The 144179-nt window shown below is 42.6% G+C and overlaps 4 protein-coding genes and 1 pseudogene across 4 annotated transcripts; 4 read left to right on the top strand and 1 right to left on the bottom strand.

Annotated features, from left to right (window-relative positions):
- The first annotated feature begins 30384 nt into the window (after window positions 1-30384).
- LOC124407960 lies at window positions 30385-31749 on the top strand. Its single transcript, XM_046884572.1, has 2 exons — window positions 30385-31018; window positions 31115-31749. Exons 1-2 carry the CDS (start codon window positions 30385-30387, stop codon window positions 31747-31749), a joined length of 1269 nt encoding a protein of 422 aa, XP_046740528.1.
- Window positions 31750-31785: 36 nt separating this feature from the next.
- On the top strand, window positions 31786-32551 carry LOC124407959 (uncharacterized protein K02A2.6-like). The gene is made up of 2 exons (XM_046884571.1): window positions 31786-32412; window positions 32495-32551. Exons 1-2 carry the CDS (start codon window positions 31786-31788, stop codon window positions 32549-32551), a joined length of 684 nt encoding a protein of 227 aa, XP_046740527.1.
- A 15377-nt stretch (window positions 32552-47928) lies between these two features.
- Window positions 47929-142696, bottom strand: LOC124408158 (post-GPI attachment to proteins factor 6-like). The gene is made up of 4 exons (XM_046884894.1): window positions 142439-142696; window positions 128426-128664; window positions 53957-54234; window positions 47929-47942 (listed from the first exon to the last, which is right to left on the bottom strand). The coding sequence occupies exons 2-4, from the start codon at window positions 128608-128610 to the stop codon at window positions 47929-47931; spliced, it is 477 nt and encodes a 158-aa protein (XP_046740850.1). The 5' UTR covers window positions 128611-128664; window positions 142439-142696.
- Window positions 55649-57629, top strand: LOC124408157 (annotated as a pseudogene).
- On the top strand, window positions 130924-133571 carry LOC124407958 (zinc finger MYM-type protein 1-like). The gene is made up of 4 exons (XM_046884570.1): window positions 130924-130949; window positions 131030-133052; window positions 133095-133313; window positions 133467-133571. The coding sequence occupies exons 1-4, from the start codon at window positions 130924-130926 to the stop codon at window positions 133569-133571; spliced, it is 2373 nt and encodes a 790-aa protein (XP_046740526.1).
- Window positions 142697-144179: the final 1483 nt, after the last annotated feature.

The following is a 144179-nucleotide window of genomic DNA, read 5'->3' as shown; positions in this document are numbered from 1 at the left end:
AGCATGCACATCGCCGACCAGAGGTTTGAAGCCATCGTCGACACGGGAGCAAATTACTCATTCATGAACTTACAAGTTTACGAACAGGTTGAAAGAGCACGTGTCCGGCGAGACGGAGACCAAAAATCTCCCAAGCATCACACTAGCAACTAGTAAAAAGGTGAAACCTGTTCTCGGCGCACCGTTTTTAATAACCATCGAAAACGTGTCGGGGAATCAATGGTTCACCGTGCTCGAAGGCCTCTGCGATGACGTAATACTAGGAATGGATTTCTGGTTGAACTGGAAAGTGAACTTCGACCACACGAAAAATACCTGGGGCATCGGAGGTTCAGACGCAAGAATCCCGAAGAAAATATTTCGAAACCCCGCAAATAAAATGTGATGGCTGACGACCACCAACGAAGAGTTCGGATGTACCGATATCATCACACATAAAACCTAGTTGACGGATTATACGCCGATCGAACTCAAACCGTATCGCTGGTCACCCGCGTACAACAACAATTGAACGATGAAGTCGATCGTCTACGCGAAAAAGGTTACGTCATTGACAGTAACAGTCCATGGGCTTTTCCACCTCTCGCGGTTCTTAAACCGAACGGGAAAACACGGTTCTGTATAAACTATAAACGGTTAAACGAACGTACGATAATACCCGCGTACCCGTTGCATAACATGATGACGATCCTCGACGCGCTACACTCTGCCGTGTTTATATCAACAATCGACCTCAGCGAAGCGTTCCACCAAATACCGATGGAAGAAAGCTCGAAAGCACTCATCGCCTTTATCCTTAAAGGAAAGGGATTATTTGAATACGAAAGAATGCCTTTCGGATCAAGCGGCGCTCCGGGGACTTTCCAACAGCTGATGGACCGATTAAAAGAACGCGTGCGAAAAAAATTAATAACAGCAGCGCGCGAAGAATTAATCGACAAAATATTCGCGTATTCAGACGACTGGATAATCGCGACCAAAACCTTCGCAGATCACGTTTTCCTACTAAGAATCCTAATCGATGTGTTGATCGACGCGAAACTGGTAATTACTCTCGAAAAAAGTAAATTCGTCGTTCGCGAGGTAAAGTTTTTGGGCTTTCTCGTGGACCAGGACGGACTGCGACCCGATCCCGAAAAAATTAAACCGATTCTCGAAATTAAAAGACCAAACAACCGCTGAGAGCTGAGAAGATTCAACGGAGGGTAAATTGGTACCATCGACACCTAAAGGACATTGCACGTGTGCAAGGCCCGTTGAACGAGCTCACCAGCGTAAATGTATCGTGGTATTGGGGAGAGGCTGAAGAAACAGCGTTTCAAGAGATTAAGAAAGCGCTCGAAAACATACCAACCCTTTCGGCGCCGGACCCCACACTACCATACATCTTATACACCGACTCGTCAGACTCCGGATTCTGCGCTATCCTGCTCGTACAGCAGGACGCCGAGAAGGAACACTTAGTATACTGCTTGAGCCGAGCGCTCAAGGGGGCTGCGACGCGATATACGACAACGGCGAAAGAATGCCTCGCAATAGTGTGGGCTGTGGAAAAATTGCGCGATTATCTCGAAGGATTACCGTTCAAAGTTGTCACGGACCATAATTGTTTAAAATATCTGGTCTCGATGGAGAATCCCTCCACACGTTTAGCACGCTGGGCATTGAAATTACTTTCGCATAAAATAACGATCGAATATAGAGTCGGATGCGAAAACGAAGCGCCAGATTACCTCTCCCGTCAACACGAGGGAGAGACAGAAGAGGCCACGTGGGACGAGATCCTCAAAACCGTCGACACCAACACACGGCTAAGGTATTTGAAAACAAACGACTGGTTAGAACAACGAGCTTCTCTCGTCAAAGAACACCCGGAAAGATGTCCAGATTTTCGTCTCGACGAAGACGGAAAGTTATTTTATTGCCGCCCGCATCCACTCAAAAGTATCTTGCAAGATAAGTCCGCGTGGAAACTATGCGTGCGCGACGATGAAATAAAATCAATTATCGAGAAGAATCACTGTCCGCCAACAGCAGGCCACCTCGGTATCCAGAAAACATACCTGAGAGTATGCGAGAAAAATTATTGGCCCGGAATGTACCGAGACATCGAGGAGTACATACACGGATGTATAGTCTGTTTACAAACGAAGGCCGTAAACACCAAGAAGACCGGCGAGATGGGAATCCGTGAATACCAATACCCATGGCAATGCATCTCCGTGGATATGATTGGACCGCTGCCACGCTCTAAACGAGGTAAAACTACATTACTGGTCGTAATAGATTGTTATTCTAGATGGCTGGAATGTGTACCCCTCGCGGCAGCAAACGGCAAAGCGATCGCGGATTCGCTCCGGAAAATATTTCACCGATGGGGAGCACCAAAACAGCTGCTCTCAGACAACGGCACAGAATTCGCAAACTCACACCTCGCAGCACTGGAAGAAGAATTCGGACTCGAACACCTGTTCACGCCTGTATACTACTCACAGGCCAATTCGGTGGAAAGAGTAAACAGGAACATCAAGCCAATGCTCGCAGCCTGCTTGAAGGACAATACACACAACGAGTGGTATAATGACGTGAGCCAGCTGACGTACGCATACAACACCGAAACGCATTCTTCACTGGAGGTGAGTTCGTTCTATTTTTTGCATGGGTGGGACCCCAAGGTTTCCAGCAAGGATTACGATCCTCAAGTAAACGGCCCTCAGACCCCGTGGCTCGAAAGAATACCGAAAATCGACGAATTACGTCATCATGTCGAATTAAAAATTCGGGAAGCGCAAAATAAGCAAGCAGCGCAATATAATCCACGCGTAAATGCTGATGCGCCGAAACTTGAACCTGGTGATCGCGTATATTACCCAAATAACAAATTATCCAGCAAACTAAACAAGTACAGCTCGAAACTTGCGCCGAAGTTTCTACCTGGAAAAATATCGAAGGTCGAATCACCCTTGGTTGTGACCCTCGAGATCGACCAAGGAAAAAGCAATCGGAAGTTACCACATATCCGACCTGAAAATACCGCGTAAAAGCCCTCGCGGGGCGAACAACTCACGGTAAAGCTTCCGATTATTAATGATTCGTCCCCACTATTCACAGGGACATGTACTGACGAGGATATGGCCGGACGACAGGAGGAAGACCAAGGGTCACCATGCCTCCGGAGCACCGCGACTGGGAGCCGCCAGCCTCGGGAACCATGGCCCTGGAGGACGCCGCCCGAAGGGCTCCGACAGCGAGCAGCCAGGCATCGGCATTAGGTCATTTCTACCAGCTCCGGATGCCAACGCCGAAGCCCTCAGCCAGGGCGGCCGCCCTCCGCACCCAAAGAGATCGGGGAAAGGAAGGCCGGAAATCTAGCCGAGAAGGAGCCGGAGGTCCCGACGGGGCCAGCGCCCGAGGCCAGCGGGAGAGAGCAAGACCCCCGCCCGAAGCGCGGCGAACCAGAAGCTTGCGCTGAGGCCACGGGCAGCCCTCGGGACGAAGACACCACGCTCCCAGAGCGAGACCCGCTCGACGGGGGTGACGGCAATGAGTTGGAGATCATCGTCGAAGAGGACCCCAAGCCAGGGAAAGTCACCCAAGAGTCGGCTAGACATACCTCGGAGGGCCCGAAGGCACCAACCAAAGAGGAGGGGCCCACTTGGATGCGAGACATCGAGGGAGTCATCGAAGGGGAGGTGCAACGACGCCTGGCGGACCTGGGTAGGTCCCCAGCCCAAGGCAAGGCAATTTCCAGCGCCGTGACGCAGACGGCCATCTGCCTGATCGGACCTTATCGACCTGACAAGGTCGGAGGCCAGCCGGGACCGTGCCTAAACTGCGAAGCCCTCGAACACGGGTGGCAAAGGTGCCCCAAGCCGACGCGGACGAGGAGGGATGTCTGCAAGGTACATAACATCCGCGGCATGCACCCTTGAATTTGCCCGTGGGCGCATGGCGATCGGGAGAGGCAGCTGGCCTGCCCAAAGTGCCAGATCTGGAAGAAGCTTGACGGGCAGTCCCTCTATAATACCGCCTGTGAGCGCTGTCGGCAGTGGATGCTTCGTGACAAGGAGTGGGGAGTGCCGTGCCTCTGAAGAGAAAAACCCATCGCCAACGACGGACCCGCGTGAACCGGGCCCGAGAACCAGAAGCGGAGAACCCGCAGAAAACTGACTTTTATTATTTTTGTTGTTCTATTTGTACCATGTTTTTTTTCTTGATACCATGCCAAAGATGCCTAGTTTACTTACTTACTTATTTTTATACTGTATTCAACTATAACTGAGTGAATGACGAAGGATAAATGGGTTGCAAAAGTTTGAGTAAAAAGGGGGGGTACTTGACCCTAGGAGGGTGGGTGTGGCGCGCAAAGTGCTCCTGCGACCATTTTCGGGCCGCGTACCCTTGAAGGGCCGGGAGCCCGGGAGGGGGCAGGCCTGCGAGCCGCCTCTGACCAGCAGTCAGCCAAGTACCGCGATACGCATCGTCATGCGTGAGTCGAGTGTCCCCTTTTGTGTGAACACTGAGTAAGTGTGCGAGTGCCTTCGAGGCGAATAGTTGTGAGGAGGTTAAGATCTACCAAGGTAATAATAGTACATTGTATAACAAGGAGGCAAAGACGGTCTTTTCGGGCCGACCGTAAGTTTGCAATATAAGTCGCAGGTGAGCACGCGTACGAGCCGAAGGCGAGTATGTTGCGCGAGCCGAAGTCGAATATTACAAATACGCAAGGTGAAAAGACCGTTGTCTCCATGTTATACACGATACTTTATATAACAAGAGTATGTTACGCGGTTTTTCGCGCAGCACCAAATTGAGGTTAGGGTCGCGAAATGTGAGATCAGTTCGCTGTGTTTGTCGCGTCAGCGCCTGAGAGCCGTACAGAAATGACCAACTTTGACTCCTAGGAGTCAAAAGCGGTCGTTTCAGTACTCCGCGCATGCGCAATTCGCAGACTCACTCGACCGGCGTAGAAACGGATACTTTGTGTACTGAAAACATCTAAGAAAAACCGCGTGAAACATACTCGCGTTACATAAATGTTATGTGTTTAACCACACATCAGTCGCCTCCCATAATTATTTGATGGCCCTCTCCTACACCCGACTTCCTTGAGATTATCACAAAAACTCGCTGCGGTAGCCGTGCCTCAGTCCGCGGACACACGACCCTCGGGCCGAGAGTCTCCGGGGGTTAGCCGGCATTTCCCAGTCTGGTTCGAGGCTGGGTGAGTAAAATCGCACTCGACCTGGCGTCCAGAAGAAGGACGGTGGGTATAGCTTCGTGCCAGCGGGCCATGGAACGCCGGCGCACACTTTCAATTAGGTGTTTAAGCCCAACTTGTACCCCATGTCGCTTTCGTGGATTCGTCACACGACTGCGGGGAGGATGTTTTGCCAGAATATATATATATATATGTGGCCGTTACAATATACTATATATATATGTATATATATATATATTGTAACGGCCACACTCGCCTTACGGAGAATCCAAGAACGAACTAGGTCGCCAGCAAACGCCCGCAACGTGCAAAAAAAATAATTATACAATTAAATCAAAATCGGTAAGAAAGCTGTTGGGCGCCAGGTTGCAATGACCACGATATAAGCGGTGATATGTTGAAGCAGTTCGATTAAAAACAAAGGAGGTAAACAGTTGCTCTCAGCTGCAGACCTTGACCTTAGGATGCTCAGCTGTCAGCTTTTGGCAGAGGGGAACGTGGGGGCAATGAGTGAAACAACTCACGTTAAACAAAACACCGTAGGTTAGTAGGTAAAAGAGGAATTTATTTAAGTCGGATAAGGAAGGTCTCAACTACTCAACCTTTTACACGCAACTTCGTCTGTGAAACAGATCACAATTAAGTCTACGTGACGCGTCGCGGAAGGCGACGGGTAAACCGTAGGGGAGAAACGAAAATAACAATATTATAAGCGAAAACCAATACATACACGTTATGGCCGATATTATAAACAAGAGAGTAAATATCGGAGATACAATTAATAAACAAGGACACCAAGCCAAGCGGCTCAAAATGGCTAATCTAGAACGCCTAAATCGACATAAAATATTTCAACGAATTACTTATCGCTAATTACAAACGCGGAATTGAATATTAAATTCTCTATGACTTATCTGATATAATTACAAGATAAAAATAGTTAGAACGATATGATTAACACAACCAGGCCCGAAGATACTACACAATTGAGACAATACTCTATATTCGACGCGAATATTTATCGTATATCGACTTTATTCCCGGGCCCTTTTATTTTATTTTAGTACTGTCCGACGACTAGATGCGATTTCAGTAATAAGCTACGCTCGGATGTGGGGTATATAGACTATATATGGGCGAAATAATCAAGAGACGCTACTAATACTAACAAAGAATCACATTCGCATCCACACACACACTCACACAGAGGGTGATACACGTGATAGTACAATAGAAACGAAATGGGGATGAGAATATTAACAAAATATTAGTACACACCAAGCGACTCAATTAAAAGGTAGTTAATCATAAGATAATAAGCTCACGAAAACCCGAGAGGAAAGCAACGGATAGAAGTTGTGACGATATAACATCATTTGAATAGTGCGCGCTCTAAGTGGTGCCTAGATTGTGTGGCGCGATGCACGCTTGACTGATTGCGACACAGCCGCCTGGAATCGGATCGAGGATAGAGGATCGAGAAAGAGAGACTTAGCGAGAAGACGCCAGGCTGACCGGTCAAAATCCCTCGCACAAGAGTTCTTGAATTTATTCCGTCGAATGTCTCAATAATATCAGTTAATAATTCATTGAACATAAGTGTTACTTTAAACAAAATAAATCATCGTGGAGGACCCAAATATTGCTCAATTCGCAATAAAATCTGGCAGTGACGAGGCGGGATTCAACACCGAATTAATCCCACCAGCATCAACGGCATCTTAATAGCTTTTTTTATCAACCGGAATTCAAATCATCGAAGGTTGTTGCCGAGAGCCACTTACTCCAAGGAAAATTTCTATCGAATACTGAGTATCAAATATATTATATGATATACCCATTGTATTGAATCCTCCAAAATTACAAAAATTTCAAAAACTTATGTTAATTAAATGAAGAGACATTTGTAATTTTAAAATCTTAACTATGTAATTTGGCGTAAATTTAATTTGTTAATTTTAAGTTTAAGTATTACAAAGTACTGGTAATGGCGGCTTCGATCGGTTGCGTCTAAATCAGAAAGAGGTATCTTCAAGATAGAATCAAGGTAATAACTCGGGGAGTCGTGCGGGAACGGGAACTTACTCACACAATTACAGGAGTTAGGAGTAATCCGCAAAAAGAATCAAGGCACAAAGCACAATAGTACACTGAAAGGTTGCTTAAGAGAAACACAAGCCAATATCAGTACGTCAAGTCGCTACGCTAGCAAGACGAGAAGTGACGCTATCATCGCGGTCTTCCCCTAGTTTCGTCAGCGTTGCCAAAACAGGAACAGGAGACAGTCGGGAGATGGCATTGATGCGTTGTATCTGGAGGAGGTGGCCGGTAGGTGTCCCGGCAGGGCTCGCGGCTCTCAGCTGATAGGCGGCTAACCGTCAGGTAGAGCGGGGTCGAACAGAGGTCGGCCCGCTGAGGAGGAGCTTGCATCTTTTTGACGCAGATGGAACTGCGATGCAGGACCACAAGAGGTTGCAGTCCACCGATTTGACACCAGATTATATCAGCGGTATCGGAATCAGCGGAATCGGTTTGACGTCGTCCGGTCTCGGTGGTATTGGTTTGTAGATGCCCTTTACTTTGGCTGCGGTGTTGAGGAACCTGCCCGAGGTAAAGCCAGGGAGATGATCGCATGCTCAGGTTGTTAGAAGCGTTCGGGGGGTTATGTGCTGCCGGCGTTCTCCGTGTTGACGTGGTCTCGGGTTGCCCGCTCATAGGAAGGAATTGAAGGTGGTCGGGACATAGGGACAGATATTTAAAACAAACGGGATGAGGAAAATATTCTATATAATTCTAATTCCGCCCATATTGTACGCCATGACTTCTCGTCGCGACCGTTTGATAGCAAAATTTGGAGTGGAGGCGGCGGTCCATAACTTGCGCCGCAATCGCAATGTTACGATATATATTTTCATATATATATGGAGCATTCCACGTCAAATCGACCTGACCAAAAGCCTGACCCCCTCAGAATCGTTCTAGCTTCGTGAAATCTTTTGAATAGTCGTTAAAAGTATGTGTGATTTTTTTCAGATTTTTATTCGATGCCGTTCAGAGTTGAGCAGCCTATATAGATTATGCAGACTACAAGAATGTCCTAATTTTATTTAACTATAGCTCGTAAACTATTGATCATATAACAAAAATGTTTAGATGAAAAAGTTTCAGTTTTGAGTGAACTTCAACGGTCAAATATGCAAAAATTTATCAAGGCCGCTGAAAGTTCTTAAAAACTCAAAAAAATATTAGTTTTTGAGATTACTCAAAACCGGCATAATTTTTTTCTCTAAAAATTCATATGATGTCGACGACAGTGTTACGCCCCGACGTACCGCCTCGGCGAACTTTTTTCAATTTTAAAACATAGCCAAAGAATTGCTTCATTTTACTCAACACCTACAGTGCTTGAGAGTTTCGTTTCAATGATTATAACATTAAATATCATATTGCTTTAACCGGCGAGTTCCACCCCTCCTAGAAAAAGTCACGTACAGCTCCTCGTATCAGGTTTAACTTTGCATCATAATTAGCAGTACCAAGAACTGAAGTATGAAATGCTGACATGAATCGCACTGGCACTCAGCCCAAAAGTATCTCTTCTGTTCAAGTCAAAATTATCATTAATAATTAGGCTAAACCATACATACAATATGTACCAAATTAAAATAAGTCGTTTATTAAGATGTATGGGCGAATGTGTGAGAATTTCACCTAAATATCTTTTGCTCATAATTATAGTATGTAACCGACGAGATTGAGAATCGTCGGAACACCGTCTGAGCACTCGAGTCAGACCCGGAGTAATGCTGACCATGCCAATTCTGGCACCGGGAGGTCGCCTTTGCATCTCATTGGCTAATTACCGATGTAACTTTGTTGCACTGAGGGCTCTTGGACCGTCAGGCCCAAGACGCTGTGTCTTTCGTCTGTCAAGTCGCGAGGTGCGTGGACGTCAACCCGTATTAGCCCATCTGGTCGATAGTAGTGTTCGGAAAATCCTCAGTGTGACCGGACTAAAGTACCGTGCTAATTCGTCAACTTCAAGCTTTCAATTTGTACTGTGAATTGCAAAGACTTATTATCACCTTATTTCAAATTCTTTTCTGTTCTGTACTGAAATATATTATTATTTTCGCGAATAGATATTTTCATGATATTCATTTCCTTAAATAAAAATCAAATCAAGTTCTGCCCTGATTCTACCGGATCAGGTAATTTTAAGTGATTAATAATAATAAGATATAAACATTCGACTCTTCCTTTAATTATATTTCAACATTACATAACTTTTAAACAGTGTTAACCAATAGCTTCTTTCGGTAACTTTAATTGATTCAAATTTAAGATACTGCTTGAGTGACTGTAATCCGAACCTACGATCTTCAACCGCTAAGTCTGCTTTGGTGGCTGATCTCGAGCTTCAACATCCATACGTAATCCATCTATCCGTACGACTCGAGGTGAGGCTCAGGTCCAGATTACTAAGGCCCTGACCGACACGATCCGACGGCACTCAATCTCGACGCACGACTCATCAAAAGCTAAGTCAATTCGAACAGTTCACTCCAACATCAACCAAATCTAGATCTTCACCAATTTGATCAATTTATATTCTTATTCAAATATTGCCTACTGGTAATTAACATTCTGTTTATTGGCCAGCTTCTCTAGCCAAAGCAAAAATTGTCTTTTTCATTAACTCATGTCTTGGTGGCAAGCTTCACTAGCCACTTCCTTAAAGCACCACTGATTGTTCACCAATACTTTAATTATATAAATCCAATATTTAAATTAAACGATAGAATTGGTGCCTAGCTAGAAGTCAATATCGTTTAGGTATTTCGAGAGGTATTCTCCGGCTTTCAGCTCGGCCCCTGTCACTTTGCTTAGTTAATTAGAAACCATATATTATCACATGTGTTTTTCGCTTAAATCAACAGTATATGAATAAGTATATGTTCAATGTGATCGACGGAACCACACGCACAGGATCTGTCTAAACAAGGTTATCGTTCGTGGATCCTCCTGGACACACCGCAGTTACTCTCCTGACGATTCCGTGATTATTAAATTTAGACATTGAAGATCCTGGATATCTCTGTCCCGTACGGTTATCGTTCGTGGATCCTCCTGGACACACCGCAGAGTTCCTCTCCTGACGATACCATACACGATTAGGACCTTATTAACAGACAAGCAAGTGTGTGTGTTTCCGGAATTCAGCGGAACATAATATATTCCATAATTCAACTTGAAAATGCATGAATCTTAAAAGAGAGATACAAATTATTAGAACGACCAGCTAGATTTAATGCGCATTCATCGAAGACCTTCGCGGCCTTAGTTTATCATTTTATCTTATAACAACAATTTATACGTAACCTTTTTATAACTTCAACCATCATCATTTCATAAATCGTTTGAAGAATATATTCTATCTTTTACCAGTTAAATCATATAACCCGTTTATTTCGAACGACGACCTTTCCCAATTTCAGGATTAAATTATCATTATTATAAATTAGCCTCAACCTATTTAAAACAATCTCACAGACCTGTATAGGACTATAGCAACACGATCCTACAAATACCGAAAGGTAGGTCTTTCTTAGTTTTAATTTTTATTCAGTGCTGTTACGTGGGTGCATAATTGATTATTATCCTTAATAGTCGTGAACTTTTCTCGCTCTACACACGTCTACCCTCCAACGTAACAACAGGACGACATAACATGACAGTTTTTACGAAAACTGTGAAAGAAAAAAGCTCGATAACAAATAACCGGAATCTCATCATTTTCATTGACTCCACAGAGTGCTCTTCATGTGCTGAAATTTTTTTTTTTTTTTCAACAAAAAAACTTCAAAAAAAAATTCATAGCTTCAAAACCAAATCCCGGCCCATTCTGAAATTTGCACACGTTTTTGAACACTAGGAGAGGGATATCCTCTGAAATTTTTAGAGAAAAAAATTATTCCGGTTTTGAGTAATCTCAAAAACTAATATTTTTTTGAGTTTTTAAGAACTTTCAGCGGCCTTGATAAATTTTTGCATATTTTACCGTTAAAGTTCACTCAAAACTGAAACTTTTTTATCTAAACATTTTTGTTATATGATCAATAGTTTACGAGCTATAGTTAAATAAAATTGGGACATTCTCGTAGTCTGCATAATCTCTATGGGCTGCTTAACTCTGAACGGCATCGAATAAAAATCTGAAAAAAATCACACATACTTTTAACGACTATTCAAAAGATTTCACGAAGTTAGAACGATTCTGAGGGGGTTAGGCTTTTGGTCAGGTCGATTTGACGTAGAATGCCCCATATACATATGACAGAATGGATCTATATATTTTAGCGGAAGGCCGGACTGGTGATTTTACGGCGTGATATAGATATATGTTGCTAGCATATTCTATTCACACTTCGAAACTACAAGTTAATAGTCGCACGAATTAACTGGATGAGTCTGAGCTTGGAGTAGCAGAGACTGAATTGACAATGTGCCAAACGGCCCTTCATCAGGGTTTGCTCGCGGTACCCTTTGTGTGAACAGCGTGCGTGCCTGGCGGGCGCTTAGGGCCCTCAGGGGCTGCGCGCGGCTCTCGGGGTTGCGCGCGGCCCGAAGGGTTCGGGGGCTAGTGACGAGGTGGCGGCAGCGGGTCGATTTCAAGAATCGGTCAACGGCAGCGTTACCAACTCAGTGACTTTGTCACCAGATTTGGTACCTTCGGACACTCTCTCGGTGACGAATTTTTTTATTTGCAACAGTGACAAATTTGGTGACTTTGGCTCACAAATTCCAGCGATTTCTGGTGACGTTTCACAAGACGATTTTTTTTCAATAATTTATCATTACTATCGAGTTGACTTGCGTTGCTAGTCCCAGAGATTCGCACTCTCTGCTTCAATGCATAGCAGCTTAGTCGGTATGTCACTTTTCTACTTTACCAGAGATCAATGTAATAATAAATAATCGATGTATTCTCAGTTTTAGTGAGAGTGTATAACTTGCACGGAGCGTGCAGCGAGCAAGTTATCATAGTAATCTTTTTTTCGTTTACAATTCAGAGCTTCGGATTCTTATGATTAGTAAAAAAGGTCGATACGTTAATAATCACGAAGGATCAAGAAAAATGGGAAAGATTAATAAATCAAAGAATAACGTTACGTACGTACAAAAATTTCGGAAATTGTGGATTGAGAATTCAAAATATAAAACATGGCTAAGAAGGGTGGAAAACGACGACACCAAGGCCTCGTGCTTTTATTGCAAAACGCAGTTCAATGCTCGACTCACCGACATTGAAAAACATGCCGATAGAATAAAACACGTGAAAGCGAGCGAGCCGTTTAATCCTAGTCGACAAAGGACATTAACGATGGAAGATACGTCAAAAACAATGGATAAAAGGAAGGCTGTAGAAGCTTCATTATCTCTGTATGCCGCAGCCCACAGCAACATGAACGTAATCGACCATCTCAGCGATCTCTGCACGACGAAATTCGAGCATTGCGAAGCGGCTCAAATCCATCTTCACAGAACAATGTGCATGCACATAATAAAGGGGGTACTAAGTCCCCATTTTCGAAAGGAGCTCCGAGAGGATATCGGGGATCGCAAATTCAGCCTCATCTTAGACGAGTCGACAGATATATTGGTCACGAAATTTTTGGGGATTGTGATCAGGTTGGTAAATAAACAAAACTAGTAATTGATGAGATGTTTTACGAGTGTTTCATTCGATTAATGATTTTTAGATACTACAGTGAAAGAAAATGTCGCATCGACACGACGTTTCTACATTTGGAAGAATTAATCGCTGGCACAGCCAAAGCTATAGTCGAAGCGATAGAAAATGCGACCAAGGCCTTTGAATTGAATCTCGAGAATTTGGTTGGAATCGGCACAGACAACGCTTCTGTGATGATCGGCGTCAATAACGGAGTATTTTCGCTGCTCAACAGAAAGTATGATTCGCCGCATCTCGTATTAATACGTTGCATTTGCCACTCACTTCAATTGGCAGTCTCGCATTCGACAATCGAGACTCTACCAAGGAACCTCGATTGTATGATTCGAGAAACCTATAATTGGTTTAGTTGTTCGGGTTTGCGGCAGCTTGCGTATAAAGAGATATATTCTTTGATAAATGAAGGAGCTGCTCCTCTGAAAATTCTTCAATTGAGCGGCACGCGTTGGATCTCAATTGAGCCAGCAATTGATAGAATCTTGCATCAGTGGGATGAACTCAAAACCCATTTCGAAATCGTCAGGAGGACAGAATCTTGTTATGCCGCCGAAATGTTGTACAGCAATTATCGAGATACTGGAAACAAGGTTTACTTGGCATATATTCATTCGATACTGATCGAGGTACAACGCGTGAACAAAGCTTTTCAGTCGATGTCAGCTGATCCGGCGAAGCTTCTGGACGACTTAAAAAATTTGATCCAATTGGTCACTTCTAAAATAATTATTCCAACGGCGAGAAGCAATATCTTCAAGGACGAAATCGAACAATATCTTGATCCAAATCCATACCTCGGATATAATTTCGAAAAATCATTGGCAGAGCTAGATAGCACCGTAGAAAAAAAAACTTCTTAAGAATCGTTGCATAGATTTTACGGTAAAACTATGCCACGAGCTACAAAATCGACTTCCTTCGAATCTTATTTTGCTGGAGCAGATGAAGGTCTTGCATCCTTCTGGATGCTTGAAAAATCGAATGAATAAGCTTCCAATCACGGATTTGGCCAAGGGATTCATCGAGGACCGTAGAGTGATTTCGAAAATGGAGGACCAATGGAACAATTTGAACAACATCAAATGGATGAACGTGACGTCGTCGGAAGATTTTTGGAGTGAGCTTTCAAAATATTGCGATTCATGCGATGAAAACGCTTTCAAAGAACTTCCTGATTTTGCACTCAATTTATTGAGGTTGCCGTATTCTAACGCCGACGTGGAGCGTGTATTCAGCCAAATGAATTTGGTTAAAAGCAAGCTGAGAAATCGTATGAAAGCCGATACAACGAACGCGATTCTTGATGTAAGGTATGGCTTGAAACGATCAGGAAAATGCCGCCATAGTTACAATCTCCCGGCAGATGTCACTTCTCTGATCGGAACAATGAGCGTGTATCGGAGCAATGCAAATGAAGACGGCAAAGATGATTGCCAGCCTACATCGGAAAATTCAAACGATGACAACGAATTGTGCGATGCTATGGCAGAATGACTTGGCGCCGAACTGTGATTCCCGATCCCAAAGAAAATTGTCATCACGACTGATTATTTAAAAATCGAATTATTTATTTTTTTTGTTTCAACAGCCATACAGACATACGAAAAAGTTATGAAGGCTGCATGTTTTTTTTTTTGTTAACGAGACATCACATATCAGTCTTATCACGAGTTCTGATTGTTTAAAAAACTGAATTATTTATCTTTTTTCTTTTTATTTTTTTTTTACAGCTATATAGACATAAGAAAAAGTTATGAAGGCTGCATGATCCAAGATTTTATGTATGTCATCGATTTAAAAAGTCGAATTTTTTTTTAATTCTTTTTTTTGTTTCCGAGACATCAGACTCAAGAGTAAAGAGTTTACACGTACAAAATGTGTACTTATTACGAATCCAATAAAACATGTGATAATTGATTAATTTTATAATAAAAATAGCTGAAAAAAAATCTGGTGACTTTTATTTTAAAAAGGTGTCTTTTTGAGTCTCGGCTAGTGACACCCCGAAAATTTGAGTTGGCAACGCTGGCCAACGGGTAAACAGGTGTTCGGCCCGACTGCTGATTACCTCGTCACAATTTTGTCGATAATTTTCTTGATGACTTGATTGCCAGTTGTGATCCATGTGATGTTAGGGCATCGTCCTTGGATAGCTTGTACGAATTGTTCGATATCATTAACATCACCACCAGCGTTTACAACAAAATCTGCCGTTCTTTTGCATGTTGCCCCTACACCGTCTGGTGCACCCTTTCCATGCCCACTCTCTGTATAATTACACGTAAATGCCTCTATACTTGTAATTTCTTGAGAGAGTTTAGTTGCCATTATGAAAAACATTGTTTTGTTACGGTACTGCGTAACGGGGCCATCGCTCAAAAAGTGTTCGCGCCTAATGCCATCTGGGAGAGCTTTAAAAATGTATTGTAAATGTGCCCAAATGGCAGCAGGTGAATGGGCTATGTTATTAGAGACTGTGCAATCCGATTATATTGATCCTTGTAGATAAATCACTGCTGTATATAGACTCAGTTGCGCTCGTGATCCACCAAAATGGAACGCTTGGATTTCTTCTGCATACTTTGTGCAATAATTTTCGCTGAAATCCATATGAATTAGGATATCTTCATCTTGAAGATTCATTTTTAAATACTTCATGGCATTAAACTGATGAACGATATTCCTTTCATGCGCAACGAATTTTTTCAAATCTTCATGCAATTGTATTATTAATTGACGTGGATGGACAACAAAAGATTTTTTTAAATACTTTGTCACTGTTCGCGGCTTTTTGGTCTTCAGATCTTGAATCTCTTGCCTCTCAACAATCCACATTCTGTATTTCATGACTTTTTTCTCATCAAACTCTTTATAGTTTGGAGTCCTATTAATGCAAACCATACAACTTCTTGATAAACATTTTACGCTATATCGATCACAACATAAATCTTCCAGTAACCTTTGATGATTCTGGTATGGTAATATTTTTGCCTCGTACAAAGCGCTCAACTTCATGTTCAAGTTACTGTGGATTATACATAGGCATGTATCACGATTTTGATCATTAGGCTTGATTACCCAGAATGGGCGTAATCGACAGAATGATTGATAACTAATTTTGAAGTTATCGGCCAAAAATTTTTTGTATAGATTGCACATTGTATGAAGCAGATATCTTTTTTGTTTTCTCATTTTGTTTTTGGTAATAAATTCCTTTTTCCCTGCTCCCATACGGCTGTTACTATATCTTAATAAATTTCTGAACCACCTGTTCCACACGCTTAGGCAATCTCACTCGTCGTAATTTAGGTACGGATAAGGAATTGTACAGCTCTGATTTCTTAGTGCCTCTATAAATCATAGCACTGTCTTTCAGATCCAACGCCTATACTTTTGGATCATCTGTCCGGACACCGCTTTTGTGAATATTTGTTTATCTTCCATACGTTTCAACTTCGAATAATTTTCTTTGAGCTGTTTATTCAGGACGTCGCCGAACAATACCTTTTTGATCACTTCTTCTTTACCATCCGGTTTAGTTAACATCCTCTGCATTTTAGTATTTGGTGTATCTTCAATACTCTTTCTTGTTTTGCTTTCAAGTCTAGTCAATCTTTTTCTTTATTTCTCAAGTTTTTTCTGCAACATTGCAATCTTTTCATTCTTCTCTTTGTCTTTTTTCTCTCTTAGCTTTTTTGCCTTTCTCCTTCGCTGCATATTTGCCCTCCTGACTTTGGGACTTGGAGCTGGAGAGTGCTGTATTGGCACTAGTATAATGACTTCAGAATCTGAGGATGGTGTATTTTCACGTGAAAAGTTTCTGGTAATAGTGTTTAGTTGCTTTTTTTTGTTTCGATAAACAGCACAGTTTTTTTCCAATTCTTGAGGGCAGCTCTGTGCTCACGTAGAGTAATATCTTTGACAATTTTTCGCTGACCTTTTTCCTTTTTTTCTGGTATTTTAACCTCTCCTTTTCTTTCATCTCTTCCCTCTTTTCAGGTTCATTTTTTCTACTTTGATACTTCAGACGTTCCGCATCTCTTTTCTTCTGTAATAATTCTTCTCTGGATAAGTTTTGCTTTTTAGGAGGCATTCTTACACAATCACAACAAGCCTGCTACAAATTATTATGACTTTGAGAGTATTATTAGCTGAACTCACTTCAACAGAGACTGTTGTCAAATATGCACAGTCCCCTGGAATGAAAGACAGTCCTCTGCCACATTACAAAACAGGGGACTATTGCCAGGGGACTGTGTATTTTGACTAAATCGTGAAATATCAAGCAAATTATCATAATGTACCTAATTCTGTGAGTTTTCGATAAATATGTACGTAAATTGTAATAAAATTATACAGAATATATCCAATTTTACAAACAAACTACAAATATAATAATTACCAGTGGACTGTGTGTCGTAGTAGCCCTGACATGTGCTCCCGCCTCAAACGATGCACTGACACTGAATAAAAGGACGGCACAGTGCGACTAGCGCTACTGACACGAACTTTAGACTAGTTACATTCCTGTATACGCAGTGCAATATGAAAGGTACAGGGGAAAAAATTTATTCTCCTTATTGAATTTTTGCCAGGGGACTGTGCTTCAAAAGCCCGGACAAGATTCGATCAAATGAATGAAATGAAATAAATCGATTTCAGATGGTATTTATTTAATGAGGAAATACGTTGATTAATTGTGTTTTAAAGCATTACTCACAGGATTCTATATTATAAATAAATATCTTAAAATTAAACCTCAAAGTGTTGATTCTGAAAACGGGACAACACAGGGGACTGTTTTTATGCTAGTTTGGGAATTTTTTTAGATAAAACTATAATTTAATCCGTTATAACTACAAGTGCACTAAAGAGGAATATTTTTGTGCTTGTGTTCTGAGATATTTTCATTTATGATACAATAATACTTTTTGGGAAAGGTGGTGTGGACAGGCATTTATGTGTTTACAGAGAATCGCCCATATCGAGAGAGAAACGGGAGTTCTTGTAACCCTAAGGGGAACAATAAATACATACAATACTAAAAATATAATTTTTTTAATTTGATTTTTGACGATTTTTGACATTTTTAAAAATTTGGAGCGACCTCTTGAAAATTGGGGCATTCCAGGTCAATTCGACAAGGGTCTGACCCTCACCCTCTCCAATCTAAGTCTTAATGACCGGAGGTGTTTCGTTAGCCTAAAATAACATCTCTGAATTTTTCTCAGATTTTTACCAACCCCCCTGACGCCCCTGACCCCTTAAGTGATGATATTTTCGAAAACGGTCAATCGGACATTTTTCAAAATTATGAAAAAAATTACATAAATTCTGTAGGCCAAAAGAAAAATATCCCAACCAGAATGGAACAAGGCAGACAAAACAGTAATTTTTTATCAATTTTTTTACTGAATAACTTTTTTTTTTACAGTAATTTCGATTTTTTCGCATTTTTCAGGATTCAATATATTTTCCTAAATGCAACACCATTGGGATAAGTAATACTTTCAGGATGGTGTTGCATTTAGGAAAATATGTTGAATCCTGAAAAATGCGAAAAAAATCGAGATTACCGAAAAAAAAATGCAACACCATCGGGATAAGCAATACTTTCAGGATTCAGTCACTCGGAAAGGCTTGAGGAGCATTTGTTATTGAAAATTGATTGTTCAAAGAACGGTCGGTATTTAATGCTGATGCTCTATGAAAATTCGTCCTATTTGATTGAAACAAGAAATCTGTTCAAATGTTGGGTGCTTGGAAGAAACGAAGCAGGTAGGTGGGGACAATTTATTCAATCATTTTCATTACTTCATGCATTAAGGCGCCGCTGAACTGACTTGAAAATATCAAATCGTGACGTCATAAGTACGTGCAGCGCGTCTGAATATTAAACGGTGAAATAACACCGCTGATTTCATTGGCTTGTTCTGTTAGATCCAACCAATGATATCAGTTACAGATCGAGGCACACTTCTTGTGGGCCATGAACAAGCTGCTGTCACATGAAAATCGCCGTTACGAATCGTGCCATATTTACAAAAAAATAGCTGATAGTATAAGTTTTCCCGAATAAAGTGAGTGTTTTTGTACGTGGCTAACTCTGGCGAGAGTGAAAGAAATTGTGAAACAGTGCAATCAGTAAATATTCAACATGCGGTAGCTCCGATCGGCCATGTTTGTTGTGGCGTGATTTTATTCACTTCATTATTCTTTATTATAAACATTATCAGCGATTTGCATGACCAGTGACTCAGTTAGCCACGTACACTTTTATTCAAGCTTCAATCTAAAAATTTTCCGAGTAAGATTCGTGCTTCCGTTCTCGCAGGATTCGTAATGGCGTTTCACCCAATTACCTCGCTTCTGACGGCTAGAAATATATGTATGACATGCCAGGTCAGCGGGGCCTTAAGAATAACAATGAAATTTTTTTCTTTCAACAGAAAATACAGCCAAAATAATAGCATCTCTGCTGTTCGCTGATGTCTTCTCTTCCCATTCAATTCATGACGCATGCAAAGATCATCGGCCACTTTTGTTGGTTGGCAAAGGAAGTTGTAGATTTTATGGTTTCTTTCGATTTCAAATCTATTCTAAAAGAATCTATTCCGAAGAGTAAAACTCAGAAACATTCTGTGACACAAGTTAAAAATCAACATTTTCAAAATGTGCCTTGGTGTCACAATTAACTTAAAGGATAATCATGTTTTAGAGTAATGTTCAGAACATTCATATGAAAATATTGACTTATCGGATTCAACATTGTACCCCTTGTTCCTTTGAAACAAATGAGTATCTAATTTTCAACGAAGTTCAGGAAAATATTTATTGTCGGAATACAAGAGTTTATTTCTTTAGCATTACGCTGTATTATTTTTGTGATTTTTCAATAAACTAGTTTAAGTTATCCGATGAGAGTTGATTTATTGTGAGTTGGCCTATACATGGAATTGGGTGTTATGGAATGAACACCAAACGTGGTCACAGTCACGGGATTAGGGGGATGTTGATAAACAAGAGGGGTACCGGTTGGGAGACGGTACCGATTGCGAGGGCGGAGCCGAGCAGCTGTCTAATCAGTCTGAGCCGAGCAGCCGGAGAGATCGGTCCTGATCCCGTGGACTGTGAATTTTGTGAAATTCTGTGAACTCGCGAAACTCCGGACGAGCGATGGACGGTCTACCACGTGATGAACAGAACGAAATTCCCCCTACTCCGACATCAGAAGTGGGATCGTGTCCATTGTCTGTAACGTCGCAAGATCAATAGCGCCTACTTTTTCATCTCCAAAGTCAATAAATGAGGGAGTTAATCCAAGCAATCAAGACTCCACAACCGACAGCCAAAACTATATCGTTACCGAGGTTCAATCCAGAAGGTACGGATGCTGACCATCTTTCCTGGTGCTCTACAGTTGACATGTGCGTAGCGGAGAATCCGTTGCATGGCGGTACACTCATTATTGCACTCAGTAAGGCCTTGGAAGGCAGCGCATCACCATGGTTGTCACAGGTGTGCTTTCCTGACATGACATGGCCGCAATTTAAAGACCTTTTTGTGGCGCGTTGCGACGGCGCTGAAACTCCTGCTGCTGCTCTGATGAATATCAATAATGGCCGCCCAAAGGAAGGGGAAGGTCTATCGGCGTATGGCAGTCGTTTGATGACATCCTTAATGTCAAGGTGGAAAACGTTGAGTATAGAGAAAATAACCGTGTCTGTCGTACTGGCTCACGCTGCTCAGTTTGATGACCAACTACAGCGATTAGCAATTACCAACAACATAAAAACGAGGAGTCAGCTACAAAATGAGCTAAAGGCATTCTCTTATGCTAAAAGGAAGGCAACGACGGTGCCAGAGGATTCCGCAGCCTCCGCTGCAAAGAACCGACCATGTATTCGGCTACGATGAAGTGCCATAATTGTGGGAAGCCAGGCCACAAGATCGCCGATTGTCGCTCAAGGAAGGAAAAGGTTGCAACATCGTCTGGAAACTACCGTTCGGCCGACAGGAAGTCCACGCAAAAAAAACCTCTGACCTGCTTCAGGTGTGAAATCGTCGGTCATATCGCGTCTGAGTGTCGGTCATCCGCCGGTCAGTCCTCTTCGGGAAGCAGCCAAGGACACGCGACTAACGTGAAACGCGTAGACTTATGTGAGGTCACTCCGCCTACAGGTATATTGACTCAGCTTGCTGAGTCGTATTCATTCTGTTTTGATTCAGGCGCAGAATGTTCTCTTATCAAGGAAAGTGTAGCCGCGAAATTAGTTGGTAAGAGAATCGACAACGTAATTGTTCTCAGAGGCATCGGAAACGCTACCGTGTCTAGTACTGTGCAAGTGCTGGCCGAAGTTGTCATAAACGAGTATACCGTGGAGATTTTGTTCTGTCAGGTGCCCGACAATTATTTGAAAAGTGATATAATGATTGGTCGTAAAATTCTTAGCCAAGGTTTTGATGTGAGTATGACGTTGAGCGGTTTCCACATTTCTAAGGCAAAAACGGTTAACGTCTGTACCGAATCAGACGATTTCATAGATCTGAATAGCGTTGATCCCGATGCGATCGGTGACGATAAGACACGATTGCTTTCCATTCTGACTGACTTTTCGGCGTCGTTTATAAAAGGCATTCCATCTACTCGCGTTAATACTGGCGAACTTGAAATACGTTTGGTCGATCCCAGCATTACGGTACAAAGACGACCCTACCGACTCGCCCCAGACGAGAGGCAATTAGTGCGAGAGAATGTTAATGAGTTGATGAAAGCTAATGTTGTTCGTCCTAGTTGCTCTCCTTTCGCTAGTCCGATACTACTAGTTATTAAGAAGGACGGCTCTGACCGCTTGTGCGTAGATTACCGGGAGTTAAATAGTAAAACAATAACGGATAGACACCCACTGCCACTTATATCCGACCAAATTGCCAGACTTGGCGGTTCGAATTATTTTACGTGCCTAGACATGGCGAGTGGCTTTCACCAAATGCCGGTACACCCAAGTTCGATAGAGCGTACTGCGTTTGTTACTTCAGACGGGCAGTTTGAATATTTGGCTATGCCATTCGGGCTGAGGCACGCACCGTCTGTTTTCCAACGGGCAGTTATGAAAGCTTTGGGAGAACTGGCATTTTCCTTTGTAGTGGTCTATATTGACGATATAATGATAGTAGCTCGAACAATAGAGGAGGGCTTACGAAGACTCCGAGTTGTGCTAGAAATTCTTACAAAAGCGGTATTTTCTTTTAATGCCAAAAAATGTTCGTTCTTGAAAACTTCCGTTGAATATCTCGGTTATAAGATTGAATCCGGCGAAGTTCGGCCAAACACTCGAAAGATCCAAGCCTTAACTGCCTTGCCTCCACCACAAACATCGACTCAGCTGAGACAATTTATTGGCCTCGTTTCGTACTTCCGTCAGTTCATACCCAAGTTCTCGCAGGTAATGAAATCGCTCTACCTATTGACTTCCAAGAAAGGGAATATAAAGTGGAATACGAAGTACACAGAAATTCGCCGAAAAATAATCTCCGTGCTAACAGACATGCCCGTACTGATAATTTTTAACCCTGACTATCCAATTGAACTACACACCGATGCTAGCTCAGAGGGTTATGGCGCTATCTTGTTGCATAAAGTCGACGATAAACCGCGTGTGATCGAATATTACAGTAAACGAAGTACTCGGGCAGAGTCGAGGTACCACTCTTACGAACTGGAAACATTAGCAGTGGTTAGCTCCGTCAAACACTTTCGTCATTATCTACAAGGCCGCAAATTCACTGTTGTTACTGATTGTAACTCGCTGAGGGCCTCGCAAAAAAAGGTCGATCTAACCCGAAGGGTACACAGATGGTGGGCCTTTCTCCAGTCCTTCGATTTCGGTATTCAATTCAGAGAAGGGAAACGTATGGCACATGTAGATTTTCTTTCGCGAAATCCCTTGCCGGCGAAGCCTAATTCCGAAAGTACAGTCAGAGAATAGAGGAGAAGCGAATCAACCTCGCCGAGATATCAGACGACTGGCTCTTGTGAGCAGCAACGCGACTCAGAAATCTCATCTATCGTTTCCAAATTCCGGGATCGAGAGCTAGCAAATGATTTGGCAAAAACTTACGAGTTACGTTCGAAGACCCTTTACCGTAAAATACAGAAAAATGGCAAAACACGGTGTCTGCCCATAGTCCCCCGTGCTTTTAAATGGTCAGTTATCAACCATGTCCATGAGGCGATCATGCGCCTAGGGTGGGAGAAGACACTCGACAAGGTTTATGAGTGCTACTGGTTTGAAGGGATGTCAAAATATGTTCGAAAATTCGTCGATAACTGCATTACATGTAAATTGGGAGAAAACAGTTCGGGAAAAGTTCAAGTAGAGCTTCATCCCATTCCCAAGACCAGCATACCCTGGCATACTGTTCATATCGACATAACTGGCAAATTGAGCGGTAAAAATGACTCGATGGAGTACGTGATAGTCCTGATTGATGCCTTTACGAAGTATGTTCTCCTACAACACATCTTTAACATTGATACCAATAATAGTATCCGGGCCCTAAAATCTGCCATAGCCTTGTTTGGTGTGCCCTCGAGATTGATAGCTGACCAAGGCAGGTGTTTCTCGAGCAAAGATTTCCGCAGCTTCTGCACCTCTCAGGAAATAAACGTGCATTTGATAGCCACTGGTTCCAGCCGGGCTAACGGGCAGGTAGAGCGTACGATGAGCACGCTTAAAGACATGCTCACTGTAGTTGAGACTGGCCAGCGTTCTTGGCAAGACGCGTTGGGAGAAGTACAACTGGCAATTAATTGCACAACCAATCGGGTCACTAGGGCTAGTCCACTCGAGCTTTTAATCGGTAAGGTAGCTAGACCCTTTGGACTCATGACCTTGAACGACGATGAACCCGAGGTTGATATTTCCGATGCTCGAAGCCGGGCAGAACAGGGTATCCACAAGAACGCTTCGGATGACAAAGTCAGATTCGATGGTAGTAAAGCCAAAATACACCCACTGAAGGTTGGATGTTTTACTTGAAAATGAAGAACGAAATCAAACAAAGCTTGATCCTAAATTCAGAGGTCCGTTTATGGTAGAGGCGCTAGAGGGTGACAGGTATACTTTGAAATCATTATCAAACAATCAAACGTATAAATATTCTGACGAAAAATTGAGAAAGATGCCTGAAAGTCACGTTCCCAATGAGCTAGAAGCGTATGATGAGGAAGATACTGAAAGAGATACCGAAAATGAGTCTGAAACCACCTGTAAGGACTAAACACTACAGGCTAGAGGTCGCACCACAGCGTACTACCATGCTGTAGTCGTAACTGCAAACCTAGAGTGGTTTTGTCAGGGCGCGATGTGCAGCTGGTGGTGTGGCGGGGGCCTGGGTTATAGATAAGACATAATGCACATAGTTCACGTGGTTGCACGTGAGGGACTATGCTGTATGGTATCGTTGCACAAAGCAGCAAGAGCCTTGGGTAGTGTGTTGGGAGGCGGGTGTTCAGACTGTACAAATAAAGAGACGACAATAACTCATTGGAAACATGGAGAAGTGGTAATTCTTAATTGGAATCAGGTGTATTTAAATAATATTTTGGACATTGTCCTCCTACTTTTAGGGACACTCGATGACGCGTGAACGTCAGAATGGCCGTGTCGGAAAACAAGAGTTTATTTCTTTAGCATTACGCTGTATTATTTTTGTGATTTTCCAATAAACTAGTTTAAGTTATCCGATGAGAGTTGATTTATTGTGAGTTGGCCTATACACGGAATTGGGTGTTATGGAATGAACACCAAACGTAGTCACAGTCAAGGGATTAGGGGGATGTTGATAAACAAGAGGGGTACCGGTTGCAAGACGGTACCGATTGCGAGGGCGGAGACGAGCAGCTGTCTAATCAGTCTGAGCTGAGCAGCCGGAGAGATCGGTCCTGATCCCGTGGACTATGAATTACGTGAAATTCTGTGAACTCGCGAAATTCCGGCCGAGCGATGGACGGTCTACCACGTGATGAACAGAACGAAATCCCCCCTACTCCGACATACTTAAACCTAAATCCAATACAATATCTTGTTCATAGTGCTCCGAACATCATCCAGTAACATGAATATACGGAAGGAATCCCTCTGTCGCAGAAACCGTGATAAAGTTCTTTGTTTTTAACTTGTGCCACTAGATAACTTCTGCATGGCAGATTCCATTTCCAATCTCAGGATAAGATTTTTTGTTTCGAACAGTGTTAACATGGGATGCAGAATTAGTTGTAATAAATGGAGATTCACAAACTTTCAGTCTCAGTAAAGGACCATTTTAAGAGTATAAAATTGAATCTGGTTTCAAGCTATTAATTAGTTACTCCCTGATAAAGATTGTGACGTGGCGGGTCTACCAGCCCGTCACCGACCCGCACCTCCACTCCCAGACGGCCGCGTGAATCGCTCTTGGAGAGTAGGGGAGAGTCCTGCCGTGCCGCGCGAATGAACAACCAGAGTTAGCTTTAAGATCTATGTATTATTGCTAATGCCTTTGTTATTCCCCGGCCAAATTCTCTGAGGTGACCGCCACTGCCGCCACCCCTGCCGACGCCGTCCAACAACCACCCTGCGCTGCTGTCGCGGGAAATCGAAGGGACCACTGGACGACCGGCGCGGAGTTCGAAGCCCCGGACTCAGTAGCCGCGCTGTTGCTTGCATGAACGTCGATGCCGCCAGAGACATCCTGCTGCTGCCGCCCAGGGGTCGAGTTGCCTCCACCTGAGTCTCTGCTAAGCCCGGCCTCGCCCCCCGGCACCCAAAAGCACTTGGACTCAGCCTCCCCCTGGGCACTCCGATGCCGAAAGGACACTTCCGCCTTCGTCTAGACCACCCTTGCAACCCGCAGCACAGCACGGCAGTCAGACCGGCTGCCTAGGCTCCCGCCGGTCTCTCGCCAAAATCTACCGATCACCCCCCCCCCCCCCCCCCCCCTCTACGTAGCGCCATCACGGGATCGCCATCGCCGAGAGCGGGCGGCCACCTCACTCCCCCTTGCGCTGCGCTGTTAACAGCTTCGTGGTTCATCATAAAGTTCTCTTTGATCTGTAAAGATTCACTGCCATCACTGCGTAATTGTCATTTTGCCGTCGTGCCTGATTTGCCTTTGTGTCGGACGTTTGTTCGTTTTCCGCCGAAGAGGAATCGTGCCGTCTTCCCGTCTGAGCGGAGCTGATTGCTGTGTAAAGGTAGGCTAATGTTGCCCCGACTCTCGCTGGCTGTAGATTATCAACGGCCTCAGGCCATTTTTCCTTTTGCAACAGGTTGCCGACCAGCTTTGGTCGGCCATTATGTGTGAAAGCCCGCGAGCCTCGTGGTAGCTAAGCATTTCTATTTGAATATATTGTTGATCTTGTTTGCTATTCTTATCTTATAATTATTATTAAATGCTCTGGTTGTTCATTCGGTAATTTTCTGCCGTCTTATTGTATCGTATAACTTGTAATAGATCGTGTACTGTGCCGCTTCCCGGCCGCGTACTAAGTACGAGAGTGTGACAGAGAGAGAGAATCTGTGAGTGAGTGTGTGCGCCCGTGCCGTTGTTGCCGAGCGTAACTACCACCGTCAAGCAGCGACAGGCGACCGTGCCGATATTATAGAAAAAGCGAAGAAGGATTATCTTATATTTGTGCAACTGTTAGATTGTTAGCAAGTTTGTTTTTGGAATTGTTCTGCCTTGTTTTGAGTTTTGGAATTGTTAACGAATTTGCTTCACAACGAATTTGTACTTGCATGAGTTATCGAACTGTTAATGATTTTACATCGCTGATTATTCGCCTAGTCGGTCGCTTGCCGCCCGTCGCCTCTAGCTAATACTGCTTGATTTTTGCCGTGTTATATTGAATTGTTTGATTTTTGTTGCTGTGTTATATTTCATTTTGTTTTATTTTTATTTATTTTTGAATTGTATCCAAGCGTACCGCCACCGATAAGACCGCTTGCCGTGTATATATTTTATGTTCTATGCCTTCTGCCTTGCCGTAACGGCTCTTTTGTTAATAAATGCTGGTAGTTACATCTATGATCATTCGATTATCAACTATACTATTTCACCTTCGCGCCCACGTTCCCGTTACCGCTAGCTAGTCGGCTGTTTTGTTTGTGCTTGCCCCTGCTATAGTTTTTCTTTGAGATTTGGTTGTGTGAGTTTGGTTCGCCGTTCGAGTCGGCGAACGAATGCTATAGGACGGTAAATTTTGAATCTGGTAAGAGTATAGTCTCTTACGGCTCTCTCGAGCCTGGCGCCCAACATTTGTTCTGCAGTGCCATCAATCTTTATTTTTCCATCTTTCTGTTGCCATGTTGGTCAACGCCATTTTTGTATTACGAGCCTCTATGCCGACCCCGCTTTCCCCCGGGTGAAGTAAAAAGCCTGTTACAACCTTTACCTACTGAGTGAGCTGTGCAAAACCGTCATAGAATCTGATTCATTTCGTTCATGTCGTATTCTCTTATTATCGTATCTCTGACGCTACTGCGTCTGGCGCCCAACAATCATATCTCCTTCTAATTATCGATTTTACCTAGTGATCAGGTCAGTAACTGCGCCGTAGGGTAGCGTGATTATCTCTCCCTCAAGAGTTATCTCTCTTTTCCTTTTAAATAATAATCACGTTGCAATACATAATATGTAACATTGCGCTTATGACGCAAGTTATGGATCGCCACCTCCACCCTAAATATGTTTATCAACGGTAGCGACGAGAAGTCCTGGCACACGATATGGGTGGAATTAGAATTAAATAGAATATTTCTTCATCCCTTTTGTTTTTAGATATCTGTCACTATGTCCGGACTACCTCCTATCCCATCCCATGAGCGGGCAACCCGAGACACGTCAGCACAGAGAACGCCAGCAGCCCACAACCTCAGAAACTCCACGGCAGAGCTGAGCATGCGAGATCATCTTCCTGACTTCACCCCAGGCAGGCCTCTCAACGCCTCAGCCAAAGTACTTGGGTCTCTACTACCGCAGTGCCGGACTATCTCTACGGCTTCCGTCTATCTTCGTGACTGTGTCAATCAGCTGAGGGAAAAGAGCCAAACTGGGGAACAAATACCGCCAAATCCGGATGACGTCAAGCCGATTTCGCCACCAATGACATAATCTCGCGTCGGACCGGTAAACTACAAACCCCTGCAGTTGTGGTGCCTGCAACGCGAATATTGTAACTAGTTTTAGATAGGTTAAGTCTGAACTGATATTGTTAGTCGTTAGTAGCGCTTCTCGCTACGTTAGTTGTAGCGTCTTGGTAAAAACCTGTTTCTAACTTACCTTAAAGAAAATCACTAGTCCTCCATGAACCACGTTACGGCAAAGATCAAAAAAACGTCCGCTTTAATAAATCAACTTTTGTTCAAACCACCTAATCAAAGAATTGCGTTTATGTGACTCAGTCATTCAGTACAAATCATTCTCCCGTTGCATTCCCTACACAGTCCTGCATTGCAGTTCCCTCTACGGTGGACAAAGGCAAGCCCCTCTTCAGTGGGCCGATAACGGCCCCAACTATCGACAGCGAGCGGAACTACCTCCACTTGACCCCTCTCAACCTGACGGTTTGCTGCCTCTCGAACGATGAAAGAGACCCGAAGAAACAGCTGAGAGCCGCGAGCCCTGCAGGAACATCTACCCGGCCGTTTCCTCCTCAGACCACGCAACACTGCCATCTTTGGACTGTCTCCTGTTCCTGTTTTGGTAACGCTCACAAAAATCGGGGAAGATCGCCATGATAGCGTAACTTCTCGTCCTGCCCCCATAGCGACTTCACATGTTTCTCGTTTTCTTTCGAATTATGATTCTACAATCTGGTGATATCGTGACTCTGTGTCTCACTATCTGTGCGAATTAATTATTAACTCCTGTATCCTGTAAGTCAACTCCTATTTCTGCACGACTCCCTGAGTTATTACCTTGATCCTATTATGAACAATATCTTTGTCTGATTTAGACGCAACCAATCGAAATCGCCATTGTCGATACTTCTATCCGTTGCTTTTCTCTCAGGTTTTCGTGTGTTTATTACCTTATGATTGACTACTATTTAATTCCGTTGTTTGGTGTACATTAATATTTTATTGATATCCTCATCACCATTTAATTTCTTTTATACTGTCGCCTGTGTCACCCCCTCCGCGAGTGTGTGTGTGCAGGTGAATGAGAATCGTGGTTAGTATAATTAGCGTCTCTGGATTTTACCGCCCATATCGAGTTCCTGTGTTACTTATCTTTGAGTAGTCTAATATCGCGTCACGCTTAGCCGTGAGACGGTGTTAAAATAAGGTGCCTGTGAATAAATCGGATATACGCGTTCTCGCGCCCCCGATAGGCACGTGCCCCGACCATAGCGTGGTTTTCTTTCTGTATAGCGTCCTTTGTACCTGATAAAGTTGGTAATATGGTTCTAGCTACCTTTGTATTTCCGTGTTATAATCGGATAATTTGTAATTAATTGAATATTCGACTTAGCAATCATAATAGCGGTTTGACTACCAATAGTTAATTAATTAAAATAGTTTATTTCGGTTCGTGATTTTATGTTAGCCATTTTGTAACGCTCATAATTTCGCGTTCTCAAAGAATTGTATGGTAATTAATTACTTTGCTTTAGAGATAACTTATCCTTATTCTCTTGTTTACGATATAAGCCGGAATGTTTATAAACTTATGTTGGATAATATTGTTATTTCTGTTTCTTTCCTCACCACGTTTTCCTGTCGCCTTCCGCGACGCGTCCCAGGGACGTATTCGTATTCTGCCTTTCTGACGAGGTTGCGCATGAAAGGCTGCGTGGTTGAGACCTGCCTTATCCACCTCCAATAAATCCCTCTTTCATCTACTAACATACGGTATTTTGTTTACCATGTTTTGTTTCAATCATCACCCCCAGGTCCCCCCTGTCAAAAACTGACAGCTGAGCATCCCGAGAGTCAAGGTCAACAGCTGAGAGCAGCTGTATACCTCCTTTGTCCTTTGGTCCAGGCTATCTGCTCTATAAATTAATTCTTTTATCGTGGTCATAGCGACCTAGCGCCCGATAGCTACCTCACCGATTACTAATTTTCTTTTGTATGTATGTACACACACGAACACAAACACACATACACTCACTTGCTCCAAAACAGACACACACCTGAAACGACAATATCCCGAGACTCATCAGCAGTCTCGTCCGAGCAACCGTCATGTAAACACTCCTGATATGATACCGTAATAAACATATTGTAAACGAGAAATGCGAGTACCTTCATTTGCAGAACATAACATTTGGCGACGAGGAATAAAGAATCACGCGTGCAGGAAAAACTAGCACACCAAATGGGTGATAAAGTTAAGTGAATATAGTTCAGTAGAAGAGGAAATGGCGAGAGCAATCGGAAAACTAGTGGAATTTGCACCAGCGATTCAAACGTGGCAGGACTACATCGAACAATTTGAGTTCTACCTTGAAGCCAACAATATAACAGAGGCAAATGAAAAACGGTCTACTCTTCTTACCGCGGTAGGTGTCAGAATATACCCTACAATAAAATCATTAATTTTGCCGAAGGCACCGAAAGAAGTGTCATATGAGGAAAAAGTAGCTAAATGCACAGCTCATTTCGGAAAAACAACAAATGAATTACTAAGTAGAATCCATTTCCACAAGCGCGACCAGTTAGAAGACGAATCACTTCAAGATTTCGTACACGAATTGAGAAAACTGGCGCAAGATTGCAAATTCGGAGTCCCAACACAAAAATTACCTTTAGAAACAATGCTTCGCGATAGATTTTTAGCGGGCATTAGAAACGAAGAGCTGCAGAGATATTTATGTCAAAGACATGAAGAAATGGTGACGGAATCAAACCCCGATGGACTCACACTAGACAAAGCTCTAGAAATAGCTCGCAGCGCTGAGTCGACCATCGATCAACAGAAAATAATTAAACAAAAAGAATCGAAATCGGTTAATAAGATAATTAAAAAAGACAGGGAAAGAGAAAATAAAAATAGTCACGGAAAGGAATGCTACTGATGCGGGTATAAAAACCACACGGCGGAAAATTGTTTCTACAAAAATAATAAATGCGACTCGTGTTCCAAAATAGGGCATTTGAGTCGAGCCTGTAAAAGTGAACAGAAGGAATCGTCGAAGTCGAAGCCATCTCGCGCACATCGAGTAGAGGACGACGACAGCCAGCTAGAAAAAGACAGCGACTGTTACTCAAACGCAATTGTAAACAAAACAAACGCGACGAATAATAACGACAAATATAACGTGAGAGTCGAAATAAATTCTTTACCCTGTACATTTGAAATAGACAACAGGTCTCACTTATCCATAATAAATCGGGAAGCTTTCAAAAAAATATGGCAAAACAGCAATCCGGATTGGTCAAAAAGGGAGGTTAAACTTTTCGTGTACGGAAAAAACCGTTTAAACGTGATGGGCTCAACGGACGTTTCGGTAAAGTACGGAGAATTCAAGGGAAAGCTCCCACTTCCAATTACAGAGGATACTGTAGGGCCAAACCTACTCGGAAGAAAGTGGTTCGCGGATCTCGCAATAAAGATAATGGGAATTCAGCGGATCGAGAAGATCGAAACGGACTACACAAAAATGATAGACGAATTTCCCTCAATAACATCGACTAGATTAGAAGGCCATCACGGAACACCGATAAGCATTCTACTGAAAGAAAACGCACGACCAAAATTTATAAAGGCCAGATGCATTCCTTAGGCACTGCAAGAAACAACCACAGAGGCCCTGAAGAGCATGATTAACCAAGGAATGCTTATTCCAATAATGCAATCCGACTGGGCAACGCCCGCCCACTTCGTACGAAAAAACAACGGGAAAATAACAGTGGTAGGAGACTATAAAAACACGGTTAATCCGGAAATAAAAGATTCGGAATACCCTACTCCTACCGTCTCGGAAGCTTTTGCAACACTGAACGGGGGAAAAATATTTTCCCAGATAGTCTTGCAGAACGCATATAAACAACTGCGTGTGGACGACCAAACGTCAGAAATCCTGACAATAAGCACGCGAATAGGCCTGTTTAGGGTCACTCGATTCCTCGACGGATTAACTGCAGCACCTAGAATTTTTCAAAATTTCATGACGAAGATTCTACAAGGGATTCAAGGAGTGCAGATATACATCGACGATATCAAGATCCAAGGAAGAAGTAAAGAAGAGCACGACAAACGAATAAAGGAAGTCCTCAAACGATTACACGAAGCAAACCTTAAAATAAACGTCGAAAAATCGGTGTTCAGCGTAAAAACCATGGATTTTCTTGGGCATACTAGCTCGGAAGAAGGAATCAGCCCGATAAAAAATAAATTGAAAGCAATAGAACAAATCCCGGTTCCGAAGGATAAAAAGGATCTTCAAGTTTTCCTAAGAGACATCAATTTCTATGCGAAATTCATAGAAAATCGTTAAAAAATCTCTGAACCTCTGCATCGATTGTTAGATAACAATAAAAAATGGGAATGGGGAGACGCGAAGCAACGAGCCTTCACAAACCTAAAAAAAAAAACTGATGGGATCAGAAGTGTTGACTCATTATGATGACAAACTTCCAATAATGGTCTCAGCTGACGCTTCACCGATCGGAATCGGAGCAGTTTTGGAACACGAAATGTCTGACAGATCGGAGAAAACAATAGAGTACAGTTCGAAGACACTAAATAAAACACAACGAAACTATTCGCAACTAGAACGAGAAGCACTGGCGCTCATCAAAGAAACAGAACATTTCCACCAATACCTGGCTGGAAGAAAATTCAAGTTAATCACAGACCACAAGCCTTTACTAAGAATTTTCAATCAAAAAAGTAAAAGGTCACAAACACTTTCTTCTAAATTAGAAAGATACAAAAAAACGCTATCAGCCTATGAGTACGAATTGATCCATCGACCAGGAGAGAAATATGGAAACGTGGACATGCTATCAAGATTCCCACTTCCAGCAGAAGCAACAGAAGACGAAGAGGTTGCAAATGTGCTGATGCTGGAAGAAATGACCAGAAATCCGATCTCGGCTGAAGAAATAAAACAAGAAACTGGAAAAGACAAGACTCTGAAGCAAATGAAAACCTACATGAAAAAGGGTTGGCCAAAGAAAACCTCAAGAATCGTAAAAAAATTTTGCGTCCAAAGAAACGAACTGACTATTCAAGAAGGCTGCATTGTACGAGGCGACAGTATAGTCGTACCAAAAACCTTTCAACGTGAAATTTGGAACTACCTGCACCTAAACCACAGCGGAATAGTGGCAACAAAAGCATATGCACGCTCTTATGTATAGTGGCCTGGTATCGACGAGGATATCGAAGCATTGATTAACAACTGCGACAGGTGTCAGGACAACAGAAACAATCCTCCGCGAACACCGGTGAAAAATTGGGAAATTCCTGAAAATCCGTGGACACGAATACATATAGATTTTGCAGGACCTTTCCAAGGTCAAAGTTTCCTAATAGTGGTGGACGCAACTTCCAAATGGTTTGAAGTAAGCAGAGTTACATCAACAGTCTCAAAAAAGGTAATTGAAGAACTCTGAAGAATTTTCGCAACTTTCGGAACATCTGAGATGATAGTTTCCGACAACGGTACTCCTTTCAAGTCAGCGGAAATGGCGGAATTCACCAAAAGAAACGGAATCGAGCAAATTTTCGTTGCGCCGTATCATCCAGCGGCAAACGGACTAGCTGAAAGAGCAGTACAAACAACAAAAAAAAAAAAAAATTGAAGATATTGATCGAAGGAAATTGGGAAGAAAAACTGAGCAGATTTATTTTGAAGCAGCATGCAACGCTATCGACAACTACGGGATTAACTCCAGCGGAAATAATGATGAATTCAAAATTAAAAAACTCACTCGACCTAATAAAACCAAAATCTGAAACAAAAAAGCTTCGAACGACAGAAACACTAGACGGAACGCGAGATCTGAAAATTAACCAAAAGGTCCGCATGAGACTGTGTCACATCCTCGATGCCCTCTGCCCCTACTCATTAGTTTTATTTCAGTTTCGATTAAATTCATTTATATCTCATGTTTTCGAGTCTCCGTATGCATTGTATGCATACGGCTTTCTTTATCACTTTTTACGGCTCTGGGAAATAACCACCCCCAGCTTATAATAATCTTACTCATTAAATAATGTTACGGGATAATCCTTATCTAAACAGACTAGAATATACAAACTCTCTAAGAGTAACCAGATGACCGGAAATCGCTTCTCGATATTTCCAGGTATGCAGAATCTGGCACGCACGTGCAACGGATTAAAATCCATATATCCATCTTTGAAGTGTCTGTTTGGACAGGGTCATCCCGAACATACAGTAGAATATTTTTTTTATCATGTACCAAAACAAGCACGGCAATTCCCACCCGCACTCATGGAAGAGGCGGGATTAGTTAAGATAGTTTTGCATGCTACACCGTACCCAAAGGGCGGGGGTAGTTAATAGCGAATGGGAAATTCAAAATCTTATCAATACTTCCTTATTGGACAGCTCTCTCAAAGATGCTGGGAACCAATCAGGAAGTAGTTTTTCTCAATTCTCAATTCTCAGTTTTCTGAACAGTCAGTTGTGGGATAGTCGTCAGTCAGTTGTGGGATAGTCGTCAGTCAGTTGTGACATAGTCGTCAGTCAGTCGTGACATAGTTCAGCAGTTCTTACCGTTTCGTCAAGCAGTCATTACATAATTGTCAGACAGTCTTCAACAGAATTTGTTCTCTCAGTTTTAGGCAGATCAATCAGACCAGAGAATCTGTTAGAAATTCGAAAGGTCTTTTATTTTATTTAACTTAACAAACTAAAGCGCTAAAAGGGAATTCCGTGACTTTACATTTAAAACCTTTCATCTTTTATAATTAAAATCATTATAAGAATTTTCTTTAAACCTTAATTGAATAAACAAATATCGTGTGTTAAACTTACATCGCGAGTTGAACAATTAATTACCTTTAACGCCTAATATAAATTAAGCGATCAGTAACTTTAACCAATCTCACCACCGGCCGAACACGCAGAGCCGCCCACATAGCCCGAATCAACGGTCACCAGCAAAAGGTAAGTGACCATTTTATTATCAAAGTCGGTTCAACCAAGAGGGAGAACGACATCAAAATTCAAATAATTCACCATCCGGGAGAACTAGTCCGAGCCAAGCGTTATATTTTTGGGAGTGGTTTGGTCATCAACCAACCCAGCCCATAACAACTGTACCACAGCAAACATGGACCGAAACGGGCACGCGCAATTATAAAGCGAAAGACCGGACCACTGTCATACGAGGTGCAAGAAGAAAAAACCGGAATTATACACAAACGACACGTAAACCAACTGATTAAGATAAAGGACGAAAGAGATAAACAGAAGTCATCAGTGAATAAAGGAAACAAGTGATCCAAAAAAAAAAACAAAAAACAAAACCCATCGTTACCCACTTAGAAATAAAATGAAAAGAAACTATAATCGTTGATTAAACGTTTACTAGAGGGGAGAGATGTAATGTATGTACACACATGAACACAAACACACATACACTCACTTGCTCCAAAACAGACACACACCTGAAACGACAATGTCCCGAGACTCATCAGCAGTCTCGTCTGAGCAACCGTCATGTAAACACTCCTGATATGATACCGTAATAAACATATTGTAAACGAGAAATGCGAGTACCTTCATTTGCAGAACATAACAGTTATGGTATATATATTAGGGTGGCTGTTAAAAAAAAAGTTTATGCTCTAACTTGAAAAATCTCAAGTTCACCTTGGAAAAAAAAAGATCCCGAAAGTTTGAATGCTCCATCTCACTATTGAGGCGTGCCGGCAGATTTTTTTTTTTTAATTTGAAAAAGAGTTTTTTTTTTCGTTTTTCATTTTTCGTTGGATCCCGATTTTTTAGAATTTGATAACGATTCAAAAAAAAATAAAACGGTGAACAAATAAAAATGGGATCAAAAATAATTCTTACCGAAAGGTTTCCAATTTTCCATGATGGAATAGACAACATAGCGTACAAAAAAAAAACAAAGCCTAGAAATCAGTAAATCAAAATTTTTGTGAAAGTCTAGTTTTGAAAATCTAACGGATCAAAATAGTAACAAAGAATAAATCATGTGTGCACGGACAGATGATACACGTTTTTAAATTGATTTTCACCAAGCTCTCGTATTCATCAGTATATCATTGAAAGAATTTATCGATAGTCAGTCAATGGGTTTAATCGAGGTCAGGAAAGTTATACATAAAATTACTTGACTTTCGTTTCCGGTGTGCTGAGAGTGACAGGCGTGAAAGAGAGTGTGTTAAGGATAGTAAGAAAGCAGAGGGATAAGTAGGGTGAGTTGGGCGGAAAGGGGTGTCGGGAGGGAGAGGGTGCAGGTAGGAAGGGCTGAAAAGCAAGGGCGGGAGTACGAGGGGCAGGAAGAGCAGGAAAGGGAAGTGAGAGAGAGGGCAAGATTTCGAGGTTAGGAGCGGGAGGTCGGTGAGGGGAGAGAAGAAAGGTAGTGTGGGCAGGGAACTAAGGTGACGGCACCTGGTGAGCAAGAAGGGGAGAGGGTAGGGATAGACCAGTGAAAGGCAGATAAGGCAGTGTGCGGCAGAGCGCGGGAGTATCGACGGCGGTATGGATGGAGCTAATGGGTAGGGAAAGGAGCCACAGTTTAGGGGCCGCGGCTTCGTTATCGGTAATGGACTTGTAAAAAAGAAAGGGAGAAGAGGTAGGAGGGCAGGACGGAAAGGAAGTAGAAAAAGTACAGGGAAGGGATAGGATATTTGGAAAAGTAGGAAGGTGCAAAGGTCGCCAGAAGGAAATGGAGGGAAGGGCGAGAAGAAAGAGGAGGGAAGTATTCAGGACTTGTTAAGGGTGATAAGAAAGGAGATGAAGACAGGGCTAGAAGAAGTTAAAGGACAGGGAAAGGGACTGAGAGAGGAGATGGAAAAGGTAAAGGAAGAAATGATAAAAAGGAAGAAGCACTGGGAACAGGAGAGGAGTGAGATGAGGGAGGAAATACGGGACTTGGGCAAGAAAGTCGAGGCAGTGGAGGTAAGGGCAGGGGGAGGGAAATAAAGCAGGTACAGAAAAGGCTTGCAAATGTAGAGCAGCAGATGATAGGACAGGGGGGAAGGCAGGGAGAGGGGACAGTGGGTCCAGTAGAGAAAATATTAGAGAGAATAAAGTAAAGAAAGGGGAATAGAGTGAGAGTAGGGTATAAAAAATATGGATAGAAGAATGTGGAAATGAGATGAGATAGGAGAAGTGCTTCGGAATGCATGTGCAAAGACAGGGGAGCGGAGGATAGGGAGTAGAGGGAGCAAGGAAAAGCCGGCAGTAGAAGCGGGGCAACAGGTAACGAGAGGCAGGAGGGGGTGGATGTCGCTTTTTGGAATGTGGCGGGACTGGGGAAAAATATGACGATTTCTAGAGACGTTTAATACAGTGCGACGTTATAGTGTCAGAGGAGAAGGGATGGGCGAAGATAAGAAATAAACTGCCAACAGGGTACGAATGGGAAGTGCAGCACGTGACAAAAAAATATAGGAAAGGAAGAGCAATGGAGGGTATGGTGTCGGAAGTAAGAAAGGAAGTAGTCACGAAGGGACGGGAAAAAGTAAAGGGGAAGGAGGGAACAGTGATGAAAAGAATTAAAGTAGGAGGGGAAAAGTGGATGATAATAGGAGTTTACTTTAAACGGGGACTTGAAAAAGAAATTAGAGGAGGAAGAAGGAAGACGGGGGGACAAAGATTTTAGTGGGGGGGGGGGGGGGGGGGTGTTATTGCCAAGACGGGGCAAGAGGGGGAAGGTGTTGGGGGGAGAAAGAGGAAGAAAGCAAGGCAAGAAAGTTAAAGGATAGAAAAATAAATAGGGAAAGTAGGGAGCTAATACAATTATTAGAAGAGTTAGGATAGGAAATGATAAACGGAAATATAGAAGGGGATGAAGAAGGGGAATTAACGTATGTGGGGGTGGCAGGGGAAACGGTAATAGATTATACCATGGGAGACAACGAGGTGAAGGCATGGGTGCAGAGAATGGAGATTGGGAACAGAGTGGACTCAGACCACCACCCAGTAATAGTATGCTTAAGGGGGGCAGCGTTAGAAGAGCAAGGGAAAAGAAGGAAATGGGAGTAGGTAGAGGGATCTGGACAATGGAGGGAAAGGATAGATTTAGAAGAGAAGTGAAATGGGAGGGATTAGGAGAAAGAGACGCAGGGCAAGAGATAGTGGAAAGGTTGAGGGAATTTAGGAGAGCGATGGAAGTAGAAGGGAGGGGGGAGAAAGAGAAAAAAGGGTGGTGGAACAAGGAGTGTAAGCAAAAGAAAGTAGGAGAAAGAAGAGGGCTGAGAAAGTGAAGAAAGGGGCAGGCAGAGACAGAAGAATATAAAAGAGAAAAAAGGGAGTACAGTGGGATGTGCGAGGAAATGAAAAAGAAAGCGAATAAGAGGATTCTAATGAAAGCAGAGGAAGCAAATACCGAAAGTGACGTATGGAAGATAGTGAATAGGAAAAAAAGAAAGTAGAGGAAGGTGAGCGAGGGTATAGATGGGAGGGAATAGAGCGAGTATTTTGTGGGTCTATTAGGAGGAGTAGAAATAAGGGTAACAGGGGCAGGGGGTGCAAGCAGAGAAGGGGATGGGGAGCAGGAGATAGAGAGGCAAGAGATTGGAAAAGCGATAGGAAAGATGAGGGACGGAAAGACACCGGAGGGGGGTTCAAATAGTGAGCGAGGTTTGGAGATACGGGGGGTTAAAGAGTGGGTTTGGAAGACGGGTGGCCGGAGAAGTGGAAAGAAGGGTAGATAGCGCCAATAGTGTAGAAGCGGGAGACGCTATACCGGGACAATATCTAGAAACTATACAAGAACTGCGCATGCGCGAGTTTAAATCCGCCGTCCGTGCAGTCTGGCCACCCCGAGACCCTGCTGTTAAACTCTGTTCCTGTCGGCGATGTAGTTCACATGCATTTTTGAGGTTAGAATCTCAAGTAATTGAGATAGTCACTCGAAAGACTTGGGAAGCATTAGTAGTATGGGGGCACTTTGGGGTGTCACAACAAACCCCCCTCCCGCCCCTCTCTGGCGCCAGCCCCTTGCCAAGGAGTGACTTTGGGACGCGTTCCCCTTCCCCCGCCGCCCCTCGCCGAGGAGCGGATTTTGGGACGTGTACCCCTTCCCCCGCCACCCCCTTACCTAGGAGCGGATTTTGGGACATCATTCCTGTCCCCCGTCACCCCTTGCCTACGAGCGATTTTCGTCTAGAGGCTTCTATGGACCGTCAACCCTTTCCCCGCTACCCCCTTGACCAGAAGCGATTTTCGGGTGCTGTTTCCCTACCCTGCGACCCCTGACCAGCAAAACTGATTCCGGACTCTATGCGAAGGCTGCTGAGTGTGTACCCTTTACCCCGGATCCCCTATCCGCGAGACGGACTCCTTCCGCTCACCTCGTACCCCTGGCCGCAAGACAGACTTTGGGCTATGAACCCCTCTACCCGCTACCTCTGACCACGAAGCGAACTCTGTGCCATGGACGTCTACGACTGCAATCACTTCCTCCTCCTCCTCCTCCTTTACCCAAATGATGACCCAGACTCTCTGCCTACGTCACGAACGGGACTCGTTCTTCCTTCAGCCCTGTTCTTTGCGGCGGTTGCTCGTGTCACTGACCTTACCCCGCCAGTATTTACCCTAAGGCTTACTTATACTCGGAAAATGTAGATATGCTTTTCTAATGTTAAACTATAGTCGTACTTAGATATATGTATACCGGGACCATCTCTAGAAACTAAACAGGAACTGCGCATGCGCGAATTTAAATCCGCCGTCCGTGCAGTCTGGCCACCCCGAGACCCTGCTGTCAAACTCTGTTTCTGTCGGCGATGTAGTTCAAATGCATTTTTGAGGTTAGAATCTCAAGTCATTGAGATAGTCACTCGGAAAGGCTTAGGAAGTATTTGTTATTGAAAATTGATTGTTCAAAGAACGGTCGGAATTTAATGCTGATGCTCTTTGAAAATTCGTCCTATTCGATTGAAACAAGAAATCTGTTCAAATGTTGGGTGCTTGGAAGAAACGAAGCAGGTAGGTGGGGACAATTTATTCAATCATTTTCATTACTTCATACATTAAGAATAACAATAAAAATTTTTTCTTTCAACAGAAAATACAGCCAAAATAATAGCATCTCTGCTGTTAGCTGATGTCTTCTCTTCCCATTCAATTCATGACACATGCAGAGATCATCGGCCACTTTTGTTGGTTGGAAAAGGAAGTTGTAGATCTTACGGTTTCTTTCAATTTCAAATCTAATCTAAAGAAATCTAATCCGAAGAGTAAAACTCAGAAACATTCTGTGACACAAGTTAAAAATCAACATTTTCAAAATGTGCCTCAGTAATTAACTTTAAGGATAATCATGTTTTAGAGTAATGTTCAGAACATTCATATGAAAATATTGACTTATCGGATTCAACATTGTACCCCTTGTTCCTTTGAAACAAATGAATATCTAATTTTCACTGAAGTTCATGAAAATATTTACTTAAACCTAAATCCAATACAATATCTTGTTCATAGTGCTCCGAACATCATCCAGTAACATGAATATCCGGAAGGAATCCCTCTGTCGCAGAAACCGTTATAAGGTTCTTTGTTTTTAACTTGTGCCACTAGATAACTTTTGCATTGCAGATTCCATTTCCAATCTCAGGATGAGATTTTCTGTTTCGAACAGTGTTAACATGGGATGCAGAATTAATTGTAATAAATGGAGATTCACAAACTCTCAGTTTCAACGAAGGACCATTGTAAGAGTATAAAATTGAATCTGGTTTCAAGCTTTCAATAAGTTACCGGATGACTCCCTGATAAAGATTCATCATAAAAAAGTTAGCCAGCAAGTAAGTCCTATTGTAGACAAAGTGATCATTTGTAATGTGTACTAGTAAGTGAATGCATTCCTTAGACCTTGCTGGGGTTGAACGAGGCTCAAGCACGGATGATAGCTGCAACTAGCTAGTCAGATGATACTGTCGAATAATATTGACTTTAAAGACATTTTCAACTGAAGTTATCCAACATTTTTAGATTGAGATTGGTTCAGTTTACACATCGAAATTCATCCTTGGAATCTGATTTAACACTTGAAACACTATTCATCTGAATTGAATACCAAGTGAGTGAAAAATAAAATATCAAAACTGCCGAAAATAAAATTTGAAAAATAATGCGGGCCAATAATACTGCTTGGATTACAATGGTGCACGGAATGATTGCTCTGTAAAATTAGTTAGCAGCAATTGTTGAATAACAAACTTATTACTATTGGCTCGATAGATCTAAAATGATGGAATATTCAAACACCATGATCTGTAGTGTGTCGTGCTCTTCAATTTTGCCACGACTGATGTTCAGAAGGTGACGATGACCAGAAGAAATTCCTTCGGATACCTGTTGTCTAATGGAACAACGGAACAACCAGGTTCGATGGTTGGAACGGTGGCACCAATCGAGAAACTAGGGTCCTAGCCACCAAAACGTTTTGACCATCAGGTAAGGTATGATTTTCATCCTATTATCCAAACTTGAAACTTCAAGTCTGTCAGAACAAACGAATTTTATCATTGAATACATGTGAAAATATTGTAATATACAAATATCATAGTATCAGAAATTTTCTTACACGCTTCAACGCCTGACAACTTTAGTCTCGCTTCGATGATGTTTGTTTCCCACCTGAAAATATTAAAAGATATTATCATCAGACAAGAGCTTCTAATTGTTTTGAATACCACTAATTTTCAATAAATTGCGACAGAAAAACGAATTGCTACTTTTTGTACTCCTAAGCTTTGTGTTTCAAGACACACTATTTCTTTTATTCCTTGTTACTGATTTTATCTTAATATTTCATGTTCATTGGCACTGATTACTGGCTTCCGGAGCACTGCACTGTAACAAATCTACTCTGGAGCAACCTTCTACTGGGTTTCAACAATCCATTTATTTTTAATTTTATGTAAATAAAGAATCTGTTTGAAATAAACAATATTTTTACTTACCTGCCTCAGTTTGTCTAGACTCCCACTCGTTGATGACATTCCACATTACATTTCAGTTTTCTTCTTTCAATAAATAACTAATCCAATTTCTGTAGCTTTTGATATTTGTTTCTCCATTGACGCCTTTATTGTGTCGATTAAATATCTGCTAATATCAACTACGGTATTGCTGAATGACACTTTTCTTAGAAAATTCACGATAAGTAGGAATAAATATCAACATAACCTCAATACGCTACTTTACGCGCGAGATATTCAGAGCCTTGTCACATTTCGTGTACGTTGGTCGCCTTGGTTAGCTGACGAAAATTACTCCGCGGGGCAATTTCGCTGACCAATGAAATTGAATCATTTGGCGCATGCGCAGTTCCTGTTTAGTTTCTAGAGATGGTCCCGATATATATACTTATACGAGGATGCGGATGGATAAGAAAATGGAAACAAAGACGATGCGACGGCGTATACAAATTAAACTTATTACAGATTTATTCAGACATTACAGATACAAATAAATGCGATAGTAGAGCGGGTATGAATACGTAACGAATCAATGACAATTGCAATGTTCTTATTCCTATACACACACACACACACACACACACAAGATATGGTAGCAGGGTTCTTGTTTATTTACCAGTCTTATACGCAAGCGGCATTACAATTCTTAGAGGTACAACATTGAAGACACCTTACAGGATAAACGTTATTCGAATTAATACTGAAGCTTTTACGCTTCGAGACATAGGCTAGTCGGTTGTGGAATGATTCTGTGATACGATCGTTTCTTTTGAGGTCAGAAGTAAACACATTGAGAAACTGCCGCAGAGAAAAACCAGTAGCCATAAAGTGCATAAACATAATACAAAATTGTCCACATACATCAGAAAAGAGGCTTTGAAGCTGTCTGTCGTTCCAGGTGTATCGTCTGCAATTTCTTCGTAAAGTCCGCTTATGGTGAGGGATGAATGGCGGTAATCCGAAGCTGTCAAAGTATGTCCCGTGTGCCGAGGAACTGACGAAAAATGCCACCCAGTGGCTACCGGGTCACGTGTGGTCATCGGTGTTTGATACAAATGCTGTCGGGCGTGTCCAGATGAGTGGTATCTGATCCGCTGCAAAAACCCCGGTCCTCCCGTTCGGAATCGTCGGCATCGCGCTCCATATCTGTAGACTGTCCATTTTGCGCTTCGTCGTCGTCTTTTTCTTCTTCTTCTTCCTCGTGCTCGTTATCGGAGATAATCATACCACGCGCGGAAGATTGTAAGGGGGTATTCGAGCCGCTCGTAGTAGTAGTACGTAGATCGTAGGGAGCGGCAATTACGCTATCGGACGTAGGTCTGGGTGAATCAGGAGAGATTTCCGATGAAGCGTCTGGTTCTGGTATGACAGCTTCTAGCGATGAATTCCTCTGTGGTGGTTGAGGGGCCTGATGACTGGACGAACACTTCTCTCCGGTGATGCTGTGCTTACTGGCTGACGATGCTTCTGTATATTCGTATTTAGTTAGAATGTCGTTGCTGATGACCCATTTTTTGAGTTTGAGTGCGTTGTTCGTCGCGCAGGCGAAAAATTCCTCCTTCTTCACACCATGGAAGAAGCACCATTCCGAAGAACGCTCCAGCTTGCCGAATGCCGGGCATTCGAGGTCCTCCAAGTTCAATACTTGTCGCGCAGTAACATTTTCAATATATTTCGATTTCTCGCGTCCGCGGGCAACAATACGATGAGCGTTACGTGCAATTTCTCGTAGATTAACGGCTAGTTGAAGCAGAGTGATGTCACCTTCGAACCACTCGATGCCGTGGTCGTAACAGGTAACGTAATTATTTACGGCACGTTCTTTAAGTGGCAGATCCGCGAAGGGATATGGTGGTTCTACGAGCCAATGTGCCGAGTAGCGGTGATCGAGGGTGACGACTGCCACTTCTTTCGGTATGAATTTGCCGTAGACATCTCAAAACCCTTGGATATCTATCACGTAATCCATACTTGAGCTTCAACGAACGTACTCGAGTGAACAAAGATTGCAAGAACGATGCTGTCGCGGTGTAGTTTGAATGCTGACTGACTCGGTATTGCAGTTGCGTGAGGCGTTTTATATGCAGCCATGTTTATCCGATGTCTCCAACTGGCCTGATGCTCCCCTTGAAGACGTTGGAGTGGAGGAGTGAGCGCGTCCCCTCTAGCGGCAGTCACCACCTGCTGTGTCGCGACAGCGCCCGAGATGGGAGAGGAGTAACTCTTACCCCGAAAAATCTGTAATGACCTGACGTGCAGCATCCACTTCAATCAGATAATCGAATTCAGCCTACACCAGGCAATTCACAGTTTCTTTGGGGGCTTCGTCAAAGCGCACTTCAACCCTGAGAGTTCCGTGTTTGATGAGCGACCGGTGAGACGGACAGTTGGCAGAGAGATCGGGAGTTAGATCAAATGCCATTAGACAATTTTCTTTGGCGAACTGTTGTCGATTGATACCATTTCCGTCGTTCGGAAAATGAATCCCCGTACCGGAGAAGAGGGTGTGATAGGCGTCCACGTAGAGATCGTCTTTGCCAAAGTTCATCTGTAGCGGTTTCGATGGAACTTGCACTCCGTTGACGTACAGCGAGAGGAAATTCAGAGAGTAGTTTTGAAAATTGAATGGATTGCGTTGTCTGTCTCCGTTGAAGGCTTTATGCTGACAAATCCGATTATCACTCGTTTCGGTAGCTGACCGAGTATCACATTGTCCAGCGTTTCTGCTTGTACTCCTGCATGTATGGTGAAGGATTTCACCTCGACTCTGGTCACGGGGTATTTTGCTGTACCTTTGGCTAGTGTCCGTGCATGCGCTAACAAGATTCCGGGGCTGATCTTCACCCGACGAACGAGCAGCGAAGTTTCCAGGATGTGTAGCTTGTGGCGATTTTCGGCTTCCATGATGCAAAAGCTATCTCTCGATCTCACGAGGCGAAGACGCAGTTCCACACCGTTGAGTAAAAATTTGTCTTGATTGAATACGTCGCAGTGTAGATGACCAATGAGATCAACGGTACGGGCATTGCTCATGATCCGTTTGCGTTCGATGAATCCGCGATCCGCACCGGCAGCGTCAGCGTCGTATACATATGATACTCCTTCCTCGCTGTCGTACCATAGTGCCGATGAAAGATGAGATTTCTTGGCGTGAGGTGCGTAATTCAGTAGGGTCTCTATGTACGCTCGATAGGCATAAGAGTTGTTGGCTGGGGAGACTAGTTTTTGATTGAAGAATATATTGACTTGATTGAACGTTGAGTGGAGCAGATTATTTACCGGAGTGGCGTGCGGAGTGGGTGCGTTGCCTTCGCCTGCTGGGGTGACCGGAGCCGATGGCTGTAACTTCACTCGTACGCTAAGCATAGTGTGTGCCAAGTCGATGTACTCATCGCCGTTTCCAGGTACAACAAATTCAATCGGGGAATCATCGGTTAGAGATGATACGGGCTTGTAGTGTACCCATTGACCAGCCTCAATAGACGTCTGCGTTGGTGGTAGAGAAAATAATTCCAGTTCCGACTTCATACACTCACCCGAATGTGCGTGCAGGAAGGCCATTGCTGATGTTTACGTTGTAGGCGTGCGGCGCGTGGATTTACCGGGGTCCAAATATGTCTGTAAGGGCCCGTTTTTTTACAACACTTTCTCCGTTTTGCTTTCTTGGTGGTTCCGGCCCGCTTGGGTGTCTTTACCGCTGTTTTCTTCTTCGACCTTCTCCGTCTAATTTTTTCCGTTGTACCAGCTGTACACGCGGGCGATGTTTGACTGACGCGCTAATCCTACGGCACGCTTGTTATAGCCGGACTCCTTCATGAGTTTATCAATCTTTTCTTCAGCAGCTCTCTTCAAATTATGTCCCGATTCTGCGATTCGCCTCTTGACTGACTGTTTGAACGGTGTATCGTTGTTTATATCTGACATAACGTTCATCCCTGCACGCAGTGCCTCTTTTCCGACCGCTCTGGCACCACTGGTCAGCAACGGAAATATTCGACGAAACAGGCCTCCCAAGAAGCTCCCGATTCCGTGTCCTCGCTGATGTGGTGCACCTCGGTAAATCGTTTCTATGCCTCCACCGCCAAGTTGAGCTTCGTAATGATGCGCGTAATGGGTCATGTTGTACCTGGTGTTCTTTCTCTTTTTATTTTTGCCGCGTAACTCCTTACCACCGTTTCAACGCGATTTCATCCAATTACTGAACTCGTCTGAAGTGCAGCGTAACCGCCAAAGTCCCGCGCGCGAATGGCGCTGGTCTTCCGAATTGATCTCTTATATCGATTTCGATGGTATGAAAGTTGGTCAGCATCAGTGGCACGTAGTACAGCGGTGATAAGGTTTTCATCTCTGATTCGCCTTGTGAGGTGCTGTCTTTAACACATGTTTGAATGACTCGTAACAGCGGTGCGTAAACGTCTCCAACGATGCGTGGTTCCACTAGGTTGCAATAAATAAACATCTGACAGCCAGGGATCCTTGATGATTTGTTGGTTTCGGATACCTTGCACTCCGATGTCACAACTGCACCATCTTCAGCTGAACCGCAATACGTTACGCAGGGAGCCGTTTCATCTTTCGGTGGCACGTACCCTGGTGGGTGTTCAAACGTAAGCGGATAGTGGATCTCGGCCAGCCCGACTTCCCATTCACCCGTTAATTGGATCTGACGCGGTAACTGTGTAATGTAACAGCACGTCCGATTCTCCGGAAAAAACTGCATCGAGCTGTTGCTCCGTAAAGTTAGGTAAAATTGATCCCGGGCCATTTTCGTTTCCTTTGCTGCACGAGATCGACGATGAACCAACAGAGACTGAGGGTTATGCCGCGGTAGTGCGCAATTTTATCAACTACGTGTTTTCCCCTTCCACGCGCTGAAGTTCAGGCTCGAAGAACAAACCGTCGATCACCTCGCCGTTGAGATCTTTCAAGACGTATACTATCAGCGAACGCGCAAGCACTCGCTGGATCTTGAATAATTCTTCGCTCCAGTTTGCCACGTAACCTTTCTCGAACGTGCCCTTGGTTTTACTAATTCGTACAAAGTCATTCTTGCCGAACCTCGGCTTGCCGTTTAGACGGGGTGGATAACGCTTTTGCATGTGGGCACGTGCCTTTGCAGCGTTACGAAGCGTCACTTCCGACGGTGCCATCCCAATACTCGAGTGAACCGTGTTGTTGTAGGCTTGCACGACTTGCGGCAAAACATCAACGTAGCATCGCGTCCTTTTGTGCGTAGAGTAGGGCCACAGACGTTCCTTGAGCGTACGATTGAATCGCTCCACGATAGCTGCTTTGATGTCAGGATTACGTGTAACACGATATCGTATTTCATTGTCGCGAAGTATCTTCTTAAAAGCGCTCCCGACAAATTCTTTACCCTTGTCCGTTTGCAGCAGGTCGGGTCTGCGCGGCGTAGTGCGTAACACTTGCTCAAAACCTTCAGCAACGGTTGCGGCTGTCTTTCGTTTTAGCGGGACCACCCAAGCGTACTTGCTCAATACGTCGATGACCACCAGGAGATAACGAAAACCATTGTTTTGCGTCCTTTCATGGAACTCAGATCAGCTAGATCAGCTTCCCACACGTCGTCTATGTTGGGAACGCTGTACCTTGCTCTCGGAAATTTTCTATGCACGGGTTTGTGTAACGTGTAGGTATCCTGAGCCGCCAGCCATTTTCTCACCGATTCGCGAGGGTTGATTTTGCGCGCAAAGCGTTCCAGAATTCGTGCCCCAGCGTAACCGGCGGTATGCGAGGGATCGTAATACGCTTCTTCAAGCAGAGTCGTCATTTTTCTTCTTCAGCTGAAGTGTTTTCCAACTAGATTTTGTCCCGGTGACGCGTTTGCGTAGGGCGTATCCTACGTCGTGAAATCGGCTGGACACGGGCGTAACGTTTGCCCCGATTCGCCGCTTCGTTGGCGAGCTACCGGTGTGTGTCAACGGTTGTTGCGGGGTGCCCTTCGATAGACCCGGCGCATCGAATGTGCGTATGTCTGTCCAAAGCGTATCGTTCCCCACGTATTCTCGGGGCACGTTGAGCGTGTGAAGAAACCGTGCAAACTGACCAGCCCCTGCGGGAGTAAAAGTCTTCCTGGAGCGCATGGTATGATTGACCAGGTCGACGATGTTTGTCCCGGGAATTGTAACGCCGTCTATCGTGACGGTTCCTGTGGCATCCCACGTAAATCGCTCCGGTACGCCACCGAGATCACGCATCAGCATTTCGGCCTTTGTGCGGTACTTTTTCGGTACTGCTGACACGACTTTCTTTGACTGTGTTTGAACATTGTCAGGGCTCGCAGCTGTGCCGGGTGATACCACTGATTCTTCGGCTGCGTTTCCGTCTTCCTCCTCCTCATCCTCCTCCTTCTCCTCGAGAACATCTAATTTCATGGGCTTGCGTGCGTCGTTTGCCAAAAACAAATATCGTTAAAGTACCTGCTGATATAGTTTCCACTTTTCTGCATCGTCTTTCGACGGCTGGTTCAAGATGTCCTTCATCTGGCTGTCGAGCCTTAAAGCGGGATCGGTGCGAGTGGTAGATGTATTTTCAGGCGAAAGCGTAGCGGCTATACCCTCGCTGACACGTTGTTGAAATCTCTCCATACTTTCCATGCCCCAGCGAGTACTCGAGTTACCATGGAAATCGGTATAGCGAATTCTTTCGACTAATTTGGCACACGATGTTTGTGGCCGCCGTTTGCAGGTTTCACCGAAAATCGAAGCAGTCAATCGCTTTCTACGTTCGTCGTACCATTCGTTTGACGTACTTTGACCTCTAGTTTGCCTCTCGATTACCGATGGGTCCTGCAAGTACAAGACCTGCACAAAACCTTTTTGAGCCGAAGCCAACTTCTCCGCGGACATGTCTGGTTCCGATGGACATGCAGCGTCCGGGCCGTAGTCGGTGTCAGCGGACTGGGCGACAAAAGATTTTAATTTTGATTTGAAAGCCGGCTTTCGAGACTGAAGAGATCGCGGTTTTCCCGAACAGTATATAGCTGTGAATTTTCCCGGCCCACCCATTCCTAATTTTTCTTGCACTAACGCATGAAATTGTCCACCGGCGTTCATCCTCACTACGGTAGATTTGCACCTATCTTCATATGAATCGGGAAGGGTGAAGTTGACACGCTTGCCCCATATAGCCTTGGCAACGTAGGAGTTGTACAACTCGACTACATTGTTGTCGACGTCCCATATGAGGCTAGATACATGCTCAATGAGTCGATTCATTGCCGACAGAATCTCTTGGAAGATACCAGTCATTTTCATGTCTTGCACAAGATTTACTTCACCCGGCTTCGGATTACCGTTGCAAAAGTATCCGCGATCTTTACAAAATCGATGATCCCCGAAAACATGATTTGGACAATTCTTAATTTTTTCGCGCAATTCCTCGACCCGTACGTATTGTGGCTGATCTACTTGTGCTTTTCGGTGACGGATAGCAGAAGTTACGGCATAGCGGAAGCGTTTTAAGTTTTTGCGCAAAGAGTTTCTCAGAATCACCGTACCAACTTTACGGTTTAGACAAAGATCTCGCAATCGAGTTCCATAGTTTCGGAGAACATGGTTGCGGCATTCAATTTTTTGGACAGTCCTTCCGGTCCATACGGCAACGCATCAACGAGCTTCCGATGGACACTGCTATCCCCATCGCCTATCAATTTATTGTATTTTAGCCCGTGCATTTCTAAGCTACATTTGAACCCCTCTACAATTATATCTGACTCGATTGAAGTACTAGAACCCACCCAATTTTTAGCACACTTATGTTCGGGCACTGATTTAGACTCACTTGTGTGCCTACTGCACATCGAACAATACTTGTTTCTAACCCCAATAAACAAAACTTTTTTGGTCCTATACCCCACTATTGCCGCTACACCCGCAAGTGAATCATATTTAGTGCGATACGATCGTTTGGCCCAAGACCCATCCGCGACCACCGACACGGTACCCATCTTCGTCGATGTCACCTGCCTCACGAGCCAAGCGCGCTTCTTCTTTATCTGCCTTGGTCATTTCCTCTAAAGCAATATCACGATAGGCGTCACTAACGATTTGATGATACTTATTCCAAGTATTTTTAGCCATACCGGGCATATTTATAGAGGTGCTAATTTCGGTAAGTTGTGAAAAACCACCACCCATGGACACAATTCCAGATACGATAGCTGAATTCAGGGAGGAAGAGGCTGACTGACAATCTTCTGAAACTATTGATTCGACCTTGCAACAAAATTTACATTTAAATGTGATGGTGGTAATGAATCCTGTCCAGCTTTCGGATATAGGTTCCGTGTTAGCAAACGTACAATCATATGGTGGATGGAAAGCTATTTTTTTATGCTGTTCAGGAAGTGATTTATATCAACTATTCTTCTGCCAGTCAACTCGAATGGAGGGTTTGGTTCGACTGTTGAATTTTTATCGTTTACGCTAACCGTTTCTATGTGTAAACAATGGTCTTCTATCGTATCGCGTTCGGTTGTGGGTGAAATACTTACTGATTTGCTGCTGGTACCTACTACTGTCGTATCCTCATTGAACGTAATCGTATTCGGAGTGTCGGGCATTGGCTCCGAGCAAAACAAATCGACTTCAGTGAATTCTGTGGGAGATCTGACCTCTTCAAACTCGAAAACATTATTTGTTATCGTGTCGTCTGAGGGCATCACTTCCGCAATCAATTCTCCGTCGATTCTTTGGCTCGCAACAATTCTGTACGAAGCATATCATGGATTTACGATTCACGAGTAAATGAAAAGAGTCACCAAGTAAAAGTACGAAGCGCGGATGTATTACTATCACGATTCTGGGCGTCGAGAACTATCGTATCTCACAATTACTTTTCTTCTAATTATTAGTCAATCAAATTTCGGAAAAATTCAGTAATAATGTCAGCCATTCAAAGTCAATTCAAATGATAACATAACCTGACTCTACGCATATTTTTTTGTTTTTTCGTCATGTACATGGTACCAGTCAAGGAAACACCACATCGATCATTATATTTTTCAAAAACATTAACTACTCAGAAGTACTGATCTTAACGCCAACTAAAAAATACTGAGTTTAATCATCTAGAAATGGAATTATTGATTTTCTCATTCTTATTTTTCCAAATTTCCAAAAAACTAATGAAAGATGAAAACTTGAACCAAAGTCCAAAAAGCGAAAAATCTGTAATGGGACAGTTTTTGGGTAATCGCGGGATCATCGATTGTCTCACCATTTGTCAAGAAATTGAAATTGTTTGAGAAAAACCATCAGGATAAATAGAGCTGAATAGTTGGCTCGTTTATAAACGTCATTCGATTGTGATGATTTTGCTGAAAACTAGAAGAATAACTTTTTCATTTCGCATTTGAAAATACTAAAAATCTTGATTGAGCGTGGTGATGAACGCTTCTGAGAAACGAGTTGTCGAAAAGTTGAATTTACAGGTTATCGCCACAGCTTGTAGCAATTTTCTGATACAATGATTTGAAAAAGATGACATTCCAAAATCGTTAGTGCATCGTGCGTTGATCATGACAAACAGATTCTCAATTATTATTATGAAAAAAACACGGTGAGGCGACATTGTGAGGAAAGAGTCCACGGTATTTACATACATGGAGAGTAGTATTTAGACGACCGATTACACGGGATTACTGTATGAATAGATTGAAAAACAGACGAGAAATCATGATATATATGGAGATCAATATTGGCAGAAATATGTATGAATATTTGAAGGCATGTGTGTTAGTAACTAGACCTGCGTTCAAAACAATTGATACATGTAACCCGCATGCAATTTTAGTTACCTCGATCTCTCCTGTCGATAAACAGCCAAATTCTTACTACCTTTGCCCTTTTTCTTAGCCTTTCTAAGTACTGGCCTAGTCTTACCCATGCTGAATAGATGAATAAAAACCTAAACTAAACTTTGTGACAATATCTGTGTGGATTGAAAGAAAACTGACACTGGCCGCGCGTGAAATCACGTGTTGACTTTAGAACGCTGCTGCTGCCCCGTTAGTTCGTACTACGGGCGGCCTCGGCCTAAGGTGGCGCTAGCGAGCGACCACATTTCGCGGCTAAATATCGCCGTTTTGTGCTTCCGCTCATGCAAGTTTTCTCGCTGGTCTGATGTACGATTTCTTTGGTTTTGGACTCAAATTGAAGGCAAAGGACGTATCTGTGCCGTGTATTTCGTGAAATTTCGAAAAAAAAAATTAATCACCGTTGTATTAACACGGGAAGTATACCCATTTTCGCAACCGTTTTAAACGACTCTGAAGAAGAATTTCAAAATTCAGAAAAATACACGGCACAGATTACTCTTTCACCTTCAATATGCTTCCAAAACAACTTCGATATCTTCGTAAATATAACGGAGAAAACTTGCATCGCGTGAACGTCTGCAAGCGCTAGCTGCGCCGGGAGTAGGCAACGTCCGTGCACCGGGAAGTACACCTGTACAAACACGATTTATTTTTTGGTACTATTTTGATATGAAAAAAGTTTATTCTAATCTTCCTGTAAAAATTTTTATTTACCAATTTCTAGACCTTCTTTTTTTATACGCTGTGTTGTTTATTCCATCATGGAAAATTGAAAACCTTTCAGTAAAAAGTATTTTTGATCCCATATTTATTAGTTTACCGTTTGAATTTTTTTTGAATCGTTATCAAATTCCAAAAAATCGACATCCGACAAAAAATTAAATCTTGTTGTATAAAGAAAACGAAAAAAAAAAACGAAAAAAAAATTTTCAAAAATCTGCCGGCACGCCTTAATAGTAAGACGGAGCATTCAAACTTCAGTATCTTTTTTTTTAAGGTGAACTTAAGATTTTTCAAGTTGGAGCATAAACTTTTTTTTTTCACCGACAACCCTAATATATATATATATATGTCGAGGAGGCGTCAATAGTTGCTCTTGCAGGAGCTGCGTTTACACTAAATCTAATCAATAATAATAACAACACAAATAATAGTCTTAATTCACTAACAAATGTCTCTATCTCTTATATAGTCTGTTTCTATTTCATTAACAATTAACTATCGCGTACAGGGCGATGCGACAACGAATCCACCCTGCCTCTAGAATCGTCTCAATATATCTTCACGTTTCTGTACCGATCTATAGCTCGGTTCCATATAGGTATACAGGATTTATTCACGAAGCTAACATTTACACATTCTTACACTCACCTTCATAAAACGCGGCACATGAAAATTTTGAGAATTCAGTTTAATGCTCGATTATCTGCTCAAGGTTTTCTGTGGTTTACCTTGAGACTGTGGGCAAATGCCAGATAGCAGAAAGGAAGTCTTTGAATTTTTAGAGCCACAGCTCCGACTCACCTTCGAGCACCGTCTAATAGATCGAGTCCATTGTTGCTTCAATTTGTACGAGTCGGGACGACTCTTTTCCTCGGGGGGAAGTAGTGTTACAAAGGGTAAAATCACCCGTTTTACCTTCCTTTCAAATGATCTAGTAGTCGGCTAGTGACGCAAGAAGACTAAGCGTTCTTATGTTATAAAATGAATAGGGTTGCTGTATCAACTACTATTATTGTAAAAACAGTCCTGTTTCGGACTTTAAACTAGAAACACGCATTGCCATTACAAGCATTTTTCTCCAAACATTTTATTTAACGCCTTTTATTAATTCCGTTAATCAAGCTCACGAACCCACTTTTATTTGAAACGCAAGTCCGTTTCAATATATAACAGACTTGGGCTGACTAGTGTAGAAAAGTGGGAAACATATGTTATTGGTAAAGTTTTTTAGGCTTGAACAAAAATTTAAGTAAAAAAATCTTACCTTGTTGTTCAATTTTACCATCATCAGGATCAGACCAAGAGCGAAATGCAATTGCGAACCAATCTCCGGGTACAGGTGCGGAGATGTTCTGGACCTGTTGTGTTCCATCGCTCGTAAAAAACAGGCTATAATGGGGAATTCGCGCCTTCAGGAGGCTCACCGGAAGTTTAGATTTGTCAGGATTCACGAACGGAATACTGCCAGGCTTGATGTGCACTGTAATGTCCTGAGGTGAACATCGGAAAATGCCACCGGTCTTGACTTCATTCGCATGAAACCTGACAAGCGAGCCACAGGAAATAGTTATTAGCATTTTATACACGAGTTGATACAACTTATGACCGTCTTCAAATCAAGGACGTTGACTACAACGTACACCAACTGAAGTATTGAATTGCGAAGTAGGGTTCAAAATCGTCTCGGCGTATGTGTGAAGTTAACGCCCCAAATTCAAAATTTACAGAAAATTAGAAGTTTGCGGACTTTTCCGAAAGAGTTTTGGAGTTCTCAACATTTTTCAGAAATAGTTCCGTTGAATAAGTACTGAAAAATTCATTTTAAATGCTGTGGGATGGATGGGGGAGGGGGGAGGGGGCTTCATTAAACATATCACTTCGGGAAAAATGCTCTTTTGATGAGAGTGCTTGATGGTTTCATCAAAGTGCTATAGTATTTCATACCTAAGTTCGGCCAATAGTCCAAACACTCAAGATGAAAAACACCTTACTCAAAATTCGTACGAGCATCTCATTCTACGCGGGACAAATTTCTTTTGTAACCATATACTCAGGGGTAATATTTCTAGAGTTCCCGATAGTTATTTAGCTACCAAAATTTGCAATACGTTGCATGAATGGGAGAGGACCGTCTCTATTAGTTCGTTTTTACAAGTAATGATACTTATAATTAGAGGTTCGTTTCTCCCCATGTGCTCCGAAAGGTTCGGTTCTGCAAGCTGCAATCCTATAAGTTCGTTTCTGCAAGTGGCGGTCAACTAAATTCAATTAAGTCAAAATGTACGAAATTGACAATTACATGTATGAGAAATGAACTTTTAGGAACGCCATTCGTAGAAACAAACTTCTAGGCATTGGCACTTGTAGAAACGAACTTGGGGCAACGATACCCTCTCAAATAAATCATACTTCCCGGTATTTTTATTTTATTGGCGATACGAATCTGAAAAAACTGGTGTTCTGACTCCAGGATCCAAAGTGCTGTGCCCGAAGTTAAGGGGGGGGGGGGGGGGGGGTCTTGAACATTTTTTTCGATTTTTTATTTTATTTTTTTTATGAATGCAAAATATCTCAAGAATGTTGTATCAAATTTTTAGAGCAATTGAGCCGTTCGCTACAATAATAACTTAAGTCGACTTAAGTGATTCTTTTAGAAACGCTTATCTTGGTGTTCCGTACACTATTAGCTAAATTCCTAGTAAATTTCGGATGTTTCTGTTGAATTTTGACGCTACGATAACCATAACAAGCGGCGCGCACACCGTGCTCGAGCTAGTCGGTAGTCGCTGCGGCGTGGCTCAAGTACGCTTAATAAACTTATGTATACACACATAGTGTCGCGCTGCAGCACGGGCGCACGTACTTCCGCTGGTCGACTAGTCAGTTGGATTTAGTTCATCGTTCATCAGTTCATAGTTCACCGTAGTAATATTCTGTCTTCTATATCTATAAAACAATGAATGAATTAACAACACCAACCTCAACAGCATCAACTAACCCTACTGCTAAAGGTAAAGGAAAAAAGCGAAAAATACGTCAAGACAGATAGAAACAAAATACGAAGAAGTCAAAACGTAACAGCGGAAAAAGTTACGATTCGCGAACTGGGGAAAAAATGCTTCAGAAAAAATTTTGACAAACAACCGACTGTTGTAAAAAGAACCGTTTTTATTTTTTTGAGAATGACCGTCAGCGTGAAATGTTCCAGTCTTTTTGGGGCATGGCTGACAAACAACATCAAGACACGTTTTTGATTAGTTGCATACAACGACAAGACATCAAGTGTGTTAGATCCGTTACAAAACGAAAGAATAGATTATGGTCTTAGAAATATTCTTTCAAAGCAGACGGGCAAGATAAAACTGTCTGCAAAGGATTTTTCCTACCTGTTCTTCAGATTATCGAAGAGAGATTGAAAACGGTGATTCGATTCTGTAAATCAGGTAAATCTGATGTTTGAACACATGTAATTTGTTTCCTTTATCTTTTTATGTTTTAATATTTTGTTTCCATAAATCTATTGACTTTGATCGTAATCTTATGTCAAAAAAGCACACAAATATAATGGTGAAAAAATCTGGTTTCAACTATGAAATACTGATCATTTTAGGTGCATTAGTCGCTACAGAGAATCGGGGTAAGCGTCCGTGCCCTAAAAAAATTTCGAACGTAGTATGGGATTTGGTGGAGAAGCATTGGGCGACTTTCCCACACAAGAAATCACATTACGGTGGCTCCAAACCCGACAGAAAGTACTTCAAGAATCCAAACTTGAATATAAAAATGCTGTTTCTTGCATTCTGCGAATATTATATTGACAATACAAGAAAACAGCTATCACTGAAGTACAAAACGTACCATAAATATTTCCGGGAAAGCTGTCATTATTCGTTCAGCCCACGTAAAACAGACGTCTGTGATTTTTGTACCGAATGTAAAATCAAACTGTCGGTGAATCCATCAGATCCGTGTAAAGAATCGTTCTGTTTACACGAACTGAAAGTTGAACAATACAAGATTTTGCGTCAACAGTACATGAAGGAAGTTAACAATGACATTCCAACTGTTGAGTTCGACTATGCGCAAAATCTTCCGCTTCCGAAGCTGAACGTCAACGCACAGTTTTACAAGCGTTTATTGTGGCTATATGTTTTCAATACGCGCTGTTTTAATGATGGGGACAGCAAGTTTTTTTGCTTCCTGGAATGCGATGGTGCCAAAAACGCTAACTCTGTATGTAATTTTTTGAACGATTTTCTTCAAAAAAAATGACTGAATACTCAGCACCAAAGAAAGTAGTTCTACTGTCCGAATCTTGTGGTGGACAGAATGAAAATAATTCCTTCGTGAGATATTGCGCTTGGTTATCGGTCTAAACCGGTGTTGAAATACATCATATCTTTCCGGTGCGAGGTCATTCGTACTGTGAGTGTGATCGAAATTTTGGTGTTTATGGAAGAGTTTTGAAAAAAGTGCAGACCGTTGAGAATCCCACTGAATTTCTCGAAATAATGAGAAACGTCAGGTGCAAACCAAAACCCTTCGTAGCAGAGATGAGTGCTCATTTATTAAAAGAATGGGATAAAGCTTTGGATCCGTATTTTCTGAAAGTTCCAAAAGTTAAAAGAAACAAATTTACTATTCAAAAGTACGTAAAACTGTCTTATAAGCCGACGGGAATCAAGTCTGCTTACATAGATTACAGTGATGCCCCGCAAAACTTCGATCTAATCAAATCAAACGCTTCCCTCAGCAAAAATACTGAAGTTGATTTAACAGACCCTGCTCCTCCTGGAATTAAGGAAGCTAAGAAAAATGATGTGCTTTCTTTAATGCCTTTTTTGAAACCGGTGAATAGGGAATGGTTGAAAAATGTACTGCAAAGTAAATGCAACAGCAATGATTCGGCTGAATCAGACGAAATGGACTCGGACTGAACCTAAAAGATATTTTCTAATACCGATTTGGTGATGGAAGTTCTTCTTTGTACGCGATAATAGCGAGAAACACATCCTGTTGTATAAACTGATTCAGTTATAACATTTTTTCACCCTTAATACATTATTAAAATTCAGAAATATGATTTTGTTAATAAAAAGTTGTTCTATGCAAAAACCTCTTAAGTCTCACTCCAAACTTTCATCTATCTCACCGTATTGCAAACTATATTCGATTGTTTCATATTCTTATATCACTTTTGGGTACCCCACTTACGTAAAAAAAATTGTTCCTTGTGAAATACCTCGGTAAAATTGAAATACCAACCGTTGAATCTCTACTCGCCTATTTTTGACCAAAACTTAAGTCGACTTAAATTGTTGTTGTAGCAAACGGCTCAATTGGAGCTAAACTAACGGAGATATGGAATTTTAACCACCTGCGGCTCTGGGTCATTCTGCTCCGATTTCGTATACCTATTCGACAGCTGCGCGGCGCGGTAGCAACCTGGCAGCTGTTTCGTGAATCTTAGAATCTCCCCACAGTACTACATACCTATTATTATAGGTATGCAGTACCTGTGGACCTTATAGATATTCAGTGGACCACCGAAAAGTCTAGAACGACGCGTCCTACCGAGCATTTGTGTGCGTACGTTAGCAAATTTCGTCTCAGTTTTCGATTATTTGTACTGTTTTCATTCGATTTTCACTATGCTAGTCATGTCGTTTGTTCGTGGAAAATACCGAGAAAAATTAGCAGAGAAGAAAGAAAGAGAATTGGTTCACGATTAAGCGAATCAAAAAAAGTTGTACCTCCGCACAAACGCAAGAAAGACTCTGTTGAGGCTACAAGTACTTCGTCGAATAAAATAAGTGGAAATAGTTGTGTAGAAGAAGATCTTTAAAAACATTACAGAATTGTAGATTTTCTTCTAATGTTTTCAACTCTTGCTACATTAGTGAAGTGTGCGGAGTGTGGAGGAAAAATATCATTCCACACATGCAACAAGGAAGGTCTCGGCTTCAAAATAAAAGTGACTTGCCAAATGAAATTGCAGCGAATGTGGCAGCATGCACATTCAATGAAGGCTGTTTTGCTCTGCTAACCATCATGCAAGATATGCAAATCAAAATTGGACCAAGTGCTCACAAATGGACGCGCGCAGTCGACAGATTACGCGTAAGTCGAGTGGAAGAAAAAGCTGCAAAGGAAAGCAAAGAATGTCAAGTTCACCGAAGACAAGAACAAAAAGATGCTTTGGACATCATGAATGATAGCTGTTTACTGTACGGGCCTGGTATCGATGATATTAGAACTAGGTTCAACACAAGCTCCGTCTAATGTGTGTGTGTGTGTGTGAACGTGTGAGCGGGAGCACGTCTCGACGTTAGTTATAGCTTGAGCCTGCTCTCCCATGCGGTCGTGCCACACACTTGTTTACCTGTGATATATATGTTTTGGACGTGCAATGTATAATAAACTGTGATATGGACCCCTTTTAATATCCAATAAATAAATAATCTAAAAGATGATTCTGTGTAAGTATACAGTGAAAAAAAGAAAAAAATTCGGATTTTTTCATGTTAAAATATTTAAAGTGATTTTCCCACACTTCACGTTTTCAAAGTCGATGACGGCTGTAGTTTAAAATGTATTGCACCGATCCTTTTCAAATTTGGTACACTTTTTCTTTGTATAATTCATGAGGTAACGCTGTCGAGTTATTTTTGAATTTGTTGTTATTTTTTATTTTACGATAATAAATTTGCCGATTTTTAAACAAAAATCACGTTTCTTGACTTTCCAGTGTGACCAAAAATTGAATAGAAAAAAAAAAAAAACTCTACAGCGTTACCTGGGGGATCTCATAAACTAATCAAATCAATTCGGTTTTTTGATTTCAGATGATCGAGTGATCGAGTTACAACCGTCACCGCAAAACAACTTTTTTCCGAGCCGTCTCCGGAGATTTGCTGCCAACGGCTTGGTTTTTAATATTTTCCGCTGAAATTTTCAGAAAATATCCTTTAAAGGTTACTCTACAATACTGCAATAATTAAATTCAAAATATATTGCCCGTATCTTGTAGAAAAATGTTTAAAAAAGTATCTTTGTTCCACCGAATTAACCGTACCCCACTCCCCCACCCCTTCCCCTTAATGTGGCAATGCACGGAAGTTTGTGGAAAAATACCGTCCAGTTATTAACGAAAAAATTTTGAACTATTCTGGTAACCATCCCAGTATAGCTGTGGGAGCTTTAAGGTGCTTACAAAGACGCGTTGTATACCTCGAAAACGCAGGAATGCTAAACTCCTATACCGCTTGAGCGATCAGAGTGAAACTTGGGCAGTTGATGCCTTATTTTGGCAAAAAGTGAAGCGTCTTTTTAGTTTTTCAAAATTTGGAAAGAAATTTTACAGATTGGTTACCACCCACAGAAATTGGCCAAATTTTCACAGTTGCACTGAAGGGATCGAAATCTCCCGTATGATGCCACTCGACGGTGATGAAACACACATTTTGAGCCCAGTGCCGTGAGATTTAATGGTGAAATGACGGAATGGCAGCTGATTTAGTTTTCGATAATGAACTACACCAAAATCTCATTTTGGCGACATTTATTACCGACATTTCGCGCAGGCCGGTAATGCATGCGTGTAATGTCGGTGAAAAAACTGAAAGGACGCTCCAATTTTTGCGAAAATAAGGTATTAACTGCCCAAGTTTCACTCTGATCGCTCAAGCGGTACAGGAGTTTAAAATCCCCGCGTTTTCAAGGTGTAGAACGTGTCTTTATAAGCACCTTAGGAGTAAACCATAGCGGCCGCACATCCTGTTAGTCGACGGCGGAGTTGACGGAGGTGGTCAACGTAAGAACTTCCTCAGTCAGGAGCGTACATAAGTGCCAAATCATTTAAGGTGCCTATGAGGTCCCAAATTTCGAAATTTTTTCATCTTACAAGAACATTGGCAGAACATCACTTCTTTGGTAGCCGAGACCAATTCAGTCGTAATGAAATATGGATTTATTTCTTCTGGTGTATTCCGGAACAGAAAACTACTTGATATCCCACAACACGATTAGTAGAAAAGAACAAGTCGGTAGCAAACTTGCTCATCATTCATAGAAATATTGGCTTAGTATGTTATTGTTCGACATTATAACGTAGCCTGACAATAGTATGTAAAAAGAATAGAATTAGCTAATAGATCCGTGCATATTTTGAAATAGAACAGAAGTACGCATTCAGGGTTTCAATAAAGTATACAGGATAGTAACTTGCCAATTTTATTTATTCCATTACATTTTTTGCAGAAATCACAGTCTTTCTCACAACTTATGATTAGAAATAAATGTCAGAATCCTTACCATATCATAGTTAGAAGAAATTTGCAAAAAATGTTTTCAAAACTATTTCAACAGAAGAATATCATGCATTATTAGGGTGATCCTCAAAAAGCTAATCTTCAACCGGCTCTGCCCCCCCCCCCCCCCCCTCAGATCGGATCCAAAAATATTAGAAAAATTCTTTGAATAATGGACATAAGTAATGAGTGCAAATTGGGAATAATGACTGGGTGAATTTGACGCTGGCCTCACTTCAAGCCTACATATCTATAAATCAGTAAATATCTACCCGCTAGTTCAAATGCACATTATGCCACCATTTTTTCTAAAAGTACCATGTCTAACAAATATTTCCATAAAAATTTGACTAAAAAATATTAGAAAATCAAAAAGTTATGATTTTTTTAACGAAAAGGTGTATTTTTTGACAAATTAATCTCTTCACTATTTTTTTTAAACATATTGTCGTTTGAAATTTGACATAACAACTTTTCACACATATTGGACTGGTAGTGTTTACACAGCAACCATTTGAAACTTGTGGCTGGGTCAATTGTACCCATGTGTGACCACTAAGGGTTCAATTACGAATGATTTGTCACTTTTTTCATCCTCAGTATTCAATGAATTTTTCTGTCGTGGTTTTGCATCATTTCAGGAGTGTCAACGTACAAAGCTATGATTTCTTCTTCATTTCCCCTCTACAATGGCAATACTGTTCAAATGGCTCATGCAATATTACATGTTTCGTTTTATTAGCTGTTTCTGTCCAAATTCGAAAGTCTAAACTAAACTTATGCCTTCAGGCACCCTTTATACTTGAACTAGAACCCTAAAATATTTTACCCATTTTTTCTCATTTTCTTGGTGCCAACCTGGAGGGAGCAGAATCGGTTCAAGTTCGAAAATGACCTTTTTAAGAAACACTCTATTTAAGTAATCATAACAAACAATGCTGGATGCTTTGCTTCTTGTACTGTCAAGCTCGTGGTGCTCTCAGAATCAAGTGTGTACCCAAATGCATCAATTGACCTTTAACGTTAGAGTTCCTGTAAATGAGAAACAATTGTTTCAAAAACTGCTTCTCAACATCTCGTATGACTTGTAATACGAGAAAATGATATGAAGAGATTTAAGTGCAATTTATGTGGTATGTTGAGTTGTGTCTATCTATCATCCAGAATGATCATGAGGATATATACTCACTCCATATCATCTTTGTGTTATTTCCATACATACAGAGTGTCAACGTCAGGTCTGTAGTCTTCCCACATCACACCATTTTCGAGCTGTTACTGTACATATTCTGGACTACCTCAAAGTTGTCGCTCTATTCATTTCGTAGAATTTTATGCATTTTTAACACACTGTCAATGCTTCCTGGAAGCCCTTGCCGGATTCATTTTGTCCCTTTTGAGCTTCCAAGCTGTGTTGAAGCCATGAAGCGAATAAGTGCAGATCTTCATCATGTTCTGTCTACACTGGCAGACCAGGATCTTTTGAAGATCAAGGTACCTTATCTAAAAAGTTCAAAACAAAGCTTTATTACACTGCCGAAGACGCCCGGTTGTTACACGCTATAGTATAACAGCCATACGCCATATGCAAATAGACTGTAATATAAGCTATCTTAGTCTTATGCGTTACTTCAATCCATATCATAATTGGGATAGTTGAAGAAATCGATTGTACTTAAGATACAGCGGTACTGCATTATTGTCACTGCTGACGCTGGCATATTTGTGACGACGTAATCGGCAGCCGAGCCGGACACCTGTTTACCGTCGTTAACCGATTCCCGAAACCTCCCCGCTGCCGCCATCTTATTACTAGACTCCGAACCCTTCGGGCCGCGTGCAACCCTGCGAGCCGCGCGCAACAGTAAGGGCCCTAAGTGCCTGCCAGGCATGCACGCTACTCACACCAGGGGTACCGCGAACTAACCCTTCGGAAAGGCCATTTGGCTTATTGTAAAATCAGTCTCTGCTACCCCAGCTCTAGCCGAGACCCATCCAGTCAACGGTGGCGACTTTTGACTTGTAGTTTGAAGTGCAAATAGATGTATATCAGCAACATGCATCTACTTGTACCGTAGATTTACTTTACCGGACTTCCGCCAATATACAGGGTGAGTCAGTTAAAACGGTCAGAATGGGAGGAGCTCAGTTGACGGATCAGGCCGTACCTCCTAGCCAATCTGGAGCGAGTCAATTGAAACACCAAGAATGGGAGGACCTTTGTTGACGGATTAGGCCATAGCCCGCGTGTTGATATCAAAGTAAAGTCTGCAGTCTGTAGGCAATCTGTAGGCACTCTGTAGGCAGACTGCGGACTTTACTTTGATATCAACACGTGGGCTACGGCCTAATCCGTCAACAAAGGTCCTCCCATTCTTGATGTTTCAATTGACTCGCTCCAGATTGGCTAAGAGGTACGGCCTGATCCGTCAACTGAGCTCTTCCCATTCTGACCGTTTTAACTGACTCACCCTATATAGTTATATATTCAGGCTTCACCAGATATTCACTTAGCAATATGTCTGATTAATTCGCTCCGTTATATATGTTTATATAATATATATGTTCACATACTATATATATATGGGCAGATCCATTATTTTTCGGGGAAAAGTTGCGGGGGTGGGTCACCGATTTGCCTGCCGATTTTTTTCTCGAAAGTAGGTCAGAATAAAAGGTGATCCTGAAAATTTGAGCTCGATACGCCCAAATCCGGCTGCTGGAGAATTTTTTGAAATTTGTAAAAAGTCGATTCTTCAGTCATTTTCAAAATTTTTCATTTCAGCTTCTATTTGACTCAGATATTCCAACCAAATGGCATCCTTCTCTGTCAATCTCATATTTTCAATCCCTTATTTTTCAAGGGCTCTCAAATCTACATTTTTGATAATGGAAGGATAGTTGACGGCTTATGTTTTTCGTTAAGGTATATTCTGATAATGTCTGCCCTATTTTTTCTTGATCGCTTCCATTCCACTGAGATGTCGCCACATAAAGTAGGTCGATTTTTAAAAAAACGCTGTTTTTGAATAGCTATAACTTTTTTCTATCAACTCGAAATCCGTTGAAATTTTCACGGATTATACTTCATTGTATCCTTAAACAACTCTGAAAATTTCTACTTTGGTTTCGAACTGGTTTCCGAGCTATGAAGTTTTGGAAATGAAAAATTTTCGAATTAATTTGACATTTTTTGCGGTTTATTATAAGTTTTGATAATTTCACGCAATTAGTTAATACTCAATCGAAGATCGATTGCAGAGTAGGGGGCAAAATAAGATAGCTAAAAACAAAAACTAAGGAAAATAATTATTCCATCTTTTTCTTCGCGTTGTTACGTTCGGCGTCCCGCCACACGTCTCCTCCACGTTCCTCGACAACCTCTCGCCTCTACCTGCCATTCCCATCGTAATGCTACACTCCATATCTTGTCCTCCTATTTCCATCTTGCCTTACGCCACTCGTTATCGCCCTTACGTTGCTAATTCTATTCCCCTCTACCCTGGATCCTCGCTCCTTTTCTCACGCCGAAGATGCACTCGGATCCCAACGCTCTAACCTTTAACATCTAGCTCCAACACCTGTTCCCCAAAAACTCACCTCACCTACTCCCCAAAGACTTCGCCGCTTATTTCACCCCATTTCAAAATCTCAATAAAAGTTTATTCCTTATCAAAGATAATCCTTCTCTTATTATTATTCTTCCCTCTTCCATTCTCTGAACGAGGACAGTAACGAGAACGGACCAACAAAATAGCACCCGAATCAACATCTCGGGTGGGTACAAGGACTACCGTCCCTCTGTACCGTAACAGCGTTGTGAATTTTAAATATTTAATTTTTCTATATTTATTCAAATTACATGTTTTGGAGAGGTTCATACAGTATTTAAGAATTATCACACTCAACATAAACAATTCATAGGTTCAAATAGTTCATTAACAATAACAACTTTTTCAAAATATGTAATTTGAATAAATATAGGAGTATTAAATATTCGAAATTCGGCACGCGAAGAAAAAGTTAGATGGAATAATTATTTTCCTTAGTTTTTTTTTAGCTGGCTCATTTTTCTCCCATTCTACAATTGACTTTCGAGTAAGTATTAATCAATTGCGTGAAATTATCAAAACTTATAATTAACCACAAAACATCTCATATTAGATCCAAAGTTTCACATTTTCAAAAATTCATAGCTCAGAAAGCAGTTCGAAACCAAAGTAGAAATTTTCAGGGTGTTTTAGGAATCCAATGAAGTATAATCTGTGAAAATTTCAAAGAATTTCGAGTTGACAGAAAAAAGTTTTTTCAAAAATCGACCTACTTTAGGTGGCGACATCTCAGTGGAATGGAAGCGATCAAGAAAAAATAGGGCAGACATCATCAGAATATACCTTAACGAAAAATATAAGCCGTCAACTATCCTTCTATTCTCAAAAATGTAGATTTGAGAGCCTTTGAAAAATAAGGGAAATTCGATTAAAATAGCAGTCCAGTTGGCGGCTCCCAGATAAACCGGATATGAGTTTGAACTGACTTGGTATTTTTTTTTTGAAAATATGAGATTGACAGAGAAGGATGCCATTTGGTTGGAATATCTGAGTCAAATAGAAGCTGAAATAAAAATTTTTGAAAATGACTGAAGGATCGACTTTTTACAAATTTCAAAAAATTCTCCAGCAGCCGGATTTGGGCGTATCGAGCTCAAATTTTCAGGATCACCTTTTATTCCGACCTACTTTCGAGAAAAAAATCGGCAGGCAAATCGGTGACCCACCCCCGCAACTTTTCTGCGAAAAGTAATGGATCTGCCCATGTATACATATACACAGTATATATATATATATACAGGGTGTCCCAGACTAAAGTGCAAAAATTGATAGGGGTTGTAGAAGAGGTCGATCTGAGTGAATTAACCCAAAGAACATGTGGTCTCCGAAGTCACGTTTGCGAGATACGACCGTTAAAAAAAGACCTGCTCTAAATTGCCTCCCACGGACTAGCCACCTCGATGAAATAAATAGTTATAAATTCTCACGGTATACTAATCAGTGAAATCCCTATTATGCATACAGCGATGATTGAGGAGTATTTGATAACATTGAATCTTACATTTCATGATTTATTTGGCCATACATTTTTATTTTCACTCGCAGATGTGCGTTTCTTAGTATAATGAAGCTAGGGATGCTCCTCTGTTCACACACACGAGTGCGTGCCGGTGTGTGTGCGACCAGCAACGCGGGCCGTGTCAACAATACCGCGGCGACAATACTGGTCGCCAGCGCCGGAGAGGGGTTCAGCAGCAAGAGAGGGGAAGTGTCGGTATTTAATTCGTAAAAAAATAATCATAATTTACTGAGAAAAACAAAACGGCAATTTCCGTGGCGGCAAATCCAGATGAAATGCTGCACTCGGATTGGCCTAGCGCTATCGCTTATAATTCAAAAAGTGTGCGTCGTACAGGGTTCCGGTAAAGAAATTCTCGGTTGGAATTTAGCGACGCATCACGCTGGCTAATCCGTGGGAGGCACTTTAGAGACACCCTGTGTATATATATATATATATAATACATTGTACAGTTGAGTCGGTGGTACAGTGCTATTATTCAGGTGAAAAAAGGATTATTCTCCAACAGCCTACTTCTAGTGTGTTTCACTACGTTTTAAAATAGTGGAACTCAAATTAATTACAAAAGTTTCTGTCAGCTAAAATGGAAAAATTATACTATCGAAAAATTGTCTCAATTTTTATTTTAAACTATGTAGAGTGTGGTAAGAGATGGAGAAAAAATGGAGAGATATAGTGTGTGGATAATTTAATATTCCATGAAATCAAAATTTACGCGGTAACAAGCATGTTTATTCGTTTATTCAATGAACTCAACTTCAAACGTTCGTATCGAGTACAAGATACATATTTAGGAGTATAGTAGTATAGACCTTTTTTATGGGAAATTTTCTTACCTACACAATAAAAAAAAACGGCTCTGTAACTTGCATAGTTTCCGAGATATCCCGGTTAGAGTGTTTGCGTAGCCCTCATCCTGTGTTAATCAAATGGGAAAAATTCAAACCGGATGCGTCACCTTTTAGACTTGAGCCACCGTGCTCCGCTTTCACGAGGCTTCGTTTGAGGCGCCAAACTAACGTTTCCGAAGGTACGCAAAAAAACTTCAAAAAAAAACCACCCTAATATATATTGTAACGGCCACACTCACCTTACGGAGGATCTAAGGATAAGCTAGGTCGCTAGCAAACGCTCGCAACGTGCACCAGGAATAATTTTAAAATTCAATTGAAATCCAAAAGGGAAGACTTGTTGGGCGCCAGGTCGCAATGACCACGATATAGGTAGTGATACGTTAAAGCAGATCAAAAGAAAAAGAAAAAAAAGGAGGTAAACAGCTGTTCTCAGCTGCGGTCCTTGACCTCGGGATGCTCAGCTGTCAGTTTCTGGCAGAGGGGAACGTGGGGGCAAAGAGTGAAACAAAACACGTAAAACAAAGCACCGTAGGTTAGTAGGTAAAAGAGGGATTTATTTGAGGTAGATAAGGAAGGTCTCAATTACTCAACCTTGAACATGCCACCTCGTCGGTAAAACAGAGTACAGATAGGTCCCCGTGACGCATCGCGAAAGGCGACGGGAAACACGGGGGGGGGGGGGGGGGGAAGAAACGAGAATAACAAGGTTTTAACAAAAGAATTAATATCAGAGATACAATTAATGGACGGTGACGCCAAGCTAAGCGACACAAAATGGCTAAACTAGAACTCGACATACAATATTTCAACAAATTATTTATCGATAATTATACACGCGGGAATTGAATATTAATTACTCTAGGACTTATTCGATATAATATCACAAGATCACAATAGTTAGAACGATATGAATAATACAAACAGGCAGGAAGATATTGTACAAAAGGGACAACACTCGGTAGTTGTCGCGAATATTTATCAAATACTGACTATTTTCTCGGTCCTTGTTATTTTATATTAACAATTGCGGTCGACTATACGTGATGTCGGTAAAAAACTATACTGTGACACGGAGTATATGGACTAGATATGGGCGGAATAATGAAGAGACGCTACTAATACAAATAAAGAATCGCACGCACATGCACACACACACTCACACGAGGAGGGGGGGGGGGGGGGGGGTGATACACGTGATAATACGATAGAAATGAAATGGGGATGAGAATATTAACAAAATATTAGCAGACACCAGGTAAATAAATTAAAAGGTAGTTAATCTAGAGGTCATAAGCACACGAAAACCCGAGAGAAAAGCAACGGATGGAAGCACCGGTAATGTCGGCTTCGATCGGTTCCGTCTGAATCGGAATGGGATATATTCAAGAGAAATTCAAGATAATAACTCGGGGAGTCGTGCGGGAATGGAAGCTTACTCACAAAATGCAGGAGTTAGTAATCCGTTTGAACAAACGATAACAACTAAACACAAGAAAACAATACAAAGGCAATTTCAGGGATGCTGAAGAGTTGAGTACGTCGAGTCACTATCGTAGCAGGACGAGAAGTGACGGTATCATGGCGGTCTTTCCCTAGCTTCGTCAGCGTTGCCAAAAACAGTAACAGAAGACAATCGGGAGATGGCATTGGCGCGTTGTCTCTGGAGAAGCCGGCCGGTAGGTGTCCGGGCAGGGCTCGCGGCTCTCAGCTGTTTCTCTGGGTCCCTCTCGTTGTGCGATAGGCGGCTAACCGTCAGGTTGAGCGGGGTCGAGCGAGGGTGGTTACGTTCACCGCCGGTAGTCAGAGCCGTTGTCGGCCCGCCGAGGAAGAGTTTGCGTCTTTTCGATACGGATGGAACTGCGATGCTGGACCATCAGGATTTGCGGTTTACCCATTTGACGCCAGATAATATTAGCGGTATTGGGAATTGGCGGAATTGGCTAGACGTCGTTCGGTCTCGGCGGCAGTCGTTCGGAGATGCTCTTTCCCTTCACTTGATGGACACAGTCCCGTCGATAGGCGGCAGCCCTGGAGATATCTCGGGAGTTCGGTAGCAGAGACCCAGGTACTCGGCTGAGGCGTTAAGGAACCTGCCCGGGATGAATCCAAGGAGATGCTCGCATTCCCAGGTTGTTAGAAGCGTTCATTTCCAAGTTGTTAGAAGCGTTCATGCCCAGGTTGTTAGGATCGTTCGGGAGTTAGGTGCTGCCGGCGTTCTCCTCCTTGACGTGCTCTCGGGTTGCCCGCTCATGGGAAGGGATTGGAGGTAGTCGGGACATAGGGAGAGATATTTAAAACAAGCAGGATGAGGAAAATATTCTATTTAATTTTAAATCCGCCCATATTGTACGTCATGACTTCTCGTCGCTACCGTTTTATAAGAGAATTTGGGGTGGAGGTGGCGGTCTATAACATGCGTTATAAGCGCAATGTTACAATATACATATATATTGTAACGACCAGGCGGTATATGCTGGCAGCTGAGCCGTGTATATCTACGAGCACAGTCAAGTGAAGCCGAAAGTGGACGAACCGATCAGCGAGAGAAAACATTCAGGATGACCGAGACGGACGACGCTGATGCGACGATGACAAACCGCCAACCTCACCTACGGACCGACAGCGGCGACGCCACGCCACATCTTGACCGGTCCGATTCCGTATAAATAGAGGTGCCTCGCTGGCACTCGTCACCCAGTTCGGAGTAAAGCGCTCCACTGCAACACATGTATAGTTTGTTGAGCAGTAGGCAGCAAAGCGCTTCTCTGCGTTAGATAGTCTTTTCTCGACCAGTCATGAGTATAGCACTCACTACGTCATAGTAGAGTTCAGGTTAGGGGATAGATCGGAATATAGCATTCCACCACAATTCGAGTTAAGAGATAGAATTATTGTATTGCATAGCGCAACTTGAGATTCATCTTTAATTTTGTAAACACACAACGTAACTTATGCAAAGCGCATATTTAAAAGAATCAGGTGCAATACCAACGAATACCGACATAGATAAATTTAGTTTATTATTAGTCTTAATTTTATACCTGGTTTTATAGGTGGAGGTATACCGGAAAGAGTGACCAAAACGTGCTGACGTTTTTCTGAAAACTTTTTTGCACTGCTTTCTTTAATCAGAGAGCATTCAGCACCAGAATCGAAATGAAATGAAAACTTCTCACCTGAATGTAGTAGTTCGCCAAAAGACGGTTAATCGAATACAAGTTAATACGTCGCTACACTTGACCGAATTAGGACTTCCGTTTCCGGTGTGGTGAGAGTGACAGGCGTGAAAGAGAGTGTGTTAAGGATAGTAAGAAAGCAGAGGGATAAGTAGGGTGAGTTGGGCGGAAAGGGGTGTCGGGAGGGAGAGGGTGCAGGTAGGAAGGGCTGAAAAGCAAGGGCGGGAGTACGAGGGGCAGGAAGAGCAGGAAAGGGAAGTGAGAGAGAGGGCAAGATTTCGAGGTTAGGAGCGGGAGGTCGGTGAGGGGAAAGGAGAAAGGTAGTGTAGGCAGGGAGCTAAGGTGACGGCACCTGTTGAGCAAGAGGGAGAGAGAGTAGAGATAGACTAGTGAAAGGCAGATAAGGCAGTGAGTGGCAGAGCACGGGAGTATGGACGGTGCGGATAAGAGGGTAGTGGGCGCAAGCAGCGAGAAGAAAGAGAGAAAGAAAGGTAGGCCTGGTGTAGTGGAACTAATAGGTAGGGAAAGGAGCCACAGTCTAGGGGCCGTGGCGTCAGCATCGGTAATGGACATATGGAAAAGAAAGAGATAAGAGGCAGGAGGGCAGGGCAGGGAGGAAGTAGAAGAAGTACAGGAAAGGGATAGGGTATTTGCGAAAAGTAGGAAGGTGCACAGGTCACCAGAAGGGAAGGGAGGGGAGGACGAGAAGGAAGAGGAGGGAAGTATTCAGGACTTGTTAAGGGTAATAGGAAAGGAGATGGAGGCAGGGCTAGAAGAAATTAAAGGACAGGGAAAGGGACTAAGGGAGGAGATGGAAAAGGTAACGGAAGAAATGATAAAAAGGGAGAACCAATGGGAACAGGAGAGGAGTGAGATGAGGAAGGAAATAAGGGATTTGGGCAGGAGAGTAGAGGCAGTGGAGGTGCGGGCTGGGGGAGAAATAAAGCAGGTACAGGAGAGGGTTGCAAATGTAGAGCAGCAGATAATAGGACCGGGGGAAAGGCAGAGAGAGGGGGCGGTGGGTTCAGTAGAGAAGGTAGTAGAAAGGGTGAGGGAAATAGAATGGGCCTTAGAGTGGAAAGAAAGGAAGGAACGAAGGGAAAATATAGTACTGAGAGGGACAAAAATAGAAAAAGGAAAGGAAAAAAGGAAAAAGAGGGGCTGAAAAACATTATGCTAGAAATAGGGGTGGAGGTCGAGGTGAAAGAGATGTGGGAAATAGGTGCAAAAGGGGATGGGAAAAGGGGGGCATGGATAGCAAGGCTAGGGAGCAGAGATCAAAAGACATAGGTAATGGGAAGAAAAAGAGATTTAAGAGGGAGGGAAGAATTTATAGAGGAGGACCTTACCTGGGCGGAAAGAAAGATGAAATGGAAGCTAAAACAGATAGCCATAGTGGAGGAGAGAAAGGGGAATAGAGTGAGAGTAGGGTATGGGAAAGTATGGATAGAAGGAAGAATGTGGCAATGGGATGAGATAGGAGAGGTGCTCCGGGTTGACGCGGGCAAAGAGAGGAGAGTGGAGGATAGGGAGCAGAGGGAGCAAGAAAGAGCCGGCAATAGAGGCGAGGCAACAGGCAACGAGCGGCAGGAGGGGGAGACAGAGTCGTAGGCAGGGGGGGCTGAGGAAGGAGCATCGAGGGAATGGATAGACAGGGCAGGCAAAGGCAGGGGATGGGGGAGGGGGAAGGGAGGAAGAGGGGGATACGCGAAAAAGAGAGTAAGGGGTGGAGTGTCGCGTTTTGGAATGTAGCGGGACTGGGGAAGAAAGATGAGGATTTCTGGAGGGGTTTAATGCAGTAGGACATTATAGTGTTAGAGGAGACATGGATAGAGGAGAAGGGATGGGCGAAGATAAGAAGTAACTGCCAGCAGGGTACGAATGGGAAGTGCAGCACGCGACAAAAAGAAATAGGAAAGGAAGAGCAATGGGGGGGTATGGTGTCGGGAGTAAGAAAGGAACTAGTCAGGGAGGAAGGGGATAAAGTTGAGGAGAAGGAGGGAATAGTGAAAAAAAGAATTAAGGTAGGAGCGGAAAAGTGGATGATAATAGGGGTTTACGTAAACGGGGAGTTGGAAAAGAAATTAGAGGAAATAAGGGATAGTGTAGGGAAGAATGACGGAGGGGACAAAGATTTTAGTGGGGGGGGGGGGGGGGGGGGCTTTAGGAGGGGGGGGGGGTAGGGTCTTGAAATTTCAAATTTTTCATATTTTTTTTATTTGCTCATATGAAAGTATAGACACTTAAGAATAGTGTGTAAAATTTTCAAAGCGATCGGAGCAAATCCACAGCGGCGAATCCACATGGTGTGAACGGCAGAGAGCTTTCTACTTTTAAGCACAGTTATACTGCACTGCCGGATAATGTTCTTCAAGCCATGAAGCCGATTTATGAAGATCTCAGCAAAGAAGAACTGTTGAAATGATGTGGGAGAATGCAACATGAAAAACTCGATTATTGATGTTCAAATCTTGAAATTCGAGCGCTGAACGCTTTGAAAACTTAACCGCGTTTATCTCGAAACTCCTTTTTCAAAGTCCGTTGCCGCGATATCTCGAAATCTAATGAACCGATCCTTATGAAAATTCAACCCCATATTCTTGATCTACTTTTTCAGACATTGACATCGAGTTTTTTCAAAATTTACAATAAATATTGATTTTACAATAACAATTAGACCTTTTTTTTCGCTGAAAATCGCTGTTTTAACTTCAAAGTGCTGCCAAAAATAAAAAAAAATCCTAAAAGAAATTTCCTTCGTCGATTTCAGGGGAAAGTCATATAGTTTTTAAAATTTCCTGGTTTTTTGAATTCAGATGATCCAGTGACGAGTTATTAGGGCAACGGATTATATTTTCACTGAAAAAAATTACTACTTATTGATGATATGTTATTTTATCCGGAGCAGTTTATAAAAATAAATAATATTTAGCTCATCGCCGAACAAAAAATTATAAAAAATGGTCATTTTTTCAGCCTACAGACCCCCCGCCCCCCTTAATGCCAGGACGGGGCAAGAGGGGAAAGGTGTTGGAGAGAGAAAGAGGAAAAAAGCAAGGCAAGAAAGTCAAAGGATAGGAAAATAAATAGGGAAAGTAGGGAGCTAATACAATTCTTAGAAGAGTTAGGATGGGAAATAATGAACGGAAATACAGAAGGGGATAAAGAAGGGGAATTTACGTATGTGGGGGCGACAGGGGAAACGGTAATAGATTATGCTATGGGAGACAGCGAGGTGGGGGAAAGGGTGCAGAAAGTGGAGATTGGGAACAGGGTGGACTCTGATCATCACCCAGTGATAGTATGCTTGAGGGGAGCAGTGGTTAGAAAAACAAGGCAAAAAAGGGTAAGGGGAGTAGGTAGAGGGATCTGGACAATGGAAGCAAAGAAGTTTAAAAGAGAAGTGAAATGGGAGGGAGTAGGAGAAAGAAACGTAGGGCACGAGATAGTGGAAAGGTTGGGGGAATTTAGGAGAGCGATAGAAGTAGGAGGAAGGGGGGGAGAAAGACAAAAAGGGGTGGTGGGACGAGGAGTGTAAGCAAAATAAAGTAGGATTAAGAAAAAGGCTTAGAAAGTGGAGAAAGGGGTAGGCAGAGGCAGAAGAATATAGGAGAAAAAAGGGAGTACAATAGGACGTGCGAGGAAAAGAAAAAGAAAGAGAATGAGAGGTTTCTGAGAAAAGCGGAGGAAGCAAATACCGAAAGTAAAGTATGGGACATAGTGAATAGGGAAAGAAAGAAATGGAGGAGGGTGAGCGAGGGGATATAGGAGAGGGAATGGAGGGAGTATTTTATGGGTCTTTTAGGGGGAGTAGAAATCAGGGTAATAGGGGGAGGGGGTGCAAGCAGAGAAGGGGATGGGGAGCACGAAATAGAGAGGGCAGAGATTAGAGGGATGGAATAGTGAGCGAGGTTTGGAGACACGGGGGGGAGGTGATTGAAGAGTGGGTTTCGAAAATTTGCAATAGAGTATGGAGAGGGGAGGGGTGGCCGGAGGAGTGGAAGAGGGGTGGATAGCGCCAATAGTGAAGAAGGGGGGGGGGGAGAGTAGAGGAATACAGGGGGGTGGCACTAATGTCGACGCTGTATAAAGTGTACGCAATGGTTCTGGCGGACAGGTTGAAAAGGGAAGTAGAGAGCAAGGGGATGGTACCGCACAACCAGACAGGGTTCCGAAAGGTAATGGAGACGACAGACAACATATATGTCCTAAACTACCTAGTTAATAGGCAGGTGGGGGAGGTCAAAGGAAGAATGGTAGCCTTCTTCGTGGACTTCAAAGCAGCATTTGACTCGGTAGACAGGAAGGTACTCTGGGAGGCCACGGAAAGGAGAGGGGCTAGAGGGGGACTAAAGGCGAGAATAGAAGAGATTTATAGGGAGACGAAGAATAGGGTAAGGAGTGGAGGGCAGGTAGGGGAAGTTTTTTGGACGACAAGGGGGGTGAGGCAGGGATGTCCGCTAAGTCTGCATCAATTCAACCTACTGCTGGCGGATATGGAAGAGGAGCTGGCAAAAGGAAGAACGGTTGGGGGGGTGTGGCTGGAGGGAAGTAGGGTCTGGTCCTTAACGTATGCGGATGACGTGGTGCTATTAGCGGAAAAGGAAGAGGAGATGGAAGTTTTGATCAGGAAGCTAGAAACGTATGTGGATAGGAAAAAGCTGGTTTTATTAAACGTAGAAAAGTCGAAGGTCATGAGGTTTAGAAAGGGAGGAGGCAGAAAGAAAAAGGTAGACTAGAGGTGGCAAGGCAGAAAGATAGAGGAGTTCAAAGAGTTTTGCTACCTGGGGTATACGATAAAGAGTAACGGGGGGGCCGGAGGCGCATGTAAGGGAGAGGGTGAGGAAAGCAGGGGTAGTAATGAGGCAGGTATAGCGAATAGGGAAAAGAAGGTTAGGGAGAGACTGGGAAAAAAGGATCTGTCTTTTCGATAGGTAAGTGTGGACGGTGATAAGAGTATGCAGCGGAGATATGGAGGTGGAGGCAGTGGAAGACGATCGAGGCGGTGCAGGATAGGTTTCTAAGATGGACATTAGGAGTAGACTGGAGGACGCCGGGGTATTTAGTCAGGGAGGAGTTACGGAGGGATAAGCTGGCGATGAGAGCAGGAAAAAGGGCTTGGAATTTTAGAAGAAAGATGGACAGAGGGGAGGGAAGCGAGCTAACCAGGCGATGCTGGGAAGAGCTAAAGGGAACAATAAGGGAGGGAGGGCAGAGATCGAGATGGGATAGGGAAAGAAAAAGTTTCTTTACGGAAAAGGGAATAGAAAGCAGAGAGGCAATAGTAAAGAGGGAGAGAGGGGAGCTAGAATTTGGGGAGATAAAGGAGAGAGAGAGCGAAAGGCAGAAGGGGGAGAGATGGGCACAAATAAGAGAATCGATATATAATAAATGGTATAGGTTGGTGAAGGGAGAAGGGTTACCAAGATATTTTGGAAAGAAATGGGGAGAAAGCAGGTGGGTTAGAGTTGCAAGGTTGAGACTAGGAAATGAAATGAGAGAGGCAAAGTACTGGAAAAAGGAGGAAAAGAAAAGGTGTAGGCTATGCGGGTTCGAAGAGGAGACATGGAAGCATGTATGGGAAAGATGCGTAGGCCGGAGTAGGAGGGAGGGGAGTTGGTAGAGGTGGTAAGGGAGATTTTAGGAGCGGAGGGAAATGGGGAAGAATGGATGAGAGCGCTAGAAAGTGTTAGGAAAGGGGAGAGGATGGAAGGTTGAGGGATGAATGGGAAACGGCAGTCGAGTAGGATAAGGACTGAAATAGCATAAAATAAGGTAGAAATAAGATAGAGCAAGGATAAGGTGTAAAGATAAGATAGCAAGTAAGGTAACAGAGTGGCAAAGCAAGGCACAGAGCAAGGGCAGGTTGCAAACAAGGTAGAAAGTAAGAATAGGGTAAGGAATAGGATAAGAAAACATGTAAAAGAAATTGTTTAAGGAGAGAAAACGGGAGTTCTTGTAACCCTAAGGGGAACAATAAATGCTATACATATATACACTTGACCGAATTAATTTTAATATTTTTTTATTGTTAATACTTGTTTGAAATCAATAAGTCAACGTTAAGTCAATTTATAAACAATTATTACAAACGTTTTTATTCATTCTCGTGTTCTTTTAAGAATTTCACACAAACGATTATTCTGTGAACTAGAATACTCCTTAGCTGATATATTTCCGTTGCTTCTTGGTATGATTGAATAGAAATTCATAAAGATACTATTAATTAAATTGCAAAAAAATATATCGCAACAAAAAATAGCATTAATAACGTAACAATGGAAAAGTATCGAAATTAATGTAAAATGAATAAAAAAAAGAGTATACAGTAACAAAAGTCGGTACTTATAATGATTTATAGTGAAGATTTTTTTTCAAATTTACGAAAATCCCGAAATATAGTCATTATGGGAGAAATTTTTTTCTTTCAAATTTTCTAAAATTGAAAAGAAATAGTAGTTATGGAGGGCCCACGACCGGACCGTTCTTAAAAGTTGTTAAAAGAATACTAGTTTGAAATAAAAAAAATTTTAAACAATTGAAATATACACTCACTTCCAAAAACACAAATAAAACTTTAAACTCAAAAATCTCAATCAAAAACACTATGATTATTTTTCTTTTTTTTCTGTGAAGGCCATCTAAAAACAAAGCATTAGAAAAAAACTTGAATTTGGACCATTTTCAAGAAAGTTATGAACAAAACACCAAAAAAGAGCCTTGTTTTGAAAATTTGATATTCTCTTGAAAAGTAATCAAGAAACCCTAAAATTTGCCAGAAAGGCTCCATTGAGGGGTACTAAAAATTATAAAAATAATTGGGGAAATCAAAAATCAAAATTTTTCCGACTATCCGATTTTGCGTGCGACTTCCCATATATATAATATAATTATTTGAAGTTAATTTGGGGGTGGGGCAGCAAAAATTCATTAATACTCCATGTAAGGGACACCCTGATATATATAAATGTTAAGGATGACGAAAGAGCATAGTTGCCGTGGCTTTCTTCGATTATTTCGAAAAGTGGCTGTTTCAAAAGATAGGAATGAAAATTTAGTCAACAAACAAATCTTATAAATAAATATTGTATATTGAGTCTCTTTCTGAAAACGCAACGTTCCACACGCCAAATACAAAGCTCACAAGTGTTATCTGGCCATTCCTTGACATTTGAAGTGAGTACCGAAGGGACGCGGAACCATCAAAAATTCATCTCGAATGTATTCATCATTGGCAAATTTTATTTAAGAATCAAAATAAAAATATGATGAAGTTGATTCAAACAATCAGAAGTCCAGCTATAGATTCTCATCAAGAGATTACTTTGCCTCAATTTAACCCGCATGAAGAAAATATTAGTGCACAAGCTTGGTACTCGACAGCTAGGTTGTGTATGCAAGAGCAGGAGCCCTGAGGGAGCAAATTGATAATTGCTTTAAGTAAAGCAATGAAAGGATCCGCTGCATCGTGGTTTCCAGAAATAAGTTTCAAAGGGATGACTTGGGAACAATTCGAGAATATTTTTTTTTCCCGGTATGCCATTGTTGAGACTCCTACGGTAGCGTTGCTTTCTTTCAATTGTGGACAGCCGAAAGAGAAGGGAATCATGGCTGCATATTCAAGCCGAGTTTTAAGTAGCCTTATTCCACGATTAGAATCGATGACTGCCAAAGAAATTACTTTTCCAATCGTACTTCCTCACGTGGCTCAGTTAGATCCACGTTCAAAACGGTTGGCCCTTACAAGAGAAATAAATTCTCGTACGAAGTTGCAACAAGAACTTATGGCACTTAAATACCGAAAAAGGAATTTTCAGTTTTCTCAAGCCAGGGAGGTTTCATCATTTGATTGGAGAGATGAAGAAGATACTCTTGCTCAAGGTCTAATGGAGCGACGTGTTAACTTGTGTTCGATTCAACCGACCTTTGGCGGATTACTACATTCCGGTGAGAAGTTTTCATTTTGATTCGATTCTGGCGCTGAATGCTCTCTGATTGAAGAAAAAATTGCAAAAAAGTTTTCAGAAAAAACGTCAGAACGTTTTGGTGAATCCCGTGTGACATGCTTGTTGATGCACCTGTTACAATAAATTGCTCAGAGTATTAATTACTTATCGATAATAATCGATATTTCCAGCATAAAACCAGATATTAAGTTAATTCCAAATTATTCGATATCGACACTGGTACACGAAAGCGGTTGAAATTATATTATTAAATTATTAAATTATATTAATTAAGTAAACTGCTATCGGGACGCGTACCTTTCGAATAGCGTGAGCTTTCAACTAAATACCTTAAAACTAATGAGTGGGTGCGCGTGAGTGTGTGTGTGTGTGTATGGGTGGGTGGATGGATGTGAGTGTGAGGTTGGCGGAACGAGTGTAGGATGAGTACAGGGGGTTTGGTGAGACTGCAGAGAGGAGATGGAGTGGGCGGAGGGGGAGGTAGATGACGTCGGGATGCACGGTGGCGGTTGGGCAAATAGTGCGGTGGTTGGCAGATCTTCTTTCCAGCAGTCGGTTCTCCTTCCTCTTTACTGGAACTCTTCGCTGTTCTCATCTCGGGTCTTGGCACACGAGTAACCACTTTGGCCGGCCCGGCGCGTCTTCGGGTTCAGCCGTGTTCGGCCTCGCTCCGCGGGATTGGGGCTTATTTTGACGTGCACGCGGTGATGCAACGTCACAACTTCCCCCTCGCCAGACGGGACGAGGCCTATAGGGTAAGCGGAAAGGGTGGTGTGGGTGTGTGTGTGCTTTTGGTTTTGATTTTCGTGTTGGGTTTCGTTGTGCATCTTCGGTGAGCGTGTTGGGATTTTCCTGTGTGTGCTTGGGTGTCGTTGTTATGTGAGTGTCTGTTACTTCCCCTCGTGCCTTTTTGTGTGTTTTCCTGGGTGTCGCTGTTGTGTGAGTGTCTGTTGCTTCCCCTCGTGCCTTTTTGTGTGTTTTCCTGGGTGTCGCTGTTGTGCTGTGTGTCTGCTGCTTTCCGGTGTGTTTTCTTGTGTTACTCCGTTTGATTGCCGATTCGCCAATCTGTGGGAGGGGTTAAGGGATGATGAGTGGTGTGTTTGTGTGTGTTTCATGTGTGTGTGTCCTTAGTCTAATTAGTTTTATTCTATGCCTAGTTCGTTTTTTTTTCTAACCCTACTGTTTTTGTCTTAAATCTATTTGTTGTTTTCTTAAGCCTAATTTGTACTGCCTTAATCCTAGTTTGTTTTATTTTAAATCTACTGATAATTGGTTTTTCTATCCTTAATCTTCTTGTCTTATATTTACTTTGTACTTTTGATTTCTTTCTTATCACATCTCTGTTACGTTTGGTTTTCTGAGTTTTATGTTCTATGTGTTTTATGTCTAGTTATTGTTACGTAGATGTGTATTTAAATTTTTCCTATTGCCTTTCCGGTTTGTGGTGTTGTTCTTTGCGTTTTCCGGGTTTCGCCTGTGTGTTTCCTCCGTCGGTGTTCCTTTTCTGTGTTGACGTGTTGAGTTGTGTTGACGCGTTGAGTTGTGTTACGCCAGGTGTGCGGTCTGCTGCGTTTGGTGTCTGGCTTGTGTTCTTTGTTTCTCACCCCCGTCTGTCGTCCTGTCTCCGATTTGTCTTTTAATGAATCTATGTACTGTGTTTTTTTTTTTCAAACAAAAAAAAGGGTGTAGCGAGGCCAGATTCGACCGCCTCTTTAGCGAATAGATTTATATATTCGAACTTGGTCAAGTCAAATTTGCGCGCCTAGCAGCCATAGTTGACCAGAGATCTCGTGTAGCCGAGCAGCTGACACGCCACGGTTTTTGCGTTTGCGGCGCGGCGAAGCGACAGTTCTTCTTGTAACGCTCGTGAAGGAGGGTACGAACCCGTTTCTATCGTTTAAACGAAGCTTAGAAAGCAACCAGGGAAGTGTGTGAGGTGTGAATTGTGGACCCAGATTAAGAGGAAGCCACGAGGGTCGAGTGGAAATAAAAGGTACGGTAACTGTAATCGGCATTCTTGTCGGGAAGGGTGGGTAGTCCCTTGTCCTTTGTCTCGTGTTTGTCGTATGTAGTGTTTTCGGTGTTTTGGCGTATCGTGTGCGGTGTTGTGTTTCTGTTTGGGTGTTTTGTGAGTTTTTGGGTGTATTAGCGATGTATGGTGATGGTTCTTGTTTTGGTGTGTGTATTGGTCGTTCGTCGGTGTGTGCTGGTTGGAGTCTGTATATGGCCGTGGCTACGTCATGTGTCGGTTTTTATGTTTGTTGTGCGGGTGTTGGGTCGTGTGTTTGTGTTTGTTTCACCTACGTGTCGTATCTTTCTGCCTCATCCAGCGCCTTTTCTATTCCGTCAATGAGTCTTCGTGTTGGTGATGGTGTTCGTTGCGTGTGTTCGGTTTGTGTAGTGTGGTTGTGGTGGGTTTTGGGGTGGTGTCCGTGTATGTGCATGTGTTTTCGTATGTGTATAGTTTTTCGCTGCGGACCAGTCCGCCGCAATTGTTGCAGGTGGCCGCGCCGCTGGGAGTGGTTTTTTGTATGTGTGCGTTGTTGGTTTTGTTGTTTGTATAGTGGGTGTAGGTTTATTTATGAGTGCTTGTGCGTATGTGGTTGGGGTTGGGAGTAGTATCGGTCTTGGGGTGGTGAAAGATGGCGTGTGTGTGGATTTGTTTGTGAGTGCTTGTGCGTATGCGGTTGGGGTTGGGAGTAGTGTCCGTCTTGTGGTGGTGAAAGGTGGTGTTTGTACGGTTGGCTGTGTAAGTGTGGTTGTTGGTTTAGGTGTGTGGTGTTTCGTTGTCGTGGTTGGTGTGATGTCGTGTGGTGGTGGTGAGGGGTGTTGATCGTGTACTTGCCTGTGTGTAGGGTGTGAGTGTGTGTGTGCTGTCTATGCCGTCTGGTCCGTATCTGTGTAGATGTGGTGGCTGTCCTGGTATTTGTAAGAGCGGTATGTGTGGTGTCTGTCGTGTTCGTTTGTCCGGTGGGTATGCCATGCGGGAGATGATTCACGATGACCCTGCTTCCTGCTGTTCGCTCATCTCTTGCTTTACCTGTCAGAATCGTTATGTATGTGTTAGGTTCTTGTTTCACTTGCTTATGTATATAATTTCATATTATCTATTTGCCATTTTCCTGCAATTTTGCCGCTTTCTGATTTGAGTTCGTAGATTGTGGGTGAAATTTTGTTTGTAATTATGAACGGGCCTGTAAAACGTTTGTTTAGTTTTGCTGCAACCCTGTCTGCTCCGGATGAGAGCGTGTGATTCATTTTCAGTACTCTGTCTCCTACCTTAAATTCTATATTACGTCTACGTAGGTTGTAGTAGTGTGCTTGTTTTTCGTTTGCTTCCACCAGGTGTCTTTGTACTTCCTCACGGTTTTCTAACTGTTTTTTTCATGCATTGGATTGGATTTAATTCCTTGCCTAGATTGAGAAATACTGGTGTATGTTTGGTTGACGTGTGTGTACATGTGTTCAGTGCGAATTGTAAGTTTTGTAGGTGTGCGTCCCATTCGCGGTGGTCATTGCCTATGTATGCCTAAATCATTGTTTTGATTGTACGGTTTACTCGTTCTACCGGGTTTGCTTGTGCGTGGTATGGGGGTAATGTGGCGTGTCTGATGTTGAATTATTGTGCGAGTTCGCAGATTAGTTTGTTAATGTATTTTGTACCGTTGTCTGTTAATAATATGCGTGGTGTTCCCCAGCGTGATATTACGTGTGAGTGTAGTGCGCGTACTGCTGTTTGTGCGTTTGCTTTTTTCATTGGCATCATCTTTACCCATTTCGTGTATAAGTCCTGAAATACGATTATACCGGAACAATCTCTTGAAACTATACAAGAACTGCGCGTGCGCCAAATAATTCAATCTCATTGGCCAGCGAAATTGCCCCACGGCGTAATTTTCGTCAGCTAATTAAGGCGCCCAACGTACACGAAATGTGACAATCTCGCGCGTGAAGTAGCGTATTGAGGTTATGTTGATATTTATTCCTATTTATCGTAAATTTTCTAGGAAAAGTGTCGTTATTGTCAGAGAAGTAAATATCAAAAGCCACAGAAATTGGATCAGTTATTTATTGAAAGAAGAAATCTGAAATTAAATGTGGAACGTCATCATAGAGTGGGAGTCTAGACAAACTGAGGCAGGTAAGTCAAAATATTGTTTATTTTGAACAGATTCTTTATTTACATAAAATTAAAAATGAATGGATTGTTGAAACCCAGTAGAAGGTAGCTCCGGAGTAGATTTGTTACAGTGCAGTGCTCCGGAAGCCAGTAATCAATGCCGATGAACATGAAATATGAAAGTAAAATCAGTAACAAGAAATAAGGGAAATAGTGTATCTCAAAACACAAATCTTAGGAGTACAAAAAGTAGCAATTCGTTTTTCTGTCACAATTTATTACAAATTAGTGGTATCCAAAACAATTAAAAGCTCTTGTCCGGTAATAATACATTTTAATATTTTCAGGTAGGAAACAACCATCATCGAAGCGAAACTAAAGTTGTCAGGCATCGAACCGTGTAAGTAAATTTTTGATTCTATGATCTTTGCATATTACAATGTTTCCACATGTATTCAATGATAAAATTGGTTTGTTCTGACAGACTGAAAGTTTCATGTTTGGTAAATAGGAGGAAAATCATACCTTACCCGATGGTCGAAACGTTTTGGTGGCAAGGACCCTAGTTTCTCGATTGGTGCTACCGTTCCAGCCATCGAACCTGGTTGTTCCGTTTTTCCATCAGAGAACAGGTACCCGAGGGAATTTCTTCAGGTCGTCGCCACCTTCTGAACATCAGTCGAGGCGAGATTGAAGAGCACGACACGCTACAGATCATGGTGTCTGAATATTCGATCATTTTAGATTGATCGAGCCAGTAGTAATAAGCTTGTTATTCAACAATTGCTGCTAACTAATTTTGCAGAGCAATCATTCCATGCGCCATTGTAATCCAAGCAGTATTTTTGGCCCGCATTATTTTTCAAATTTTATTTTCTGCAGTTTTGATATTTCATTTCTTACTCTCCTGTTATTCAATTCAGATGAAGAGTGTTTCAAGTGTTAAATCAGATTCCTGGGATGAATTCTGATAGGTAAACCGAACCAATCTCAATCTAAAAATGTCTCTAAAGTCAATATTAATCGACAGTATTATCTGACTAGCTAGTTGCAGCTATCATCCGTCCTTGAGTCTCGTTCAACCCCAGCAAGGTCTAAGGAATGCCCTCACTTACTAGTACACGTTACAAATGATCACTTTGTCTGTAGTAGGATTTACTTGCTGGCTAACTTTTTTATGATGAATCTTTATCAGGGAGTTGTCCGGTAATTTATTGATAGTTTCAAACCAGATTCAATTTTATACTCTCACAATGGTCCTTCACTGAAACTGAAAGTTCGTGAATCTCCATTTATCACAATTAATTCTGCATCTCATATTAACACTGTTCGGAAAAAAAATCTCATCCTGAGATTGGAAATGGAATCTGCAATTCAAAATTTATCTAGTGGCATAATTTGAAAATCAAGAACTCTATAACGATTTCTGCGACAGGGGGATTCCTTCCGGATATTCATGTTACTGGATGATGTTTGGAGCACTATGAAGAAGACATTGTATTGGATTCAGGTTTAAGTAAATATTTTCATGAACTTCCTTGAAAATTATATATTCATTTGTTTCAAAGGAACAAGGGGTACAATCTTGAATCCGATAAGTCAATATTTTCATATGAATGTTCTGAACATTACTCTAAAACAGGGGTCACCAAATGGCGGACCGCCGACCTATTTTATGCGGACCTTAAGTGAACAGTACAATATGATTGAATTGTGTTACTCATCCCGCGTTTTGTCTTCTGCAGGGCGATGAAGCGTCATTTTTCACATTAATATTTGGAAAAAAACTTTGGTACTTACTTTTGTTGATTACATTTGTTTACTATTGAATTAAATAATATTCAGGTAATATTCTTTCATTTTGTTTCTTCATTGATATTGTATCTATATTTACATATTCAAGTTTATTATTTCAAATTAAACAAAGTATTACAAATACACGTGACCATGTAAAGACTTTGGGGGGGGGGGGGGTAGGTAGGTGGCTTAAAACCTTACGGCCCGCGACGATCATATTATTTTCATAAACGGACCCCAAATGAAAGTAATTGGTGACCCCTGCTCTAAAACATGATTATCCTAAAATTAATTGTGACACTGAGGCAGATTTTGAAAATATTGATTTTCAACTTGTGTCACAGAACGTTTTTGAGTTTTACTCTTCGGATTACATTTGAAATTGAAAGAAACCGTAAGACCTACAACTTCCTTTGTTAACCAAAAAAAGTGGCAATCATCTCTGCACGTTTCATGAAATGAATGGGAAGAGGAGATACCAGCGAACAGCAGAGATGCTATTATTTCAGCTGTATTTTCTGTTACAAGAAAAAAATTTCATTGTTATTCCTAATGTATGAAGTAATGAAATTGATTGAATAAATTCTCCCCACCTACCTGCTTTGGTTCTTCCAAGCATCCAACATTTGAACAGATTTCTTGTTTCAATCGAATAGTACAAATTTTAAAAGAGCATTAGCATTAAAGTCCGACCGTTCTTTGAACAATCAATTTTCAATAACAAATGCTTCCCAAGCCTTCCCGAGTGACTATCACAATTACTTGAGATTTTAACCTCAAAAATGCCTGTGAACTCTATCGCCGACAGAAACAGAGTTTGACAGCAGGGTCTCGGGGTGGCTAGACTGCACGGACGGTGGATTCAAACTTGCGCATGCGCAGTTCTTGTATAGTGTCAAGAGATTGTCCCGGTATGTATATTGGTTTTTGTTTTTCGAGAGTGGTAGTGGTCTCATTACATCCGATGCTACTACTGTCCACGGTTCCTCTATTATTCGTAATCCTATCAGTCCTACCGGTTTTGCCTGTATTATTTTTGTCCGTTGGCAAGTTCCGCATTTACGTACGTGATTGACTGTGTCGCGGTAAATGCCGGGCCAGTAATATTCCCCTGCTACGCGTTGGTATGTCTTTTCTATCCCTACCTGCTTGCGGTGTGTTGCGGTTTTCGTGTAATATTTGTGTGATGTTGTTTTTTAGGATTACTAATTTCCATGAGTTTGTGTCGGGTAGAAGGTTTAAGTGTAGAGGGGCGGGTCTATGGAAATATAGGTTGTTGTCGCGTATTCGCCATTATTCGTTTTTCTCCGGTCGTGTTTATACTTGTGTTTTTTTGTATGTGTACCATTTGCCTGTATCGTCTGTTATTGCGTGTGTGGTTTCTTCGTGTTCGTGTAATCGTAATAGGGCGTCGGGTACGCGGTGCATTGCTCCTTTTCTGTGTTCCGGTTCGAAGTCATATTCTAAGAGCTCTAGTGCCCATCTAGCTAGCCGTCCGGTCGGGTTTTTCAATTCTCTGAGCCATTTTAGCGCTGCGTGGTCTGTGATGACCCGGAATTTATACCCTTCCACGTATGGTCTGAATTTTTTGATGGACCATACGACGGTTAAGCATTCCCACTCGGTTGTCGAGTATTTGCACTCCGCCTCGCTCAACGCTCGGTTGGAGGATGCGATGACGTTTCTTCGTCATCGAGAGTTTGCATTAGCACGGCGCCTAGGCCCGTACCGCTTGCGTCTGTCTGTAGTGGAAATGTTTGTGTGTAGTCCGGGCATGTGAGTGTGGGTGGTGCGCTGAGTTTATGTTTGATTGTGTCTAGTGCGTGTTGTTGTTGGTTTCTCCATTCCCACTTCTGTTCTTTTTTCAGTAGTCGTGTTAGTGGCTCAACTATTTCCGCGAAATTTGGGATAAAGGGTCTGTACCACCAGGCCATGCCGATGATCCTTCGTACCTGTTTGATTGTCTCTGGTTGCGGGTAATCGGTTATTGGTTGTGTTTTGTCTGGGTCTACGTGTAGGCCGCCATGTTTATCTATGATGTATCCCAGGTATTTAACTTGCGAGCATCCGAATTCGCATTTCCCCGGGTAGATTGTTAGTCCTGCCTTTGTTATTTTGTCCAGTATGTGTGCAAGTCTGTGTATGTGTTCCTCGTATGTTTGTGTGACTATGATAATGTCGTCTAAGTATACGAACGCATACGGTTCCGCGTCCGCCCCTATTAGTTTATCGAGAAGTCTTTGGAACGTTGCGGGTGCGCCGGATAAGCCGTAAGGCATTCGTTTAAATTGAAATAACCCTTTTCCAGGTACTGTGAATGCTGTTATATATTTACTGCCCTCGTCTTGTGGTATCTGGAAGTATGCTTGGCTTAAGTCTATTTTTGAGATGTACTGTGCTTGTCGTAATTTGTCTAGTATTGCTGTCATGTATGGTAATGGATACGCGTATTTCCGGGATACCAAGTTAACTTTTCTGAAGTCTAAACAGAACCTGTATGTGTTATTTGGTTTTTTTTATCATTTATATTGGGCTTGACCATTCGCTGCTTGAGGGTTCTAATACGTCTTCCCTCAGCATATTGTCTACCTCCTCGTAAATTGCTTCCCGTGTTTTCGGTGATACCATGTAGTATCGTTGTTTTATCGGTGTGCGTCCTTGTGTGTTTATTTTGTGTTGAATTAAGTGTGTGAGGCCTAGTTGTCCCGGCGGTGTAGTGATTTTCTGGTGTATTATCGATTGTAGCTGGTGGTATGTTTGGTGTGGGTAATAGTGCCGCGCGTGTAAATGTTTGTGTGTATGTTAAAGCTCGTGGTGTAAATGCATCTGTGTTTTGTTGTGGTGTCGTGTGATTTTGTTCGAGAAAGTTAGATGTTTGCGACCTGATCGTTTGTTGTCTGGTGTTTTCCCACTCTACGTTTGATTCCCACATTTTTGCCATGTTTTCTAATTGATCGAAGTTCGCGAGGTCGTATGATTTTATGTACATTTTGTATTTTATTCTCATGTTCCGGTATGCTATGTCTAGTTGTTTGTGTATTGGGTATGGGGGTATGAGTTGTGTGAATAGTGTTCTTATTGCGATGAGATATGGTTTTTTGGAATTGTCCCTGCATGTATCTTCTTATTTTGTGTTCTAATCTGTCTCTGTATTGTGGGTCTTGGAATGTGTATAGTAAGTCGACCTCGAATTGCGTGCGTGTTTGCCATTTTCCGCGGTTTAGGCGGTACCAATTTTTTGTGTCTCCGTCCAAAACTGGGGTTAAATTGTCTAGTAGCTGTCTGTCTATCGTCGGACCCTATCTGTAATTCCCTCAGATTTTCAATAAATTCGTATGCGTTTTCGTTTGTTCGTCCCGCATATGATATTTTCCATGTTTAGATGGTTCCTATGGGTATTTTTGACTATTGTGTGTTATTCGTGTTCGTGCGGTATGTGTTTATTGCTTGGCTATATGTACGGTGTATTGTTCGTGTGTCGTATACCCGTGGTTCGTCGAAGTCTATCAGATTTTTCGAATTCCTTCCAAGTTAAGGTTGTTCGTGCCTATAAATGTATCCGCGCCTATTGTTGGTTGTGTTATTCTATTTTGTGGCTGAGTGGCCCTGTGTCTGTGTTCGTGTAACGGTGTGATTCCTAGTGTATGTGTGAGATCTATTGGTTCGATTAATCTCGGTTGTATCTGTGTACTATGTAGTGATTCGCTAATTGGATCGCTTATTGGTGCATCCATTAAACTTATTTCGTGATTCATTATGTTTCCGTCATCTCGAAATGATTCGTGAACTTGCATGCGTTGATAATATGGGTGTTGTGTGTGTACCGTTTCAGTTGAGTGTGGGTTTCGCGCGTGTCGCCGTGTATCGTGTTGTTTTGGTTGCGCGCCCGGGTGTGTATGCTTGTGTGCTCGGGTGCCGAGCCGTGCGGCAAGCTGTGTCTTCTATTTGACATTGATTTGGGTTATGATTCTGTGTGCTCGTGTATGTTAACCGATTCTTTTTCAAATATCTCGAATATTCTTTGTCTCCATTTCTGCTGTGCTTCAAATTTGTGTAGAATGATTAATTTCTGTATGATGTCGTTTCTCGTCTGGTTTTATGGGAGTGAATGTGGGTGTTTTACGTTGGGCGCCAATTTGTGACGAGGTGTTTGCCTCGCACGCTGTATGGATGTGGAGGAGGGATACGAGAGATGGGGTGGAAGTATTGCACGCATCGAAATAGTAGATCGAACTAGGTTTCTGTATTTTTGTCTTTCTGTAAGCGCCTTAAAACTCGTTAATAAAAGGGGGGTCCCTCGTGGCAGCCGGTCACGCTCCGGCCAAGTAGCGTGAGCTTACAACTAAATACCTTAAAACTAATAGGTGGGTGCGTGAGTGTGTTTGTGTGTGTGGGTGAATGGATGCGAGTGTGAGGTTGGCGGGACGGGTGTAGGATGAGTGCAGGGGGTTTGTGAGAGTGCAGTGATGAGATGGAGTGGGTGGAGGGGGAGATGGATGACGTCGGGATGCACGGTGGCGGTCGGGCTAATAGTGCGGTGGTTGTCTGACCTTCTTTCCTGAAGTCGGTTCTTCTTCCTTGTTACTGGAACTCTTTGCTGTTCTCTTCCCGGATCTTGGAACACGAGTGACCACTCTGGCTGGTCCGGCGCGTCTTTGGATGCGCCCGGACCGGTTCGGCCGTGCTCGGCCTCGCTCCGCGGGTTTGGGGCTTATTGTGACGTGCACGCGGTGGTGCAACATCACAATGCCTTTGATTTGGGCGAACTAGTCGGGTTTGTGGTATACTGTGATATACCTGTGTGGTTCTTCCTCGTCTGGCTTAGGGGTCGCCATTTCGACTGTGAATCTAAACACCAAGATCATATTATTTACAAATATTAGAATCAATTAGCGCAGTGATAAAAAATTATACTGCAACGTTTTACGATAAAAAAAATTTTTATTAGAGGAACATATCCTTGCTGAAGTATAAATAAATACTCTTACATAATGATGTCAAAAGTGTTAATTAAACTTCGTAATAATATTTCTCTATTGGATCGTGAGATTTATGCGAGTATAAAGTAAATACTTATCATCACCAACTTTTGAAACCATCTGGACTTTTTCGATCTTACAAAGCCAATCTTCAAGCATTATTTCGTTCTTTGGTAGACAAAAAAACTGATTTCACGAGCAGCATACCGAACAGTTTTATCGTTATTGTTACAACATTTAAAGACACACCCCGCCATGTTGATTTACGAAGGATTGTAAAAGTTACTACACGCTTTCAAGTCAATGTAACATGCAATCTGATTCACTGGTACAAACAATCACCATTCTCAAACCACGCGATTAATAGTAGAGGAACAACTTAGTAGTAACGATATTCAAAATTTTTTTAACAGTTCGTAATTCTACCAGCCCATTTGACTTTTCGATGCGAAATGAGATGTGTCGAGTGCGATCTGGGAACATCATATAATCCGTTCGCCATTCCTCACTCCCCCACTAGGACGTGCTTCTGTAACTTGTAAACGGTCACTTGCCGCAAATCGGATCAAAGTAATGAATAGATCAAGAACAATTGAATAGATCAAGATCTACACTAATGAATACAGAATTTCGTAGAAGCGGCAACATTGGAACATCTACTCTGAATTACATCTGGGGTCTAATCAAGCAAGTCTTTGTATTTTTTTGACAACCACACACATACGATCAATTGTTACATGAGTTATTACAGACTAAAATTTGTTTTGTAATACTTTAAAAAGTGAACTTCGTACGTCTCAGGGCACGTCCAAACCAAAAAAATAAAAACATTTGTCCGTCTACACATGAAAAGACGGAAAACACAATGTTCAGGAAGAATGTCATAGGTAAGCAAATCGGTACACGCTAGGTGTTACTATGAAAACATGGGAAAGGTTGTGTGAAATCACTATTTTCTTATTCACGTTCAGCTTATGGATAAATTATTGAATTTGTACTCACGGTTATTGACCACGGATTGAACACCGTTGTACTTCTTTTATGCGAAGAATATTTATCACCCAAATTTTATCCTCCTAGGTTCAACTGTAGCTGACTTTTCTTTTAAATTTCTCCATCTCTAAAGTTGAGGTTAGAAACAAAAAGTGGGTTGTATTCCATTTCCGGGTACTGACGACGATCTTTTAGTCAAATTTTGTATCGATTGTACAAAAAAAAAAATGTTGATGATGTCTTCAGCCATTTTCCAACTAGCCCAAATTAATTTGTTTTATGAATAGTATTGCAGTATTTTTCAGTATTTTCGAGAGCGGATATTTTTCTATTGCCTCTACCTTTGCGTGTTATCGGAGATTTTAGTTCTCAGTCTCGTGAGGTCGAGGACATATTGTAACGGCCACACTCGCTTTACGGGGAATCTAAATCGAGCTAGGTCGCCAGCAAACACCCGCAACGTGCAAAAATAATAATAACGGAATTTAGTGGGAATAGACAAAAAAACTGTTGGGCGCCAGGTCGCAATGACCACGATACGAGCGATAATATTTCAAAGCAGATAGATCAAAATACCAAAGAGGTAAACAGCTGCTTTCAGCTGCAGACCTTGCCCTCGGGATGTTCAGCTGTCAGTTTTTAGCAGAGGGCAACGTGGGTGCAATGAGTGAAACAACACATTTTAGACAAAACACCGTAGGTTAGTAGATAAAAGAGGAATTTATTTGAGGCAGGTCTCAACTACGCAACCTTCTACGCGTAACCTTGTCGGTAAAGTAGAACACAAGTAAGTCCCCGTGACGCGTCGTAAAAGGCGACGGGTAACGCGTAGGGGAGGAACGAAAATAACAATATTGTGAACGAAACCAAACACATACATTTTATGGCCACTATTATAAACAAGAGAATAAATATCTGAGGCACAATTAATTAGCGAGGATGGCAAGCCAAGCGGCTCAAAATAGCTAACATAGAACGCTTAAATCGACATAAAAATATTTCAATGAATTACTTATCGATAATTACAAACGTGGAGTTGAATATTAAATTTTTGGCGCCTTAGGCGATGGAGGATCGAGCGTTGCACAGGAGAATAAAGAGGTAGTACGAACTTCCAACTTAACTTTATTTGAGATCTAAGTTCAACCGCAGACGATCGGCTCGGTACGGGGAGATCTGATTCACTGTCCGGTTTTCGAAATATTCCGGTTGTATGTTGTAGTAGGAGTGGGAATTTTTGGTTCGAGGGTAGGAGACGGAAGTGTGTAAAGATGCTTGGTTTGCGCTTTTCTGATTGGTGGAAAACGTAACGAATTTTGGGATTGGAGGACAAATGAAACGGTAAAGTAATGAGAGTCGGAAAGGATCAGGTAAACGTTAACTATAGGCGAACCAATCGCGGCCGCGCTGTCCAGGCTGCTTACCATCCACATCTGCTGACCAACTGGATATCATAAAGAACAGGAAAAACCCGTGTTGGGGAAATCCTGAATTTGCTATTGTAAAAAGGCATTTATTGGTTGATTAGAAGGTCCCGAGTGGAGGTATTGTCTTGCCAGATGTGTGCCGGCTTTAGCTGCCGGACAGCGCGGTACTGACTGACCTGGCTAGAGTCATAAACTAGCTCGGCGTGTCCGTACTTGGAACGTTATTACTTTACTTATTTTAATATAAATGTAACATTATGACTAATTTATAATATCGCGAAACTGAAATAAAACAAGGGAGAGTGGGAGACGCAGTCCCCACAAATTTACTATAACTTATACGATATAATTACAAAGATAGTTAGAACGATATTATTAACGCTGTCAGGCACGAGGATGTTACACAGAGGAGACAATATTCTATAGTCGGTGTGCGTGCCTCACGGAGATGAGAACTCACGTATTTCCGATTTATTCCCGGGTTCTTTTATTTTAATACGTTCGAACGTCTAAACGCGATTTTGGTATTAGGCTACTCACAGATACGGGGTATACAAGCTCGATATGGGCGGAAAAGTCAAGAGACGCTACTTATACTACCAAAGAATCTCAGTCACATGCACACACACACACACTCACACGGGGGGTGATACAAGTGATAGTACAATAGAAATAAAATGGTGATGAGGATATTAACACAATATTAGCACACACCAAGCAATACACCAAGCAACGGAATTAAGAGGTAGTTAATTGTAAGGTAATAAACACACAAAAACCCGACAGCAAAGCAACGGATAGAAGTACCTATAATGGCAGCTTCAATCGGTTGCGTCTAAATCAAAGAGAGGTATCTTCAAGATAAAATCAAGGTAAGAACTCGGGAAGTCGTGCGGGAACGGGAGCTTACTCACAACGTACAGGTATTCCTGAAGGAGAAAATCAGGACACCAGGCAAAGAGACACAAAAGAGATATACGTTATCAGGTCACTATTAATAGGGAATATGTGTGGATGCTTCACTAGTAGGACCAGAAGTGACGCTCTGATGGCGATCTTCCCCGAGTTTCGTCAGCGTTGCCAAAACAAGAACAGGAGACAGTCAGGAGGTGGCATTGTTGCATTGGTCTCAGGAGGATGCGGCCGGTAGGTGTCCAGCGGGGCTCGCGGTTCTCAGCTGTTTCTCCGGGTCTCTTTCGTTGTACGATAAGCGGCCAACCGTCAGGTTGAGCAGGGTCGAGCAGAGGTAGTTTCGTCCACCGCCGGTAGTTGGGGCCGCTGTCAGGATGAGAAAAATATCTTATATAATTCTAATTCCGCCCATATTGTTTGCCAGGACTTCTCGTCGCTACCGTTTGATAACAAATTTTGGGGTGGAGGTGGCGGTCCGTAACTTGCATCCCAGGCACAATGTTACAATATATATCCGTGATCTTAAATTTTCTCTGGCTGTTGTTTTGCCCTTTGTGCTTGGACTGCTTGATCAGTCTCTGAACTCCACAGGTTTTTTTGAGGTCTGAAAGCGTGCGCATATTACCTCCATAAGCAAAGAGAGGCTGTCTACTTCTCTCGAACAGTTGCGGCTTATCTCTAATCTCTGCATCCATTGATAGTTTTCTGACGCGTAGTGTTGGAACAAATATTGACTTTCTTATAGAAAGATTGGCTTGCCTGCACCGCGTCAGTAAGGCTTTCGCGGTGGTTTTTTAGTCCTCAAATAGCCTTGTCTTCCGTGGACTTCTTATTCTGCTTCTCTTTGAGTATAGTAAAGCCTTTAACACTATTTCGTATGTCACGCTCGTTATCAAACTTCACAAAATCGGATTTTATCAACACGCCCTCGGTTGGGTTTCGTCTCCCTACAAGGTAGAATGCAGGCAGTCTCCTTGACAAATCATCAGTTCTCTCTACCTAAATAACCTCTTCACTAATCGTGAACCTGGTGGGTATGGATATGCCCGCCTGAATCAGCGAGACCTTGTGCCACCGCTTTCGCGGTCTGAGGATTTTGGAGATTTTTTTGCAGTTGCTGGGGCCCATAATTGGAATTCTGTCCTGGCTGAGCTCAGGTCCGTTTCAACCCTTGCCTTCTTCAAGCATGGGCTCTACGTCAATTTCTTCCAGACTGAAGAGTCTCGTTCTAGCTCGTAATGCAGGTTTTCTTCTCTCTCATTTATTTCCCACTTTTGCTTCGATTTGGCGTAGTATGAAATCCTTTTGATAGCGTGTAGCACTACACTCAGTTTTTAGTTTTGAATTTATCTCTGTATCAAGAGAGACGGTCGCCTTTCACGCTGAATAATCGGAAAGAAAAAATTTTAACGGGAGCCGACTTTTTCATACTGTGAAGAGAAACCTTTTGGCCTGAACACCAAAAACATTATCACATATTTCTCCTCTTCCACGATTCACTGCGACTTTTGACAAGTTGATTGAGAAACTATGTTTCAAGAGCGTTCATTAAAGCTGCATATCAATGCAATCGGTGAACACACAGCTGACATAATCAAATTGTAATATTTCCAACATCTCCGAATCGTTAGTTCGATTGATAAATTTCGTCGTTTTCAGACCACAGATATACATATATTATATATATATTGTTATAAAGGGTAAAATCACCCGTTTTACCCCCCTTTCTAATGATCGCAAGAAGTATAAGCGTTCTCATGTTATAAAATGAATAGAGTTGCTGTATCAACCACTATTATTGTGAAAAATAGTCCTGTTTCAGACTTTAAACTATAAACACGTATTGCCATTAGAGCATTTTTCCTCCAAATATTTTACTTAGCGCCTTTTATTGATTCTGTTAACTAAGCTCACAAACCTACATTTTATTTGAAACGCGAGTCCGTTTCAATATATATAATTATACAGGGTGTCCTAGACTAAAGTGAAAAAATTAATAGGGGTTGTAGAGAAGGTCGAACTGAGTGAATTAACCCAAAGAACATGTGGTCTTCGGAGTCGCGTTCGCGAGATACGACCGGTCAAAAAAGTCTCGCTAAACGCCGGCATTTAGGCAACCAAGCACACACACCGCCGTCATAATTCAATGTCAGAAGTGTTTTTGTTTGAAACTCGTGAATTTGAACGTGTTATGTTTCGCGTTGATAGTCAAGCGCGCATCAACAAGACCGCTATCCGCTGCCTGATGTGCATTCGGTTGCCTACATGTCTGCGCTTAGCAGGTCTTTTTTCACCGGTCGTATCTCGCAAACGGGACTTTGGAGATCACATGTTCTTTGGGTTAATTCACTCAGTTCGACCTTCTCTACAACCCCTATCAATTTTTGCACTTTAGCCTGGGACACCGTGTTCATATATATATATGTGCACACATGAACATACACACGCACACACGCGCACACACACAGAGCAGTCACTCGGTGACCATATTCCTAAAATTTTATTTTTTACGAATATGTGAGAGACGTGCCAAATTCCACGTCCACGTCGCACTCCCCGGAAAACGAGAACGTCGCGCCAATGCTCTAAGCAGCAACGCAATAACGTTCTCGGCTAACGGAAGCTATGGCTGTAGGTCCACTTAGCCTAAGTGGTAGTACCTGCAATGGGCCCCTGTCCAGGGCTACGGACTAGAAGAAGGAACTCCGAATACAAACCAACCATGGAGAGTACAACTCAGAACAAACCGTCTACGGCGCAAGGGAGAGATACCCTAGTACCAGCGCATCGTGGGAGTGAGAAGGCGGGCCCCACGGCGTCGTCATCCCATGACCGCAGTACTGCAAACGTTGGTCACTCGGCCTTTGCAGTATCTAACACTACAAGTGACACAGCAGATAATGAATAAGCAGCTAGAGCGCAAGCTGCATTGGGTCTCCCACCCAAACCTGCCGAGAAGCCTAAGACCAAGAGTTTACAGGCAAACAGGACAGAAATCGGCGTGACTGACGAGCTGGAGCGACTTGAGGAGGCAATAGAAGAGCTTCTAGAAATACTGGAGGATAAGCAACAAAGAACGGTAAACAAAAACACCCGTCGGCTGGCGCGACAGGTGAAAACTGCGTTCAAAAGCCTAAAAAGTGGAGTGCTAAAAAAGCAGACCGCTAAGAAACTCACCCAGGCTAATCCGCGAAATAGCGGCACTGGCGATACAAGGAAAAAACCCTTATCCACACCAGGTGGTTCTTCCAACGGTACGCCAAAGCGAAAGGCACATCCACCACCGGCTGCTGATACGTCGACTGTCAAAAAGAATAAGAAGGGAAGCCAGCAAAGAGTAGCACCACCAATGGAACAGTAGGAAAAATGCGACCAACCAGGTGAGAAACCAAATGAACCAGGCAAAAATCGACAAGACAATGCCCCGAATTGGCAAATGCCGAAAGAAGAGAGAAAGTAAAAGAGAAAGAAGGAAAAGGCAAAGGCAAGGAAAAAGAAGAATGAAGGCCAAAAGAGAAATGCTCTGCCAAGCAGGGGTCCCGATAAGCTACCTAATGCCCTGCTTATTTGGACTAAAAACCCGGGCGAGACTGGCCCGGACCTCTTGAAAAGAGTAGAGTCAGTATTTCTTGACAAAAAGGAAGAGGGAGAAAGCGAGTTAAGAAGGATACGAAGAACAAAGAAAAATGAAGTGCTGGTCGTTCTTAAAGGCAGAAATGCAGGAAAAACTGAGAAACTCAGGAATCAGATAGGCGACAGGTTGACGGGACTTGCTGATGTAATCAGCAAAATACAGTAAGTTGACCTGGAAATGAGAAAGCTACTGAAGAAGAGGTTGTCTTTGAAAAAAGGCTTTGAAAAAAGCTGCTGGTCCCCAGTGGAACATTACAATTAACGCAGTGACAAATCTTCGACAATACTACGCCGGAATGCAGGTAGCATCCATCCGGCTGCCTGCTGAACTCGCTGAGAAACTTGTGACTGGCAGGGCTAGAGTTCTGGTAGGTCCCATAAGCTGTCCAATAAGGATCGTAAACAGGCCTACGACGTGCTATAAGTGCTGGCATTTAGGGCACACTGCGGCCTACTGCAAGAGTGAAATAGACCGATCAAAGTGCTGCCTAAAATGCGGTAAGGAAGACCAGAAAGTGGCTCAGTGCAAAAATGAGGCCCACTGCGTGCTTTATACAGAAAAAGCTGATAGGGGCAAGTGTGGCCACATAGCCGGAAGCTTCGGATGTGCGGTGAGGTTGGAAGAACTTCGAAATCAAGCTCGCCGTTGTCGAGGATGAAAGTAGTGCAGCACAACCCTAACCACACAGAGGTAGCGCAAGATCTGCTCGAGCATATGGTACGTGAGTGGAAGGTAGATGTCGCGATATTATCAGACCCGTACAAACGACTGGACAAAGAGCCGTGGGTGACTGTCACAACGGGAATGGCAGCCATATGGGCCTGCGGAGAGCTGCCATTGCAGGAAGTCGCAAACGGTACACAAAGTCCCCTACTCGGTTGTCACCTTGTCGTGGTGTAGGGGCTTGACGGTCGCAATGAATTCAGGGCTCCCGTCGTTTCGGAGTTCTACGACTCCGATGCGAAGGTGACCCCGGACGAGCGGTCACTAAGACAACCGGCCCATCCTTCCGGGGATGGGTGTATGAATGGGTGCGTGAATATATGAGTGAGTGCGCGGGATGTGGTCGGGGCCCCTAGGGATATTCCTTAGAGACTAACCAAGGAAGGAGTAGTTGCTGACCGACCAGGGCTGCGAGTGACGTTAGTACCTTTACCGGACCGCTGTGGCGTACTACGGGTAAACGTAAGCCCGGGGGACTTCGGTACCCCGGCAAAGGTCCCAGGAAACCACATGTCCACCGAGGGGGAGGGAAAGGGGGCCGTAATCCTCTCAGACGAGGAAGAAGCACCACGACCGCCTATGGGAACCCGCCCAAGACGCAAGAAGAGGTGCACGGCTACCACCAAGGTAGCGTACCTGGAGGTATCGACTCCGACACGGGGGAGACCGATTCGGAGTGGAGCGCGAAGGATACGAACCCGTGGGTCACTAAGAAAGCACCAGCGGGTAGACAGAAGAAGGGCAAAGCTGCGGCTCGGCTCCAGGAAGAAACCCCGCAGGGGACGGGGCCTGTGGAATACAGGCTCATGACGGCATCGGACCTCGGGGCCGAGATAACGGAGTGGCTCGAGGATATAGATGCCATAAGGGAAAAATGCAAGTTGCAGGATCAAGTGAGTAGCGAGATAAAGAGCAGGGTGGCCTTGGCAAAGGAGGCCCTGCTCACGATGACCGTGAAAGCGGAGGCGGCAGGTGATCCCACCCTCCTGCGGGCGCGCAATAATGACCTAGAGGCCCAGCTGCGTGACGCCCGTCGGGAAAGGGACGAGCTCCAGCTGGAGCTAGAGAAGAACCGACACGACCGAGAGAGGGCCGGAGTGGATGCTAGGAACCGCACGACGGTCTCCTATGCGCAGGTCGCTAGCAGGGGCTCGACGACAAGTGCTGACGAACGACTACCGGGAGCCGTCCGAAAGACGACGGCTCTTGATCTTGGGGTGGCCGCGAGAAGCGAGGTCGAGGCAATCGAGGTGCCGACGACGGCGGCATTAGCTGGTACCTCAGAGTTTGAGTTCCGCCTAACGGGGTCTCAACTCGAACTCATCCCGGACAACGACAGGGCCAGGCACGAGGAGCTGGCCAGGCAGGCTGAGGCGCTGAAACAGGTGCGGGAAGAGGTAAATAGGATATCCCGCTTGCTCCTCAGTGCCACGAGCGGGGAAGGAGGAGCCCACCCAAATCCCCCCCATGGTATGGGCAGCCACGCTGGTGGGACCGCACAGGGGATGCACACAGCGCAAACCAGCTGCGTGCAAGCCACCGCAGAGGGAGGACAGCGGCTGTCGGAGGACCAGGGTACGAGCGACCCTCCGATGGAGGTCGAAGGTGGCACTGGTGCACGGGACCGCAGAAGCGGTACCAACAAGACGAGGAAGGGGAAGCCGCCTGGGGGAGAGACGTCGAGCGGCGCAATACCGGAGGCCGTACAGACTGCCCCAACAGAGGCCCCGGGGCGCACAGGGGGGACCGGACCCACCGCGGTCCGCCGTAGAGCCCCAAGGGGTGCAGCTGTGACCATCAAGGGCAAAGGAGAGAACGTCCGCTACGCGGAAATTCTCAAATTTGCCCGCGAAAAGATACAGCTCAAGGAGCTGGGTATAGGAGAGACCAGGATACGGCGGGCAGCCAACGGGGGGGTTCTCATCGAGATTCCCGGGCTCGAAAATGCAAAGAAGGCCGACGCCCTGGCAGTGCAGTTGACCAGGGTGATCGCGGTGAGATATGGCGACACGGTCTTAGTGACAAGGCCGGTTACCAAGGGCGAGCTGAGAGTGCAGGGCCTGGATGGCTCCATGTCCAGTGGGGAACTGGCTTGCATCCTCGCTGAGCAGGGTGGCTGCAAACCGGATGAGATCCGCGTGGGTGTCCCGAGAGGGACACCCAACGGGCTATTCAGCGTGTGGGTGCAGTGCCCTTTGAGGGCAGCCACGATTATCGCATCAAAGGGTAAGATCAGGATTGGCTGGGTCACGGCCAGGGCGGTGCTGCTGGATGCGCGCCCCAGGCAGTGCTTTAAGTGCTGGGGGTTTGGCCATATAGGGAGTGCGTGCAAAGAACCGACAGAACGCCGGGCAGCGTGCTATAGGTGCGGTACCGAAGGCCACCAGGCACGTGACTGTACGGCCAAACCTAAATGTGCGGTGTGCCAAAAGAGTGGGAAAGATAGCGCCCACAAGATGGGTTCCGGACGCTGCGCGTCCGTAGGCGAACGGGGTCGGAGGCCCGCAACCAATCCCAGCGAAAATGGCCAAGTGTGTCCAGAGTAATCTGAACCATAGTAGGGGGGCTCAGGATCTACTGAGGCAGTTCGTGCTCGAGGAAGAGATCGACATATGCCTCGTATCCGAGCCATACGTTGTCCCGGATATATCCACCTGGCTCAGCAGCGACGACGGCTTAGCGGCCATACACTGGAGGGCAGGGGGTAGCGCCGGCGAAGGCTCACTCCTTGGGAAGGGCAGAGGGTATGTGGCCGCTAGGATTGGGGACATTGCCGTCATATCGGTATATATATCCCCGAACATACGACTGCCGGAGTTCATTGCCCACCTGGAGGACTTGGCTCAGGTGATCCAGCTGGCGGGGAACAGCGGAAGGGGGGTACTTGTAGGGGGGGACTTCAACGCCCGCTCACATACCTGGGACCCTTCTTGGTCCAACCGTAGGGGAGAGCTGCTCGAGGAGTGGGCGGCATCGTGCGACATGCGTCTCTGCAATGCTGGCAAGACGGCGACATGTGTGAGGCCACAGGGGTCGTCCGTCGTGGACCTGACATGGTCGTCAGTGAACCTGGGGCCGGTAATCTATGGGTGGCAGGTGTCGAAGGACCAAGAAACGCTGTCCGACCACCGGTACATCTTGTACAGCGTTGGTGTTCCCAAACGCGAAAAGCGTAGGGGTGGAACGAGCCATGTGCGGTGGAGTTGGTCGAAGTTCAACCCCGACAATTTCGCAGACGCCCTGTCCCTCACTCTCTCGTGGGGACCAACCGGCGAGGACCACACGACACCGACGGGCCTTGCAAGATGGATCGAACGCAGTATGACGCAGGCTTGTGATGCGGCTGCGCCCAGGGCCTGCACGGGAGGTCGCTCCAGGAAAGCGACGCACTGGTGGAGCGAGGAGCTGGCGGATATACGCAGATCCTGCGTAGCAGCGAGGAGGCGCCTCGTTAGGGGGAGAAGAACGACAGACGACCGCCAAGGAATAGAGGCCGAGTATCGAGCCGCCAAAAGAAGGCTCGGGGATACAATTAAAGCGAGCAAGGCCAAGGCGTGGAGAGACCTCGTGGGTTCCGTGGAAGCGGACCCATGGGGTCTGCCTTATAAGTTGGTGCTTGGCAAACTGCGAACCTCCCAAAAAGGGTTGACGGAGACGCTGGAGGAGGACACCCTCAAAAGTCTCCTTAATTCCCTCTTTCCGAGGGGAGACGGACGTGCACCGACAGCCCAGAGCGGCTCGCGATGGGATGAGGAATGGGCGGTCACGACGGAGGAGGTCAGAGCCGCATTAAAGAAAGGGTGCGCGCGAAGCGTCGCCCCAGGACCGGATGGCGTAAAAGGAATTGCGTGGGCCAAAGTTCCAGAGGGAATGATGAGGCTTCTAGCGAGAAACTTCACCCTCTGCTTCCGAGAAGGAACGGTCTCACGGCCATGGAAAAAGGCCCGGCTTGTGCTCATCCCTAAGGGGGGAGTACCCAGCGGGCCTCTCCCCAAGGTAAGGCCGATATGTCTACTCAGTGAGCTGGGGAAGACTTTCGAAAGAATCGTGGTGGCTCGTTTGGGGAAGTGGATTGAGGAAGATCCCCAAGAGCGCTTGTCAGAGGACCAGTACGGTTTCCGGGAAGGGCGATCCACAAACAACGCCCTGATAAGGGTGCGGCGGTTTGTGGAAAACGCCACAGAGAAAGGGGGCTATGCGGTCGCGGTGTCCTTGGACATCGCGAACGCTTTCAATAGCCTGCCATGGCCATCTATTAGGGGGTCACTCGAGGACAGGGGGGTCCCAGAGTATCTGCGGCGGGTCCTAGACTCCTATCTGTGGGACAGGCAAGTGGAGTACGTGGACAGAAAAGGGGATCTTAGGAGTCTGGCAATGACGGCCGGGGTTCCACAGGGCTCAGTCCTAGGGCCCCTTCTATGGAACCTTACATTCGACGAGGTCCTGCGGGTGGAGGCGACTTCAGGCTGCGCTGTTGTCTGCTATGCAGATGACACGCTAGTCCTAGGATCCGCAAGGGATCCGTCCACGGCGGTAGCACTGGCAAATACGCTGGTAGCCAGGGTGGTCCGGCGAATAGCGGGTCTCGGCCTCACGATCTCGGCCAGCAAGACCGAGGCCGTCCTGTTTGGGCGCGTGAAGAAGGGGGGAGCAGTGAAAATCCCGGATGTGAGGGTTGGTGCGGAGAGGGTGCCGCTGTCGGGGTCCATGAAGTACCTGGGGGTACGGATAGACTCCGGCCTTATGTTCCGGGCACACTTCGCCTCTATGAAGGCTAGGCTTGGGGGTGTCACGAGGGCGCTAGGCAGGTTGATGCCAAACCTGAGGGGGCGATCTGAGGCCAGGCGCAGGCTATATGCTGGAACCCTATTCGCGGTGATTCTGTATGGCGCTCCGGTGTGGGGGGACGTGGCGGGGTCCTCAAAGCACATACAACGGGCTATTACGAAATACCAGAGGGAGATCTGCGCAAGAGTTGTTGCGGCATATCGCACGGCCTCCTTCGTGTCCGTCTCCTTACTAGCCAGGACCCCGCCGCTATACCTAGTGGCCGACGCGTACGCGCGTACATTTGGCAGGGTGCAGGAACTGCTATCAACCGGAACGTGGTCTCCGGGCATGCACAAGGCGGTTAGAGATGAAGAACTGTGCGTCGTCCACGAAAGATGGAAAACGTACCTCGGAAGCGCAGGGCTCCCCAGCGAGGGGTTGAGGTTGGCAATTTTAGCCAACTGGTCGGGATGGTTCGAGCGGGCGCACGGAAGCGCGACATTCCGTGTGACCCAAGTCCTAACAGGCCACGGCTACTTCGCAGATTTCCTCCACAGGATAGGGAAGGCGGAGCGGTCGACTTGCTGGTACTGCGGGCGGGAGGAGGATACGATGCGACACACAGTTGAGGTCTGCCCAGCGTGGAAAGTCGAGAGAGAGGCCCTACGGCGTGCCGTTGGGGAAGATCTTACCCCACCTGGCCTGATAAGGGCTATGGTGAAGTCAGGGGAGGAATGGACGGCGGTAGCCAGATTCGCGGAACGGGTTCTGACGGCCAAAGAGAAGCGGGAGCGGGAACGCCAGCGGGCACCGCGTGACGAGGGCTAAAAGCGAGTAGGCACACGCATGAGGCAGATCAAGACCTGAACGGGTAGGGGTCCAGACGGGCTGGCGGGACGGGGCACCGGCCGGCCTCCACCCCGTCCCTCGGTAACGGGGCCCTGAGGCGGGTGAGGGGAGGGGGGAAGCGCGGGGCGACATAGATGGTGCCAGGATAGAGAGTGTCACGCTGTCAGTCGATAGGAGTAGGATAGGGTCGCCCCGGCCATGCTTCCTCTTCTTCTTCCTCTTCCTCTCCTTCTTCTTCGGCCTCCGGCGCCTTGGGACGGTGGATGAAACGGCCGCGCCGGACCCATTATTACCTCGTACTCGCGTGGGTAGGGTGCTCGGTCAAAGCAGCACGAGCACTGAGTGGGGGTCACCATACGCTGAGCGGCTCCGCTGATCCACCATCGGGCAGGGACGCATTCACCGATGTTTTATCGGTGGATTGAGGAAGGCGAAAATATATTAGGATATGAAATACATATGTGAGCGTGTGTGTGTGTGCGTGTGTGGGTGAATGTATGAATGTGTGTATGTGTATGGACGTGTACTATATATATATATATACATAGTGGGGTGGGACGGGAGGCGCAACTCCCAATTAGGCGTTAGGGGTTGGTCCGCACGAATGCGGAAGGTGCCGGGGGGCTCCCCGAGGTTATGCCTCGTGCGGTTCCGGGGAGTCCCCTACCCGTACCAGGATGGCCGCTGGTTTTTTAGTGGGTGCGAGTCCTACACTACCCTGGAGTTTCTTGCGCGAAACTTCAGGGTGTGCATAAAGCATTTTTACCAGCGATAACAAAAAAAAAAAAAAAAAAAAAAAACGGTACACAAAGTGGATTCGTGAGAGCAAAGCTAGGAAACATCCACTTCTACAGCTGTTACGCACCGCCCAGCCCAGACATTGACCAATATATGAATCTCCTCGACAAGCTGGCCCAAGACGCAAAAGAGCGCTTCCCCGTCGTTATTGCGGGGGACTTCAATGCCTGGGCTGTAGACTGGGGCAGCAAGAGGACGAACAGAAGAGGACAGCAGCTTCTGGAAGCGATGTCCTATTTAGAGGTAGAGCTGATGAACGTGGGAAATCGACCAACATATGAGAGAGACGGCAGGACGTCAATCGTGGATCTCACATTTGCCAGCCCCAGCCTACTACGCGAGAGGCAAAACTGGAAGATAAACGACATCTTTAACACGGGTGATCATAGTGTCATCTCCTGGGAGATAGAACAAAAGAGACCTCATCCTGAGAAGACTAATTCCTGAGGATGGAAAGTAAAAAGCTTCCAACCCGAGACATTTAGTGAGACATTGAACAAGAGACCCGTAGTTGCGGAAAATGCAAATGAAGAGTCAGAAAGGGTCATGGAGAGAGTAATGGAAGCCTGTGACGCAACAATGCTACGGAAGCGGCCAACCAATGGACAGCCCCCGGTACACTGGTGGAATGACAACATTGCCTCCATTCGCAAAAAGTGCATTGCAACCAGGAGAGCGGCAACGAGAGGCAGGAAAAAAAACAACTACAAAGAGCTAGGCGATAAGTACAAGAAGGTGAGGCTGGAGCTCGTCAAAGCCATCAAGGACAGTAAAAGACAAGGATGGAAGGAACTGCTAGAAGAGGTTAATGAAGATCCATGGGGAAGACCCTATAAAGTGGTTATGGTGCCACTGAAGAGGAAGACAACACCATCACCATCCTGTCCGGTGTTCTTAAGAATGATAATGGAAACACCTTTCCCACGGCGGCCTAGCTGTGAGTTCCAGATTCAGCAAACCGTCGATTTAGGCATACCCCCCCTAACGAGAGAAGAATTAACTAAGGCATGCAAGAAAGTGGGTAATACGAAGACCCCAGGACCAGGCGGTATTCCCAACGTAACACAAGGAAGCCATACAAGCAGCACCGGAGATGCTCCTGAGCATGTATGATAGATGCTTGCAAGAAGGGGTTTTCCCTGATAAGTGGAAGCAACAGAGGCTGGTTCTCCTGCCTGAAAAAGGCAAACCACCTGATGAACCTTCGTCCTACCGTCCACTCTGTATGCTAGACACGGCAGGAAAAATCCTAGAACGTATAATCAATGGAAGGATCGAAAAAATAGCAGATCCCCAACTGTCCAACAAGCAATTTGGCTTTCGCAAGGGGCGCTCGACCCTCGATGCTATTGACCTGGTCACAAGCATGGCTAAGAAAGCCATCGCTGGTGAGAGATGAAAAGATGGGGATAAGAAGTACTGTCTCGTGGTGGCACTTGACATCAAAAATGCCTTTAACTCGGCGAGATGGGACCGCACTATGGAAGCGCTGATAAGGATGAATGTCCCAGGATATCTGCTAAAAATGGTGGCGAGCTACTTCACTAACAGAGTCCTGAAGTACGATACTGAAGAGGGGCCAAAAGAGTACCAAGTGACTGGAGGGGTTCCGCAAAGCTCGGTACTTGGACCACTCCTCTGGAATATAAAGTACGACGGGTTGCTCCAGGTTCCACTACCACGAGTAGTCACACCAGTTGCCTTCTTTTGACGTCCGTGATTACCTCGGTGATCACATATGGCATTGCCATATGGGCGGAAGCATTAAGGACTCGCAGAAAGTTAACGTCGATATACTGATTGAGTGCACTTCGTGTAGTAAGCGCATTTCGAACGGTCTTAAAAGAGGCTGCGGAGGTTATCGCAGGTCTAATACCAATTGAGGAATTAGCGGAAGAAAGAATGCGTACTTATCGCAAAATAACAGACGCTAATGCAGATCCTAACTGGATCAAAGCTGAAGAGAGGCAGGCAACCGTTGCTCAATGGCAAAAGACTTGGAGCGAGTCCGACAAGGGAAGGTGGACATATCGCCTGATCCCTATAATCGACGAGTGGATCTACCGCAAACATGGTAGTGTAAACTATCACCTGACGCAGATACTCTCCGGACACGGGTGCTACCGGGCCTCCCTCTGCAAGTACAAGTATTAGGATTCCCCAGAGTGCCCCGTCTGCAGTGGACTTGAAGAAGACGCGGAACATGTGTTTTTGTCTGTCTTAGGTATGAAGCGCAACGGCGTGACCTTGAAGCGGTACTGAACCAAAGCATTATGCCCGAAACCCTGGTTAGGGCAATGCTGTCATCAGAAGAAGCATGGGAGAAAACGACAACCTTCGACCAACGTACTAAAGGACCTGCGTCGCGAAGAGCAAGAGCGAAATTAAGAGAAGCGGGTGACTTGGATCGGATTAAGACGACGAAGAGAGAAAACTCGATGACAGACAGAGACAAACGCAGAACAAAATGAGACGGGTGACTCGTTACAGAAGTAGCAGTGAAACTTCGGAACCCCTCAGCCCACCAACAACATCTCGGTGAGAAAGGGGAGTACAAAGTCGTCAAATTAAAGAAAGAGCTGAAAAGCTGTATGGCCTCGCCATGAAGTAATACCTGACGGTCGTTCCATGGGGGTCCAAGGTCGGGTGGCGAGAGATTATTTTAGTCAGTCGGGTCTTAGCATACAATTAAGTATGAAAAGACTAATTGTAAGATCTGGTCGATGTATCTGACCAGACAGGCTGTGAGCACCACACAACTTGCCCAACCTGGCACAACGTTCATTAGTGAATTTTCTCCTCTCGTAAAAAAAAACACACACACGCGCGCGTGTGCGTGTGTGTGTGTGTTTGTGCATATGACATACGCTCGATGTATTGTGACGTGTTCAATTGTCGGTAAGAACTGATATAGCTCGTGCGGAGAATCCTTTGTTACTGTGGGTGCTTTACCGCTGCTATTAGCTGAAAAGACAAGGTAAAAATTAAATTGTTGCTGCCTTTTATCAATGAAATGACTGGGATTTTTATTATCAGTCAGAGCTTTGTGCGTTCGACTTCCTGGCCTGACCTTTACCCAGCGGAATGCTATACTCCTTACTACTACCTATCCTATTTATCTGCGACACGGTGAGTACTATACTCTTTACTGCTCTGCGACGCAAAGGGGTGCTATACCGCCTACTGGGTCTATAATAATAAATCAGAGACACAGAGGAACGCTATGCTGCCTTCTGGCCTACAAAAATCAGTTCTAACTCAGTGGAGTGCTTTACTGCCTACTGGTGTGAATTATGTAAATGTCACTTAGTGGCACGCTGTGCTGCCTACTAGTGATGAGTGCCAGCGAGACACCTCCATTTGTACGAAATCGGACCGGTCAAGAGTGGCGTCGCCGCCGTCGGTCCACGGGTAAGGTTGACCGTTCGTCGTCGTCGCGGTCGAGTCGTCTGTCTCGGTCCCCCTCGATGCTCTCTCTCGCTAGTGCATTCGTAAACCGTCAGTCTTACTCACAATCAAGTGCCTTCGTAGCAACTCCTTATGCATGCTGCTCAGCTGCCAGCGTGAGCGTGCTGACCAGCTGGTCGTTACAGTATATCAATATAAAATCAGTGATAAATGCGGTTGTCCATCTCGCTATATTTGACCCGTGACATGAACTTTTTCTTGAAGTAAAAATTACGTAGAAAGTTGCTCGACTCATGTTTTTTCATCATCCGACCGGGTTGTCAGCAGCAAAGAGGATTAGGTAGAGTGAAAGGTTCGCGTAGCCGCCGCCGTGAGCGTCATCTGGCGAGTTGGGTGTCACAACACCCGTAGTTGCTGGGTGAAGGAAAGGGGTGAAGCGCGTCCATTGCGTCCATTCGACTAACGTGTGTGGTGAAGATTAGGTGCGAACTTTGGTGATTACAGTGTGCTGCATAAAAAGCGATTAAAACGGGTTAAAAAAACTCTAACTAAAATGGTACATGAATGTGGGATACAGGGCTGCAAGAAAAGCTCACGTATGCACCCACGTCACACATATTTTCTTATTCCGCGAGATCCGAAAATGTAAGTATTCAACGACGAATAACATAATCTAGTCCAGTTCACTTGATCGCGCTTTGTTTCGCAATACAGCAGTATGTACTGTCTCAGTAATCTCTTTTGTGTTCATTACGGACGTGCAAAATGGCTATCATTCGCTGGTGTTGAAAAAGCTGGATCAGAGTTTCGTATTTGCATAGATCACTTTGATCCTAAGTTTATATGCAAACGGTATCCACCCTGTTTACTGACTGGAAGCAGCGTTCCCGCTATTAAGGGACAACACCACTGTGACGGCTTCAAAATATCGATTTTTTGAAAACTATCTAGAAAAATCTAAAATACATCTAGGAATAGAATGCCGTTGGTCTCAGGTCGAAAAAATAATTATTTTCGGAGATATTAAATATTTTGTGGAGCGGTGCAGCGCTCCGTGACGGTCGGGGTCCCGCGCCGCCTCAGCCAGGTGCGCGTCTGAACCGGTCGGCAGGTATACCGGGCCTTTGTGTGTGTTCGCGATATAAAGTTTACTGAAAAAAGTTTGCGCGGACTCGGATTCAAAATCGAGGTTGATTGCGGCCATTGTAAAAAAGTGCAAATCAATTCGTGTCCTATGATTGACAATGCATACGAAATAAATCGTCGGATCGTATTCAGTATGCGTCTTCTTGGCGTCGGTTTAAATGGCCTGATGAAGTTTTGTGCATTTATGGACCTACCGCGCCCCATATTTCAATCTTTCTACGATCGAATCGTAAATTCGATTTCTATTGCCACTCAAGCTGTGAGCGCAGTAAGCAAACAAAAGGCTACCCTTGAAGAGAAGAGAGTAGTAATACAAGGGGCATTCTGCGTATAGATTCCTGTTACCGACACTTAGCGCCATTTTCCCCAGACTCAAACCCTTCTCCGCGATGACGTCACAGTCTACTGTGCCGACCGTCAATCAAAACGGCGCTACCTATTTATTGACCGAAGGTTCAACCTTACCGACAGTGTTATCAGCCGAGGGTCAAAATCTTGCTGCTTTACCGACTGTTTCATCGACCGAAGGTCAAAATCAAGCGGCTTTACCATCGGTCTCGCTGTTATTCCCCCCTATCCGACGGTCGAGGTGTAGCGGAGACGCAAGCTCTTCTGTTCCCAACGTACCCATCTCAGGAATGTTTCGGTTAACTTTGAACGGCTTGCGGTGTGATATTTGACACCCTACATTCCGCAATTAACAGTTCCGAGAATTGTTTTCGTTAACCCGATATCAATTACGTGACATTCTTTTCTCGAAAACTGCTTGTGTGGTCGAAAGACCAGTATCATATCAACCACGTAACATTCGACAATTAATAGTTCCGAGAAGGGCTGGGGTGAACCACGTGATGTTCTGTTCGAGTCCAAGGTTCGGTGCGTTATCAACCGCGTGACATTCTTATCAAAAATTCCAAATCCGAAGTGATATCAACCACGTGACGTTCTTTCTCCCCACCAAATACCTCTCCAGGACTCTAATGTAACGAACCCTTGTGTTTATGTTTTGCAAACGAAGAAATATGATATCGTATGGTGGCTCCCATGTTCACCGAATGACACGACACCACGCGTAATAGACACACGTATAGCTCGCTCTATAAAAAGGATTACCATCACAGCAAACGATCATTCATGTTTAAACTTGTCAAGAGCACGTGAGAAGTAAGAAAGATGGAATCCGCAAAATGTTTGAAATTGATCAACATTATGAAATCTGCGTACAAAATGTTGATCAAATCATCACCAACGGAGATTCAGGAATGGATTAAATTTGGGACGCAAAATATCCGGCTTATAAACAAAATTCTGCAAAAGGCTTTATCTATGGGCGAGAAAACGAAAATTATCACAACGATCGGACTCTTGAAGTCGCTGGCGGAAAAATTCAAACGGCTTCGGAGAACGGGTGACGGTACGCGGAAACGAAGACGAAGCGATCGCGTACACTGGGAGAAATTGGAGTCTGCTTTCGAGGGAAGAATACGAACAGGATCCATCACCAATTTGAAGCATAAAGACGTGGAGAGGTTTCTAGAAGACGCAAAGTTACTTGCTATGACAAAACTGAAAAACGCTCTGCGGAAAACGGGAAGCCTAAAAGTAAACGCCATCCTGGCTTGTAAATTCGAAGTAAATAAGGATGATCACGCAGTAGAAGAGAACAAATTCTTTAATACGAAAAATGAAATCATCCTCCAGACAACGGATATTAACGAATGGTTCATCGAAAATGTAACAAACCGTTTGTTAACAAAGGTGGAAGATTAAGAAATTATCAATCTTGCCGTCAACATTAACAATTATATGCCACTTAGAGGTGGTCTGTATACCTATACCCCGTTACCGAAGCACATCAGAGATAAGAAGGCTGTGGTGAACGTCTCAAACAACGACTCGTATTGCTTCCTTTGGTCGGTCACTGCAGCTCTGTACCCAGCCAACAACAGAAATCCCAACATAACCAGCTCGTATCCACATTTCAGCTCAGTGCTACGGTATGACAGTATAAACTTTCCTATGTCTCTAGATAAAAATACTATTTCGAAATTTGAAAAACTCAACGGACTTTCCATCAATGTTGATCGTATAGACCAAGATGGTGGGAAAAAAAGTGAAATAGTACCGATTCACTTGAGTCAGAATAAGTCTGATAAACCCGTAATTCGTCTCTTGGCAGTGGAAACCGAAATTACAGACGATGACGATGATATTGATACGGAATATTGTGAAAAAAATAGAATCTTTCATTTTGCTTGGATTCGCAATTTATCACGGTTTACAATTTCTCAAATTTCTAAGCACCATCCTCGTATCTGGTTGTGTGATAGATGTCTGATGCACTTCCAATCTGAAAGATGTTTGGCAAACCATAGAGTTTATTGCATGAGTTTAAACGAGACCAGAGTTGTTTTACCGGAGGAAGAGGAAAAGATTCTGAAATTCAAAAATTTTAAGCACAAAGAAACCGTTCCGTTCTGTATTTACGCGGATCTAGAATGCTTGTTGCAAGCTACTAACATTCAAGTGTCAGAAAATATAACAATTTACCAAAATCATATTCCTTACAGTATAGCGTATTACCTGCATTGCACCTTTAACAATTCCATTTCAAAGTTCAAAATTAACCGCGGGGAGACTTGCATCGAATGGTTTGTGAACGAGTTGGAGAAATTGGCACACTCGTTGGAAACGTATTTCAAAACTATTGTACCTATGGAGTCGCTGAACTTCAATCAAATTAACGAATTTAATTTATCAAAGGTATGTCATATTTGTGAAAAGCCGTTCACGCGCGAAGACGTGAAACACCGTGATCACTGTCATTTCGCAGGAAAGTACCGTGGTCCTGCGCATCAAAGCTGCAATCTCAATTATCAAAACTCGCATACTATCCCAGTGATATTCCACAACCTGTCGGGTTACGATTCGCATTGTTCGACTAAAGCATTGGCCACAACTGTTCAGGGTACTATTCAGCTTCTACCCGTGAACAAAGAAAAGTACATTTCATTTACAAAATATGTCAAGGTGACAGATATAAAGTTTAGATTTCTAGATTCGTTCCGTTTTATGCCCAGCAGTCTCGAAAAATTGGCAACATATTTGAATGATAATCAAAAATCAATTACACGTAAATTTTGCACAAGCTCTGAAAAATTCGAGTTATTAACCAGGAAAGGTGTTTTTCCGTATGAGTACATGGATGGTTGGGAGAAGCTCGAGGACGTAAAGTTACCACCTAAAGAAAGATTTTATTCAAAATTAAACAACCAAGATATTTCGGATAACGATTACGCACACGCGTGTCAAGTTTGGCAAGCTTTTAACCTCAAAACTTTGGGGGAATATTCAGACTTATATTTGCAAACTGATGTTTTTCTGTTGGCTGACATTTTTAAAAACTTTCGACAAAATTGTTATGAAACGTACAACCTGGACCCTTTACATGATTACACGGCGCCCGGTCTTTTGTTTGACGCAATGTTGAATTGTACCGGTATCGAACTCGAGCTTCTCACTGACATAGATATGCTTATGTTTATAGAAAAAGGTATTCGAGGTGGTGTGTCCCAATGCTCTAATCGATGTGCAAAGGCTAATAATAGATACATGGGAGATGCTTTCCATCCAGCGCTCGAAGAGTCTTATCTCATGTATTTCGACGTTAACAACTTGTACGGCGCGGCTGTGACCTTTGCTCTGCCATGCAGTTCTTTCGAATGGATATTAGATTTCAGACAATTCGATGTTTTTGCCATCACAGACGAGGCGGAGTTTGGCTACATATTAGAGGTAGATTTGGAATATCCAGAGGAATTGCATGAAATGCATAAAGATTTACCACTGTGTCCAGAACACTACATACCTCCCATCTCAGAAAGTAAGCAACCGAAATTGACGACCACGCTCCTTTCCAAGCAAAACTACGTTGTTCATTACCGCGTCTTGAAACAATGCTTAGAATTAGGTTTAAAACTAGCTAAAATTTATAGAGTTTTAAAGTTCAGACAAACACCGTAGCTCAAAAAGTACATAGATTTAAATACAGACTTACGCAGAAAATCAAACAATGAATTCGAAAAAAACTTCTATAAACTGATGAACAACGCAGTTTTCGGTGAGACAATGGAAAATGTTGGGAAGTATAGAGATGTCAGGCTTATCACGAAATGGGATGGAAGATATGGTGCTAGAGCTACTATACCCAAACCAAATTTCCACAGTTGTACTATCTTTGATAAAGATATGATAATAGTTGAATTGCGTAGAACGACAGTCAAACTCAACAAACCATTGTATGCAGGCTTCTCCATTTTAGATCTTGCGAAGACCTTCATCTACGATTTTCACTACAAGTATATTAAAACGAAATTTGGGCATCAGGCAAAATTAATGTACACTGACTCGGATAGTTTGATATGTCACTTCACCGGGCCCAACATTTACGAATGCATCAAACAGGACTTGGATAAATTCGATACCTCCGATTATCCACCTGACAACGTCTACGAAATGCCGTTGGTTAACAAAAAAGTTCTGGGTTTGATGAAAGATGAGTGTAACGGAAAAATAATGGCGGAATTTATTGGCTTGAGAGCGAAGTTGTACTCATTCAGAGTGATAGGGGAGGATAAGGATGAAAAACGAGCCAAGGGTGTCAAAGGATCCCTGTTAAAAATAATAAGCTTCAATGATTACTTGAAGTGTGCCTTAGAACACGAAAATTTAGTCGAACGTCAGAGTCTGATACAAAGTCAGAAGCATCAGGTCTATACCATTGAACAGAAAAAAGTAGCACTGAGCTGGAACGACGATAAGCGTATCGTATTTCGGAAGACAACCGATACGCTGCCGTGGGGCTACAAGACCTGCAGTTGAACTGAACATCGGTATGAATTGTATCTCTCAAATGTAAAAATAAAGACAAATACTTGAAAAATAATTTCGTTTATTCAATATTACATATCAGATTCATTTATCCAACTGTTTTGTGTATTATCAAAACCTAGCCACTTGACGTATAATTTTTTTCCCCGCTTCTGGAGCACCTTCTCCACGAGATAGATGTCCGAATGCTCAACCTTGAGGAGCTCCTGTTCGTAGAAACCACCAGCGATGGGTTGACCTTGGTAGTCTTTGAGCTTGTACGTCACAGGATTGGTATTTTCTACTTGGCTTATTGTGAATATTTCAGTCGTCCAATTGGGAGTGTAACCTTTCTCAAAGACGTTTTTGTACTTTGTCACATCCTCGATGCCCTCTGCCCCTACTCATTAGTTTTATTTCAGTTTTCGATTAAATTTATTTACATCTTATATTTTTGAGTCTCCGTATGCATTGTATGCATACGGCTTTCTTTATCATTTTTTACGGCTCTAGGAAATAACCATCCCCAGCTTATAATAATCTTACTCATTAAATAATGTTACGGGATAATCCTTACCTAAACAGACTAGAATATACAAACTCTCTACGAGTAACCAGATGACCGGAAATCGCTTCTCGATATTTCCAGGTATGCAGAATCTGGCACGCACGTGCAACGGATTAAAATCCATATATCCATCTTTGGAGTGTCTGTTTGGACAGGGTCATTCCGAACATACAGTAGAATATTTTTTATCATGGACCAAAACAAGCACGGCAATTCCCACCCGCACTCATGGAAGAGGCGGGATTAGTTAAGATAGTTTTGCATGTTACACCGTACCCAAAGGGCGGGGGTAGTTAATGGCGAATGGGAAACTCAAAATCTTATCAATACTTCCTTATTGGGCAGCTCTCTCAAAGATGCTGGGAACCAATCAGGAAGTAGTTTCTCTCAATTCTCAATTCTCAGTTTTCTGAACAGTCAGTTGTGGGATAGTCGTCAGTCAGTCGTGACATAGTTGTGGGATAGTCGTCAGTCAGTCGTGACATAGTTGTGAGATAGTCGTCAGTTAGTTGTGGGATAGACGTCAAGCAGTTCTTACCGTTTCGTCAAACAGTTGTTACATTTTGTTTCGTCACACAGTTGTTACATTTTGTTTCGTCAAGCAGTCGTTACATTTTTTTTCGTCAAGCAGTCGTTACATAGTTGTCAGACAGTCTTCAACAGAAATCGTTCTCTCAGTTTTAGGCAGATCAATCAGACCAGAGAATCTGTTAGAAATTCAAAAGGTCTTTTATTTTATTTAATTTAACAAACTAAAGCGCTAAAAGGGAATTCCGTGACTATACTTTTAAACCTTCCATCTTTTATAATTAAAATCATTATAAGAATTTTCTTTAAACCTTAATTGAATAAACAAAGATTCGTGTGTTAAACTTACATCGCGAGTTGAACAATTATTACCTTTAACGCCTAATATAAATTAAGCGATCAGTAACTTTAACCAATCTCACCACCGGCCGAACACGCAGAGCCGCCCACATAGCCCGAATCAACGGTCACCAGCAAAAGGTAAGTGACCATTTTATTATCAAAGTCGGTTCAACCAAGAGGGAGAACGACATCAAAATTCAAATAATTCACCATCCGGGAGAACTAGTCCGAGCCAAGCGTTATATTTTTGGGAGTGGTTTGGTCATCAACCAACCCAGCCCATAACAACTTACTGATTCGAACTTTGTCACCGGTTTTGAACTTTACCGGTTTGGAAGGTTTCGCTCGAAGCCCTCCGTACGACTGACGTAATACCAGCCTTTCGCTCGCAACGGTGATATCCGATGGTTTCATTCTTATGGTTCGGTGTTTCATGTTGTTGTAAGCCGATACTAAATCAGATAAGATGTCGAGCCACTTGTAGCTTCCTTGCATACTGAACCGTTTCCACATTTTACTTTTCAGCGTACGATTAAACCGTTCACAGATCGAAGCCTTCAAATTAATGTACGTGGAGTAGAGTGTGATTCCATAGCGTGGCATAAGAGATTCAAATTTTGAGTTGTAGAATTCCGTTCCTCTATCCACGTGTAATTTTTTCGGTACACGTCCTTGAGTTAGCACGGATTTCATGGCCTTTGTAACATCATCCCCGGACTTGCTCCTTATCGGTACAGCCCACGCATACTTTAAAAGATATCAATGACTGTGAGCATATACTTGTAGTCTTTGTTTTGTCCTGCGTATGACATCATATCAACAAGATCCGCCGGTCAGGTCTCGTCGATGCCGCGCACGTCTACACGGCGACGCGGGTAATTCCGGCTTGCAGGCTTATGCAGTTCCGTCACCAGCGTTAGCTTTTTCTCGTTCATATTCCAATGCTCTTAGTCTGGTGTCCAATTTGGAAATGATTTCAGCGTTTCGAATCAACAGGTCTCTGCCTGTTTAAAAATCTGCGTAGAAGGTATCCAAAGCTTTTCCCGTGGTAATCTCCAATGCTTTGATCATTTGATCGAGATTGTCGATTTGTTTTTGCAGCACGTTGAATTTTCGTCGTAAGATTTTCAAAGTTACAGCATTGTTATGCTCAATAGGTTCTGCGATATTGCACAGTCTTTTATTCTGTAGATCGTAATGTCCGTCCGCAGTGATTTGAAATCCGACACCAGGAGGGCCGCGATTACCCGCAGCTGTGTTTTTATCCAGGTGCCGTCCGAACACATCGACGCCCATCTTGGAAATGAATGCACAAGCGATAGGAGCTGCTTAATAAATGATTTCTGCTTCGCGCAGTTCTTCGATAATGGACATTATTTCGTAGTTGTGACTCGGATTTCCCGCCGCCTGGGATGCTAGGAGTAGACGAAGATGCTCCACTAACTCGTTTGGATCATCCCAGAAAACGTATTCCGTTTGAACACCTTGTCGTGTAATCATAGCTTGCGGAAATAGACCTTTACCCTTTCGCTGAGGCGATGGTGAATAATCCAACAATTCGGCAATGACATTTTTCAATTTGTAACTGTTATCGCTTCGAACAGCTCCGTGAGATGAGTAATACTTTTTATGTGCGTTCGTTTTAAGGATTATGTTTCTATAATTCTCCCGATCTCCGTCACTCACATAGGACCTGTCCGGCTTCTTTTTGAACAAAAGCTCCAGTAACCCCTTCGTTTTTGGGTAAAGCGTATTCCTAATACGGATCTGGTCACTCTCAAAACTCATTAACGAATCACCAATCATTAGTCCGGTTGAGAGGTTGCGTACACCGTACACGTTGTCCAATTCACTTTTTCTCGTCTCATCTCTCATCATTTCAAAATACTCATTCTCGGTTTCATCAACAGATGTTTCTACGATTGTTTCATCGCCTGCCGAAGCAAAGGAATCATCCATTTCCGAGACTGTTTCATTGTTAGTTTCATTTTTCATCTCCTTTATTTCTTGTTTGATTTCTTCCACTTCTTGTTACACAGGTTTCGTCTCTTTTGTAACATTCACCAGTTCTCGCAACGGAGTCACTACCGGTTTGAAAACGTCACTCAATTTCCGAGCCGTGGATTCCTTGCCCGACTTGAGTAATCTGTGTTTTCGACGGATTGCAGCACTCGCTTGAGCGATCTGATGTAGGACTTCTTTTTGCTCGGGAATTTTGGAGCTCTGCATGTTGACGCAACTGAGTCTGCAACGCTACTGTGTCTCCTTGCTTGGAAACGCAAGATTTTTATTACTTTTCCAGGCTAATGAAAGAATCGAATCCCTTCCTATAACGTCCTTGGTTGGGCTCGCTATCTTTGTCGATCACAAGAAACCCGTACTTATCACCGTTCCAGCATGCGGAGCACACATCTTTAAACTGTGTGTAAGACATATCGGTGTTCACATGGTCGTTGTACACATGTCTCAGGTTCATATCGTCTTGTTTAAATAACACGAGTAAGTTTACATTGTCGCGCACGAGATGTTTGGGAATACATGCGTACGTCTGACAGAGATAGAAACAATCAACATCGTCATGCCTGCCCATGCAGAAGTAGGCTCTGAGATTGTCCTGCTTCTCGCACGCTACATCATCAAAAACGATTATCGAGTTGGGTCGTGCTTCGTCCGGTGTAATTACTTGCTGACGCTCGGTATAAGGAAAATACTTTATATTCTCAACGTTGTCCAACAATTGCTTCGACAATTGGTACTTCGGTTGGTTAAGGGATTTTGAGTAGATATAGATATTTTCAAATCTAAGTCCATTGGGATGGGTTATAAGTGTGAGCAACGCATTAGTTTTACCACAATTCGACGGTCCGCAGAATATTGCACGCACACTGTTCGGAAGTAATTCCCCATGCCGTTTTTGTCTTTTCACATTTTGCTCTGAAAGTTTGTCGAAATTTATCACGGGAAGCTTAGTAGGTTGTACCTCAAACCGCATCTTGGACATGACTGACCAGATTTGCTATAAATACCCCGGTTTTAAACCTTTCCCGTCAGTCAAAGCCTGAAGATGATCGTGCACAAAGGTAAACAAAGCAGCAAACGGCAACATCACGGCAAAGGTCTGGTGAATAAAATCATCAACAGTCTTCCAGTCGAATTGCACGTACCTGGTTATCAATACTGTGGACCTGGTACAAAGTTGACAAAGAGACTCGCGCGAGGTGATCCGCGAATCAATCCTCTCGACGCAGCTTGCAAGAACCACGACATTGCTTACTCGCAGAATCGTGAAAATCTTGAAGTCAGGAACGCGGCTGATAGGGTGTTGGCTGAAAAAGCGTGGAAACGGGTTTTCGCACCGGACGCCAATTTAAGCGAGAAAGCAGCGGCTTGGGCGGTGGCCAATACAATGAAAGTGAAATCAAAACTTGGGATGGGAATTCAAAAACCTAAAAAGGACGCGACCTTGAGAAAAATTATAAATGCCGCCAAACGCTCCATGGTTCCAAGCAACGATGCAAAAGTAGCCATTGAGTCTGCGCTCAAGGGGGCTGAAAACGCTGTTGAAAAAGCGGGTGGTAAATGTAAAGTGCGAACACCGCGCATTCTACCAGTACCTTCGAAGGTTGGTGGATTTCTACCGTTTCTAATCCCCATTTTCGCTGGACTGAGTGCCACAGGCGCGTTGGCTGGCGGTGCGGCAGGTATAGCAAAAGCTGTGAACGATGCGAGCGCTGCTAAACGAAAACTGGAAGAGAGCAAACGACAGAAAAAAACTATGGAAGCTATGGCGTTGGGCAAAGGTTTGCATTTGAAACCGTACAGAACTGGTCTTGGTCTCCATCTTCCAAAAAACTAGATGCAAAGCTACCACGTCGAGCGTTGACCGATTGGGACTTGTTGAAATATGCAAAAATCTTCAAGATTCCCTATTTCCGCGGTGTTCTCATGCGAAAGGAAATGCCCAAAAATGGTCCACGAAAAAACAAGTCAGCTACAGTCAACCTCGACGAAAAAGACGGTCCGGGAACACATTGGGTTGCGTACAAGAAACGTGACAGTAACATCGATTACTTTGACAGTTTCGGTAACCTTCAACCACCCTCGGACCTCATAAAATATCTCGGTGTTGGTAGCGTTAAATACAATCATGAAAGGTAGCAGGATTATGATACGTTTGAATGCGGACATTTGTGCTTGAAATTTTTGAGCGGTGAGCTATATAAGTATGGTGCATAATTCAACACAGCCAGTCTATCACTCGCAACCATGGATGATTCACTAACGTCAACAATTTCGGGAACCTCTTCGATTCTTGAAGCGCAATATATCCAACCGATTGAACTTGCTCGTGATAAAAGTTATGCTCTTGGCTTGGTAGAATTTTTGACCTTTAATTCGATCCCCAACGTTGATGTTGGTCACAATAAAATTTACGTGGCTGATAGAGTGATCACCATACCTACCGGCAGCTACGAGATTGAAGGCATAGAGAAGTATCCCAAAACGTGCTAAGAAATACAAACATCAGACTCAACATTAAGCCCAACAATAACACATTACGCAGCGAAATCACATGCAACCACATTCTAAACTTAGAACCGGACGATTCCATTGCTCAACTTTTGGGATTCACACCTCGTGTATTGGAAGCTGATAGAGCTCACGAATCAGACATGCCTGTAACTATACTCAAGGTCAACGCGTTGCGAGTTGAGTGCAGCATTACCACGGGTGCCTACATCAACGGACGTAAAGTACACACTATTGACGAATTTTTTCCAACCGTCCCACAAGGATATAAGATCGTGGAAGTGCCGTCGCACGTCATTTACTTTCCGATCACCGTCAGGACCATAGATCACGTTCAGCTTCGGTTAGTAGATCAATACGGAGACTTGGTTAATTTTTGTGGTGAAGTTATAACTGTGAGACTACACATCAAATCGCAATAAACGATGGGTATCGTTTATAACAGACAGCCAAAGAGTATGTATATCAGTAAGTCGTCATGTCCCGATCAAGTCAGTCATCGATCGATTCACGAACCGTCAACACCTCGGAACGTAGAGTTCCTGATATCTCTGGGCTTGAAACTGACACCTTTTGGAAGAGGAAATTCCGGCAAATAAGAATCCGATTTTGCTGTTTTATCGTCTGCTACGTACCATGAAAGAAGAAATCTTAAACATTCAAACACCGGTCATCTTCGACGAATCCATTGCGCATTACGAAATTCACGCTCACAAACCTTACGCCTCGTCAACTTTCAACAACAGCGATGAAATTCGAATCACCGTTCAGCATCAGGATTCATGCATATTATCCGGCAAAAGTTCGGTCCATATCCACGGACGACTCTTAAAAGCTGTTGGAACAGCGACTGTGAACACGCAGCTCGTAAACCACGCCATCTGTCATTTATTTGAAGAAATTCGCTACGAAATTAATGCGGTTGAGATCGACAGAAGCAAGAATGTTGGCTTGACAAGTCTAATGAAGGGTTACGCTTCTCTGAACCCTGGTCAGAGTTGGCTGATGGAGAACGCAGGATGACTTGACGTGGAAGAGAAGAAAAAATTAACCGATGCCGAGGGTAATTTTGACGTATTGATACCGCTCAGCACGATACTGGGTTTCACTGAAGACTACCGCAAGATCGTTGTCAATGCCAAACACGAGTTGATTTTAACGAGATCCAAAACTGATGTAAACGCGATTGTGCAGAGTCAAGAGGAGGAATACAAAATCGTGATCAATACAGTGGAATGGCTCGTACCGTATTTGAAACTTGCGGATTAGAAAAAAGTTGACCTGCTGAATTTCGTTGAGAAAGACCCGCCTATTTCGATGAGCTTCTGCAGTTGGGAATGGTACGAATATCCTTTACTTCCCACTACATCGAAACACGTTTGGACTGTGAAAACTTCCACTCAGCTTGAAAAACCTCGATATGTAATTTTGGCTTTCCAAACAAGTCGAAAGAACAAGATCGGCAAGAACGCAAGTCATTTCGATCACTGCAATGTCACGGACGTCAAGCTGTTTTTAAACTCACAATCTTATCCGTACGGTAACCTGAACCTAAACATGAGTCGTAATCTGTACGCACTCTTGTACGAGATGTACGCAAACTTCCAAACTACCTACTACGACAAGAACCCCGAGCCGTTGCTAACAAGGAGTGAATTTCTTCAGAAGGCTCCCTTATTCGTTATTGACTGTTCAAAACAAAACAAATCCTTGAAGTACGGACCCGTTGACATCCGCCTTGAATTTGAAGCTAAGGCCAACTTTCCCGCTGAAACATCGGCGTACTGCTTGATTGTTCACGATCGAATCGTTGAATACAACTCACTCAGTGGTGGGGTGAAAAAGTTGATATAAAAGCTGACCAATTCCCACCACCTCTCACAGTAAAAACATGGAGCTCATCGTTGACATACAAGGCTTCCGTAGACCTTGCGACAACACCTTTACGTTGAAAGAATTGGCTGTAATTTCAATCTACTCGGGAGCACCTCCATCGACGTATCTCTTCAAGCCACCTTACGAATGGGACTGTCCACACGTCAAATATAAAAGCCAAAATTCATGGTTGCAACGCAATTTTCACGGTCTACCTTGTAGCTGTGGAAATGTACCGTTCCAGAAAGTGGAATGGACAATTGAAGACGAGCTGAGCAAAGCTCGCAGGGTGTACGTGAAGGAAGAAGAAAAACAAGATTGGCTGCTCAAAATTGTCCCCAAAGTTCAACTCATCGATTTGCTGGACTTGAGCTGTCCATCGCTTCAAACCATTCAAAAAACTTCGGCTGTACATGTACGATGTGACGAGCACACAATACCCAACGCTAACTGTGCAGCTCGAAACGTCATGGTACTCCAAAATTGGTTACTGAATCACCATGTTGTACGGATGGCGGCGGTGAGCGATTTGTGCTACTGCGCAGAAGCATCTACAAGAACGATCCCGCATTCCTGGTGAAAATATCATCCTGGTTATGATACTGTTGAATAAAATTATTGTACTAACGTTATAAAGTAATTTCAATAAAACTTTTTTTAGAATATTTAGGCATTAATTTGATACCTCACCTTTCGCTGTTGAGAGTATAATTTCTCCCATACTAATATCATTATCAGGAGGAGGAAGGTTTTACGCTAAATGATAAACGCATAATAATTTCATTTATTTATTATTTTTTTTTCTATTGAACGCATGACTTTTACAAGGTAGTGGATATACGTGATGTGTAGATCATACATAAATAAATTCAAGTTGGCCATACGGTCCACCAAGGTAGCGTATGCGCAATCATGCATCCTTACTGGCTGTGGTCACCTTCTGGAACAGCTCTTCGTCTTCTTGGAGGGCTTTATTCAACCGATTTGGAAGAAAAATGGTAAAGGAATCCTCCAAGTCTGCAACCACTTTGTCGCCGAACTTCGTTTTTACTCGACGAACACTGCTTACTCTGTACTCGTAGTATTCGTCAAGGTCTGCCAGCTTTTTCAATGGCAAGAAAGTCTCCAAGCGTTTCATTTAATTTTGTGAAGTCCATGATGATGGTTACTGTTGAGTCGTATTTCCTCAAATCTTCTTGTGAGTTGATACAGTTCGGATCTGATTTTTAGAAGTTGTTTTACTTTTTCGATATTCTTGAATAAAAGTTGTCGACGCTTCTTGAATTCACGTTGTTGTTGATGCGGAGTACTTTTCATGAAGAACAGCCTCAAACTGACGCTGACCTTTGCGGTTCCAACTTTTATAACACTGCTCTCCCACTTGCGTTTTGAAATTTGGTGGGAAGGGGAAAAGAATGTCACATGGTTAAAATCACTTCAGACTTTGGAATTTTTATAAGAATGACACGTGGTTCGATATCGTGGGAACGGAATGTCACGTGGTTCACCTCAGCCATTCTCAGAACTATTAATTGTCGAATGTTACGTGGCTGATATCATACTGGTCTTTCGACCACACAAGCAGTTTTCGAGAAAAGAATGTCACGTAATTGATATCGGGTTAACGAAAACAATTCTCGGAACTGTTAATTGCGGAATGTGGGGTCTCAAATATCACACCGCAAGCCGCTCAAAGTTAACCGAAACATTCATGAGATGGGTACGTTGGGAACAGAAGGGTTTGCGTCTCCGCTACACCTCGACCGTCGATAGGGAGAATAACAGCGAGACCGATGGTAAAGCCGCTTGATTTAGATCTTCGGTCGATGAAACAGTCGGTACTGTCGGATAACACTGTCGGTACAGTCGGATAACACTGTCGGTAAGGTTAAACCTTCGGTCGATGAATAGGTAGCGCCATTTTGATCGACGGTCGGTACAGTAGACTGTGACGTCATCGCGGAGAAGGGTTTGAGAGTGGGGAAAATGTCGGCAAGTGCCGGTAACAGGAATCTATACGCAGAATGCCCCTTGTATTACCGCTTTTATTTTATTATATTTACCGCTACACCTCGACCGTCGATAGGGGGGAATAACAGCGAGACCGATGGTAAAGCCGCTTGATTTAGACCTTCGGTCGATGAAACAGTCGGTAAAGCAGCAAGATTTTGAGCCTCGGCTGATAACACTGTCGGTAAAGTTGAACCTTCGGTCGATAAATAGGTAGCGCCATTTTGATCGACGGTCGGTACAGTAGACTGTGACGTCATCGCGGAGAAGGGTTTGAGTCTGGAGAAAATGTCGGTAAGTGTCGGTAACAGGAATCTATACGCAGAATGCCCCTTGTATTACTACTGAAGAGAATTTCGTTGGAAAATGGGATTATCGTTTCAGGCGACGGATCGTGGCGAAAGCGCGGTTTCAGTTCGCTATTCGACATAACATCGCTTATCGGCTGGTACACTAAAAAAGTGATCGACGTTATGGTGAAATCGAAATATTGCAAAGCTTGCCAGCATTGGGAAGCAAAAGAAAGCACCGCAGAGTACTGGGAATGGAAAAGTACCCACGACGATGTGTGCTAGGCGAACCATAGCGGCTCCTCCGGAAAAATGGAAGTCGACTCAGCTGTCGAAATGTTTCAACGTTCTGAAGAGCTCTATGGCATAAAATATAAATATTATATTGGTGACGGCGATTCTAAAACGTTTCTGGGCATATCGAATAGCGATCCATACGACGGTTCCGAGATAAAAAAAAAAGAGTGCATCGCTCATGTCCAAAAACGTATTGGGACGCGCCTCCATGAAATCGTGAAAAAACAAAAAGGATTGTCTGGCAGAGGAAAGCTCACTGGAAAATTGATCGACGAGTTGAGCACATATTACGGCTTGGCTATTCGGAGGAACAGCGATGATGTTAAAAAAATGAGGAGGGAAATTTGGGCAACTATCAAGCATAAAATATCCACAGATAGTGAGCCGCAACATGACGATTGCCCAAAGGGAGCCGAGTCGTGGTGTTCGTGGCAGCGAGCGGTCGCAAGCGGTAATATTTCTGAATATCGCCATAAGCCGCCTCTTCCTAAGGTAGTATTGGAGGCAATTACGCCAGTGTATGAAAATTTGAGCAGAGACGATTTGCTGCAGCGTTGTTTGGGCGGCTTTACGCAAAACAATAACGAAAGCTACAACAAATCAGTTTGGGCAATAGCCCCCAAGTGTCAGTCCGGGAGCAAAAAAATCGTCGATATTGCCGCTGATATCGCGGTATTATTATTCAACGATGGCCTGAGAAGCCTCATGAAAGTTATGGAGACGTTGGGGGTAACCATCGGCCCAAATTATTTCAATTTTAGCGTTGAAACCGACGCAGCGCGGATCGAGCAGGCGGAGCGCTCGCTCACGGATGCTGCAAAAGAGACAAGAAGAGCCTCTACAAGTTCGAGAAAAGATGCTGGGGACCTTGATTTGCTTCTTGAAGGCCAGCTGTATGGTGCCGGAATCGCTGATTAGGTAAAAAAAAAATTTCCAATTTATCACATAAATTAACAAACTTAAAACTTTGAACGCGTTTTTCTCAAAACCACTTTTTTGAGTGCGGCACGCAGCAGAACTCGAGCAATTTTTATCCGATCGACTTCAAATTTGGACTGCATCAATAAAACTAGATTATCTAAAGAAGTACATAGGATTTTTTCGATATGTCAATAAAAAAAAAAATTACAGCCTTTTTTCGACGAGAAATTTTGCTCGAAAATCGACCTTAAATTTCAAAAGCGTGTCTATTTTTTAAAAATCAATATTTTTTCAAATCCCTATGTACTTCTCTTCAAAATATCATATTATTAACGAAAACACTCGTTATTTTTCTTCAGATCGACTTTGAAGACAGTTCTGCTGCGTGCCGCGGATCACTGCAGAGGCAACAGCACCTGACGCGGGAGCTTCCCCAGCGCGACCATGGGGCGTGAAAAATTTTTTTAAATTCATGAAAAACGGCAAAAAAACAGGGGGTCATAGTGGTGTTGTCCCTTAAGCCCACCTTGATACCAATGGGCTCATTCACACTGCAGAAAATATATTTAAAACCATACTTGCTTGGGAACACCATTACAAGGCAATTATACGAAGCATAATGCACACAATTAACATCACCATAGTGGTGGAACGAATACTCATAGAGACGTGCACTCCTTTACATTTATGCAGCGCAGAAAGCAGTATGGCTTTTATGATACTTTTCATACGAGTCAGATGTCATTGGGAAGCTAGGTTCTTGCGGCCGGAATTAAAAGAAGAAAGTAAAATACAAACTGCAGCCCAGGCTGAGAAAGGAGGTGAAAAAATTAGAAAATTTCGAACAAAGAAAAAATAATAATAAATAGAGGTTAACGAAAAGAAAAGGTTATTACTGTAAATATTGTGAATACCAAAACAGTAAATAGTATAAATAGTGTAGATATTGAAACGGACTCACGCTTCGAAATAAACTGTGATTATTAATACACGTATTACTATGATTTTATATTTGTGTTTGTATTTTTTCACTTGTATAAATATCCAAGATTGCAATATTCGAATTTAAATCTACCGCTACTGCTAAATTGGAGAGTGGGGAGTCAATAACTCGTCACCCAACTCACCAGAGGCGCTGCGAAACTGGCTACGAAATTTTACATGGGCGCCTTATGGGACCTTCCACTCTACCTAATACTTTTTGGTCAGCAGTTGGTCTCAGAGTGAATCATACTCCATCTACACAAGGAGGTAACCAATCGCATGCTTCAACTACCAACAATTTAGTATCTTGTTTGACAGGTAGTTCCAAAAATGCCGTAACCTCGCTTATGTAGCTTTACCGAAGAAATATATATAAGCCAGTGTTGAAAAGTTTGTAAATGTATGGAATAAATCAGTAAATATCATTGACTTCGATTTTTTCATCTACAATAATATTGAGGCGTGCAAATGCACCGAGTGTGGCTTCGCTTTCTTGAACAATTATGCCTTCATGTGTAAGATTGTGGGACATAAGTTGTTGAGATAATCTGAATAATGAATAAAAAAGCATTTGAACGTGTGAGAAATTTATGAAGTATATATCACACGGAAGAAGAGTTGCCTATTAGAAAATCATCAAAAATGATTGTATATACTAGTGAGTTCAACCGCCACGTGATTATTTGAAAAGCAGTTTCATTACATCGAACTCAATCTCAACGTCTATTTGTGAATACATTTAGGGAGCTGTATTAAATATTGGCAAGAGATCGTACAGTTGTATGTAAGATTCCAATCAGATTTCAGATACACATGTACCTCAATCTGGCACGCCGATTGGCAAGCAAGTATCATATCTAGCTCTGTTATTCCTACAATTTTTGTTTATTTGTTTGTCATCATATATGTTGGAAATTTCGTGCCACATGGTGTGAACTGTGAGGTTAGCGAATAATTACTTCAACACTGTTCATGGTTTGACATATTCTTCGAGTCATGACTCTGAGTGAAAACATGTGTAAAATGTATAAGGCTCCATTTTAGGTAACCTATTCTCTTGTTTAACCATGCCTAAAGGCCATAACGGATTATACACAGAAATCATTCAATCATTCGATTGCAATGACGCAGCGGCAGCAAGATTCGGTAGCACACATATAGTTATCCATCAAAGGCATAGATAATATGCACCGCTTGTGTATCGCTTGGGAAGTTATATTGAGTTTCAATCATGCTTTCATTGCAAGTGACAGACATGTACTTGGTAATAATATGTGATTTTAATCTTTCTCGATAAAAGATGAGGTTATTATAAATATTTGTGTACGCTGACCTAGTGAAAAGAATTTTTTGCATAAAGTGATGCTTACATTGTTTATCAAAGAAGGTATTTTTGTGGGTAATGACCACATTTAATGTACGTGGGGAAACGTTTTTGCACCAGAGATGCTTTTTGGGCGGATGAGTTATACTGTATTATGTGCATGGTTCTTGGTGCCCGGTTGAATGAATGAAAGTCAAAATTGAGGTTTCGGTGCTGAGGGGGGCCATCCTCAGTAAGCTATAATTTATTTGTTCATTATCGACGAAAACATTATTAAAAATAGCAAGGAAAACAGCAGTGATAAAACATAGGTCATAAGTTGATCATAATTTTAATTTCGATCAGGCTCACATCCTTTGCTGCGAAAAGGGATATAGGAAAAGATTAGTTTTGGAAATGTGTAACATCGTTGGAGAAAAAAACTCTGTCAATCTTAGATCTGACACCGAAAATTTGAGCAGTTTATATTATAAGTTGATTACCTATAAAAATTCAAATTAGTCCTTCTCGCGGCAAGGAATATAACATATGTCTATGGGGTTCACTCACGGGCCAGATCTGAACTCCCCCGGTCTATTCTTATATGTCTATGATTATAACTCTACAAATAGTTAGATTTGTTGACACCACGACCATTAACACCACGTTTATCCCTAGATTTTAATGCAGTGCTAAGTTTTCGCTCACACCTATTTGTAATGTGATACATGAGTCTCTGATTCTTCGGTTGAATTAGTAACAAGACGCACGATTTTATTTACACCGACTTTTGTTTATTTACCGATAGTATCTCTCAAATAGTGTTACCAAAAGAGCCCAATGAAGAAGCGTAGCCGTTCGGTCATCTTTGGAAAGCTTTTTAAATCATAGCTGGCGATTACCAGAATGTGAGAGATTAATAGATAATACCGACGATATGGATGTAATGTAAGGTCTCTGTTTTTTTTTCGTTTTTTTTTTTTTTGAATTCTTTCATATTGACGGTTTTACCTTATACATGAGATTATAAGTATTTAATTGTCAGTGATACTTTATTCTATTACCGAATTTTTCCTTGCTATTTTTAATGATGTTTTCGTTAATAATAAAAAAAATAAATTATAGTTTTCTGAGGAGGGCCCACCCTGAGGTCCGAAACGTCAATTTTGACTTTTATTCATTCGACCTCAACATCGAGAACCATGCACATGATACAGGATAAGGTCGATAAAACATTCAACTGATAAGTTACACTTTCGTAAAATATTGTATCTCTTCGTTTTTCTCTAATTCTGTTTTGCAACATTGACATGGTAATATTCAACAAAAACAACCAACATTCAAAGTGTTTTTTATGCAACGTGTAGCAGATTTTGGCGGCTGAATAACTATCGGAAATTCTAGAAGTATTAGTCCTGAGTACGTGGTTGCAAGGAAAATTTGCCCGTGGACAATGGGGTGCTTATAAGACTTGTTAAGTACTAAAGCACTTTGATGGAAATGTCAAGTACTCTAATCAAAAATGCGTTTGTTCGGTAATGGAGTGCTTCGTGAAATTGATTTCCCCACAAGCTGAAATTGGTTTTTCAGTAGTGATTCCACAGAACTATTTTTGAAAATAGTTGAGAACTTCCGGACTCTTTCGGAAAAAAAAAAACACTTGCAATTTTTATTGAATTTTGAATTTGGGGTGCTAACTTCACACATCCGGGCTGCTTACTTATAATCTTACTGAATCTCAAACTTTAACTTTGGAATATAATTCCTAAAATAATTTATATTTATTCTATTTTATCAATGTGGCACGATGCACTGCACTTGTGTTCTAAAAAATTTGTACTTTCATGCTCGCCTAAAAATTAAATAAATAAATTTTCTGAAAAAAAATCGTACAAAAAGTATTACAGGCGAGTAATTATGATTCCAAAAAATGATTACCACTGTTAACTCTTCGCTCTGCTTATCCCAAGTCACTTCTCATCTACGATGTAAAATGTATACTTCATCCATCCATCCATCCATCCATACTTCATCCATCTTTCAAAAATATCACTTCACAATAAACATTAAACTGATATTCTAACCATACCCCCATTTATTTAATCGTACTCTTCGACTTTTCAGTTATTCCCGTAATGTTAAAGCGAACCAACTAACCCAAGATCATCACGCTACCACAGATGGATGAAACAAAAATGTAATCGAATTAAATGTTTATACTCACTTCCATCTTGCTAGAGCAATGTCCAGTGGTATCTTGAAGTGAATGATTGACACGTGTCTATATGCGTGAAATTTGACTAGAGTCGTGGCTGGAAGCCTCCCAATTTTTTCGAGCTCGCTACTACTCATATGCAAGAGTGCCAGTACCATAACAACCAGCAAACAAGTTAGCGTCTGGACCTCCATGTTGAAACTTTGTGAATATACAACAAAGTAAATCTGCAAGCGGCGATCCTTCACCTGCGAGAAATAGTTAATTACCTTATGATCTTCGACCCTCTCGTTAGCTGTTTAAAGTTTTTTTTAAACAGGTGCGGAATCAGAGTTTGCTGTGATGCTTTTTACAGCGAATATAGGGTGAACTGTATAATCTCGATCAGTACCCAGCGAACAAAAGTTTATATCCGTGTCATACAGAATACCCGTATAATACAGAAATTACATAATGTCCACCACAGGTTGCTTTTACTGATATGTCAAACTCACAGATCTGAGTTATCACATAGAAATGTAACAAATTGACACAAATGCGTAGAAGATCAACGAATCAAAGCTAAGTTTGAAAAAATTAGAGCGTGTTTTCGGCCACGTGGTTCGGTATTACTCATAAAATTGTATTGCTACTTATGAACAACGCACCTAGAAATGATACATTCGTATCCAAACTAATTTAAATATTTTCGAAAAATGCACGCCTGCTGGGGAGTTTGGACACGCGACCGGTACAGGACCTACCTATCCGTAGTCTGATAAGGTATCCGTGACACCATGGCACCGACAGCACGACCAAGGGTTGTAAAAATATTGAGAAGTGCTCCAATAATTTTAGAATTGATATAGGGGAACATTGGGCATGTTAGGCCCCCCGCCACCCCTCCCCAGCCGCTAATTATTTCTTATAGCTTTTGAGCACTGGAAACAAGTTGTTTTGATCCATCTCGAACAAATTCATCCTGCTTAAACGCGCATTAACATCCAGGCGCCAGATTTTTGAGACACATCCATTGTAAAATTTTATAAGTGAGTCGGTACATTTCCCTAACATTTCTTCTGCTTTCAAACATTCGATTTCGTTCCCTCACCGAATATTTTTGTCCAACAAAGAGCGTCTTACGTTCTTCAAACATCGCATTCTTTTCCCATAGTCTTATAGTCACTATTCACCTTGCAGCCTCTCCTTATCTTCACCTAGTCAGCACTTTGCTTCCTCTACTCCTGCACTGCAACTATAGTTTCAGGGCCGTGTCCAGGCATGGGCAAAAGGGGCAAGTGCTCCAGGCGCCATTTGGAAGAGGCGGCATTTTGAGACGGCATTCGAAATATCAGATCGATATTTTCAAGAGAAAATTCAGCCATGTTTTCGATTTTTGGCACTGTAATTAATAAAACTCAGCAGAACCGAATTTGACGCATACAGCGCCTGTACAGTGATGTGAGGCGCACGTAGCGCCTCCCTTGATCCCCCTCCCCATGCCGCCGGCAGGGCAAGCGACGCACGTGGTCTCACGCTGAACATCGAAACAGGCAGAGAGGGGAGCTCAATATACGCCAGAGACTCTCTGTATACTGTAAGAACCTGTATGTATATACATGACACTGATTTTGAGGTGTATGTGTGCGGCACTGGCGAGGCGTTAAGATTCGCGCTATCAGTCAGTCGGTCCGCAAACGTGATTGCAATAAGACAGCATATGTAGGCTTGGCCAAGCAAGTTTCTCTATATTCATTTTGCTGTGCTTTTAATAATTATTTAAGTTATCTATTCCTTTCGACGACCCTGTTGGGCTACATATATATATATTATTGAATAGAGAATCAAGGACCGACTCTACGACGACAGCCAAACAAAAAAGCCCAGATCAAAATCACAAAGATAAGTTATCACCAAAAAGGGATTTTTATTCAGAATTTTGTCGTTCTTTTTATTTATTTATTATTATTTGGTGTTGTTTTGTGTGCATGTGTGAATGATTTTTCTTTTAGATATATATCTATTTTTTATCTTTTTTTTTTATACATATTTTATAGATTTTGGCTATTGCCCTTAATTTTGTGTTGCTGTCTTTTTTATTTATACTTCTTTATACTTTTATTTATACTTATATATACTTTTATTTATATTTATTTGTATTTTTATTTATATATATATCCATTTCTTTTCCTATGTTTATTTTATTTCATTATTAATTTGAGACAACATATTTTATAATTTCAACCTCATTATTTATTTATTAAATTCGTTACAATACGCTACCCTACTGCTATTCTAGCGATCCTTGCGTTCGCATCCCACACCCAAAACGCGCTATAGTCTGTACTCTCTCAGCGCTGTCGTAAGTCTAAGAAGCGCACTAGCTTGCTTCATTCCGTCCGTTCGCAGCAATTGCGAGGCTAAACTGCGTTAGCATACTTTCCGACGTGTGTTCCTTCGCAAATCCATCAATAGATTATTTCGGTTTTCTGCACTCTTATAAATCTTACAACTGTTGGCCAAAGGAAATGGAACGTAAAAAAAAATCCGGGTGGTAGTACAAAAAACTAAGAATTGCAAAATAAAATGAATTGAACAAGAATAAAAATATTGATGCCTTTTTTTTTTAAATAGCAACTCATCAAGAGGTGAAACTGATGTACCCTCCTCCTCTACCTCTTCTGAATCAAATCCTATAACCGGTACTATTGTACCAGGAAACTCCTCCACTACCAATGGCGACGCCGACGAACAACCGATACGAAAACTTCGGAAATTAGACATAAATCCTGCAAATTTTGAACGACCAGAACAATCTGAGTCCACAAATCAAATATGTAAGCGTATTTTGTCTGATCCGGTGACTTGGGTATCAGTTACTGATCCAACTATGCGACAGTTAATTCTGGAAAAGGGCGTCGAACAAATCACAGACTATGATTTTCCAGTAGAAAATGGGAGACGTTTTAACCCCAATTATTATACTCGCACGCTAAATAACGGTGAAAAAACAACCAGACCCTGGTTAATTTATTCGAAAGATACAAATAAAATATATTGCTTGTGTTGTCTATTATTTTCCAAGATGATTTTAACCCAATGGCCAACTATGGGCTCGTGCAATTGGAAACATTTGTCGCGGGATTTAGTTGCTCACGAGAAGTCAGCCAGACATATTACTGCTTTCAAAGATTGGAAGGAGTTTGACCATCGTTTAAAAGTAGGGACAGCCATTGATGCGCATCATCAACGTATCATAAACCAAGAGGCTGCGCACTGGCAAAACGTTTTGCATCGAATCGCAAGCATTATACAGTACCTAGCCGGACAATCCCTTGCCCTGCGAGGTAGCTCAGATCGTTCGTACGATCGAGACAATGGTAATTTTCTGAAACTCATTGAATTATTCTCCAAGTTTGATCCAGTCATGGCTAATCATCTCGCACGCATTCGCAATGAGGAATCCCGATACCATTACTTAAGTAATACTATCCAAAACGAAATAATTTTATTAATTTCGTCAAAGATACGAGAAATCTTGATTAAAAAAATTCAGTGCGCAAAGTATTACTCGATCATATTACACTGTACCCCTGATAAAAGTCATATTGAGCAAATATCTATTATCGTACGAATTGTGGAATATGACGATGAAGTGAAGAAATTTGAAATCCGGGAGCATTTTTTGGGATTCATTCTTGTCACTGATACCACAGGCAAAGGTTTAACTGAGCGCATAATTAGCGAGTTAGAATCTTTGAGCATTCCGATTTCAGATATGCGTGGTCAAGGATATGATAACGGGGCAAATATGAGGGGAAAACACTCGGGTGTTCAACGCAGAATTTTGGATATAAATCCCCGCGCGTTTTTCGTACAGTGTTCGGCTCATACATTAAACCTCGTGGTTTGTGATGCTGCTTCTGCCACTGAAGAAATCACCGGCTTTTTTAATGTTATTCAGAAGGTTTATGTTTTCTTCTCCAGCTCGCCTGGTCGATGGGATGTATTAAAAAACCATACCTCATCACTTACTTTGAAGGCTGTTAGTGATACCCGTTGGGAAAGCAGGATTGACGCAATAAAACCATTACGTAATAATGTTGCGGAAATTTATGATGCGCTTCTGGAAATATCTATGGATACAGATAGAGCTGTTCAAGTGCAACACGAAGCTAAGTGCTTAGCCCAATCTTTACAAAATTTCAAATTCATATGCAGTTTGATCATCTGGTATAATGTTCTTGATAAAATAAACACTGCTTCAAAAATGATGCAGGATCCTTCATTGAACATTTTTGATTGCTGCCAGATGCTTCAGAAAACTATTGAGACTTTCAAACAATATCGAACTGAGGAAAGCTTCTCTGTAGTACTGCAGGAAGCAACGAAACTGGCAGCTGATTTAGAAATTGAACCTCTATTTCCGGCAGAAAATACAGTGCGAGTTCGACGTAAAAAACGTCTATTTGATTATGAAACTACAGATGAACCAATTACAGATCCAAAACAGAAATTCAAGACGGAATTTTTTTTCCATATACTCGATACTACAGTAACTTCAATGCAGGAAAGATTTCAGCCTTTAGAAGCGCATGGCAACAAATTCATATTTATCTACAACATCCACGAGTTGAAGTCCCTCTCTAAAGATCAAGTCCTTACAAATTGTATGAACTTACAATGAGCATTAACTCAGGGAGAAAACATGGATGTGGATGGAATCGATCTTTGCGATGAACTGATTAACTTGGCTGCTATCTTGCCTTCGAAACTGACACCCATTGGAGTTTTAAACTTTATAGCAAGAACCGAATTGCAAACGATTTTTCCAAATGTCATCGTAGCATTGCGAATATGGCTAACCCTACCCGTTAGCGTGGCATCCGGGGAGCGCACTTTTTCTAAATTGAAGCTGGTAAAAAATTATTGACGGTCGACCATGAGCCAAGAGCGATTTGTTGGTTTGATGACCATCTCTATTGAACATGAATTATGTGCTTCAATAAGCTTTCCAGAATTGATTAAGGATTTTGCTCTAGTTAAAGCCCGGAAAATTAATTTCATCTAGAGGCCCCTAGCGAGACTTATTGTTGTTAATATGAAACTGCTGACAGTGCAGGACAAAAAACCCATGAAATATATTTTTCAAGACGGAAAGGGGAGTTCGCAATGAACTGGATGAGGAAAGAAAATGAAAAAAACGTAAAAAAAAAATATGCAAAAAAAGGAGTCAGTTATTCGCCACATCCACGTCGTTGATTCTGGTTATTACAAAGAGCAAATTAAATGTGTGTGTGTGCGGGAGGGGGGGGGGGCGACTTTAAGTTTCCGCTCCCCCAGGTGTCCAATATGCTGGGAACGGCCCTGTATAGTTTAGTCAAATTAGATTAAAATGAGGCAAATAGAAAAATAAACCGGTAAAAAGCTATGAATTATTCAAGATTTAACGGGAGGAAGAAAGGGGAATGTGAATTTACTAATAATATTAATACTGCGGGTGCCGGCAGAATATAATAATAAATATATTAAACAATCAAACGGAATACAATTAAGTGAACCCGGACACAGTTTAAAAGAAACGTTTAATTAATTAACTATGAGTAATTATATTGATATTCGCGCATTATACGTAAGTATCGCTCTGGTTATCTTTCGTGTCCTTATACTTTCGGTCTTTCGTACATACTGTCTTTCCTTTCGCTCGTGCTGTTCACTCATCCTAATCCCTTTTGTTCCGTTCAGTCGTCCATACCGCACGCAGATTATCACACACTACTCAAGAACACATACTACATACACACTCTCAAACACATAACATAGACATACTCGTACAAAGATCGATGGGATCGATCTTTAACACAATTCATGGAGAACTTTATTTCGGCATACTTTTGAAGATAATTAAAGTGATCTTTACCTCAAAGGCTCGATTCGCCATCTTGAGAAAAAGGTACTCCAATCCAGTTTTTTCATCATATCTCGGTAATCAAAGCTCCAATCACAATGAAGGTGAGTATAAAATTTAAAGCTTATCAAATTCTCTATGAAAAAAGTGAAACTGATTTTATTCATATCTTCAATAGTATCTCTGTAATGTATCGGTAAACACAGAAACAATTTGTATTTATACGCTGTGACTTTGAATCTATGTTTCCACGCGTTTAAAATATTGCCAGAAAACTATTGACTACATTTTAAAATTCTTCATGCTGAAGGTGATGGTAGTGACCACGAAATAGTGTCTTAAAATAGCCCCCAGATATACCTGGGCCAGCTGCTAAGCGACAGAATGGGAGGTGGGAACCGAGGGCTGGAGGGTCAAGGGAGCCTTAGGCTTACTATAGTCTGAGAGCTGGTGGCCACTTTAGGTACGTCATTTCACAAATAGCATTTTCTTGCTCATAATGTGCTTGGCCTCCAGTACTGGAGAGCGTGGAGGGATGAGGGCAAAAGGTTGAAAAAATCAAATGAAAAGTGTCATATCACAAGCGCTAGTTTTTGTTGTGGTAGTAGGCAATTGTATTTTGAGTTGAATAGCGAAAATGACAGCCACTTTGGTAGCTGGAAAAATAGCAACAAACAGGTAACAGTAATAAAGACAAGCGAAAATGTGTCTAACTTAAGTCGTACCGTTAGAGTTGGAACAAAAATAAATATTTGCAGAAAGTCATCCAAACTCTATGTACAAAAGGGCAGACAAAAATCTTAATCCGGACACCCTTGAAGAAAACGACAAAGAGCGAAAATCTGCACAGATTAGAGGACGGGCGCTACGATTATTTTCGATTACCAGAATTCTATTTCGTTATATTTTTATACAGCAGGGTGAGCTTGTGTATAAATGATTATTATTTATAATTACTTCTTATTCACTATTTGTTAGTGTTGTTTAGCAATATTCATCCTCACATCACATTGTCACGTCATAATCTCAATATCAGAGTTGAAAATTTTATTCTGAAATAGATTTTCAAAATAGTAAGATCTAAATCATCAATAGTCGAAATTATCATCATCGTTCTTGTCGTCACTAAAGTTAATAAAGGGTAATGAAAATACGGCGGTGACTGTATGTACTAGCATATAAAATAAATATCTATCATTCATGTCTTCATACTGATTTGTGGTTTGAATAATGACGTCATTGACCAAGGGTGGGAATTTTTCATTCTCGAACCAAAGTATTTCGTACTTTCCCTGCGTTTCTTTCCAGCCATAGTTGTGTGGGAGTAATTGAGTCGGGTTTTTTAAATAAGGATTGCGCCACAAGTTGTAATTGTAACGTACTGAAGTACTGGAGGTTAGGCAGACTTCTGAATCAATTATCAGCGATGTTGAAAGAGTAAAAAAGGCTCGGCCTTTCGTTCCCGCCTTCCGTTCTGTCGCTAAGCAGCAGGCCCAGGTATAGCAGGGGACCATGATAATACATTGTTTTGTGGACGTTATTATTACATTCAGCATGAAGAATTGAAATATGATGCCAATAGTCTTTTGTTGATATTTTAAACGCGTAGAAGCATAAATACGAGAGCACAGCACACAAGTAAAAATTGTTTCTGTTGTAACGTGGCATTTTTTTTGTGATGCTCGTTACCAGTAATTCCCCGAACCTTAGGCGGGACTCTAACAAGGGATTTCGCGACAAGAATGATTATCTAATTCGTAAAGAGCGCCAGGACAAGGGTCACGCATCCGAAACTCTGAGAGAGGACACTTTACAGGCTAGCGAGTTAAGTATTACAGGTTCTTTTGTTTATTTTTTTTTCGAGCATATACGACACCAAACAGGGAAATGGACGACGAATCCGACCACCTCGAGACCGTCACGACGGAGGACCTCGACGGAGGGTACATCGCGAGCGGAGGGTCTCACACGAGGCTACGGAGGGAGCGCCAACGTAGAGCTCTGCCCCGAGGGAAACCGAGGCGGACGAGATTCCCGCTGTTGGCCAGCGAACCGTAGCCTACCTTCCTTGCGACACACCATCCCGTCGACAACCGCACGATCCACACGTCATTGGCGACGGCGGAGAACCTGGGAGACGGACGGCCAATCAGCGACCCGCGACAGCGGAAACCTACGTTAGCGATAAGCTAGATTTAAGAATTGCGTAACCGAACACCCAATGGAATGCGAGGAATTTCGAAAACGAGGAGGCTAAGCTGGAATTCCGGCTCCGCGTGGCGGAAGCATGACACGTGAGTCCTGGTGGCGAAAGCAAAGTAACGTAAATTCCGAGCCAAGAAAATTGAGCGAGTTGCAAAAAGAAAAAGAGAAAACCCGGGAGATGTCCAACTATCGCGTCGGGGCCTTTTTGACATGGCTTCGTAGTGGTAAGCACTTATAAATTTCTGCGGACTAATTTCGAGAACGATTTAGAACGGCGCACCGAGTAACGGTTGGCCATTGTGAGACTGTATTGCGAAATTACTCGAAATTCGTTTGCCGACTTGCTTGTTTGGTGGCCGGAGCTTGATTTTTATTTTGTTTGTTTTTGCGATAACGTATCGGGTCAATTCTGGCTATTGTACATGTTGAGTAGAGTCATTCGTTTCGTTATTTGCGAGCAGCCCAAATTCCGCTGCACAGGGTCAAGTCGCGTTCGCGTGTTCAGAAAGTGTCACCTCTCGTGTAGGTCGCGTATCGCTAAGTGTGAGCGCTCTGTTTGGCTGGGTTATTATTTCTAGTTTCCTTGTTTGATTTGTTTCTGAAGATAGTGAAGTTTCGGATGCGTCGCGATTAATCGCTTCGATTTAAGTTGTTAAGTAAGAATTACTGTCGAGTACTTGTAGGGTATGTTGTGCGATTAGCGCGATAATTCTGTTAGGATTTGGCGAATAGCGCCGATATTTATAATTAAGGGAAGGACGATCACGAGTAGCGTGTTCGTATCGTTGTCGATTTTCTGTATTTTGATTTTTGTTTTGTTGATCTCGTTGAGACGAGGAACGCGACTAGCGCACGTAGATTTAAGGTCTAGTTAAGATTTGATTTTCTTTCTATTTTGTTTGTGGAATCGCGGGAGGCGAATTGAGTATCTGTTTCTTTTTCCTTTTGTTTTGTATCGCTTCGAATTTTTTTTTTGAATATATTATTTTATTTTGTTAAATTCTGTATCGTGTCGAGTGTCCGTTCTTTCTCTCCGCAAAACTACCCACCCCCTCTCCGCGGTACTGAGCCACCTGGCATAGAGAAGGATAGCCGAGGAATTGCGAAGGTAAAGATTCGAGGCGTGTTTATCACGCCAGGCGCCCAACAAAATTTCGCGATAGCTTTGGTAAGCTGCAGATTGCATCGCGGGTTGCCGAATCATTGTGCACCAGGTTAACTCTTGGGAACTTCTCCGGGTGAACAAGAGCAGCGAAAAACCTCGTCACACTGTGTTTACCGATATATTACTGAGATACTATGGAATTTATGAATAAAATTAGTCATACCTTTTTTACAGAAAATTTGGTGAGCTTCACTTCTTATAATAACTTACGTCACGACCGGATCAACGGTTACTGTGTTACGTGCCAGCCGGTATCCACGGGGGCACCCTCTCTGTATCCTACATTACCGATGTGCAGTTACCATAGGAGAGCTTTAGGAGCTCTTACCCGTAGTTCTTAGACTAATACCGACATGCACAATTATAATCATAACGTGCAATATTCTTATATCGATAGTTCTCTACGCTATATTAACCGTTATTTCATCAGCTAAACTTATATACATATATGGTATATATATTTTTCTCACATTTGACCGTTATATTTTTCAACGTTAGCTTTCAAATAAATCCCTTAATTTACGATCGCAGCTGCAATGCTTCAAAGTAATAAACACTTGCAATAATTCAGGGCAATAAACATTTGCAATAACTCAAAGTAATAAACACCTGCAATAATTCAAGTCAATAATCACTTGCAACTATCACTCAATAAAGATAGTCGAGTAGACTAAACAGAGGAAACGTGGGAAGAGAAGTCATGAATAGCTCTCAGATAAAGAAGCCTTTATTCTCAGAATTAGGAATAGAGCCCTTATTTAATGATCACGCGGCCAATTAGCGTATCGCCGCTTGCTTTCTAAACCAACCACCTCACGCTAATTCCCCGCCAAGATCCTACGCACTAATCAGAAAACTTACCCCCATATTAATTAATATCCTCATCCAATCATCCAAGACCCGCGAGAAACTGTAACCCTTTCGAACTCCTCCTACTTTTTCCACCTCTTTTCTCAACCCTAATACAAATAAAATCATAACAGTTTTAGACGTCATAGAAAGCAGAATAACTTCAGACATCATAGAGATGAGAACAGAACGGAGTTAATCCAGAAATCATAGACAAGTTTAGACTCAGTGAATAAAGTCAAACTCAGAACCTCGAAGATTTAATAACAGCCTAGTTGTGATTGTGATAAGCAAAACACCAGTTTATAAACCATTGTAAATTCGACAACTCAGAAGTTGAAGAAGATTGTTGATTATTAATAAATGTTTATTCTAAATTAAAGAGTTGTGTAAAGAGAATTATTTCAATCACGCATAGTGATGGTTGGCACGAGCCTAATTACCTTACAAACTCTCAGAATTAATTGAGCCGAACGAGAAGAGCTGAGGAGCTGATCAGCAGATTTCCGAACATCAACTACGTAAGTCAAGAGATTAACCAAAATCACGCAGTGAATCATAATCGACTCGTGGCGTTCCTCTCAGAACGTAACAACTGAGACATGACGAAAAAACTGAATTGCAGCACCTTTTTTCAAGATGGCGGATCCAGCCTTGGAGGTAAAGGTCAGGACTTTTACTATCTTTTAAGTATCGCCAAAGTGAAGGTCTCCACCAATTTATAGCCCGTTACCGATTAATTTTTCTATTGTTGTTAATTTGACTGGACTACTAGCCAGTCTCTTGCATTCTTCCCTCCATATAGTCACTTTCAAGTCATCTTCCATTCGGCCAACATCTAAATTCACCCCTCTTCCCTTGTTCCTCCGTTACATATTATCATTGTACTCTCCATATCTTTGACAATAAATCAATCATATAGTGAAACACTCAACTTCTCCATACAATCTCCTCGCATTTCCGTTTATCCTGCGAACGTGCGCAAAGTCCATGGGTTACGAACCCGAAATAGGCTGTAATAACATCACGGATGAGGCTGGCGGTAATCGATAACCGCTCGTCGTGATCACAGTAATCCATCCCATAATCAATGTTTTAGAGAACATTCCGTGAATTTGGATTTATAAAGTTCAAAAATTGGTAGAAAATTTTATTTACAAATAAAAAATCAACATAATTTTACTATTTAAAAATTAAGAAAACATGACCTGATATTTGAAGAAACAAAACAATACATAAGTCTGAAGTCAAAAGTACAGCAGCGATTGACGAATTTTCAATAAAAAAGGGAATTTGATTAGACTATTATTCATTGAATTTAAACTTTTCCGTTACAGACATGTAGTTGAAATTGTAACAGATGTGGAAGCACCGTCTTATGAAGAAGGTAATCAAGACATGTTAATATTAAAATTTATAATAGAAAATCATAGTGGGCAACATACACAAGTATATACGCATAGAATAAACAGGCAACCACAGTATTTCCATTTATTCAACATAATAATTTGAGTTTAACGATTTCATTTGCAACTTCTCAGTAATATTTTAACACTTTCTAATATAAATAAAAATTTATTTTTATATCAGTTCAGATCATAAATCTCAATGGAGCAAATGCTTGCACATACTAAAACAGAGACTCAGCAACGGAAACACAATTGTGGACCTGACAATCAGAAATAACACCATGATAAATACAGTATCAAAAATATATAATGGACATCAACAGGTAAAACAACCGAAGTAATTCAAATAGATGATGTCTGGACTGAACAAGGATTGGTAAGTGAATAAATATTATTTTCTTGAACAACTACATGCTTCATGACGTATTTCATGCCAAGTCGACCAATAATTTTTATTCGACATTTTTGAGTTGACTGATCTTTCAGATTATTTTTACTAGTATTTTGTTTATTCAAAATATTGATTGTAGTTAGGGAAACTCAATATTCGAGTTTGCATAGAATGCCCCCTTATTGAGAACATAAAAAAATATACGTATACTCACATTGATATGTTTTACATAAAAATAGAAGCCTTTCTAAAGGCACAATATAGAGAAATATGTTCACCGTTAATGCTCATTCATACGAAACTGGTTGCATCGCACAAAATGAAAACAAAATTGGAGTACGCATCAGATCGACAAAAGATAGAAAAAAGAAAAAAGAATATTCCAACGAATAATTGGGACAATGAGAATACAAAACGAACTGCGTCCTTACCTACTGGTAGCTAAATATTTAAAAATAAAACAAATAGGTGATAAAATTCTGAGCGACAAAAAAAAATGACTGCCATGCTACAAAAATACCGAAACGCAAACAATCTCATCCTACTTCCGGTGATTCATCAAAAGTAAGAATTACCATGCAAAGATTTGAATGTTGAATTTGTAAAAGAAGAACATAACACGGCATACTTATTTTACAGAAATTCAAGAGTGAATAAAAAAAAGAAATCAATCGATAATAAAATAATATATCTAGAATTAAAAAATGTTAAAATCAATAAAACTTCAATTACCTTTATCATTACATAAATAATAAAATGAAAAAATATATATCTGATCTTATATGTATATCTTTTTTCTCTCGATCATTTCCTATGTCAACTTAAGACGGGAGATCCCTGCATGCGTATGCATTATGTTAATCCCTTACAACAATTTCAAGAGAGTCGTTTCATCAGGGTAACAAAATATTCTCTCACCTTACGATTAGTACGGGAAAACAGTGCTCAGCTAATGCTGCTAAGCTGTGGTCATTTCTACTGTAATAATATTGGGTGTTTCATGAAAAAAATAAATAGATAATTAGGAGATGCAATCATGATTAGGAGATGATAATCATGTTGCAGGATGGAATAGAACACGTGTTTCTCGCTTTTAAGTGTGGAATCCATCGGTAAAACTGAATGAGCCTAGTAACACATAAACGAATCAGTTACCTCGGCAAGGTGTATAACCCAGCGCACATGCAATCCAGGTTTCCTCATTGTCAGTTGCAGGTAACTCAGCTTTTTAGTTGCAGTATACGCATAATACAAGATGTGGTCTCAAAATGAACTACGAAGTCGTTGAACTTGGGACCTATTATATAGAGACAGAGTCTGGGATACGGTCATAGTGGGGTATCAGTTAGCGATAGCGATAAAACTAGAGCTTATAATATCTGTTACTGATTAGCAATTTACGCACATTACAATTTGCCTACTTAAATGACGCTGAATTAACACTAACCTTACCAGGCCCGGTCAAATGACCGGTTGCACTACAGTAAAAATACGTATGTGTAAAGTACCGGTACAGTTAGTGTTAATTGGATACCTAATTCGAAGTATCTAATCGATGCCGTTAGTGTTCACTCGGTAATATATCTGTCGGCGGCGCGGCGGCAGCACGACCGGAGCCAGTCTACTGTCAGTTTGCGTTTTACCCTGTGTGGATCTACCATTTTGAGTTTTCTTTCTTTGCAGCGGAAGAAATTCAGTTCTTAGTATGGTTGAACGTATGCAAGTGCCTGTTCGAAATCACCTTATCCGTGTGACTATATCTACCCAGAATACTGCGCACACTTTACAACAAGGTCGTAATAATTTGATCGTGAACAATTTAACGTGGACGTAAACGCACATGACACACTAATAATGAACGTATAGCTGCCAAAAATTTAATAATTGTAGATTACTGACTTACTGAAATTGACCTCCAATGTTGGTTGAGTGTTAAATATCGTATTTTTGGGTATACGGTTAATATTCAAACGACCGTCTTACCGACTATAATCGAAGCTGTGGGCTAAATTAGGCACTTTCCGAATTTGACAAATAACACCAATGAAGAAACAAAAAATATCACGACAGATCGAACAGATTAAGAATACTTTGGAATCTGGGACACTCCACTGACCTTCCCCGCAATTTATTGATCCACTAGTCTCTAGCGACCCATTGTGAACCTGCCGTTTCAGAAACAAACTCCAGCAAGAACTGCATCGGCAATAAAGTAGATACTGCTACTGTCTCGTGCTACAGCGTGGCTGGACTGCTTTCCTAGTGCATCATCCAACCGGCATGAGCGGATATACTAATCTCAACCTATACAGTCGGCCCATTATATGCGAGCGAATGCCATGGTACGGTAGCATCAATTGTATTCAATTCTACTCGTAGTTTAACCATTATACGCCAGTCAAATTACGTTGGACTATGGACAACAGTTCACTGTCAATGTAACTTGTAAGCTTGGGTTTTACCTAGCCAGTATCGTGATTGTGGACTCCTGTAAACCCCGTTCAGAAAAAAGTTTAGTGTAGTGACCAAATTTTCATTATGATAACGTAATTTCAGGGTGAATATACATCCCTCCAAACATTATTTTCAATCGATTAAAAAGTTTAGTTGACTCATGGTGCGCAAAAAATAAAATGATTTCATTGAGAGTATTACACCTCTTGTTACAGAATATCAAACAATTTGCTTAATGTTGTCAAAATAATAATTAATTATAAAATAATTTCCGCAGTTATTAAATTATAATATAGACATGACTAGAATATAGCATTGCGGTGGGAAAACGGATTCATAGCTGCACCCCTCTTTGGTTGCAGCTACCGAATTGTTTGTTTGAAATTCATTAAACTAGTATTACATGATTCCAGTTATTTGATTCAGAATACTTCATGATTGTTTGATAATAGCAAAACGATCGTGTTATATTTACCAATTCTTATTTCAATTAAATACATCTATTGTTAAGGTCTCTAAATTGTTTAGTTGAAATTGCCGCAGCAATTGGTTGCATTGGCCAAACTTATATTTGCAATTCGAAGTATTTGGTTGGGATCACCAATTCTCTTTTTCAGATTACATGTCCATTTCTGTAAGTGGAAAAAAATGATTTATTAACGCAGAGAATATTTACTACAAATTAATAAACCATTTTATCGACCTTGAAAACATAAATCAAAAAGTTACAATAGCATAGTTATTCAAATAAAAACGTAAGAAATTCAGCGAAATGTTATCCACCCATTTATTAACAGATATACATATATTCAGTTGTATATAATCAAAACGATACATATATATGATAATATATTGCGACACAAAAGAATACAGCTGTATTATACTTAAACTAATTGACAAGAGAGCTTGTATGGTAGACAATACATATTTCAGACAAACGGCAGATTTTAAATGTTTGATGGGAATGGAATGTATTGTATCGAAGCGAAAGGAATACATGACCACTCACCTAAGAATTAGACTTCGTATGCAGCAACGTGTGCATTTAATCCAATTGCTTCTAGAGGTTGCAAAATAAAAAATACATGTTTTAGGTCGTCTATGAAAAGGAAATTTATAAAACCCCACATTGGTAACATATCACCACCAGCAATACATAAAATCATTTTTAGCCTTATACAGAATGTTATTTGTATTCACCCACTTGAAGCCGAAATTGGATTCAGGTAAAAAATGTTTGAATTTTTGCTAGTGCGGTAGGTTTTGAACAGCATTTCTTGGCAGTTTACAGTCATATGAAGTTTCACACATGAAACCAACTTTTTTGAACAGCCTTCTACACAACTGAAGTTGACGCTTCATGCTATTTTCGATGGTTTGTGTTTGGCTTCGTATCGCATACA

Source organism: Diprion similis, chromosome 7 (assembly GCF_021155765.1).
Source record: "Diprion similis isolate iyDipSimi1 chromosome 7, iyDipSimi1.1, whole genome shotgun sequence".
Taxonomy (NCBI): Eukaryota; Metazoa; Arthropoda; class Insecta; order Hymenoptera; family Diprionidae; genus Diprion; species Diprion similis.
This window is presented reverse-complemented; position numbering and strand designations above follow the sequence as displayed.

Coding starts and splice junctions, on each gene's coding strand:
- LOC124407958 (XM_046884570.1), top strand. CDS start 130,924: ATGGAACGTAAAAAAAAATCCGGGTG. Junction 133,053..133,094: donor AGTCCCTCTCTAAAGATCAA/GTCCTTACAAAT, acceptor GCATTAACTCAG/GGAGAAAACATGGATGTGGA. Junction 133,314..133,466: donor CTTTTTCTAAATTGAAGCTG/GTAAAAAATTAT, acceptor AATTTCATCTAG/AGGCCCCTAGCGAGACTTAT.
- LOC124407959 (XM_046884571.1), top strand. CDS start 31,786: ATGATTAACCAAGGAATGCTTATTCCAATAATGCAATCCGACTGGGCA. Junction 32,413..32,494: donor AGGATAAAAAGGATCTTCAA/GTTTTCCTAAGA, acceptor ATCGATTGTTAG/ATAACAATAAAAAATGGGAA.
- LOC124407960 (XM_046884572.1), top strand. CDS start 30,385: ATGGCGAGAGCAATCGGAAAACTAGTGGAATTTGCACCAGCGATTCAA. Junction 31,019..31,114: donor GGAAAGAGAAAATAAAAATA/GTCACGGAAAGG, acceptor GTTCCAAAATAG/GGCATTTGAGTCGAGCCTGT.
- LOC124408158 (XM_046884894.1), bottom strand. CDS start 128,610: ATGGAGGTCCAGACGCTAACTTGTTTGCTGGTTGTTATGGTACTGGCA. Junction 54,235..128,425: donor ATTGCTCTAGCAAGATGGAA/GTGAGTATAAAC, acceptor CTCGCTTGTCAG/GTTTCATGCGAATGAAGTCA.